Source organism: Paroedura picta, chromosome 3, assembly GCF_049243985.1.
Source record: "Paroedura picta isolate Pp20150507F chromosome 3, Ppicta_v3.0, whole genome shotgun sequence".
NCBI lineage: Eukaryota > Metazoa > Chordata > Lepidosauria > Squamata > Gekkonidae > Paroedura > Paroedura picta.
The window spans coordinates 95,485,485-95,594,656 of NC_135371.1; the positions used below are offsets into that span (position 1 = coordinate 95,485,485).

The 109,172-nt window shown below is 43.4% G+C and overlaps 2 protein-coding genes across 5 annotated transcripts; one reads left to right on the forward strand and one right to left on the reverse strand.

Annotated features, from left to right (window-relative positions):
- Positions 1 to 5,393: 5,393 nt before the first annotated feature.
- CCNI2 (cyclin I family member 2) lies at positions 5,394 to 22,235 on the forward strand. 2 transcript variants are annotated; one of them, XM_077326916.1, is made up of 7 exons: positions 5,395 to 5,734; positions 11,237 to 11,393; positions 13,762 to 13,896; positions 14,604 to 14,678; positions 15,960 to 16,100; positions 17,430 to 17,660; positions 19,193 to 22,235. In XM_077326916.1, the coding sequence occupies exons 2-7, from the start codon at positions 11,280 to 11,282 to the stop codon at positions 19,583 to 19,585; spliced, it is 1,089 nt and encodes a 362-aa protein (XP_077183031.1). In that variant the 5' UTR covers positions 5,395 to 5,734; positions 11,237 to 11,279; the 3' UTR covers positions 19,586 to 22,235. The 2 variants fall into 2 exon arrangements, with proteins under 2 accessions (XP_077183032.1, XP_077183031.1); XM_077326917.1 differs by lacking the exon at positions 14,604 to 14,678 and having other exon boundaries at positions 5,394 to 5,734.
- Positions 22,236 to 23,276: 1,041 nt separating this feature from the next.
- On the reverse strand, positions 23,277 to 108,845 carry SEPTIN8 (septin 8). 3 transcript variants are annotated; one of them, XM_077326913.1, is made up of 10 exons: positions 108,499 to 108,845; positions 62,760 to 62,874; positions 58,155 to 58,350; positions 55,709 to 55,895; positions 42,797 to 42,958; positions 40,256 to 40,352; positions 39,089 to 39,257; positions 38,666 to 38,798; positions 36,869 to 37,059; positions 23,277 to 26,152 (listed from the first exon to the last, which is right to left on the reverse strand). In XM_077326913.1, the coding sequence occupies exons 1-10, from the start codon at positions 108,526 to 108,528 to the stop codon at positions 26,098 to 26,100; spliced, it is 1,335 nt and encodes a 444-aa protein (XP_077183028.1). In that variant the 5' UTR covers positions 108,529 to 108,845; the 3' UTR covers positions 23,277 to 26,097. The 3 variants fall into 3 exon arrangements, with proteins under 3 accessions (XP_077183028.1, XP_077183029.1, XP_077183030.1); XM_077326914.1 differs by lacking the exon at positions 23,277 to 26,152 and adding an exon at positions 28,248 to 31,867 and having other exon boundaries at positions 108,499 to 108,839; XM_077326915.1 differs by lacking the exon at positions 23,277 to 26,152 and having other exon boundaries at positions 36,865 to 37,059; positions 55,709 to 55,889; positions 108,499 to 108,844.
- Positions 108,846 to 109,172: the final 327 nt, after the last annotated feature.

Here is a 109,172-nt window from a genome sequence, read left to right on the forward strand (position 1 = left end):
GAGCGCTTCAGTTAGGCTGAGATTGTGTGACAGGCTTAAGGCTACCCTGCAAGCTTCCATAGCAGACTGGAGATTCATACCTGGATCTCCAAGATCCTAGTTTGACTAACAGTACATCACACTGGCTCTCATGGAACCTGTAGATAATTTGAGCCCTCTTCCCCAATTTGGCACCCACCATATGTTTCAGGGAAGAAGGCAAGTCTATTGCCTTGTGAGCTTGTGGTTGTTAAGAGGTTCTCACACAGAAACTGCTGCCACCAAAAGGACTGGAGGATTGGTAAGTTGCAGGCTTTGAGCCAGGGATGGAAATAAAAGCCCATTGTTCTACCTCACCCTAAGAGTGATCTATGGGAGCTGATGGAATGCTGGTGAGCTGAAAGAGTATGGCTGACTAAGTTAAACTGGGGTGAAGTGCTGCTTAGAGCTGGCTGAAAACAATTTGTAACAAAGGATTCCAACTGCACAAATAGAACCACAGTTCAAAGGTTAAATGGAAGCAAAAGATTGTAACTTTTACCTTTCTTCAGTGTTATGTTCAAACAAGTTAACTTCTTGTTTTGTTTAACTTTGTAGGCCTTCTGTCACAAAGAGACATACACACATTTGTTAATATCTTGGTCTGTATATGCCTTAGGATATGACCAAATGGTGATAGCATGTGAATGAAACAATGTTTGAACATCCAGCCCCAATGATGCTGTTATTAAAGAGGGCTGGGCTACCCTCACTGCTGATAACTTAGTGAGAGATAATCCAAGAGGGGAAAGAGACAACAAGTGTGACCATTGTGATGTCCTGGCCTATGTGTAACCTGAGAGGCAGAGGTTGGAACGTGAGAGGCAGAGGTTGACAGGGTGGTAGGCATCTTGTGGGAGTGCAAAGTGAATCACACTCATTGTCCCCAACAAGCTCTAGCCCCTTCTCTTCAGCCTCCTTTCTTCATGGCCAACTGGTTGTCCTCCAGGTGCCTTGGCAAACTCAGTTGCTGTGTCTTATGCTGAAGAGAGGGTGAAGAGGGCTTCACACTGCTGCCAGGTGGCTCAGAGCAGGCTTTGGCAGTGGGAAGCCTGGGCATCCTTTCTGCCCTTTGGGGTCTTCTGTATATCTTCCTGGCATGAAGCAAAATAGCCCTGACTATCTCATTGTTACTTGAGCTGTGAGCCACGTGCCAAGTAGAAACCAGGATGACTCCAAGGGAAGTCTAGGGTGCTGAAAGTGAAGGACTTGGCACTGTCTCTTAGTCTCAGGCTTTAGTGGGGGGCTACATAGAGTCAAAGAGATGGATAGGCCAGGACCCTGACCATTCTTCTTTTCTACTGCTCTGATGTGTAGATTGCTACTCTTAAGGAAACTTCCTTCCTTCTGGTGTGATACTTTCTCTTCACACTGTCGCTCTTCTCAATCTTGGGACCATGAGGGCAAGACATGCCTCCTGAAACTCTATCCATCCTAACTAGTTAGAATCCTACATCTGTCATGTCTAGATTAGAATCCTATCTAGAATGGAGTTTCTTACAATAAGGAACTCTTATTAGTTTGCAAAGTGGCAGCCCACACATAGCAAATAGATTCTGCTGCATTACATGCCTTGAGCATTCTGCTAATCTAATAATAATATAACAAAGGCCTCCCACTGTTTGGAGCAGGGATTCCCAATGATGGGTCCGGGGGACCCTGGGGTTATGCAAGAGCTCCCAGGGGTTATATGGCCTTTCCCTGAAGTTTGGTTGGGCACAGACATCACTAGACTGTTACTCTATAAGCCTAATCTCTTTCTCCACAATGGAATCAGTAAATGATTGATGGATTGGCTGGCTCCCGCATCTTACTTCTACACCCACTTCTCTGAAGGGGCATGTCACTACCAGCATTTTCCAGACTTTTGAGCATGGAAGAACCCCTGAAATATTTTTCAGGCTTTGAGGAATCCCAAATGTCACTACTTCCTGGGTTCCTTTTTAATTTCAAAATGTGAGGGACTTTCAGTAAAAAGTTGTGATTTTGCTTGTTTTAATAATTATTTAAATATAGTCACTGCAACAGCTGCAACAATTATGTAACAGCTGTACTGTGATTAACACAATGACTATAACTACAATACATCAAGCAAGGCCATATCATTAATTTTGGGGGTGGAGGACATGCTAGTAATGGGAGAGAGCTCTCCCTGTCTCCTACTTAAGGAATTACTCCTAATACAGTTTGTTCAGTTATACCCCAAGGTTACTTGGGACTGGGTGCCTTAAGGCAGTGGTCCCCGACCCCCGGTCCAGGGACTGGTACCAGTCCATGGATCAGTCGGTACCGGGCTGCGGCTCCTCCTCGTCCTCCTCCCTGGCTGCTGCCTTGGGGGCTATCCTGCCACTCTGCCGCCGGCTCACCTTTGGTGTTCTCTGGTGGCTGCCATGGCTGGGGCTCCCCCTTGGCGTGGCAGTGCGCAGTCAGGGGCGGGAAAGCAAGCGGAGCAGGGGCTCAGGCAGCGGTAGCGACGCCCCCCCCCCCCGGGCCTCAGTAAAATTGTCAAGCGTTGACTGGTTCCCAGTGATAAAAAGGTTGGGGACCACTGCCTTAAGGAGTTTGTCCACTTAAAGAGGAATTAGACATTGCTCTACCATTCCATAATAGAGATCCTGTAGCCCTGTATATGAGAATGGGGTGGTGTTACTTTGGAAAAGACTGCAGAACTTGATTTTCCTGTTACATGCTTTCCATCCAATTACATGCAAAATTGCCATTTTGTAAGTTCTGCTGCATTCTCAAGTAATTGTGAAGACAGTATCCTTTATTCACTTCATTTGTACCCCATCTATATTCCATCAAAGCAGTGTACAGGAGGGTCACAAAAGGTCTATTATTCATGCAAAAGGACCAATAACCTAGTATCTGTCTTATAAAATGTCCTCAAATGCTTTCCTAAGGCATAGTGGTATAAGTAGTTTGGCTGATGCAGGACAGAGGGGAGAGAACAAGGAAGATCTAGCCCCTCTTCTGGTATGCGGTATTACCATCTTCCCAAGCATACAGTTTTTTGGGGGAGGGTTAGGTGGGGGGGGGTTATCTGGTGGGCCGGTGGGGGAATAGGGGAAATCTATGGAGAAGGGTTAGATTGTTATTGTTTTAGATGACTGTTGTGATCCCCTATGAGCCAGCTGTGCCAGAATAGAAAGGTAATAGGTAGATAGATTAGATAGATAAAATAGTTTCCTGGAAGTATATCAAGGTTCACTTCAGGCCCCAAAGAAAATGTCAGTGCTGCCATCAAAAGAGTGCCCTGACCCATAATGATTTTTTTTACAGGGTAGTGGGGAATTCTTGGGGCCATTCCACACTCATCCAAAATAGCACAATGGTTACAAATTGAAATCGCTACAGTTTTGCCGTTATGCACAACGTTGTTGACAATCTGCAACACACCTGAAACCGATCCGCAAAAAGCGCTTCGTTGTAGCGCTTTCAGGAAAATCCCAAAAAGTGGATTCACCCTCCGGAAAGCGCTACACTCTTGCAACCAATCAGCAACACTAGCGGGAAAGTTCTGTGCGTTACCATTGTTGCGGTTTCTGCAAAGTCTCTCCTAGCTCTCTCCTCTGATCTTCCGGCGAAGCGATCGCCATTTTTTTCTCTCTGAGCGAGCGGAGATCAACGCACTGGCGAGCCTTCGTTTATCCAGCGAGGCTTCCCTGACTGCAGAGCTGTTTTAAGTCACCAAGCACGAAACAACACACAGCCCCGTTTGCTGGTTTATTTTCCCTTTATTTTGTACTGTATTTTCGGCTGAAAATTGCGCCCGTGCTGGGGGGGGGAGTTTTTTTTTTCACTCGGGGGGAGCGTGGCAATGATGAAACGGCAGCTCAAACACCACCTGCTACCTAGATGGGTCTCTTCGTTGCAACGAATCAACGCAGATACGTTGCAATGTGTTTTTTTTTTAACTTCCTTAAAGGGAAAGGGGCTTTTTGGGATCATGATAACGGCCGCCCATTGGCTGCTTGACAGCCAGGGGCGGGACGAGCTCGGCAATATCGCTTCCTGGCTAGCGATTTTTGCCGAGACCGGAAACCTGTGGGAAACGATAGAAACGCAACTGGATTCCATTACAAAGGCAGGTATGCATAACGACGAATTCCACTATTTAAAATGGCGTTTTTTCGTCCCGCAACCAATTTGCCACATAGATCCTGGTGCGGAATGGCCCTTGGTAAGGCTTCACAATGGAGAGGAAGTCTAGATGGAAACAATCCACAAATTCAGAGTCCATTTCACTTTGCTACAAACATCAGCAACAGCCCTGGATCACTGATGTTTGCTTTCTAAGAACAGCCCAAAGGACCTGTTGTTTTGTTTCCCTGGAAGGAGACAGGCAGCACTCAGAATACTAATGATGCCCTACATAGGCAGACAATCCCCTAGGAGCCTGGGATAGCCCCCAAACAGAGAACGAATTGAGAATTCAGCACTACTTGATGATGATGTCATCCGTTCAGTCGTGTTCAACCCTTGGCAATTCTATAGGAAAGTCTTCACCATACGCCTGTCTCTGACTGCTTCTTTTAGTTGGTTCACCGTCATCCCTGTATCAGCTTTGATTGTTTCCTTTTGCCGCTGACCATGCCGAGCATTAATGATTTTTCTAGCGAGTTTGATTGCATGATGTGTCTAAAATAAGCGAACTTCAGCCGTAGTATCTTCCCTTCTAATGACATATTTGGTTTGCTCCTCTCTAAAACTACCTTGTTGGTAATTTTGGCTGTCCATGGTATTTGCGGCATTCGCCTCCAACAGCATAATTCAAAAGCAATTATTCTCCTGTCTTCCTTCTTCAGGGTCCAGCTTTCGCATCTATAGGTTGTTATGGGGAAGACAACAGCGTTGACTAGCCAGCACTTTGTATTAAGATTTGTCCCTTTTATCACACTAATAAAGGACTGTTGTTGTATTAAGGTTGAAAGCTTTACTCTTCCATATTCGATTCATGCCTAGCATTGCGTTCCGGCCCAGTGTTATTCACTGTTTGATTTATTTATTTATTTATTTATTTATTTATTTATTTATTTATTTAAATTTCACGGCTGCATCCACCGCTTTGATCATAGAGCCAAGAAAAAAATTACAAAAAGCCAATCTTGCATATGATTGGATGGAAACTAGGTTGGTAATAATCCATGAAGCTCAAAACTCATTCGGAAGAATGAGTTTTATGGCTGGTCTAGGACCATAACAATAAAATGGTTATTGTTTTAACCCCACCCCCACGGAGCAGAGCCCCCCTCCCCCCCAACGCATTTTAGCAAGTTCATGCAAAGTGTCACGTCGCAGACATCTGGGCCCTGCTCAGGCTCGGGCATCCCCCGAGATCCAGCGGCGTAAGCAACCCCCAAGCACAAAGGCGGGGCCTGGTGCCGTCTGAAACCCGCCCTATGAGAGACCGTCCCCGCCGTTGCTCCTTTCCCGCAGGAGCTTGTCAACAGCCCGAGCGGCGGTCTGGAGGTTGGAGACGTGCCCCGGGGCTTGGGGGGAAGCCGGGGTCGCGCTCCCGCCCGTGCTGCTTTTCCGCGCGGGCCATCCACTTGCCCAGAGACCATGGTCGGCCGAGACGTTCCCTCCGCGCCGGTGGGACCCCGGACTGCGCCAGCGGAGGCGAGCAGCAGGAAAGAGACAACCGAGGCGAGCAAGGCAAAGCCCCTGTCGAGCAGCCGCGCGGTCTAATGCCCGGCCCGGCCCCACCGGGGAGGTAAGAGCCGGACCGAGAAGAAGGCAGGGAAGGGAAGGGTTAACTGGGGGAGAGGCGCCGGGGCACGGCGCTAGCCGCCGGGGAGGGCACTTTGGGAGACCTGTCCGTTCGCTGCCCCTTACTCTCGAGGCATTCCGCGCAGGACTTTTCCCTCTAAAGGGGGTGCCTTTTTATTATGCCTTTTTGTAAAGCGCCAGCCAATCACATGATCAACGTCACGCGTCTCCTGTTGTTTTTCTGTCATGAGAACGGAAGGAGGTCTGTGGTTTGGCCGCCTCTTCTTGGGCCGCCGGCTTTCCGGGCTTCCTTATCCCCTCGGTGCAAAGTGGCTTTTGAGGATTCCCGGAGCGCTTCGCCCATTATTCTCCCCACCTACCTCCCCCCCCCCCCCCCCCGAAAGAGGTTGATCCAAGTTTCAGGCCAACACATTTAATAATGTATCAGGATGATTTAAGAACAATAAAAGCCCCGAGTGGCACCTTAAAAATCATCAGCAGATGGGCAGCCTGTCATTCCTTCCAAAGCTGGAACAGTTGTGAGGTGTCTTGTTACTTTTAGTAAAAAGTTTGAGGCCAGTAACCTTGGCAGAAGTGAATACCAGAATGCCTCTGGTTCAGTTACTAGGCTTGTGACTCTGTAGTGGAGGTTGTGAACTAGGGGTGCCAGGCTCCAGGTGGGACCTGGGGATTTCCTGGAATTACAGCTCTTTTCTAGGCAACAGAGATCAGTTCCCCTGGAGAAAATGGCCACTTACAAGGTGAACTGTATAGCAGTATACCTCATTGAAGTCCCTCCCCTCCCAAACTCCACCCTCATCTGGCTCCACCCCCAAAGTCCCCAGGTTTTTCCCAATCTGGAGCTGGCAACCCGACTGAAAATCTAGAGGGGCTGACCTATGCATAGGGATGTCAACCTCCTGGCGGGATATGGGGATCCCCTGGAATTACGGCTCATCTGCAGGCAACAGAGATCAGTTCCCCTGGAGAAAATGGCCACTTAGAAGGACATTATACCCCATTGAGATCCACCCCATTCATAAACCCTGCCCCCTGCAGCCTCCACCCCCAAAGTCTCCAGATTTTCCCCAATCTGGGAAACCTATTATGATCCCATTCATACATCTCTGTAGGCTTCAGCATTACACCAGGGTTTGCTGCGCCAACTGTAATGTGAGAAGATTCATGCCTTTGGATTGTTATCCTACCTGCTGTCAAAGCTTTCTGCGGTGCATTCAGTACTTCCCTAATTTTGGTGCTTTACACTTAATATTATAAACTGAAGGATGTTCAGCAACACATGGGCCCTGCCAAAACAGAGTTGGGTTGGGCATTTGCAAACCTTTCAGAAAATTTCTGCAGCATAGATCCGTAGTTATCAATGGGTGGACTTTAGAGAACTCAATTTGAGAAGAATTACAAAGGATCCAGTCATGCATACTTTCGACAAGATTATAAAAACATTGTATGCATAGGCAGAAATGTAAGCAGAGTTCATGGGCTTTTAGTTAAGTGGCTAAAAAACCGGGAAGGTACCAAGGAACTGCTATTCTGTGTTGCATAACTCTTTTAATAACCTGATGTTAAAAAAATCTAAACTTATATACATTTTGATATCTTCTACATTAGCATCCAGATTAGAAGTGTACATTTATAGCTAGAGGGAGCTCTAATACCCTTTTACTCTGGACACTGAAAAAATAGTTCACCCAAGCATTGGTTGCTGGTGGCAGATTAAGGGCATAAATAATGATTAACTTTGGATGGGAAATATACGACACATGGCAATGCGCATAACAACACAGGTGGCTGCATGTGTATTTTCATCAGAAGAGTTGCAGAGCTGTTGTTCTGAAGGCAACCGTGTCTTGTGTGATGCAACTCAATTGATCATAATCATGCTTTGTGATGAATATCATATTAGAAATCTTGAACGTGTGGAACATAGTGTCATGTCGCAGCAGCAACACTATAGGATGGGACAAGAAAAACCCAACAGCTGCAAAGTGTCCAGATAGCTGAATATCCTGTCAAAGTTTTTCAGTTCTCAGACATTCAGGACAGTGGCTAAATCAGGTGCTTCCACACTGCATTGCTTTCCCATCATGATTTGAAGTGACAAAGCAGCACTGCCACCATCAAGAACTTACACATGGGACATTCTTTATACTTTCCCCATTTATCCCTTCACACATGGGAGGGCTTCGTGCAGGCCTTTTAACAAAAACGGCTAGTTACTGCAGTGCTATAACTACAGAAAAAATTGTTTTTAAAGGTGGCAGAAAAACCTTTAGTGGCATGAGATGGTGGAATTGCAGAGGAGATTACTGCAATATAATAGTGCTGACATGGGCGGGAGGTTTGAATGCACTTCTTTTCCACATGACTGCTGCAAAATTGTGATCTTTCAGGAAAAATAGCGGCAAAGCAGACTTTGTGAAAGAACAGAACAAAGCAGGGGAAAAGCTGGGAAGCAGTTGAAATAAGGATGCTTTTTAAAAAACAACTACTCCAGATTGGAGCACAAGTGCCTTCCTCATGAAAGCACCCTCAGCATGTGAGGATCATTCATAATGCGATATACATCCTGGCCTCTTTTATTCATGATTTCAAGTTTTATTACTTGCACTAGTAAAAAAGCCCATTTATAAAAATGGGCATGTGTAGGCTGGGGGAGAAGGCTGCACGGGCGGGTGCTGGGTCAGCAGTGGTGCCAGAGCAGGGGCGGGCCGTCAACGTGCCGGGGCTGCCGGGTCGTGGCTAGGCCCCTCTGTGGGTAAGTGGCGGGGGGCAGGCCATTGCAGGGTCGGGGCGAACGATGGGCGGAGGGACAGGCGGTGGCACGGGGCGAAGGGTTGTGTTGCCGACAGGCACAAAGGTGCCCGCGGCCTAGTGGGGCCAGGCAGCCATGTTAGCGGCCGCTAAAGAGCAGGGCCGCTACGTGGACGTGGCAGGCGTGCTGGTTTGCGGCCAGCCCCTCCCCGGGGAAGTCTTGTAGCTGGGCGTTGGGAAAGCTTCTTTCCCAGGGTGCAGGCCTATGGCGCCACCCCCCTCCCCGGGCGGCCCCCGCATTTCACAGGCAAGGTCCCTAGGTGGCCGGCGGGAAAGGAGTAGCGCCGCCACGTTTTTGACGCAGCAGCCCTGCTCCTTTCCCGGCAGCCAAGACTTATGTTGATTGGAGCACACAGGCGAGGACGGCTGACTCTGGAGATGGCCAACTCGCCAGAGCGCTCAGCCGAGGACGGGCCAAGTCGCCAACGGGGAGCCATGAGGCCACTTGGCCCTTGAGTGCCATTTGGAGGGGTGAATCAGGAGCCGCTTCGTGGCTCCTGATTCGCCCCTCTGAGTTTTTATCACAGATAGGGTCCGCCCTATTTCCTCCCCTTTACCCCTTAGCATTTTATTTTTACTGCTCCGCAGGAGTGGTTTAAAGATGTGCATCCATAATCCTTTGTTTCACTCACATATGCACGTTCCTAAATTCATCTGGTTAGTATAACTTAAAACAACAAATTGTTAAATTTGACAAGGCACTTGAGTCTTCCCCTTTTCTTTTTTCAGATTATATGACAATTCTAGCATTGGATCATGATAAAGCTATTGGCTATAGCTTTAAACCAAAGTTTGCTGAGAGTTATTTGAAAGGCTGTGTATAGAAGTGGTACAAAACATGTTAATCCGGAGTGGGGCGGGGGGAAGAATACCACAACAGTCCCTCAGGCATCTCTGTCTTCTGTACTCGTTGTGGTCCTTCATTCTGAACAGATGGAATCCATTGTGTTGTTAACAGAATGGGTTGTATGTTGGGGCTTTATTAAAAAAAAAATCTGTGATAGTGCAAATGGAGCCAATGAGGTTCACAGCTGGAGAATGTTGTGGCATAGTCCAGATTCCACTTTGAACTGTTACAGTAGAATTAGGGTAACCCCCCCCCCCATTCTAGTAGCAACCCTCAGTGAAATCCAGATGTGAGTATTCCTTCATATAAAAACTGAAAACTAACATGGTAGAGAGAAACAAAGATTATTCAAGGTGTGAGCATTCGTGTGCAGGCATACTTCCTCAGACAATGGAACAGGGATCATAAGAGTACAGATATAAGGAGAAAGTAAATTAGTAGCAAATTAGTAAATAGCATCATAAATCCAAATATGCAGTACTAGTAATTAAGCCCGCTGTAACTGCAATACAGCGGGCGCTAGCTGGTTGTCGCCCCCCCCCCGCGCCGCGGCCTACCCGGGTGTTCTTGTTCCGTGGTGGGGGCCGCGCTGGTGGTGGCTGTGGTGGGCCATCCTACGTCTTCAGCGGGATATGTGTCTTCGGCCTCCGCTGACGGCCTCCTCCATGGCTGACGCGGCTGTCTTTGGCTGCGGCGGCTATCTTGGGCGGCGGCTGTCTGAGGTGGCGGCCTGACGCGGTGAGAGGCGCTTCGCGCCTCTCGCCATGTCAGGCTGCTGGGCAGGGAGCCCCCGGCAGCTGTGCTCCGCGCGACTGCCAGGGGCTCCCTCGGGCTGCGGCCTGATGCGGCGAGAGGCGCTTTGCGCCTCTCGCCTAGTCAGGCCGGGAGCAACTGCGAGCCGCACTGTGCGCGGCTCGCAGTTGCTGGGGCTGGGAATCAGAGGGACCAATCGGCAGGCGCTTTGCGCCTGCCGATTGGTCCCTCCGATTGTCTGTCATGAGGAAGGGTCCAATCCTGCCCCAGAACGCCTTACTCTTTTATTTAGTCCGTGGCTCCCGCGGCGCCACAGGCGATGTACAGATGATAATTCTATATTAGAAAAGCAGTCCTTTGGGTTAAGTGGTCATTCACACAAACAGTGGAGTAATAAAAATATAAAGTTAGTGATTAATGGCAGATACTTTCCCAGTTGTGAAAAGAAGTAATTAAATTGACTTGTTTCTAACCCCATCCATCTCCACCCAAGCATGAAGGAAAATACACACATGACAAGTGTTTGTTTGAGTTTGTTATTCTATCTTGAGAACAGAGAGTTAAATGCCATTTTTTCAGTATTGTAATGGAACCAGGACTCAAACAGTTGTGTAGGGCCTGCAAATGGAGAAGACCAACAACGAGGTCCCCCATAATCAACTGCCATGAAAATTTAATATCAACACTCAAGATGTTCCTATTCATCTGTTATATGCTGTTCATTGTTATAGGCCATTCATCAGTTATCTTTGACTGTTATATTTCTTTGTTTCAAATAGTTGTAAATGTTAATGCATTTTCTTATTTTCTTGGTTCTATATACACCACCCCGAGACATCACAGTGAGGTATATAAGCTGAATGAATAAATAAATAAGATTTGTCATCAATACCAATAGCTTGGTGTTCTCAGTTTTCCGGTAAGGTGCATGCTAAATGACATCTGTTTCTTAAACTCATATATTTACAGTGTACCTCTCTAAGCTTATGCTTACCTGTCCATCAACCACTGTCTTGAAACAAAGCCTTGATGAGCTAGACTGGTTGGGGAAAAATAATTCCTTTTTGGTTGCAGGTAGTGGTTCCTGCCAAGGAAACAGGCCTATTCAGTAACTACCATGAAGTGCACAGGGCCTTCAGAGAGTGAGAAATTTGCCTTTGTATTGGAGCATGCTCTAGCCAGGGAGGCGAAGATTTGGAAGGTGCCCATCTTCCAAGATTTCACACTAAAGGTATTTTCTTTCAAGTCTCATATAAAAGGAGTGTGACATTTGAGTCTTGCTAGTGTATGAGAATTATCCCTGCCAGTCCTGTGTTTTTTAATTTGTTTTTTAAAATCAGTCCCATGCCAAATTGGCCATATCTGGTGAGACTTAAATCCAGTGCTTGGAGTTGTAAACTGATAAGGTAGATCTTTCTAGAAACCTGAAGAATGCCACAGGTTTGCAGAAAAACCTGAAATGAAACAATACATTGGGGGGGGGGGGAGATTAAAAAAACCCAAATGATCAAAATAGTGCCTGTACCTTATAAAAATGTATGCCATCAGTGGCCATTGCTAGGCATCCACAGCATTCTAGGCCTAGTTTCTGCCAGTAAAAAGCAGAGAAAGAGGGCAAAGGCCTTTCAAGGGCATTTTTGGCCTAGGAGGGAGGACTCATCAGGGCCAGGCCTGGCAGCAACCAGTGGGTGACTTAATAACATTCAACTGCATGACTCACCTCATCTTGGCTGCTTGTTACTGTTCAACAGCAGCCAACTTATGACAGCCAATGTGGTGTAGTGGTTAGGTTTAATCAATCAATCAATCAAATTATATTACAGCAATTGCCAGTCATAACAGAAAACTATAAAACAGTAAACTTAGGATAAAAATTAATAGTTAATAAAACAGACCAACCAATAGATAAAAGCTATACAGCAGCTGTACTTAGTTGTCTGATCTTAATTAAAATTGCACAGAACTTTGCAACCTGGAAGGTGGTCTCCCATAATCCAATCCTCTTCATCCTTAGCATTCAGAGTGGTTAGGGTCTGGGAGACCCAAATTTAGATTTAGTCTGCCATGGAAACTCACTACATGATGCTGTCCCACTCACGCACTTTCAGCCTAATCTATCTCACAATGTCATTGCAAGGATAAAAAGTAGGAAAGGAGAATGATATAAGCTACTTTGATCCCCACCATGGAGAAAGGCAGGTATAAATGAAATGAAATGAATAAAGCTGAAAATGGGAGGTAGATAAAAGGTTGGTGAATGGCTAAGAAGAAGAGAATGAGGTAGAGAAAGGGGAGAAGATATGGGGGTTGCTAGGAGGAAAGGGGAAATAAGATAGGGAGATAGATACAGGGGAAAGTTTTATGTTACCCACAAGTCCTAAAGGGGTCCCTATCATGCAAGCAGGCCTGCTAGAATGGTTGGCACCGCACAATTGTGCCATAGTTTTCCTAGGTTGCAGTTGCCAGCTTAAGGCAAAAAGGCAAATAAAAAACTGTTAGGTGGGAAAGAGAGAAGGAAGCAGGAAAATGGAAGAGGCTATGGGGACTTTCACAGAAATAAAAAATAAATATTTTATTTGTATACTGTCCCATCCTGTTAACTTGGGTCATTTGAGAACAGTCTAAAACCCATATGTATTAAAGTAACAATAAGACAACAGTCCTTCATTAAAAACTGCCTTGGAACATTGATTCTCTATGGGGCTTTTAAGAGTTTGGAATGGTCTCTGTTGGTGGATGTTTCAAGTAGGGTGCCAGTATTTCTTGATGTTGTTACCTGGCCTTGACCACAGACCTGGTGGAACAGCTCAGTTTTACAGGCCCTCCAGAATTGTGTGAGATCCCAGAGGGCCCTGAGCTCCTCAGGCAGAGCTTTCCACCATGCTGGGGCCAAGGCCCAAAAGGCCCTGGCTGAAGCCAGTTCTATCTCCCTGGGGCTGGGGAGCTTCCCTAAGCAGGCTTAAGCTGCCTGATCTTAATGTTCTTTGGAGGGTATAAGGGAGGAATTGGGTCTGAAGAAACTGGAAATAATGGGGGAAGGGGAAATGAGATGTCCACCACAAGTCCTTCTGTGTGTGAGTGTATTGTATATATAATTCTATAGCAGTGGAATCCCCCCATTGTGCAAAATACTGAACATAGGTAACAATTTAACAACTCTATTATTGCTTCATTTGATTGTATGCATCAGCCCCTTCTTACTCTCATGGGGTGGGGAAGAGGTACTGAGTGCCATAGCTGGCCCTAAGTCCTGCTTCTGCTTGGGATGCAGAACACATTCCTCTGGTGCCAGGAGCTTTTATTCATGCAGGATCAGCATCTTTCAATGAACCAGCCAGCACCTGCTGCCCGAGGAAAGCACTGTGCAGCAAAGGAACACATCTGAAACATAAGAAGAAGGGGTGCATACAGAAGTCAGACTTGGGATCCAAGCCCATGTCTGATATACACTGGACAATTGTTAACCCTAAATCCCATCCTGGGAGGGAGGACTCAAAAATCATTTTGTGTGTGCCTAGAATACTACATGCTGGCACTACAGGATTTCTTATAATTATTTTCATATTCAGCCTTATTTCAACTTGATTATCTCACTTTAGGGCACAGACATTCCTCCGTCTTACTATGAGAAAGCGGTTTTGTGGATTGGAGAACTAAGCTCACTTTTTCAGTTTTGCTCAGGAACATTTGCCTTGGCTACGAGCATTCTTAACCGGTTATTGGCATCAGTGAAGGTAAACAGCTTTGGCCTCTCCACTGTTGGTTTAACTTGCAGTTGAAAGTCTCCTCAATATCTCATGGGAGTACAAAACAGACATTCTGTTGAGTCAGGTCCAAATCTAAAATAAGATCATCAGGAAGGCGCTGTGGCTCAGTGGGAGACCCATCAGCTTTGTGTCCAGAAGGTCCTAGGTCCCATCGGAGCAACAATCCTATAGGACAAGATTTGAAAGCCCTCTTCCTGAGACCCTGGAAAGGTCTGACTCTTTTATAAAGCAACTTCATGTATTGTCTGCTGACACTAACTGGACACTCCCTTTGAAACCAACGGCACACCACCCCCATTGACTTGTGGAAGGAGATTAGCTGAGCTCTGGGCTTTGAGATGGAAATTATAGGAAAATATTGCTTGTTAACAGCCAGGAGGATAGCATTGATCCCATCTGCTTGGAGAATCTCATGATACATAAAGGAGTGATTGTTAAACATTTCCCCCATGCCCTTTCGTCTTAGCTGTATAACTTGAGTTACACCCACCCCTGCCATCGATCCCCTTCAAAGAGCATTACTACTGAGATGGCTTAGATTATTTGCACTACATGCTACAATATAACCAGGCACTTTAGAGACTTAAGCTATGGATTGTAATGATCCCTCCCCCCCTATTTCGGCACTCTCCTCTATTCTCTTGCCTCCCCCCCCCATTCCTCCCCCCTTCCAGGCACAGTTAAAATACCTCCAGTGCATTGCGATTGCTTGCCTGGTTATTGCAGCCAAAATCAATGAAGAAGATGAGGTATGTATGTTTGTCTTTTAATACAGTGATCCAGAAGGGTGGAGTGGGCTGGGCTGGGCTGGGCTGGGGAATCAGGATAAAATCAGGACTCTTGACACCAGCTTTGTAGATGTGCATGGCTACAACTTATCTAGTCACCATGTTGGCGAATGTAGGTGCAGGGCATTCTGTGCAAAGTTAGCAGGGCTCTTTGGGTAGTCAGATTAATGCAATCCCATTATATTGCTTGGTACAATGTTTTAGGCCGGTGGCATTACACTAACAAAGTTGGTCTTTCATACAAAAGGACTCTTACAATGGAGTCTAGGCTAATCTGTCTGTGCCATCTGGTCAAACTGTCCTTTTCTTAGCCGTGTGTCTGATTCAGTGCCACGTTTATAATGATGGTGGCTGTGATATAGTAGCATCATATCCTGGCAAAGCAGACTGTGCAAGCATAATTTATTAGAGATTAGAATAGCTGCTGCCGATTGTGATGCAGTGTTGGCTGGAGGATATTGTGCCAGCATTATGGGATATGCTTTTTGTTCTTTTAGGGTATTCTGTATTTTTACTGTAACATTTTGTTGTGAACCACCTCGAACCGTCTGGTCCGAGAGGGGCGGCATACAAATCTAATAAATAAATAATAAATAATAAATAAATAATGCCACTATCTGTGACACTGCATTATGGGCACAGAGCTGCATTTAATCTGGACTGTGACTTGTTTCCTGAGCAGCGGAGCACCAAATAATCTTTAATCAGTGACCTCATGTTCTTTTTCTATTAGTAATTGTGAGAAAAAATGTTTGCCTTTCTTAAAGTGTTCTCTAAATCAAGGGGGGATTGCAGTTAGTGGTCTGATTGTATACCATCTCAATGAAAAACCAAGGATACAGCTGAGGTATCGATCAGGTCTGCCATGCAAAGGTTTGAAAAAGACTTCATCAGGTTTCTCTGTTCAGTGTATGTTTAGATTTGTGCCTACAACCTGCAAGGTTTTTTTTTTCTTCAGAGTTTCAAAACACAAAATAAGACTGTTCTTACTTAGCCTCTGTACGAACAAACATAAGGGGATTCTTTAAAGAGAGGGGAGGAAATCTGTTGAATTCTTCCAAAATTTTGCCTTCTAATAAATAGGGGGATGGGGGTGAGGGGGAGCTTAGATATTTAATATCAGGCAGAATTTATTTAAAGGAATGTGGTTATTACACTGACCCAGTAATATTTCACACACAACACAGAGAATTTTGTAGGAATTTATTAATGTTTATTATTTTCCTTTTGTTTTTTAAACAGATAATACCATCAGTAAAGAAGCTTGTGGTGCAGAGTGGTTGCAAATGTTCTCCAGCTGAGATTTTGAGGATGGAAAGAATTGTCCTTGATAAACTTCACTGGGATCTTTACACAGCAACATCAATGGATTTTTTAAACATTGTAAGACATAACATTTCCCCCCCAAAAAGATTAAATTAGATTTTGTTCTGTACCAAATAAGACTAGAAAACAGCAGTGGTGCTTGGTGTATATTTCCCTCTGGTTAGCCTGACAGGCAGAGTTGTCACCTTCCAAGGTGGGAGCGTGGAGATCTCCTGGAGAAAATGGCTGCTTTGGAGGGTGGTCTGCCTGGCCTTATACCCCCCCCCCTCTAAACCCACTCGCCCAGACTCTATCCTCAAATCTCCAGGCATTTCTGAACCCAGAATTGGCAATTCTACTCACAGGCATAACATTTTTGGATATCTGCAAGTGAGGAATGATATTACCGTGAAGATAATGAACTTCCTTTTGAACACCCCACTATTCCAAATCCTGAAGCCTGGTTTACAGATGATATTGACTCGCATTTTGAAAGGACACTAAAGACTGACTTTGAAAAAGATTCTCATACAATATCACTATAGACCTCTTTTTTCTCTTTAAATACACACTGAAAAAATATTTCTAACTATCTGTACTCTGTAATACTGTACATAAAAAGCTTTCAAAGCTTTTGCTACATTTCACAAATAGATTATCTTGGATCTTTCTTGTCCTCTCCCTGCACTAAAAACACTTGACCCTCATTTTAAGGTAAATTAGATCATTCTGATCTGGCACTTAAATCACATCTTATTTGCTGAACGTTCATAGAAAGAATAATAGCTTCCCTTCAAGAAGTTACTGTGTGCTATAGTAAGGCAAAAAGTCATGTGCTCTGACAGTGTCTCAGATTTTCTCTTTATGGCAAATGGTGGATAATTGTTCCATCCCAGCATGAGGACTGTTTTGAGGAAATATCCCATCACAACCAGGATGAAGTGATTGTTAAATCAGCTTCAAGCATCATTAGTGACTCCCCCCCCCTTCTCTGCTACCTCTATTGGTCTGGATTGAACATTGCTATTTTTTAATTGTACAAATGGGACATCAAACTCTCTGAATTTACAATTGCAACAATGCAATAAATTCAGAATTGGTTACATTCAGTATAAGCTTAAACATTTCAATATTTGGCAACTACGACACAAAACGGTAACTGTAGAACAAATTAAGAAGCTTCTGAGAGGTTTCCTGCCATGAATATTAGTTTGCACTTCTGATCAATGACATATGAAAACGTACAAAGTTCACTGTTGACTTCTGCTCTTTTTTAAAATGTCCGTGGACATGTGGTATATATATATATATATATTTATATATATATATATATATCTTTTTATATATATATATCTTGGTGCGATATCTTTGTATCTTTATTATTATTAATGTTTCTCTTCTCTCCAGTTCCATGCCATGGTGATGTCCAAGTGGACCCATCTGCTACACGGGCTGCCTCAAAGGAATCCTTCCCGCCATGCCGCATTCTTGACCAAACAGCTGCAGCACTGCATGGCATGCCACCAACTGCTGCAGTTTAAGGGCTCCACATTGGCTTTGGTGATCATCACCTTAGAGTTGGAGAGGCTGACTCCTGACTGGTTTCCTGTGATAACAGATCTGCTAAAAAAAGCACAGGTAGGAGTCAACGTGGCCTCCACAGCATAAATCAGAGGCCAATGCAAATATTTTTCAGATTAAAAAAAAAGGAATCTAATGAATATTGATAAACCCACATTGCACGTTTTTTAAAATGTACTTCTCAGGAGTGCTTGTATGTATGTTAGAATGCATGGTGGTTGTTTTTCTTTTAACAGGATGCAAAATTCTGTTAGTTTTAATGGAGGTTAGTGCCATTCAGAGACCACTATTAGGTGATGTGATGCATAACACCATGCCTGATTTAGGGCACGCTTTCAAGGTAGTCTAGCATGTACTGTTTTTCCTAAATTGGTATTCACCATGGTTTGAGCTGTTGAGAATTTGTTAAAGTACAGCCTTTAGAACATCAACATCATTTTACTTTTTTAAATCTCACCTGGCATCTCTCATTGTGTGGCTACCTCCAGTCCACCAAGTCTCAAGTACTAAACGAACACCTAGGGAAGTCAAGGATCATTAGATGCAGTACTCTTTTCAATGCAGTTTCCTTGGAAATGAATACACAAAGTGGGGTGGTCAGCTGTGCAACTATTCCGGAGGTCAGCACAGAAGCACCGTGTAAGCACGGGTGACAAATGGTAGGATAACACCACTGTAATAATGCCTTTTCTTAGTTTACCTCTGCTATGATATCAATTTTTAGGAGTCAAACCCAGTGCCCTCTGGTTCCTGTGCTATGCTGACTTTTCCCTCTCATGTTACAGTAGCACTTAGAGGATCCTTCTGCATAAGAGAAGAACTTAACAACTTGTCAAGCGTTATTATGCACCTCCTCTGGCAGCTTACATCAGCAGTCCCCAACCTTTTTGTGGTCAAGGACCGCCTCCGGGGGTGGGGGAGAGCCGGCAGCCCGGGTGCCACGCACGTGTGGCAGCTATGCACAAATGCACATACGTAGTTGCCGCACGTGCATGTTTTCGCCAGCAGGGGGCATTAACGGTCATGCACAGAGTTGCCGCACATGCATGTTTTCACCAGCTGGGGCACAAACGCGCATGTGCGGCAGCTCCGCGCATACGCGTTTGCATCGCCAGTGTCCGGCGGCCGTGCCTGCCTCTTCCCCCCCCCTTTCACAGTGAGAAACTAGCTGGGCCGCGAGCGAAGTGGCTGCTTTGGTGGCCGCTTTGCTTGCAGCCTGGCGAGCTTCTTGCTGCGGGGGGGGGGGCAGGTGCTGCCAGCAGCAGCCCGATACCATGGCCTTCGCAGCCCGGTACTGGGCTGGGGACCGGGGGTTGATGATCCCCAGCTTACATAACACTGGGTGCTTCTATTAAAGTACCATCATTTGTAGGCATCACAGACTGTGCAAAGATTCTTCCTGCAATAAGTATGCAATGTGTATAGACTACATAATGCATATTGCCAGAACAAACCCTGACATATAGCTGTACACACATAACAACTAAAAGGCTGTGCCTTTCCATGTCTGTATATCGGTTAAAGAAAAGTGATGGTAGCAAATACTTCCACAAGCCAGAGGGAAATGGCTGTTATATGTTGCATTGCAGATTGACAGCACTCAGTTCATCCACTGTAAAGAGCTTGTCGACCAGCATCTCCAGTCTTTCCAGCCATCCAACGCTGTCTATATTTTCAACCCTGCAAGCCAAAACATTCAGACCCGCCTGGGCGAAAGGCTCCCCTGCTGTTATCCCATGGTGAAGAAAGATGTGCAAAGTAACCTACAAGCCAGAGAGATCCGGGCAGCCCCAGCAGTTCTGACCCCTCTCCAAGCCAGAGCTGAAGTTCCTATGGAGACAGATGAATTCTATGATGGATTCAAGTACTTGTATAATGAAGATAGGACCCCAGAAGCTGGACAAAGCAGCAGTGAGTGTTTGAGACAAAAAGAAAGTTGCCATTTCTGCCCCCCGTTAGAGCCTGCTCCCAAGATTGAGTAATGTGGAGGGGATTGCTCAGTTGCAGCCAGGGACCAGCCAGTACCCAAAGTTATTTCTAGTATGTCAAAGGATAATAAGCTGTAAATAGAAAGCACTGCCCATTTGGGAGTTCCAATGCACCACCTTTCTAATTGCTTCTAACAAAGCTGGACACAGTAGGGTGGGTTGCTTTGATGCAATCAGAACTTCATACTCACAAACTAATCTATGCCATGAGCACCTAAAAGTGGAAATCTCAGGGATCGACAATCAGCAGCTTGGACTCTATATGCTGCGTTCAGAAATACACCTGGAGCCCAACTCCAGGGGATAAAGGAGAGCTTTCTAAAAGTTTGCCTTTGTTTGGATACTAGCTCTGCTCTCCTGCAGAAGCTAAATTTTGTGTTACTGTTCCTCAGGCAAGTAGGAATACCGATGCAGGACAAGGCTCCTGAAGGGATGTGTCACTGGAACCCTAGGCTTGACCTCTGAGGTCCAGTTTGCATGTTGATCAGAAAGCAATCCAATGGATGATTGCTTGGGTGAAGCCAATGAAGCAAGCATCAACGTTGGTAAAAACTGTGCCATAAAAAGAGCTGAGTTGCAGTGCCTCATGTTACGTTTTTGCTGGCCGGTCACTCCAAAAGTTAAGGACTTTGGGAATGTTCAGTCACTTCAGGGTAGGATCTGCAGCCTTTTGGAGCCAGCCCTAATGCTTTAGCACTTTTTCTTCACATGGCATCTCTGGGTTGTTCTCCATCATGAGGTACATAAAACTGGAACAGTCAGATCAACACTTTCTGGTGCTCTTTTGAAAGGAGGACTGAAGGGTACCAGTAGAAAAGTTATCCAAATGTTACTTTCAAAAGCAATAACACTTGCTGCATTTTAAAATTGATTATATATATTATATATTAATTGCAAATTGCAATTAGGGGCCTTCAAGTGCACAAAATTTGAAGAAAAGCTCCCCACCCCCCAGTATTATTCACAAGAAACAATTTAGATAAACCTTAAGTGTGCAACAGGCTCTTTTGTTTTCTGGCTCAAGCTGACAATTAAGGCCAAAATGAGCTTGTGATGTTATTCCTGCTGTATCAGCACAAACACCACCTCAAGGTTATTTGCAAAAACAGGCAGGCCATTGCTTGCCACTTCATGGTCTGGCCAGCCTTCTTTAGCATATTCAGTTAACAGAGCAGAGCATGTGTAAAACCATAGATTTTGTTAAATGTGCAAAATGGTGCTAAATATAGCACAAGGTGCACATATCCAAAGACTGTATGATAACCTGAGTGAATCATATTACCGGTTTAACCATTAATGTAAATGCCGAAGGGCAGTATTTGCTGTGGGGTTCAAAAACTATTTGAACACAAATGGGAGTATGGTGCCTGTGCAAGCTGTGGCGCCTGCCAGCACCTTTTCTGGAGCTGAGCAAATGCATTCAGGAAGTGAGTGGGACCAAGCTGAGCTTTTACCCAGCAAGACTTCTGACTGGCAGTGTGGATTTATAAAAACATTGCCTTGGCAGCAGCTGCCACCAAAGCACCAGAACTTCACTATGTGGTTAAGCTGTGCCTGTCATCTTGTGGCTGGCTCTGTCTTGTGTGTGGCAGTCATTTCTTTTTTGCTGTGCTCATCATCCTCAGTCAGAATTCCAAATGTGCTCGCAGGCGTAAAAGGGTTGGGGACCTCATGGGGGTGTATTTGCCTGCTCAGCTGATCGCCTGCAAGTACTAGGGATGCCAGCCTCCAGGTGGGACCTGGGCATCCCTGGGAATTACAGCTCATCCCCAGACTCCGGAGATCAGTGCCCCAGTGCCCTTGGAGAACTGGATTCTATGGTTCTGCACCCCATTAAGGTCCCTGTCCTCTCCAAGCAACATCCCCAAATCCCCAACCTGGAACTACTCCCCATCCCCCACCAGCACCCAGGAAGGACCTGGCAACCCTAGCTAGCCCCCCCCCACACACACACACACACATTGTTCTCAAGCACTTTTTCTCAGCCTGGGTTATGTGAACAGACTCAGACACATCCATGGCCACGCTGGGACGTTTTAGGGAATAGAAGCAGCAGTATGAAAATATCAACTTAAAAAAACTGTGAAGGCCGTGCTTATTGCTAAAGGTAGAAAAGACTGAAAAGAGGTGTCAGCACAGTCGCTGATATAAATAAGCTAGGATTCTAGCATTTTGAAACCACAGTGTATTAGACTGCAGCAGTGGTTCTCAACCACTAACGCCGCGACCCCAACTACGGTGGCGGTTGTGGTGCAGGCGGGCGGCATGCGTGTGGGGGCCACCGCCTGCTATTGCCACCGCCTGCTATTGCCACCGCCACCACGGCCACCAACCTGGCAACCCCATGGAAGAGGCCAGGCAACCCCAATTGGGGTCGGGACCCCAAGGTTGAGAACCATTGGACTACAGGCTCTCAATGCTTTCCACATATCTAAAGGCCTCATTTTTAAGGAAACACTTATTGGTTGTTGATGCAGCAAAAGGATGCTTTTTGTTTAAAGGATCAAAATAATCCACGGTTTCTTTGTCAACCATTCCTGTTACTTGACTGTACTTTTTATTAGGTAAGTTTTTTTTTCCTAAACAAGGGGGAGGGATTTTTTAAAAAATATATATTGTTAAATAAAAATTGAACTGAATTGAACTGATTTTGACGTTCTTTAAATGCCTTAAGGCTGACATCAATCATACTTCTTGATACAGAGAAAAACACTTCACTCAGGATCAGACCGATTTATCAGCTTGGAGTCGGGATTAAGAGTGGAGGCTTCTAATCCGTAGTGCCAGCTTGATTCCCTGCTCCTCCATATGCTGCCAGCTGGGTGACCTTGGGTTGGTCACAGTCCTGTTAGGACTGTTCTCAAAGCAGTTTCTCTCAGAGCTCTCTCAGCCACACCTACCTCAAAGAGTGTCTGTTGGGGGAGAAGAACAGAAGGTGATTGTAAGCTGCTTTGAGACTCCTTCAGGTATTGAAAAGTGGGGTATAAAAAACAACACTTCTACTTCTCAAATTCCCTGCTAAAAGATTTAGTGATGGCCACTGCACTAAAAAGTGAATTATGCAAACTCATAGAATACAGGTTTATCACTGGTTATTAGCCATGTTTACTGAAAGCAGTCAAAATTTTCAGAGGAAAAATGCTATGAAATATTAGCAACTGGAAAGGGATGGAATTGTGAAGCCCTCCAAGAGGATCTTTTGAAATGGAATAAGTGGGTTCCAAGTAAATGTAAAGTGATGCATACTGGAGCAAAAACTCTTGAACTACACCACCCGCGTGGTGTCAAAATAGGATCTGGGTGATCCAGGTTCTAGCCAACTCTGTCACAGAAGCTCTCTGCCTAGCAACCTATCTCATAGCGTTGTGAGGATAAAATGGAGAAGAAAATGATGTAAGCTATACTGGGTCCCCATTGAAGAGAAAGGCAGGCTACAAAAGAAGTAAATACACTTTATGTCCTGACTAGAATTAAAGCTGATACAACCGGCACTGGCATGGGGGGGGGAGGGGAAAACAGCAACGAGAGAGTGATTAAGAAAGAGAGAGATAAAGAAAGAGGATAGAGCAAAAAAAGAGTAAGCAAGAAATATAGATAGAAGGAAAGAAAGTAAGAAAGAGATAGAAGAACAGAGACAAATATAGAAAGAGAGGGAAAGAGAATTACAGAGAAAGAAAAAGACAGCGATGGAAAGAAAAAGAAAAAGTGATAGAGATAAAGAAATAAATTGAATATGAGCTAACTATGTGATATGGCATCTAAGAAGGCTAATGAGACATTAGGCTGCATTGCTATGAACATAGAACCTACAGTAAGGGAAGTTGATACCAGTCTATTCCACATTGGTTAGACCTCATTTGGAATATTTTGTAGGTGGAATGTGTTCAGAGAAGGGCAACTAGGATGGTTGAGGGGATGGAATCCATGCCTTATGAGGAAAGGTTGAGAGGGGAGGGTATGTGTAGCTTGGAGAAGGCCAAGGGGTGATAGGATAACTGTGTTTTACTACATAAGAGGTAGACATATTGAAGAGGGAGCCAATTCGTTTACTGAAGCTTTAGAAACAAGGACTAGGAGCAATGGATTCAAATTACAGGAAACAAGGTTCCACTTAAATATTAGAAAGCATTTTATTTCTAATATTCTAATATTATCAGAATATGCTGCCTCAGAAGATGGTGAAATCTCCTTCGTTGGACGTTTTAGGAGATTGGATGAACACTTGTCATGTGTGTGATTTTAAGTACCTCAGAAGGTGGGGGTGGAACTGGACTGGATGACCCTTTGTGGTCTGTGTGATTCTGAAAGGTTAGTAAAGAAACTCAAAATGGAAGGTCCAATGTTGTAATGTCCTTTTGATGCAGTCCCATTTGGAGTACCATACACAGTTCTAGTCAACATGTCTCAAAAATATATTTCAGAGCTGGAACAAATGCAAAAGTGGTCATGGAGCACCTTTCCTAGAAGGGATTGCTAAAGATGCTAGGATTTTTCAGTTTAGAGAAAACTATTAAAGGGGGACATGGTATGGCACGGAGTTGAAAAGGTGGTGACAAAACCTTGCCCTTATACAGGAACTCAAGGTACACAATGAAACTGATGGCCAATAGATACAGTTGTGAAATTCACTGTCCACAAGCATAATAATGGCATGTAGCAAAGATAGCTTTAAAATGGGATTTAGCAGATTCATGGTGGACAGGTCCTTCCATCGCTATCAGCCATGGTGACGAAAAGGACCCTCCACATTCAGAGGCAGCAAACATCTGAATGCCAGTGCTGGGAGACATCCACTATGCCATGTTTGTTGGTACTATAGAGAGACTGGTTGGCTGGGGGAGCCCTTATGCTGAACCTCTTGTGTTTTCATGGGGGCAACAGCAGGGGAGGTATATCTCCTTCACTTCCTGCTTGTGGCTTCACAGAAGAATTTGGTTGGTCTCTTTAAAAGACAAGGTTATGGAACAGGTAGACTTCTGGTTAGGTTCCTCTTTCTGATTTGGCCTGTATCCCTGGCACTTCACAAAGCAAAGTCTAAAGTATTCCTCCAGCTTCAGGCAACCTTCTTCATTTGGAGGGGGGGAAGGAGACCAAGTTGGAAGAAGTATCCTTAGAACAGAGAAAACAGCCACATCGTAAGGATGGACACAACCTACTTTATAGTTTAGAACATTTGAGATCCTAATCTCCTTCCATATTTTGTCCTAATAATTGTTTTTACTTACAGTTCACTACTTTGCAAAAAGAACCAAAATTACAAAACAGTGCTCAACCCGCTATTAACCATCCCTGCACATAGAAACTCTCCTCCCACCACAAGTTTTATTCCTACTTCAACACTTTCCCACTCCAGATTTCAATGAGCTGAGAAACTAACGAATGTTGACAATTACTTTGCTGTTTCAAAGTGTCTCTTTCTGGTTTTCATTCTCAGATGTTATTTCTGAATTTTAAAAAGGGCAATATATGTTTTTGTAGGGAGAAAGTGATATAATTCTCCTTGTAGTTTTGCTAGATTGGGGTGGGGGGGATGTAAGACCTTCCTTCTACAAATGCCTCCTCCGCCTTCTCTCCCCCACCACCTCTTTCATTTAGTCCTTGTAGTTTTGCTAGATTGGGGTGGGGGGATGTAAGACCTTCCTTCTACAAATGCCTCCTCCGCCTTCTCTCCCCCACCACCTCTTTCATTTAGTCGTCCTTCAAAAATAGTTTCATTTTTAGGTCCAGTTTTTTGTTTTCAGAGGGGACAGCATTGAGGAGGCAACATGGCCATCACAACAGGAAACAAATGGAGACGCAGAAATGATGAAAATGGATCAGAAAAAGAACCTGGTTCAAATTAGGCATCATTTTATTATGGGGAAACATGAGTGACTTTCCTTCTGCATACACTCCCACTATAAAATTCATGCTGGAAAAACCTCTACAAAAATGTGTAGTGCTAAAGGATGTAAGAATTCTGCATAGATGGTGAGGATCTTTAAAGCTCCTTGAAACCCCTGATCCCAAACCCGTTATAAGGTTATTAGTCCCACAAAAGCAAATTAATTAACAAAATAAGAGTGGGACTCAGCACATTTAGGTTATAGTGTGTTAATAGACCTAAAGTCAAATTTTACAGGAAAAAAGCATATCAAGTCTCCATTGAAAACGGCAGAGTAAAGCAGTGAATTTGTTCAATATTGGCTTTGTATTGAACACATACAAGTGTGAACACAAGTGCATTCAGTCTGCCATTGGGAAACTTTTATTAGGGTTCTTTCCCCATAAAGTGAGGTTAGTACTTTGGTTTTAGTGCATGCCATGCATTTAGCTTGAATTAAAATACTGGCTAGTTGAACAACCAGCATCCTAATTAATCAAGAAACCTGGTCAGGCAAAGGTGTCCAAAATCAGATGCTGTTTTATCATCTCTTCTGTGCAACACAACGCAAAACATTTTTTCTAAAAGTGGAAGCACCAATTAAATTTCTTCTGCATGAGCTGTTTTGGCCTTAATAAATCTTCTAATTTACATATCTTCCTGATGTTATGGAGCACGAACTGGGAAGACTAAAGAAGCTACAGAAAGAACAAGAGAGAAGCAACATTTAGCTTGCAATTTAACCCAAATGACAACCAAGCGTAAATGCATGAAAGCACATTCTATAAAACTGGAGGCAGCACTAAGTTTCCATTTATTTCAACACATGGAATCCTGAAAATCCAGAACTTCAAGCATCTGGTGGTGTTGGTGATGTTATTTTTTTTAAGAAGGGTATTTAAAACATGGGGTTGAAAATTTTTGGGGGGTGGGGGTGTTACAGAAGGCCAAGGGACTATGGAGTAAAAGGGCCTAGAAAGAAACCAAAGGAGCTGCCTACTTCATCATGCTCAGCCTTTAGTAAGGACTACTAGAGCCTAGTTTCATGCAAAAACAAGCCTGCATATAAAGACTTTGCAAGCAGTTCGCTTTAAATGTTTAGACTGAAAAAAAACTGGTACATTGTCCTGATTGCTCTGGAGCAGTCTCTTTTGAGACTATCAATAACACTGTTTTCAGATGGACTCTTTAATCCTTTTTTAAAAATTATGTGATTAACAGTTGTTTTTTCTGGCATTTCAGACAGGCAGGCTTTTTAAATCACTGGCGATTTTGATGGCAGTTAATTTTTTTTAATTCAGACATTTTAAACAGGAAGTGCTGTTGTTCCCCCACCTCCTTTTGGGGGGAAGTTTTGATTCATTTTTGTGGCTTTAATCTTTTTACCCATGTTTATATTGTTCTTTAAAGAAATGAACCAGTTTTTCAATGTAATGCAGCAGCATACTTGGAGAGAAACCTTAAAAAGGCAGGTGCAGCAAGAATGTGCAGCATCTCCTGAAATCCAAAATCTGATACAAATGCTCTGTGGATACAGTTTAAGGGGCCCATCTGAAAACAGTCTCATTCGGAATAGAATAATGTCTTCGGATGGAAGTGGCCCAGGGCTCTCAGAATTTCCCACTTCATCATTCCAATTACATACCTCTTTGGGGGATTTAAGTAATGTAAAAGTCATTCCAGTATCCAAAGCAGTGGAGTATCCAACATTTTAGAAGCAATGAACCTGAACTCAAACACTGAATGGTTTAACTCCCCAAATTCAAGTGATTATATATCACAGCAACCAATAGCATACAGCAGACTTTCTCAACCAAGATTTTGTCAAATCCTGGGGTTTCTTGGAGCCCCTGAAAGAGTCTCCTGAATGGATGGGAGTTATTTTTTAATATATTTTTTAAACTTATTAAAACATTTATCGGGTGATATGACCATAAATCCCCACTCACAAGATATCCAATGATGGGCCTGGAGGGGGTAGAAGAGGAGGGGCCCTGGGTGGGCATGTATACGGCTATGCTTCCCAACCCTATTCTGCACCATCCTGCCACTTCTGGGGTTTCTCGAAGCCTAAAGAATGTTTCAGGGTTCCTCAACAGTAAAAAAGTTGAGAAAGGCTGGCATACGGCCTGTCAACATTAATACGAAATCAATTGTAATATGTATATAGCACTATGGGAGTATTCTCAATTGCCCTGCCCAAACATCTGGAAATGTTTACTATTTTCTTTACCTGTTCAAATTTTTAATGTCATCAGTTTCTACTATATTAACAAGACAAGATGGATCAGAGTCACTCTTGAGAAGCCAAGGAATTGTGACTTCAAGCACAAAGGCATTACTTTCCTCTAACATTCCCTGCCCCTTCACTGTTAACAATACAATCAAATATTCCATCAAGTCTTGTTACTCAAATCTTATTTTCCTGCCCAGAAATTAAGCCCTCACCCTCTTTAAGTGGAAGACTGGATGTTCAAAAATGTGCCATAATACTGTGGAGCACTCTATGAATGGCAGCATGTATTTGGAGCACTGCAACTAAGCCTTGGAAACCCTAATGCTTTATGTATGTGACAAACCAAGTCAACTAGTTTTAAGCCTGGACAATTCCTAGTTCCAGGTATTTTTGTAAGTAAAATAGCTTTTTACATCAGTGAGACAATGTGTGATACATGTGTGGCTCACAACTGCATATGGAAATCTTGGAACAAAAAGTATTTTTCCATATAATGGAGAATGGATATTCAGCACTGAAGGAAACATGTCAAAAGTAAAACGCTACAGAACGCAAAGTAAAATGTAACATTTAATAATAGTACAAAGAAAACTGAAAGAAAACTGAAAGCTTTTAAAAAAAACTTGTAAAACAAAAATGAGAATGGCATGTTAACATTTCTTGAAAGCAGTTTCATAATTATTCCCAACAGTCTCTCAGTAACATGTTGTCGGTCCTGCAGGTGGAATCCTCTACTTCGCTCGTGTTAACAAATAAACTGCTCAAATATACAAACTTTGAAAAACAGGAAAACATGTTATAGCGAAGCTTCCATGAAAAGCTGCATCTTTCCATTAGTCCAATTATTTTGGGGGTGGGGGGGTGGGATGGGGGTGGAATGAGTTAAATAGTTTCAAGTTTCCTGCTTTCCTCACCTAACATAAGAGTTGAATTTAATTTAAGATTAATCTCACATTTTATCTCCCAGGAACTCATTAAATAAGAAACAAATGTGTAGAATTAATATGTATATCAACAGCTGAGTTTGGTCTCGTACAAAAATATGACATTAAGTACTACTAAAGAGGATCCCAGGCAAGAAAGTAAGTGTGTGATTTCTGTTGGGGATGATTTTTACTACAAAAGGACAATCAGACTGAGGCAAAATTGAGGTCAGTAATTTTTAAAAGGGGCAAAATGGTCAGCACAATGTATGTATGTGTATATATACATACATATTTTCACATACAATTAATATATTGTTACATACATTCTGAATGTCTTCATCAGAAATATATGGAAATCTTTTCATGATTACTACTACTAGATTTTCACACACTTCCAAAAAATGCAGGGAGAAATAAACTGAGCTCTTACAAGCCAATCAGAAAGAAAATATTTCATAGATAATCTTACTGGTTACAGCACTTGCTAGAACAGATACATTAGTTTGCATTATCCGATCAAACTTTTGACCTGCTCTGAAGTCTTGTGTATTTAGTCTTCAGGCTTTTACAAAACCTTTCATCTGACAAAGAAAAGCATGATTGACTTTGCAAACTTTAGCCAATTTCATTTAGCCAGATTGTCATCTTGTACACGTTGTGTCACATTTGTCTATTTAGACAATAATTCTTCCTAATATGTTTATCAATCAGGAAATTATATATATATATATATATTTAGCTTAACAGAGGCACAGCCTTTTAAAAAATCAGATTATAACAAACTCCTAAAAAGTGTAAATATCTACACCACCATTTCTTAGATGGTTTGCCATTTAAAGTACCTGTATAATTTTATCACGAGGTTTTTTCCCCCTTACAAATATCAAGTAATACTGTAACATGATTTTTAATCTATGACAGACAATTGCCTTTTATGTGGGGGAGAGAAAACCCCAAGAACATATTTCAACTTTTGAGCACTTCTAACAGGCTACTGCAAGAGAATGCGCAACATGAGGAGTCTCTGCCCAGTTAAATGCTACTTTTGGGCAGGGAATGAAAGTGCCTCTCACCAAATATAAAATACAGGCTATAATACAGCATTAAAAAGGATCTTATGTGGGACGCTAAACCATCTCCAGAGAAAAGGAGAGCTGAGAACAGTCAATGGCATTACATAAAAGCAAGGTGGGAAGAACATAGAGGAACAACCTCTACCACCTCTGGAGATGACTGATCTGGTTGAGGATACAATACACACCTCATTTTACATGGAAAGAATGAATGAGAGATGCTTATACTTCTTTCGGGGTTTTATTCCCACTTCTATGCAATGAAGGATCTAACAGATGTGAATATGGCTTGGATCCCACCCAGAATTGCTTCACATGCAAGGAGGGACAATTTTCACTGATTTCTCCTTCCCAAGTTAGTCCCAAATGCCCCCAACCCCCTAATGTTGCACCTGAGAGATCCCCAGGATTATCTCCCATGAGTTCTGCCAGGGGAGGAAGAAATCAGAGAGAATCACCCTACCCATCGTGCCTATGGAAAATGGAGGCAGGACATATTTGCATTTCTTGTGAAACAAATGTAGACTGTAGTATTAAAAGCATTTAAGTGCAAGCTAAGGTATAATGTGTGTTACTGCCCTGAAGTCTCCTTCATGTAATTAATTAAATCCCACAGCTAATTTTATCATCACCTGGAGATATTCTGCCATTAACCTCATTTGTGCTGATTTTCCATTTCAAATTCTAGCTCATGAATGTGTCCAATGTGCAAAAGGATTCCCAGCTTTAACAAACAACAGGCACAGCTCCAAAGACTGCCAGTTACTCAACAGCAGGGAAAATCCTTCCACAAACTCTTATTTCAAAATATACCTTTTCCCATGATGCCTGGCAAACAAATTCTTATTTGAATGCCTCAGATTTTGTCAATCATTCCTTTTTCTTTAGTCTAAGATCTGGAAATTTCTTAATTAGGTCAGATGGTTCCCCCCCCCTCAAGCAAGCCCTTGTTTGTTTAAAGCAGGGGTAGTCAAACTGTGGCCCTCCAAATGTCCATGGACTACAATTCCCAGGAGCCCCTGCCAGCGTTTGCTGGCACAGGCTCTTGGGAATTGTAGTCTATGGGCATCTGGAGGGCCGCAGTTTGACTACCTCTGGTTAAAAGCATGTCAGTTACCACACAGAGATGTAAATTTAAGAAATGTTCACATCTAAGTGCTTCTACATTTGTCATGCCTACTCTAAATTAAAGGGAATTCAAGGGAAATCTTGCTCTGAAAGTCATATCCATTCCTTGTCTCAGTTCCATCCTACACAAGAGAGGATAGTAACTGTTGCTGATATACAACAGTCCCATGTACTTTTTTATTCTCACCCACTGCAGAAAAGCAAATGCATAGGTTTTTAAAATGTGTATTTTTAGCTTCAGTAGAAAGAAAACTTTCTTAAAAGAGTGGGCAGGGCTGCGGAAAGGGATTGAAAGGAAATAATAAACTGCAGTTATCTACATCTTACTTTGGATTAAGGAATTTCAGGCTGAATCATTACTCATAAGGATACATTTATACAATAAATGGAATCGTATCTCATTCATAGTTCCATAATTACAATGAGTGTAAGTCCTCTTAAAATGTCTATCTAATAATGCTGCATGGCAGATGCACAGAAAACTACACATTGTTATTACTACTACAAACAAAGATACTTAGGGATTTTGTTTAAATAACACAACTAGAGTGGAAGTTGTTAAGCTGGAGCACTTTTCTTCAAACAAGAAATTTGAAGTGTTCAGTGATGATTTATTCAAAACGTTTTGGTCATTTTTTTACACCAGAATTACTTAAAAAAATAAAACAAATGAGGTACCCAGGGGTAATTTAACGTAAATTCCTTAGTTACATTGCAATGGTTAATTTATTAGGTATAGGTAGTGTCAGTATATAAATAGATGTTCTTGGCTTGAAATAAATTAAATTCCTGCTCATTCCAGAGCTAGGCATTGCAATGCATATAAGGGAATTTGCAAATACAAGGCTAATAATTCCTTTTTAAAAAGTTACATCCTGCAAAGACCCAGTCCTTTCACTGAGATACACAGAAGATGGTCATTTTGTCTTTCATGCTGGCTCACTTGCATAATGGTAAGGGCAGAACGGATCACAGGGTGGAAGCACAAGCAACTAAATACATGAATGCACAAAGTCCGCTCCTGGCATTTAAGTCTGCATGTGAGATTAACTGAAACAAAAAAGAACATAAAAAGTATAAATTAAACTACAGAAATCAAATATAATCAAAACATAAGAGTAATGAAATATGTATAATATAAATACTTATATACACAAACACACACAAAATGATACAAAGAGGACATAGTCCTTCAGAACACACAACATGAGTAAAGCTACACCTGTTCAAAAAAAACCATGGGCTAGACAACATTTTCATTAACAACTGTACCATAGCTAAACTTTTTTTAAAAAAGGTCTTCACTTTAATCCTTGCTATCTCACCATATTAGGACTAGGCCGGGCTAGATCCAAACACTGATTTCTGTTAAAGAGATACAATTCCATCAGCAGAGTGGAATGCTCCTGCCACCCACCCCCAAAGCAGATCACCGAGTTCCACAAAAGGCTGCTCCTGAGGAAAACCTCAAAACAAAATGAAAAATATAATGACGGTTTGCAGTAGCTAGATGGTTCCCTCTAGTTGCCCTGCAATGTGAGCCTACCAGCCTTCCCAGCCAGGTTGGCAATGCAGCTCAGCATCCCCACAACCTCTTAAGGAGGCCCCCATGTTGGAGAGTCCGGTTTTCAGATCCACCAGCTGTGACAAAAATAATAAGCCTTAACAGTACTGGGGGGAAAAAAACAACATTTGAAAGAATAAACCAAACAAATAAAAGGGTTGATGGGTGGTAGCTTCTCACTAATGCCCCAAGCAAGTGGTAAAGAGCAGGTAGCCTCCTTTGAAGGCTTAGCCACGCCACCAAACAGCATGCAGCTGGCTGAATACAAGCAGGCACTCCTCACCCGCCCGATACGCCACACATCAATGCCCACATCCTCCTTGGTGACCAGCACTCCGCCACGGAAAACAGGGCGGCCTTTGGGGAGCACTCGGCCACTTTCGTTAAAGGGCTTGAGTTTGCAATTTAAACCCTTCTGTAAAGCCCAATTGCATCATCTGTGAATGAAGAAGTCACAAATCCCTCTGTCCAGGTCCCACCCAACCTGCATGTTACCATCTACCATTGTCACGGGAGAGCTAGACTAGACTTGATTGAAAATGGCAGCAGATTCCAGACTTTAGACAGCTAACATTGAATTTTCAACCAGAAGCTGTTTTACTGCTATTTTCGTCATTACTGTTATTTTAAATGCTATTTTAACTGTTTTAATCACAGTTAATTTATACTCTGTATTTATATGATATATTGTACACCGCTCAGAGTCGGGTTACTAGGATGGGTGGTATAAATATCAAATAAATAAGTGATACAATATCCAGCCAACAGTCTGGTGAAGCTTGTATTCACCTTAGCTTTCCATTCCTGGCAGCTTACTCTGTGAAATGTGAGTGCAAAGATCAAGCAGTATAACAATTGCAATGAGTAAAGCCGATCATGCAAGCTGATCCTTAAGAATTTGAGAATCCAGATTCTAGTACCAAATGCCAAGGGTATTAGCTAATTAGAAATCTCAGCCCTGCTAATAACAGAATTATCCTCTTAACAAAGGGAGCTTTCCTAAAATCTAAGACCCAGCACTCTCATTCACATGAATTAGCTCAAAAATCTTCTCTGTATTGTCCAGAAGATGTCACTGCCTAGCTTTAATGAGATCATTTGGGTTTCTAGTGAATTGGTACAGTTAACAGCTACCCAGATTATTGAAGCATATTAGCTGAATTAAATTTTACTCAGCCAAATGCAGAGTTTTAAACCTGAATCCATGTTTTATTTAAAAATTGGCTTATTACTATAGCTGCCTTTAATCTTTTTTAAAAAAATAGTGATGCCAGCAGTGATTACATCTTCCATTGGGCTGTCAAATAACGGCATCTGTTTGTGGCTCTATAATTTAGCAATGTACACAGATTAAAGAAAAGACAGCGCATGCTTGTCCCATTTACATGTGCTGAGTCAAAAATTGTCCATGTCTAAAGAACTATAAGAGCCTCTTGTGGCGCAGAGTGGTAAGGCAGCCGTCTGAAAGCTTTGCCCATAAGGCTGGGAGTTCAATCCCAGCAGCCGGCTCAAGGTTGACTCAGCCTTCCATCCTTCCGAGGTCGGTAAAATGAGTACCCAGCTTGCTGGGGGGTAAATGGTCATGACTGGGGAAGGCACTGGCAAACCACCCCGTATTGAGTCTGCCATGAAAACGCTAGAGGGCGTCACCCCAAGGGTCAGACATGACTCGGTGCTTGCACAGGGGATACCTTTACCTTTACCTTTAAAGAACTATCTGAGGCTCTTGTGGCGCAGAGTGGTAAGGCAGCAGACATGCAGTCTGAAAGCTCTGCCCATGAGGCTGGGAGTTCAATCCCAGCAGCCAGCTCAAGGTTGACTCAGCCTTCCATCTTTCCGAGGTCAGTAAAATGAGTACCCAGCTTGCTCTTGTTGGGGGGGTAAAATGGTAATGACTGGGGAAGGCAGTGACAAACCACCCCGTATTGAGTGTGCCATGAAAACGCTCGAGGGCATAACCCCAAGGGTCAGACATGACCCGGTGCTTGCACAGGTGATACCTTTACCTTTAAAGAACTATCTAAGCATTTACTGTGGAAGCTCACATCACCCCTCAATGTTTTGTTCTGTTTTTAACTCTGCCTTGTAGCAACCTTGCCTCTTCCAATTTAATATGATTCTAAACTCTGTCTGAGATTATATAAAGGTTAATGCTAGCTATATATTGTTAAAGCTATTCTAAGCTTTAGCTGCAGACATATAGCCATTTAGGCCACACAGCCCCATCAATCAAGAACTATAGTAGGTAATCTAGAACAGGTATTTCTCCCCAGAGCCCAACCTCCATGACTGACATCTGGATAGGGATTGACATAGATCTACAAGTCGGCCATAATCATTTCAGAGGTGGACCTCGTTTCATGAAGTCTTCAAATAAAGTCCTTACAGGCTGCACCATGTATTTACCCATTGCAGGGTGGAATCACTACTTACCCTGTCAAGTTGGTGTGAGAAAAAAGCCTATCATCTACCCAGCCTAAATTTTTGTTTACACATGTTCCTATTAAAGCATTAGCCTGAACCTTACAGGACTACTTTAACAGAAACCTATGAGCCTATTTCAAATGATGTTTTCTATTTCTGGTCTGGAGGTAAGCACAAACCACTTGCTAATTCAGACATAATGAGAAACTATGGTTTGCCCCAACTAGGAAGCAAATTAGAGTACATGAGGGGAGAAGGGATCATACAAGCACAGGCCCAGCAATCAAACCATGGCCATTATATCTGAACCAGGTCATTATATCTGAACATTTCAGAACTAAGCAGCCAACCATGAAGCTGTATGTTTCAGTATAGAAATGTGGCTGCTAAGCTTTGGCCTTGTTCATGATGGCCATTATCATGACTACTCACAATAAGGTCAGGAGTTTTTTCAGCATTCAAGATAGAAAATATTAAAGGTGGCAAAGGAATAATCTGCTTTTTAATCTGCTTAACATATTGGTGTTGACAGTTGCAGAGGACCAAAGGCAAGGAACAGTGGAGAAACGCTTCCTCTCCTAAATTAATTCTACATATTGTTTTAATTTATATAGCATAAAATAAATCTTGAACTCTTTAGGAGTTCTCTGATCCATGCTATAGTGATGGCTACTGGTTTAAGATGTTTTTAAAAAGTGGATCAGACACATTCAGGGGGATAAATGGCTTGTAATAACTGACACCGAATTTTCGTCTTCAGAGGCAGTTTCTCTAAGATACAGAGGTAGACATCAGAAGATGACCTCTGTGCTTCCTTGGCAGCTTTTCAGGGAAATTTGAGCGATTATCTGTCTAGGAAGATCTTTGGTCTAGTCTAGTAAGGTGCAGTTAAACTTAGGGAAGGAGCCATAACTCAGTGGTAAAGGAAGTGGTTTTCACTCAGAAGGTCTATAGTTAAAGCTCTACCACCTCCAGTAGTTCTCCAGTTCACTGGTGGAGAGCAGGGGAAGACCTCTACTGGAGACCCCTGGACAATCATTGACAGTCTGAGTCTCCATAAGGCACTTCCATATAACCATGGGACATATTATTTAGCTGAAACACAAAAAATTCCAAATAAAAAGGTAAATCAACATGGAACAACATATAATCTGTTCCACATAATATATTTCTGGTAAGGCCTTGGAGGAGGAGCATGTCTCATGGCTTAAGTGCCACTCGGTGCTTAACATCCACTCAGAGTGGCTGTCCCGCCCGAGTGCCGCCTCCTCCAATTGGCTTGCCTGTCTGTCCAGCAGCCAGCCAATCATCTTCCATCCCCCACCCCTGACCACCTCCTCCTCCTTCCACTTCCTTCGGAGGCTGCAAATTCCTGCTGCGTGACAGCTGCCCCAGCCTGTGAGTTCTCTTCCCAGGGGTCTCCAGCCTTTCCAGGTCCTGTGAGGAGGGGGAGGCCATCCACAGAGTTCTTCCACCCCACCCCACCCCACCACCCGTTGTATTCCTGAATGCAACAGTCTTGTCCCCTAGTAATGACAATAAAAAACAAGAAACTATGTTGATCATCCCCCCAATTTACCCTTCTGTTTTACTGTTTTTAAAGACCTTTTTTGTATATTTAGTACAAAAATGTCAATGTTAACCATCTAGATGCCAAAGCCCAGAATGTTAAGGGTGATGACTTCCTTCCTTGAAAAGCAGCAGGCTTTGTACTCCTTTGAAACTAAAGATGCCAGGGACTGTCCTGATGCAAGGCCATCCTGAGAAGATGCCCCTGCCTCAGCATCACTAAAAGCATCATTTGCAGAGGGCATATTCTTATTTCTACCTCTCTAATATTTGGAATCGTGATTAAGCCTTGCTAAAATGTTCACCATACCTGTGATGTATTCTACTCACATTAAAGGAGCTCTGAATAGATGGTTTAAAAAACATACAAATTCAAGCACTTAGCTAAATGGTTTTTTCAAGGCTTTTTAAAAGGAGCCAAGCTAATGCAATATTTACTAATGCCCGGGTGTGAATGCAGTGTGGGGTAAAGAAGCTTGTGTCAGGCTGCTTACTTTTTCTTGTCCTTGTCCTTCTTCAGTGGCTGCTGCGATGTGGCCTGCAAAGACTGGCACTGCAGTGTTTCAACCGCTACCTTCCGCCTGTTGAAGGCATTCATCTCTTCCTCCAGCTCTCTTCTCTTCTCCTCCACCTTCCTCTTTTCTTCCTGATGTATCCTTTTTAGATGTTCAAACTTCTCATGCAGCTGACAGGAAAATCAAAACACATCCAGTGAACTTGGCTTTTACATTTCTATTTAGAAAGAGACCTTTGGCCCTGACCTACTCTGAGGCGCTTTGCCACATACGAGTTCTATAGGAACTGGGCTAGTTCAAAATGTTAATGTGCACCACTGCTGCACATTTGTTCTGAAGGGAACTGGTAGCATCTGTAACAGGCAGCTATGTGGGTCAGGCAACTTTTGTATGCTTTTTCTTCTTCCCTTCCAGGCACAGGAAGGAGACGCAACATGTTCCTGATTCATATGGCTCCTTTTTACAGTTATTACTGGAAACATGAGGACAGCAGCTCTTCCATTTCAAAATGAACAATTAACCTGGCCTTCAGTTCCAGTTTTGAGTAAGTAAATTTTTCCCTCATTGCACAAAGCAATACAGCTTCAATGTGGGTTGGAGCGGAGATTTAATATCTAAAAGCTAAGAGAAAAGTCTCATGGTTAGAGCAAACCCCCCCAGGAAGAAGAACTGGTTTTCGTACCCTGCTTTTCACTACCCAAAGGAGTCTCAAAGCAGCTTACAATCATCTTCCCTTACTCTCCCACAACAGACACCCTGTGGGTGGGTGAGGCTGAGAGAGCCCTGATATTACTGCTTGGTCAGAACAGCTTTATCAGTGCTGTGGCGAGCCCAAGGTCACCCAGCTGGCTGCATGTGGGGGAGCACAGAATCAAACCTGGTTCACCCTACTAGAAGCCGCCACTCTTAACCACAGGCAGTCTGGACAAAATTAAAATGTGAATTTTTCTCCTAGGTTTTGGAGCCCAAAATAATTTCCCCCTAACTTTTCCGAGAAGATTTTAAGAATTCAAAGATGATCTTTCAATTTTTGAAGAAAGTTTTAGATCTTCATGGACGGGCTACCAAGCTAGGCACCTGCACAAAGTTATTCGTCATTTTCAGTATACCAGATTGCTAATACATTGACAATTGAATTCAGCAGAAGAATCTCGCTCTCGACTTAAATTAAAGGATTTTTAAGACTTCAAAGAAACGAACAAAAAAAATCAAAATTTGATTTGTTGTTTCAAGAGTTACCATGTTTCAACACTCTCTCTGACTAATCGCCAACAGATTTGGAACAAGAATATGCTTCAGCACTATGACTGTCACACGAGGCACTGCAGTCTGGTTTCAAATAACAGATTTATATCAACAAAGTTATGCATACCAGTAAGAAACATTACTTTCAGTTTTTGTATATTTTATGAAATTATATTTGTGTGTGAAAAAACGGGGTTTTTCCTTCCTTCCCTCTTTCAATTCCAGATCACCCAACTTCTTCAGAGATTAGATAGCTTTAAAAATAGATTAGGCTAATTAATGGAGGTTCTCACAATAGTTATTAACCATCTCAAATGTTGTGGATAAGGAGGGGATAGAACATCTCCCATGCATCCTGTTTAAAGGCAAGAAGGACAAAATGGACAGAAAGGGCAGAACTTTTGTCTAATCAGACTAGCAAGGCAGTTCCCTAATGGTGGAATTCACTCTTAAGAATCATATCCATCAACAGGATTTTTGGACTCAGTACACACAATTCTGTAGCCCATTTTCAGCCTCTGCCATACGTACTTCCCTTTCCTTTTCTTTCAGTTCAGACTCTGTTTCCTTGACCTTGTTCACAAACATCTGCCTCATTTCTTCTTCTTTCCTCTGTAATTCACAAAGGAATTCTTTTCTTTTCGTCTCATATGTTTCTTGAAGGCTAGTAAATAAATACAAAATAATACAGCCCCTGATCATTAGACAGTTAAAAAATTTACAAAACATTTACAAATTAGCAGCAACCATAAAATGTTTATTTACAGCTTGCACTGTGTATGAGAGAAAGAAAGGTTAGAGAATAAATGCCTATACTTTCAATGAGAAAGAAGCTCAATGCAAAACCTGTGATACTTATTCCTGACTCTAAAATTCACCATAGATTGAGACTATTTTCACCTTTCACACATTTCAGCAGGTACATTGGTGGAAAAGAAAGCTCTTCTCTTTCACCTGAAAGGTTGGTTGTCAGGATCAGTATCTTTGAATCCCATTTCTTCCAGCTTACACCGCCTGTACAGCTCATAGTGGCGGGTATGAGTTTGCTCTCGAAGATCTTCCATGTTGACACGGATCAGCATTTCTCGCAGTTTCACGAAGTCACAGTGGCTTTCGTTCTCAACTTGTTAAACAAAAAGTAGGAATGCAGACAGCATGAAAACAATGTTTTACACACACACACACACTGTAACTGGACTAAAAACTCTGCATCTCTTTTGTCAGAGTATACATCTAAATGAAATTAAAGGAAAATTTCCTTTAGTAACAGGATCACAACTTTTTTATCTGGTAGGATTAAGAAGCCATTACATGATTTAAATATGATATACTAGGGTACTGCAGAACTTTGCCAGGCCATCATACGCATTACGGACATAATGAGCATTCAGGAAGATCCATTACCCTACAAAACTGATCTCCTGCCTCTCACTTACAGATACATCTTTTAATTCTCTTCAGGCCTTTAAATGATTCTATTTTGCTGTACTACAGTAACTCTGGAGGGCAGAATGCATGTGCAATCTTCTTTCCAAATGGCACTTGGCCATTTGTCCCAGCCACTACCACTACTATATAGAATCACAGAATCATAGAGTTGGAAGGGGCCATACAGGCCATCTAGTCCACCACCCGAAATTTCTTCTTCAACCACTTTACTTCACCCCTTCTGTATTAGTGAAACTTGTCTGCCAATATATCATTGCCTTTCTTGCCCACATCTCTTCTCCTTGTCTTTCCCTTATTTCCCCAACTTGTCTTCTGCTCCATTTTAACTTCGATATGCAGGGCATGGCCTTGATCTGATTTCTTTTGGTGGTCATTGTTCAGTGCTTAATATTAGTTAGTGTCCATGTTTTAGTCCCAAGTATCAATGAAAATCCCATAATCACACAGATATGGTGCAAATGCAATCAACAAGGAAAAATGTGTGTTTTTGGATTATTATAGCTACATAAGCATGAAATTCATGCTAATGCAATACATCCTGACCAAATGTAAACCTTTAATATTTTGTGACCTTTTCTTCCCTTTATTTTTAATAACCTGGGAATGTTCCCTAACAGCCACTAGGGCCAAGCACATACGGCAGGTGTAAAACAGGCACAGCACTTGCCTTACCTTGCACCACTCCCCACGGATACTGCCGAGCTCTTGCCATTTTGTTTCCAACTTTTACCTCTTCTGTACTCCCCACAACAGCAAATGGCAGGTGAGCCTAAAAATGTGAGTCACAACTTTAATGCACTTAGCCATTTGCCCCAGCCACTGCCACTACTATATAGAATCATAGAATCATCAAGTTGGAAGGGGCCATCTAGGCCACCCCCTGTTCAATTCAGAGTCAGCCTAAAGCAGCCAGGATAAGTATCTGTCCAGCCTCTGCTTGAAGACTGCTAGTGAGGGGGAGCTCACCACCTCCTTAGGCAGTCGATCCCACTGCTGAACTGCTGTGATTGTGAAACTTTTTGCCTGATATCTAGCCTATATCATTCTCCATGTACTTTAAACCCAATACTGCAGGCCCTACCCTCTGCTGCCATTAGGAACCTTTTCCTGCCCTCCTCCAAATGACAACCTTTCAAATACTTAAAGACAGCAAACATGTCCCCTCTCAGCCTCCGCTTTTCCAGGCTGAACATTCCCAAGTCCCTCAGCCTTTCCTCATAGGGCTTGGTCCCATGGTCCCGGATCATTCTCACTGCTCTCCTCTGAACCTTCTTAATTTTGTCCACGTCCTTTTTGAAGTACATGCATGTACGTACAGATTCACCTACACATTCAAAAAAGCAAACACACTTGTGCAATACAGCAAATTCTAGCATGATAGAAATATAGGATTACTAAAATATAGTCTACATTCAACCAGCACAGATACATTCCTGGCTGCCACTTTTGGTAGATAGTGCCATGGCTATGAGCATGGCAACTGGATCAGGAAGTCTGATACAAATCTTATATTTGTGCCTCAAACTCATCTTTCTACTGAAATATAGCAATAACAGTAATCACCTTACATGTTGTCACTGGCAGTGACTGTACCCCACTGTGAGTAGCACATTCCTGGGAAATGGATCTTTGGACCTTCTCGCCAGAATCCTCTGTGCCCACTCCCCAAACCTGCTCCTGAAGTATGGAGGATCTTAGCAAGGTTTTATGTAAGAACTAGCAGAAATCTTGCCACCTTCTTATGCAAGCTCTTTTTCTGCACACAGAACAACTTGTGCAGCAATGGAGGGGCACAAAGCAGGCAGAGTGGGGTCCACACTGGGGATAAAGGTGGCAGAGGCAGGGAGGGTGAAAACTATCAGATCCAGTGTAGTGTCATCCTGGAAGACCCACATTAAAATCTCTAATCCTCTGTAGCAAGCGTTCAGACTATGGCATTTTACACATCCCCTCTGATGACGCATATATAAAATGTCTAGGGGACTCAGAGTGAGTGAAAGTGATTCTCCAGCTGCACCATCTGGGAGACCTTGAGCCAGTCACACAGCCTCACTCAGACCTACCTCACTTGGTGGTTGGGAGGATAAAACGGAGGAGTGTAGAATGGTACGAGCCATCTGGGGTCCTCATTGTGGAGAAAGGTGAGGGATGATACTAGTTATAAATCTAATTTTGCCTACAGTTCACAAAGAAGATGGTCACTGCTGTGCCGATGCTTCATTAGGCATTGCTGGACCATCTTTGGCAGGAGGCAGAATTGCTTATTCAGTATCCAAATTCCCACTAAATATTCCAAGCACAGCAAGCAACAGGGTGGGCAAGAAGGAGGACTGGGTCAGACCCACAGTTAGTAATGACTTCGAAACATCCCTGGATGTTCAACTGTCCAATATATTCAAAATGCAAAGAGGCTCTAATCTCTTTGCAGACACAGTGACAATCCACTGAATGACCTGCTCAGGATTTCGCACACCTTCAAAAATAAAAAGAAGCACTCCAATGAGAAAGGGGACTGATAGCACCTTACAAATATCCCACTATGAATGAAATTTAAATTGGCCTGTATCCTACACATCCTGACTTGGATAGCCTAGGCAAGCCTGATACTGTCAGATCTCAGAAGTGAAGTAGGACCCGCCCCGATTAGTATATGGATGGGAGACCTCCAAGGATTTGGGTCACCCAAGGAACACTAGGGGAGGCAGGAAATTGCAAATCACATCAGATCTCCTGGCTACACTACACGTCATATGATAAATAAGTCGTCCTATGAATTATGAACCAAAGGCTCTTGTTGCCGTGTCTCTTCCCTGCTTCCACCTTCCCCAGTTGCCTCCTGTGATCCCTAGAAAGTTGACACTGTGATTTGAGGGAGCCTCTTGCACCAAGAGCCATGCAGAGCTGCCAAAGAGAAGGAGGATACAGTCCCTTCTCTTTCTTGCACAAATGGATAGCTTGCTAACATCTGCTGATGGAAGAGGGAGGCGAAGGCAACTTCACCTGACACTGCAGCCCTGACACAGACCCTTGCCCACAAGGCTCCCTTGCCCACCAGTCCCAGAGTTTCAGGGATGAGGCTCAGAGGAAGGCACTGGGTACAGCCACATGCATGAGTGCTGTTGTGCTCTTGGCTTGGAGGATCCAAGGCATTCTCTTCAGTTTGGAAATGCGGCTACTGCACAAAGCTATATGAATCTGAAGCCCATGACTCACGTTCATCACTGAGTTAATCTCAGCTACAGCCTCATCATCCGTGGGGAACTGATAGATCTGGACTCCGTTGCTGACCAGCTCACTCATTATCTTGATCTTGAATTTGTGCAACTCGCTCTTGGAAATAGTGTCAGCTTTGGCAATTATAGGGATAATGTTCACCTGCACAGAAAAGAGAAGCAACAAAAATAATTAAAAACCAGCTGCAAGGGCTGCAAGTAGGATCTGGACATTTTGTCCGCCCACTCCAGGGGCATGACAGGATGATTCAATACGACACACCTCCTTTTTTATTTCATAAGCTGCTATCAACATTTAGTACTTCCAGGAACATTTTCAGTCCTCATCTGGCTTGTTTTTGCTTTGTTTTTTACCTGTCTAAAACCTTTTTTTTCCCTTTGCATTTCTGAGTAGTGCAGCCAGCTTGGTATAGTGGTTAGGAGTGTGGACTTCTGATCTGGCAAGCTGGGTTTGATTCTGTGCTCCCCCACATGCAGCCAGCTGGGTGACCTTAGGCTTGCCACGGCACTGATAAAGCTGTTCTAACCGAGCAGTGATATCAGGGTCTCACCTGCCTCACAGGGTGTCTGTTATGGGGAGAGGAAAGGTAAGGCAAATGTAAGCCGCTTTGAGACTCCTTCGGGGAGAGAAAAAGCATCATATAAGAACCAATTCTTCTTCTTCTACACAGAGACTAATGATTTTAATGATAACTTAATATGAATGTTCAGGTCTTATGTCTGTGTTGAATTTGTGTATTTGTTTTGTAATGTCTCACAATGGCCTAAGGCTATAAACCAGTGGTCCTCAACCTTTTTATCACCAAGGACCGGTCAACGCTTGACCATTTTACTGAGGCCCAGGGGGGGGTAAGCTTTTGCCAAGGGACGTTGCTGCCGCCACCTGAGCCCCTGTTCTACTTGCTTTCCTGCTGGCGCCCCTGACTTCCCACCACCCGCTGGGGGGGCACTGCCAGCAGCAACTGCACAGTGCCACGCCGAGGGGGAGCTGTGAAGCCTCAACACTAATGCACAGAGTATGAGAAAAAAACAGGAAAAACTAGAAGTCTTAATAGGGGAAGGGAACTATGACCTAATAGGCATTACAGAAACTTGGAGGGATAACACTCATAAATGGAGCATTAGGAATAAGGGGTACAACTTATTTCAAAGGGACAGACAAAGAAGGGGGAGGTGTAGCAGTATATGTTAAGAATGTGCATATTTGTGAGGAAATACATGTGCCTGAGCAAGGAAATTTGGTTGAGAGTCTTTGGTAAAAATAAAAGGAGTAGGAAATAACAGTGGTATTGTGGCATAGACCACCAGGCCAGGCAGAGGACTTGTATGAGATGCTCCTAGACCAGATTTCAAAATTCTCGAAGAGGTGGGATACATGGGTCATGGGTGATTTCAATTACCCAGATATCTGTTGGAAGACCAACTCTGCTAAACGTTGCTGACAACTTCATTTCACAGAAGGTGGAGTGAGCAACTAGGGGGTCCACAATTTTAGACTTGATTCTCATCAATAGGGAGGAACTGGTTAATGAGGTGAAAGTATTGGATGCACTTAGTACAAGTGAGCATGTGATTTTGGAATTTACAATCTTGGGGAATAGAAAAACTGTCAGACACATAGGCTGGACTTCAGGAAAGTAAATTTTAACAAATTTAAAGTTATGCTGGGTAGAATCCAGTGGTCAGGAAAACCACTGGAGGTGTGAGCAAGACGGGTCAGAGTTTCTTGAAAGTGAAATACTGAAGGCACAACCACAAACAATTCCCTTGAGAAGGAAAAACAGGACGAGCCTAAAGAAGCCACGGTGGCTCCGTAAACAGCTTTCAAAAGAATTCAGTAATAAAAAGACTCATTTAGGAAATAGAGGGAAAGCCTTATAACCAAGGAGGAATATAAACAAATAACTAATGTTTCAATCAATCTTTGTTGGTATTAAAGGTGCTATTGGGCTCTATTTTTGTTGTGCCACTTCAGACCAACACCGGCTACCCACTTGAATTAATGCTTGTAGGGAGAGTGTTAGAAAATTAAAGCTCTGTAGGAGATTAGGCTAGTGAGAAATGCTAAACACTAAAAGAACTTCTGAGCCCCTGTTCATTTTTTTTGACAATTCGTGGAGAACAGGTGAAGTGCCATGGAAATGCCGATCGCCATTTTGGGATCAGAACGCTAATTTCTTCCAAACCAGCTTGGACAGGGATTCTGGTTTTCTTTGGGGTGGGAATCATCTGGGCATTGAATTGGGGTCACTGTGGGTGGGCAGGTAGTTGTGAATTTCCTGCATTCGACAGAGGGTTGGACTAGATGATTCTGAAGGTCCCATCCAAGTCTATGATTCTATGCTGTGATATAGAATCATAGAGTTGGAAGGGACATCCAGTGTCATCAAGTCCAATCCCCTGAACAATGCAGGAACTCACAACTACATGCCCACTCACAGTGACCCCAATTTTATGGCCAAGTGATCCCCCCACCAAAAATCTCCTAATCCAGCCTGGCCTGGAGGAAATTCACCTACGATCTCACAGTGATGGGCACCTAGCCAGAGTGATCCATCCGACAGTCACCTCTAGACTGGACTTCTGCAACTCGCTCTACGCAGGCCTACCTTTATCCTTGATCCAGAAACTACAACTGGTACGGAATGCTGCAGCCAGGATTCTCACTAAAACATCATGGAAGTCCCACATCTGGCTGGCACTCCGACAACTTGGCTGGCTCCCAGTTGAATTCCAGATTAATCTTAAGATTTTGGTAATCACCCTTAAGGCCATACGCGGTTTGGGCCCAGTGTATTTGAGAGACCACCTCCCTGGCTATATCCCCAAAAGAGTCTTACGCTCTGCCACCTCTAGCTGGCTGAGGATTCCTGACCCCAGGAAGCAATGTTGGACCTCAACAAGGGCCAGAGCCTTCTCAGTCTTGGCCCCCACCTGGTGAAATGAGCTCCCTGAGGAAATCAAAGCCCTGCCTGAACGTCCACAGTTCTGCAGTGCCTGCAAAAGGGAGCTCCTGCACCAGGCATTCACTTGAGGCCAACCAACTCGGAACATCTGCTGGTGTCCCCCCCCCAGACACCCTTCCATGACTGAACAAAGTAAATTTATGCAGTTTTCCATGTAAACTGCCCAGAGCTGTAATGAATGGGCAGCATAAAAATAATAGATAAAAACTAAAATGACAGACAGAGACAGATACAGTTCTCTGGGTATGCAAGGAAAGGCCATAAGAGACAAACACTGACATATCCCTTCCTGCCCATCAACTTACAATGCGCCTAAATTAATAAAATCAGCATTTCTGTCAGATGACTATCACCTCTTAGTCATCTTCTCTCCAGGCTAAACATACCAAACTCCTTCAACCTTTCCTCATACGACTTGGTCTCGAAACACCTCACCATCTTTGTAGCCCTCCTCTAGACATGCTCTAATTTCTCTACCTCTTTCTTCAGTTGTGGTTCCCCAGAACTGAGCACAGTACCCCAAGTGAGGTCTAACCAGAGCAAAGTGGTAACATCACCTCATGTGATCTGGACACTATACTCCTTTTAATACAGCCCCAAATCCCATCTGCCTTTTTAGCCACTGAGTCAGACTACTGACTCATGTTCAGTGTATGGTCCACTGAGATCCCTAGAACCTTTTTACACATACTACTGCCAAGAAAAGTCTCACCCATCCTATGCTGATGAATTTGATTTTTCCTACCTAAATGAAGACCTTTACATTTATCACTATTGAAATTCATTTTATTCATTTTAGCCCAGTTTTCTAGTCTTTCAAATTCATCCTGTATACTGATTCTGTCTTCTGGTGTGTTTGCTCCCTCCCAGTTTAGTGTCATCTGCAAATGTAATAAGTACCCCCTCTATTCCTTCATCTAAATCATTTACAAATATATTGAACAACTAAGGTCCATGGACAAATCCCTGAGGCACTCCACTCATCACTCCTTTCCAAGATGATGACGAACCATTTACAAGCACCCTTTGGGTGCAATCTGTCAACCAGTTCTCAATCCACCTAACTGCAATAGGATTCATGACACTTTTTACCAACTTGCCTATAAGAATATCATGTGGAACTTTATCAGAAGCCTTACTGAAATCAAGGTAAACTATGTCCACAGTATTTACCTGATCTAGAAAGATAGTAATTTTATCAAAAAAAGAGATAAGTTTAGTCTGACATGATTTGTTCTTGAGAAAACCATGCTCACTCTTAGTAATTACAGCCATCCACTCTAGCTGCTCAAGGACCCACTGTTTGATGATTAGTTCTAAAATTTTTGCCAGCTATAGACTTCAAGCTGATGTTATCCAGATGCTCCTTTTCCCCCTTCTTGAAGATGGAGCCATTTGCCTGCCTCCATTCTGGCACTTCACCTGTTCCCTAAGAATTGTTAAAAATAATGGACAGAGGCATAGAAATTACATCTGGAAGTTCTTTTAGTACCCCTGGATGCAATTTATCTGGCCCAGAGAATTTGATTTCATTTAAAGAAACTAGATGTTTATGGTCTAACCCTATAGTGATCCCAGGCCACAACTCCCATCCCTCATCCTGTGAAATGATTTTGCCACATTGAGCATGATTCGCCTTGCAAGAGAAGACTGTGAAGTAGGAATTGAGCAGTTCATAGTCCCCTTCCTTTATTAGGATTTTAGTTCTTCCTACTTGTTTCCCAAACTTTGCACATTAGTATAGAGGCATTGTAATCCTTCATATGAGTACCCCAGGGTTTTAGTTTTTGAATTTACCTGTAAGTTAACAGTCCCCTGCATATGTACCAATCCCTTTAACACCAACATTCAGAACTCCAGAAATGATGTTGCCAGCACTGTAGCCTAGGCCACCCTCTCTCGCCACATAAATCCCCCCATTAGTCAAATGATAGGCAGTGGGAGGCGGGGCATGGTGGCAGGCGAACCTCACCTCCACCAGGGCCTGGCAACCCCAGGTCAGATTGATCTCTGCTCCGTCATTGAGCAAATTCCTGGCAGCATTTAATGTTTCTTTTTCTCTACAGCATATTTAAGACTTCATCCAGCCATTTTAAAATGGTTTTTCTTCTTTTCAATAATTAACAGTTATTTTTTCCTTGGATATGTGAAGAGCCCACCAGGTTAAATAATGACCTCTTCCTTGTTTGTGGGTGGCCCACTTTTATAACTGGTACAATTTTGTAACCTGTACAGGGACCAGCCAGTTTTTTTACTTGATGCGGTGCTTGAGATTGAAGATCAGTCGATAGTATATGGGCTATAACTTGATTAAAACGATTTGGAATTGCAGCCAGAATTGACTTACCTAAAAAATGGAAAGACACTGGTGGTCTACTCTAGACCATTTGGAATATATGAGTAAAATTACCCATTTGGTAGGGTTCCATGAAGAAAAGGAAATATCAAATACACTAAATTACTATGATTACTGGAACAGCTTTGTAAGTTACCAGAATATGGCTTCCATAAGAATTTCCCAGTGGAAATATTTTTGGCCAGAATGATTTAAGATGTTAACTAGTATTATATTGAATCACTAGAAGTATTTTCTGAGCTACTTTCAGGCACCTTGTTATGGCATTAAAGCTTCTGCGGAATGGATTCCAATACTTGTGATGCCAGAGGATTCTAATCCATGAAACCTTGACAGCAAAGCTCATACTATAATCAGGGGAGGAAACTGGCCATAGATTTGCCTGCCCCCACAAAGGAGGAGGGAAGAAGGGAGGGCCAGCCAGTGTCACACTTAGAGTTGCCAGTTCCAGGATAAGAAATACCTGGAGATTTGGGGGTGGAACCTGCGGAGAGTGGAGTTTGGTGACAGGAGGGACTTCAGTGGGGTAGAATGCCATACAGTCCACTTTCCAAAGCAGCCATTTTCTTCAGGGGAACTGATCTTCATCACCAGGAGATAAACTGTAATAGTGAAAGATCTCCAGGTGCCACCTTGAGATTGGCAATCCTAGCCACACCTTGCTCAGCTCGGCAGCTCTACGAAGCTGGGGCCCATTTGTGGTTGTTTTGGTTGGGCTTACCTGGGGCCATCTTCTCCAGATCAGGTGCTACCCTTTTGTACTGTGAACTGGACTAGGTCCAGTAGGAGGGGAACAGGCCATTGACCCACTGGGGAATTCTCTGGTTGCTATAATGGCCAGTCCATTGCTGGCTATATCTTTTAAGGGGAGCACTGCACAGGGCATCAAGGGGGAAATATTCTTAGCATTTTGACCAGTTTGGTATCTACATTTGTGTTATCAGCCTTAGGAGCAATATACTTCCCTCTAGCATGATGATAAATTATATTCTTAACTGCATTATTAATGTAGCACACTTAGAGCTATCAGTATAAAGCTAGGAAAAAATCAGAACTATTAGGAATGCATTCATCCCACGGTGCATGGGAAGACAGCTTAATTATAACAGCACAATTCATTAAGTTAACTGTGTCTGTCCATTGAAAATCCAGCACTCATCAGTATTCACTGTTTCTGTCCCTTGATTAAAATATTTTGTTCTGAAAAGCTAATAAATAATATGTAGAAAGTAAAAATTCTGGCTGAGATTCAATCATCCCCCTCTGAGTCCCACAAGCAGTAAACATGCCTATGCATACGCATGGGAAACTGGTAGCTATTTCCCATAGGTCTTGTGGGGAACCATTGCTTATGAGACTACAGAACCTGCATCCACGGTGGTTAGAGTAGAATCTGAGAGACCAGGTTTTGAAACCTCACTCTGCCCTGGAAGCTTGCTGGGAGACTTTGGGTGCTGTGTGGATGAAACAGTGTAGAGGTGAATGATGCAGGCCGCTTCAGTCCCACTGGGAGACAAAAGCTGAGTATCTATGAAGTAAATAAATACTGGGAGATTGCTTCACCTCAAGAGGGGAAACTAAAAAGGATGCTGCTTTGGATTCAGCTTTCTCCTATAATGCCCTACAGGGCTAGCTTTGTGAACTGGTACAATTTATAGCAACTGGCAACCAGTAAAATATTATTACTTCTTCAAGCTAACTTCTGGATTGTTAATTAATTTGACACTAGCAATTAGCTCTAAAAGAGGAATATGGGGGTTTTTTTAAGTGTGATTTAAGTGTGCGAGGGAAATGCTCCAGCAAGCTACCAAGAAGAAGCACCATAAAAACACACAGCTTCACTGATATTAAGCTTGAAGTGCTGTTGAGCACCTCCCTCCCCCACCCCCACGTACAGATTCCTCAATGATGACAGTTTTTACTTGGCTGCCCACAGATGCATAAGCATGAAAGGCATTCTTGTACTAATGAACATGTGCATGGTTTATTGTATGAAATTCAATGCAACCATGCATTTTTCTCTCTTGTTCTCTGTGTGCCGCAGAATGGAGATAAAGTAGTTAAAATTGGATCCTGACCAAAGAACAATAACATTCGTTCTGGGATCCCAAGGAGACTTGTTTTTCCAAAACAACCACCTCCCCGTCTCCCGTGCTGCATGGAAAACCGATTTTGAAACTGGGCACAGCGGAGATTTCAAAGGCAACTTGTAATACAGCACAGGAGGCAGCTATAGAACCCCAAGGATTCTACTTCCCTTTATCACACATATGTGTAACCCAAGCAACTGGTCTTTGGGAACAATGAGAGTGCTTCAACCATATGTTGTCACTTGATTTTTGCGGTGTTCATATCTAAAACATTCTGACAAATGGCCAATGTCCTCTGAAAGTTATACCTACTCAGCGCTTCCTGAGACTCAGCTGCCAACAGGAGTTTTATGGCTGCAAGAACAAAGAGCCCTGCTGGATCAGAACAGTGGTCTATCTAGTCCAGCATCATGCCTCATACATGGACCAACCAATTACCCGGAGAGCCAACAACACAGCATAGAAGCCAAGGCTTACTTCTGATGTTGCCTGGCTGTTCTGCTATTCTGAGGTCTACTGCCTCTGAACACAGAAGCTTCCTTTCATCACCATGGCTAGTAGCCACTGACAGACCTGTCCTCTGTGAATCTTTCTAGTCCCCTTGTATGGCTGTCAATGTCCACATTCATCACTTTATTCTCTGGCAGCAAATTCCACATTTTAATAGGCAAAGAGCCCCAAAGCACTTCTATGTTGCAAATCAAGACTTCCTCATCCTGTTCTGGCTTACTTCCTCTTCAAACTAGCTGCTGATGTATCACCATCTTGAACTGACCCTCTCCTGTCAAATGCAGGTTTGGATCCACAGGGGCATTCTGTGGATGGATTTCCACCCATGGAATGTTACTTTATTCATCTCTCCCTTCCTTCTGCAACCCAAATGCTCCAAGAGATCCAGTCATTGATTATACAATCAAGCATATGCAGATCACGAATGCTTTTTCAAATGCAGGACTTTTTTTTCTAAAATCAGAACCAAGCATCTTAATAATGTAGCTAATCAGACAGATTTGTTCCCAATTTCTTTTTTTTAAGTCCCACTTTAAAAAACAAGACATGGATCAGTTCCAGTCTGTCTCTCTTGGTTTAACTGCCATCTCTGCCAGCTATTATTTGACTTAAGAATTCATCTTTGAAGAGGACTTTTGGCTGTCTGTAAGTAATGAGATACAGTAGGCAACAGCTGGTTATGAACTCAGTTGAAAATACATCCACGATGGAAGAGCACATTATGGAAACATTCTCCATCCTGGTGAAGACAATCTGATGGACAAGATTCCACATCACTACAGGAAACACAGACAATCTAGCTTGCATCTGACATCATTCTGCTGACATCGCTAAGCTGTTGAACAGCTGCCCTCCTTCCAATGTGCAACTAATCAAAATGCCTACCACCAAAATACATCTTAGTGAAGTGGATGTTTGATCTCAAGCCAAGTGTCATATCAAAACCACATTTGACAAAAAGACAAAATTATATGGCACTGAGAGCATGATTTCCTACCTAGCCCACAAACCTCCAAGTTGGCCCTGACTGTGTCCTACAGAAGTTCATTTCCAAACCAACCTCTGCTATCATTAAACCCTTTTATTCTTTAGATCCCAGCGCACAACTTGTGTAGAATAAGCCTAATAGTCTCTGACCTTCTGTTTATCACACCACTACGTATTCATCTACCACTGATTCAAAAGCCTTCCTAAGCTACATAGCAAAATATGAACACAGTTCCACACTGAAATAATTTTCAACTGGTGCTTTTTTGTACCCATATTGCTGGCTTGGAACGTCACACTTAGGTGCTGCATTTGCCAAGTGTAGCCAAGTTGCCATGAACTACCCTACCCTTAATGTTTTCTTACCTTATGTGGCTCTACACTGATTAAAACACACACAAATGCCTTGCCAAATATGAAAGTGAATTGATTTAATATATATCCCTGCTTTGCTATGTAGTATAGGCCTTCAAGAAGGCTTAAAAACAAAATTAAAGCCAATCCATAGCAAAAAACCTAAAGGTGCATGCATGTTGAAATACATTTGTATCAGTAGGTGCTGGTTTCCAAAACATTCTCACCTCCTAGCACTGAAAAGCTCAAAAATTCCATTCAATTCGATCTGCAGGCCGAAGCAATAATGAATACAGGAGGACTCATTTTATTTCCAACAGACTTTCTCAGCTTTTTTACCATTGAGAAACCCCCTGAACCTTTTTTCAGGCTTTGAGAAACCCTAAGATATGGTTGGGAAACACAGCCACCCAAACCCCTCCCTTTCCCACCTCCTCTAGGCCCATCTTTGGCCATTTTGGGAGGGTCAACATAACCATATATGGTTATATCACCCATTACACATTTAACAAATTAAAAAATATATTAAAATTAATTAAACCCCCACCCATTCAGGAAACCCTTCCAGAGCCATCAAGAAACCCCAGGGTTTCATGAAACCCTGGACTAGATGTTACAAAAAGTTTCATATTAGTAAACAACCTTGGCTGGCTCAAATAATCTTCAAGATTAAAAAGCCACACATAAGAATTTAACATAATTGACACCAACGCAGTTTGCAGCCTGCCCCTCAAGCTGCATTCACAGCCTGGGTTTCAGAAGACTTGCTTCTCTTCCTTGAGCACCATTTAAGAACCCACTGGTAATTAAGTAGCAAGAATGGTGCACCAAAGGTCCCCCATAAAGAAATTATTTCAGCATTCCCAAAACAACATATTTGGCTGTGTGCTGACATAAATAACTGCTTCCTTAGACACACTCTAAATCAACAGTGTACGCTAATGCCTACTACACTCAAACAGCAGTGGCTTAAACAGAATAACTGCAGTCTGGTTGGGAAGTGATTTCTTGTGTTAACCATCATTTTATCATTTAATCTTTTGACTGTTGTTCCTATCAACATAACTGTCAGGATGAGACTACTCACTAATCTCTATGCGCAATAAGTATTTCCCTTCCCTAACCCAGTTGCTCTTTGTGCATGCCCCCACCACAAATCACTTTGGACTGCCAGAAGAATGGTATATTGGAAAATTTAATGATTATACTCATCTAAAAAACTAAGGGTTTCCATATTATAACAACTCTGATAAGGTAGAACTTAGCCAGAATGACCCCACTGATGGATGTAGAAAATAAACCAAGGGCGATATAATAGTTTTTATCCTTTTTAGGGGGTGGGGAAGCAATTGTTGTAGTACAAGGATTCTTGGCATCTTAAGTGTTTCCAGATAGCTGAAGGAAAGAGGATATCTGCAGCTACTGTTTTATACATAAACTAGGGGCAAAGCCCGTTGTCTCCAAGAATACAACGGGCGCTAGAGCTTGGCAGTGGGAAGAGGAAGGGGAGGAGTTGTCCAGTCTGTAAGGGCATGGGGTTGTCATGTGTGTTGTGTGGGAGGTTGTGGTGGCATGGTGGCAAATGAGGCCATGGGTGTGGAGTTATAGGTGTCAAGAACCTGTGGTGTGGAATGTTCGTTGATTGTGGGAGAGGACTGACCTTTGGGAATTGTGGCATAGTAGTTACAGATGAGCTTTCCAGAGCCATGTCCTCAGATATGTGAAGGGAAAATCAGACTGGAGACTCTTCTTAGGGGAAGATTACATGGCAACCAATTCCCCCTAGTTCTGCGTCATTTCCCTTCTTGGGTGAATTAGGCCACATTCACCGAAATGCCCCTCTGCCCTAATACACATGGGGTAGTCACAGTACACAGGTGTCTACCCTTCTGTGTCCCACTGTTGGTAAAATGTTATTTTCACTGTTGGTAAAATGTTATGCGCCCACATGCTTCTTTCATGGTTGCTCCTTAGAAGAACAGATTTTTGTACCCTATTGCTTACTACCCAAAGGAGTCTCAAAGTGGTTTACAAACACCTTTTCCATTTGTCTCTCCACAATAGTCAACCTGTGAGGTATGTGGGGCTGTGAGAGATCTGAGAGAACTGGGAATGGGCCGCAGTGACCCAGCAGGCCTCAGGTGTCTCAAAGCATTTTCCAATTGTCTTCCCCTTCTCTCCCCATAGCAGACTCCCCATGAGGGAGGTGGGGTAGCGAGCCTCACAGGGAAGCTGGCAACCCTAAGAGGAAGACTGTCTGTGCACAGCAGTCTTGACCTGAGTAAGGTTTTTAATACTGTTTTTTTATTTGCCAGGCCAAGGTTATTTGCCAGTTACTATTTCAGTTACGATGTGTCTCCAGACATTTACTTGTTCTCTATTTAGTTTCAGGCTGTAAATATTTATTTAGATCTTCCTGCACTTTCCAGACTCACAGGACTGATGCTGGTCTGCCTGTCTGCGCCCCAGAATACAAACAGTTGCTGATAAGGGCTGGCCATAGCCCATAGCTCAGGAGGGACACACCTGCACCACTCCCTACCAACTGCAGGCAAAAACGGCTCATTTGAAGGCTGGACTCTGAGGCATTGTACGATTTTGAAGTCCCACCTCCAAACCTCCAGGAATATTTCCAACCCAGGGGTAGCTAACCCCCAGGTGGAGCCTGGAGAGCTCCTGGAATTACAGCTCACCTGCAGAGTATAAAGATCAGCTCCCCAGGCAGAAAGGGCTACTTTGGACAGGGTTGTGATAGAGAAGAAATATTTAAGGCTTCCCAAACAGGTTGTTGTTGAATTGAAAGACTTGAGGCCTACTGCACAGGGTTGTTGTGCAGATGAAACAGGAGACAAAAGAGCCAGCTTCCTCTGCAGAATAACACTGTGCAGTGGCCTCAAATCTGCAGAGAGTTGCAAAGAAGAAAGACACATGGCTTGGCTGTGTCTAACCCCCGGCCAGAGCAGTATTTTAAGTGAGAAGGGGCTTTTCTGTCAGGCAACTGTTTGGCAGAAGGGGTAAGTCCCCCCCCCCTCAAAAGGAAGGCCCTCAGTCTCCCCTGCGTTGCTCTTGGAAAGGCCTCCCTCCCCTCAGTCAGGGCCTGTCAGAGGCTCCTTCGCAGCAGGCCTGAAGGGGGGAGGGGGAGCACTCTGCAGCCTCCTGCCAGCTCTGTCAGGGTTCTGAGGCAATTTGCAGTTGGACATAACAGTTAGGGCAGCCTTGGGGGGAAAAAGGCTGGTGCAGCCTGTCCAAGCCTCTGTTCTCATCCCCCTTGGCAGCCCTACTGACCTCCTCTCCCTTTGGTGGTCAGGAGCAGACTGGCAGCAAGACTGGGCTGGGTGAATGGAATTTTGGTCTGTCCTGGTGAGGGGCCAATAGGAAGGCACTTTGCGCGCCTCCCCATTGGCTACTTGGCCCTGGATGGACACTCGGAGGGCCCAATCAGGAGCCGCTTCGCGGCTCCTGATTGGGCCCTCTGAGTTTTTATCCTGGACAGGGCCCGCCCTAACTCCTCCCCAGGTGGCCTTACTCTTTTATTTAATAGGACCCTGTCCTATTTAAAGATAAGAAGCGGAAAGTCAATGAGTAGCAAAAAGTCAATGTTAATGGAATATACACACTTAAGTACATACCTTACTATCCAGTTTTTTCATGGTTACCAAATCCAGGGACTTAAGTGAGTGGCCAGTTGGAGTGATAAAGTAAAGGCAGACATGGATTCTCGTATCATGATAATTGAATAGAGAACGCCGTATTTTTAACTCTTCTTGTAAGTAGTTTTCAAACTGCGTGTCAATGTAATCAACTATTGGCCTGTAACTAAAAACAAATTCAATTAGGAACCTGAACAGTGTGATTTACACTTTCTGATTTCAAGTACACTGTCTGAAAACAAAAACATCCGTACCAAGAGCAACACGGTTTTTCCCAGCCATCAAGTTTTGCTCAAAGCTCAGGGGACTAAACACCTTTAAAAAGACTTCCATGCTGCTAAGAATACACCCCACCAGAAAGCAAGCTAAAATTATGCACAAGATGTTGCATGCAAGGAGCAATGTAATGAAAATCAATGTGAAAAGGGGTTTCAGGTCTCTGATAGGCAACCATGTACTGATCTTGGAGACACTGAACACATTGAACTAGAGTTGCTTACTTCACTATGAAGGAAGAGTTGGGGTTTTGTACCCCACTTTTTACTACCCCAAAGAATCTCAAAGTGGTTTACAATCACCTACCCCTCCTCTCCAGGCACCCTGTACGGTAGGTGGGACTGAGAGCACTCTGAGAGAACTTACTGGCCCAAAGTCACAGAGCTGAGTGCGTGTGAAGGAAGGGAGGAATCAAACCCAACTCCCCAGATTAGTGTCCACCGCTCTTAATCACTACACGAAGCTGGCTCTCAGCTATGAGGAGTTCAACCAATTCTGACTCATTTACAAGCTTCACTGTGTAGCCTTTGGCAGCAAGTTAAATCTTTGGCAAAACTTAATTTACAAGATGGCTGCTGGACCAAAAAGCTTCATAGATGGAAATGAATTATATTTTTGAAATCCTGTGTGACCTTGAGCAAATGCTGGCTTGGTTCCAAAGGAACTGTCCTTTTGGCTCTGCAGCAGTTCCTTCAATTGAATGAATTGAGTTCTGCACCTCCTGCTGCACATTCCCTGCACTGTTCTTGGCAATCTGCTGACCTACAGAAGCACAACCACGAGAGGTACAGAAGGCTGCAAGACAATGAAGAGGTAGCAAAGTTCCTTTCCTTTAACACAAATTTGCTCATGCTGCTTCAGGGCCAAACCTTTGCCTAGCAGTCCTAACCAATGATGCTGCATCACAAGAAATTATAATCCCTCTAATTAAAACATCTATTGCATGTGGGAATAGAACCCCAAAGCTATCAAAATAATCACCATCCCCAGGAAGCATTATAGGCTAATTACACTGGATTAGTCATTTTGTATTCCAAAAACCTGGGGAAGGCACTGGCAAACCACCCCGTATTGAGTCTGCCATGAAAACGCTGGAGGGCGTCACCCCAAGGGTCAGACATGACCCACTGCTTGCACAGGGGATACCTTTACCTTATTCCAAAACCCATGAGATTCCATATGTCGTGAAATGTTTTTATCATATCTTTTTTTCCTCTTCTTCCCTTATATATTCTCTGTACACATGTTTGGCTCTACGACAGATTACGATCTGACTATGTTGAGTTTTAGTTTTGTTATTCCAATACTGAGATAGCTGTATTTTAGGTAGATATTTTGCAAGTTTCAAACAGGCATTGAATGAATCTATGTGAGTGAACTAATGATAATCTATTCTCTGAAGAAGCACCTGGGATTCATCATGGGCCACCGGATAATACAGTAAACTGTATAGCAGACACAGTTTTCCTTAACATTTGTCTCTACAGAATGTTCCCAAGGAAAGTGAGAGCCAATGCAAATTACTGAGCAGGTATAGCCTTCTTCTTCCAAAAATGGCTAGAGACATCTTAGAGTATGTATTTATGTTGGCTTCCATTGAATTACAAGCACTCCTTAATGGACTCTTAATCTACCGGCTGCTTCTAGCACTGCATTGCCAAAAAAGACCCCTGATCGTGTCTCCTATTCCACAGCTCCCTCCACCAAAGTTTCTACTCTCACAACTAGAAGTGGCCACAACAAATGAAATGGGGTTCAAAACTAGTATTTAGAAGCCTACTGTTGGTGGAAATGGAAGAGAGAGAATATGAATTGGCAGAATCTGCTTGAAAAGCATCTTTAATCTTCTACATTCAAGTTTTTTCCTTTCTAGCCTATGTACAACACAGCCTTTGGAACATAATGCAACTGAGAAATCCAAAATTAAAATTATCCTTCATGTCTCAGGTCTGGAGTTTCAGAGTCAATATGAATGCTTTACTTTTTTAATGAAGTTCAATGCACATGGAAACATTTATTAAATCTGGATAGCATAAGCTGGCGATTGTGCTATACTTAGCTCCTGAAGTGAACTCCATTGTATTCCAAAGCAGTATGTTACATGCCAAAACTCTGTGGTCTTTCTGCATCAAATCAGAAAGTAACTTGCCTTTCATCTTTATTTATCTGATCCCCAAACCCCACCGCATCCACGATTGTGAGCTTCAGCTGGACATTGCTTTCCTGCAGGTCATATGTCCGTGGCCGCAGGCGGACTGTACTCTCATAGTGACTGGCTTCCTCAGTCTCAAACGTCGTATTAAAAAGAGTATTCATCAGCGTGGATTTCCCAATGCCAGTTTCGCCTAAATTTAAAAACAACCACATCAATTTTTCAGCACAAATTTCTCCTGGCTTCAAGACAAATTAGCTAGAAAATGACATTGTATCCCTCAAAGAATGTTCTTAATATTGATTCCCCCCCCCCAATGAACTGAACCATACTTTCTTTAAGTATAATCCCTCCATCTCTCTAAAAATGCATATGAAAAATTGTTTTCCATCCTTTCCCATTAAAAAAAATTAAGGCAGATTCCATTTTCAGATATAACTGGCGCAGCAATATTTAAAACAGTTTCTACTCTTAAGAAACCACAGGTTTGTAGTTCTCTTCTAGAGCTCAAACTGTAAGAAAAAAAGACAAACATCCATACAATTCCAAAAGATACAATCACTCCACCTCCTCCATCCACACACACACAAACAATTATCAACAGCAAGGAAATCTGAAGTAATGTAATTTTGAAAGATTATCATAAACTCCCACCAAGAGTCAGGAATTGCTTGTCAATAACAATAATCATTTCCATATAATCCCAATCCACACAGACCTGTTTGACAGAGGGCAGAATACCAGAAACTGCTGCTTTAATGGTTTGTGATACAAGAATGTGTTGCAAACTGAGCTGGTAGAATTGGAAGAGCAAGTGGGAACTGAACTGGGGAATATTTGCTCTGGGCTATGGCTGGCAGAAACCCAGACTTTTGAAATAGCAGAGCCACTCTGTCAGAGAGGCAATGAGGTGTGGGGATATTTTGAAACATCAGTTAACAAACCCTTTCAAAGCTGGCCCAGGCCCATTAATAACAAGAGAATCTTTCAAGACATTCCAAGCCGTAGAGAATTTAATGCTTTCTTTGTGATTTAGAACCTTCTGTCCTTAATCCTTTCTCTCCACCCACAATGATGCATAAGCAACCTTTATGCCTAGACTCCCTGTCCAAATTTACATAAGAACTGATCATATTTCTTTGTGATAGTAATCTGTGTTGAAGAAAGAACAGGAGGTTCAAGTTTCTTTTGGACCCCCAAATTCAACATCAAAGCCTTTCCCTTTTGTATGTAACACTGGAGCGACTCAACTTAGAGGTGAAGGAGAACAAGCACTGGAAGTGAATCAGAAGTGAATTCTGAAAGCTGCCTAGCACTCTCCTTGCACTGATTAGTCCAATCCTATTATTCTCCCTCTCTTACCAGGTTCTGCCACAGCTAGCAACATTTGCTCACCATTTGCTTTAGTGCAGGGTGGGAAACATCCCGAGGAACTATGCCTATTTTGTTAAAAGCAGAATAATTCTTTCTGAGAGCAATTTCTTCTAGCATCCTCAAGAGTGAATGTGTCTGACATGACTTTCATTGATAATACTCTCAGTCCTTGGTAGTGTCTCCATTTAGGGTGGAGTTAGTGTATAAGGAGTCAACATCCATTGTAACTAGGTGAATATTCTCATTCATGTGTGATTTTTCTCTCAATTCTCAGTGTTTTTAATATAAAGTGGTGTCTAAGGGACAAAAAGTCTTTAAAAAATCCCTATATATCTGAAGAGTATTTCCAGGATTGGATCACATCCAGAGACAATCGGTCTCCTAGGGGAAGGAAGAACCTCCTCATGAATATAAAGATTCTATTGCAAGAATATCGATTTTGAAAAGCCTTGAAAATTATTAACAGAAGGCATCATAGAACCTCAACAAAACCCAGAAAATCCAGCACTATTGTTAGATTCTGAGAAACAAACATATGCAGACAATTTAGAATTCTTGGCTTGTACACAGCCTCAAACTGGAGCTATTGACAGCCTGATCTGTGCTGAATTTTCAAGGAGTATTTGAACTCTTGATTGGAACAAAGGAAAAAAGCATATTCATTATATACTCAATGTACAATCCCCCCCTCCGTCAAGAAGAAGAGAAGAAGAAGAGTTGGTTCTTATATGCCGCTTTTCCCTACCCGAAGGAGGCTCAAAGCGGCTTACAGTCGCCTTCCCATTCCTCTCCCCACAACAGACACCCTGTGGGGTGGGTGAGGCTGAGAGAGCCCTGATATCACTGCTCGGTCAGAACAGTTTTATCAGTGCCGTGGCGAGCCCAAGGTCACCCAGCTGGCTGCATGTGGGGGAGTGCAGAATCGAACCCGGCATGCCAGATTAGAAGTCCGCACTCCTAACCACTACACCAAACTGGCTACACCAAACAATTTAGTACAGCTGGATTATGATGCTGCATTTGATCATCCAATGTCAACATGTGGGACTCTATAGCCTACACACGCTGAGCTGACCCAGGCTGAGCTGACCCAAAGATTTCACAGAAATATGGTGGAGTACATGTCATCTTCAAGCTGCCTGCTGTTTGTTCTGAAACTCGTCTCTAAGGATCAGCACAGCCTTGACTTGACAGTTACCTCTGCACACTTCCCCACTCAAAGATAAAATTTCCCTCCAAAATAAAAATATTCTTTCCTCACAGACTGAGCTAGCCTTGTTGTGTGGTTTCTTAGTTATAAAATGAAGTTCACTGTCCCACCCTGTTACTGAAAGAACTTTTTGATTTCACTCGGCTCTAGAACTTTTGGGAAGGTATAGTCCCTTTTTCTTATAACCCTTTATCAGAAAGGCACTGAGGCATTTTTAAGAAATAAATGATTTTATTTTACAAAGAAGGAATGGGGAAGTTGGTTACACGGTTTTGAGATGTTCTTAGACCTATTTTTAGTGGTTGGGATTTCTTTTAAACTGAGGGGTTTATATGTTTATCTTTTTTGATCATTTTATTTATTGAGTTCCCCTGGCTTCTAAAAAATGGGCACTCTTTCCTAGTACCACCGCTTTCCCCCTTCCGAGAAGTACCAGTATCTCACCTTCTACTAAGGAGTCTGAAGTATCTACACATGAATTTGAGGAAATACACTTAGATGATTTCCCCTTTTAAGTTGGGCAGGGATCCTCTTTCTGAGAAAACCTCTCCTTCCAATTTGACCCAAATTGGGAGTTAACATACGACTGCCCAAATTCCCACTGCTACATAGCTGCCCTAGTTGCCCTAACATTGTGTGGTTCAGTTGTCAGTAGAAAACTCAGTTTTTTTAATGAGAGTTTCCCCTCAGAGTGGATGGTCAGCTAAGCATAGACTCACAGGTTCTGTCAGAATCAGAATGGACTGACTCTCTCTCTCTGGACACAAATAATCAGCTCCCTCTCAGTTGTTGCTGGCCAATCAGAGCACTCAGAACAGGTTGTCTCTCCCTAGTGAACATTCTTAATCTTTCACTTGCTGCTGCTGCTACTTCAGCACCTAGAAGCTGTCTTTCAAAGTGCAGTCCATCAGACTAGGCCAGTAAAGTGAGCCATGAAAAGGGAGAGGTGGGGCAAGATTGCTGGAAGGACAAGAGGCATTCAGTAAATCGCCTCTTTTTTACTCTTCTGCCAACCCAAGCAGAAAAAAAGGAGATTTCACTTGATTCCCAGTGGGCACTGCACACTCTCTTTCCATCCTGCCCCTCAGTTCACTTGTGAGGATCTCCCTATCCACAAAAAAAGGTTTCAGGACAAACAAACAGCTGCTCAAAATGGGAAATATCTCCGTCCATCAAGTTCTTGTGCAAACTCTTCCAGTGGATACAATGCAAGCAAGCACCCAGTAGCAAATGAGACAATGTTTTATGCAATAAACATATCACTTGGACATGTGCTTCAAAATATTTTCCCCAAGAAAAGGTTAAATGGAGCTTGATAGGTACCAGGAGATGAAAATATTTTATGACAGAAATCAGTTTTCAGTGTACAAAGCTTATTATACAGACTAGTAATCAAGCCTGCTGTAAAATAAATACAGCGGGCGCTAGGCAAGGGAGCCCCCGGCAGTCGCACAGAGCGCAGAGCGCAGCTGCCGAGGGCTCCCTTGGCCAGCGGCTTGACGCGGCGAGAGGCGCTTTGCGCCTCCCGACGCGTCAGGTCGCTGGCAAGGAAGCAACTGCGATTGCTTCCTTTTCAGCAGGGTGGGAATCGGCTGGGCCAATCAGCAGGCGCTTTGTGCCTGCCGATTGGCCCGGCCGATGGTCCGTCTGGAGGAAGGGGCCAATCGGCACCCTTCCTCATCCCGGCAGAGCCCGCCCTAACTCCTCCCCCTAAGTTCTTACGGCTTTATTCAGTCCGCGGCACCCGTGGCGCCGTGGGCTGTGTAAAGATGTTCATTTTCAACTGGCAAGGGTCAAAAGTATGTAATTTATGGACCTGTCAAAAGCCTTTTTACGCAGATACTTTTTTGACAGGGCAAAGCTTAAAAGTATTTTTAAGCTCCGCCTCAGAGAGAAAGAACAGTTGCACTTTAAGTTCTTTCCCAGCATACCAGCCATGGTTTGACAGCTGCAGCAAAGAAGCCCTCGTGCTAATTTATTCTCAAGCATTTCTCTTTTGCAATAAACACTCTACTCACCCACACAGAGGATGTTGAAGCTGAAGCCTTGTGTCACAGATTTGCTGACAAGCTGGTCAGGAAGACTGTCAAATCCAACATGGCCCCCCAGAGAAAGATTCCGTTTCTCCTCATTCTGTTAAAGACCATTGACACCAGTTAGCAGGGGTGAGGTTTAAAATGAAAGGAAGTCACAGTCAAAGACTAGGTCAAAAATACAGGACTCCTAAGAAACATTACCATTTTTCTTAGAGCAGAGCAGGCTGTTTTTATATGCCACATTCCAGACATACTAGTAATTATAGTCAAATATCAGAAGGAAAAGAAACCTTCCCTGATCTTCACAGGTAACTTTCATTCATTCCTTCATTCATATACTGCCCTCCCTGTGGCTCAGGGCAGTTTACATAGAATGTGAGAAAACATGGAACAAGTACAGCATAACATAATAACAACATTGAATAAACAACCATGGTAATAGCAGCATCAGTAACAGTGATTCCAATGGTTCAGTAACTGGTTAAACAACATTAACTTGTTATCTATCCCACAGTTGATCAGTCCATAATTCATGAAGAGGGATTCTGGGGAGCCAAGTAGATGTTGTTAGTTTTGGTCAACCTCAGTCAAATGTCTGGCAGAAGAGCTCCATTGTGCGGGCCCTGCAGAACTGTGTTAGCTCCAGCAGGGGCCTAATCTCTTCTGGGAGCTCATTCCACCAGGTGGGGGCCAGGACAGAGAAGTCTTTGGCCCTGGTTGAGGTCAGATATGCTTCTTTGGGGCCAAGGATCACCAACCAGTTGAATGTGGCAGATCAAAGAGCTCTTTGGGGGGTGGGGTATAGACAGCATGGCCCAGTGTCAGGTACACTGGGCCCAGACTGCATATGGCATTAAAGGTGAATACCAAAACCTTAAGTTTGATCCGGAATTCAATTGGGAGCTACTGCAGATCAGATATGGAACATCCACCGTGTTCTTGTGAGGACCCTGGGTGTGGCATTCTGGACCACTTGCAACTTCCAGATCAAGGTTAAAGATAGAACAAGTTACATAAATCCAGTCTAGAGGTGACTGTTGCATAGATCACTGTGGTTGGGGGATCTGGGTGCCAAATAAGGTGGTAGTAGTTTGGCTTGGCGTAGACGGCAGAAGGCCAGCCATGCTACTCTTGTGACCTGCACCTACAGAAAGGGAGATGTTCAGCATCACGCCCAGGTTCCTGGCGAACTGAGCCACTGATAGCCATACTCTGTCCAGGTTAGACAAACATGCTTCCTCATTTGGATCCTTCCTGCCCAGCCATAGGACCTCCATCTTTGAAGGGTAGAGCTTCAGATGACTCTTCTTGAGCCACCTTGTCACCGCTTCCAGACATCTGGCTAAGCCTTCAGGGGAAGAATCAGGGCAGCCATCCATAGGAGGAAGAGCTGGGTGTCATCTGCATAATGATGGCATCCCAGTCCAAACCTCCGTACCAGCTGAGCAAGAGGGAGCCTAAAGATGTTAAATAAGATTGGAGAGGGGACCACTTCCTGCCGGACTCCACATTTAAGCTGGCAGCGGCTTGATAGTCTCTTCTCCTATTTCTACCTTCTGCACGTGACCCTGGAGAAAGGAGATCAACCATTTGAGGCCTGTCCCCCATATCCCAACATCAACAAGGTGGTGAGCTAATTGATTGTGTCAAACGCTGCTGAGGTCTGATAGCGCAAGCAGCACTGACCCACCTTTGTCCGGCTGCCAATGGAGGCCATCCGTCAGGGCAACTAGCGCTGTTTCTACCCCATGGCCAAGTTGGAAGTCTGACTGGGATCAGTTAAAGACTGAAGCTTCTTCCAGGAATGCTGATATTTCTACCATTTCCCCTAAAAACACTAGGTGTGAGACTGGTTGGTAGTTGAGCTCTTGAGGGTCCAGAGATGTTTTTTTCAGCAACGGCTGTACCACTGCCTCCTTAAGCCCTTCCAGAAATTCTAAAATGTAAAGATCCTTTGAAAGGACAGTCAAACACAATAGAATTCAAGGACAAATTTGAGTCCAATGGCACACCTTTAAGATCAATGAAGTTGTATTCAAGTTATAAGCTTTCATGTACAGAGCACACTTAATCAGACAATGAAATGGAAATTACCAGATCACATACCATATACACTCGCATATAAGCCGGCCCGCATATATGTCGAGGCACCTAATTTGACCACAAAATCTGGGCAAACTTATTTACTCATATATAATTCCGAGGGTGGGAAATGCAGCAGCTACTGGTAAATTTACATTAATTGAGGCATCAGTAGTTTGAAATAAATATTCAAAAACATTTAAAGAAAAACAGTAAACCAGCTCTGTAAGTGCAAAAGAAGGTCAACATCCATCCTCTCCTCCTCCAACAAATACAGAAAAGTCAAGAGGATGAACAGCTGCTGGTTTTTGTACCCCACTTTTCACTAACCACTGGAGTCTCAAAATGGCTTATAATCACCTTCCCTTCCTCTCTTGATGCCAGATACCCTGAGAGCTCTAACAGAACTGCTCTGGGAGAACAACTCTGACAGGAGAACCAAACAGTGCCCCCAGGCCAGCAAACTAGAGCAGAACAACAGTACCCGAAGTTGTCAACCTACTACAACAAGTACAACAGCTATCAAACTGGCAGAACGGACAACTACAGTGCCCCCCCCAGAACAAAACACTGAAATAAAAAACTGTAGAACTAAACACTGAAAAAATCAACTTTTAAAAGAAATACAACCCCAAGAAGAAAAGGCAAACAATGCTGCCCCTCAGATAAAAGATGAAAGAAAACACTAGGAGAAAGAAACAGTAAACCCAAAAGCACCCCCAAAGAAATATTGTAAAGGAAATAAAAACATCAAGATTAAAAATTAATGGATGGATGCATTCCCAATTATGGATCCTGGAAGTAATTAAAAGAGAATCTGCCACTATGCGCAATCTGTTTCAAACCAAGCATGGAGAGTTCTGTCTGCAGACCTGAAAATTAAATTTCAGCCTCCCATTCTAAATTACATTACATTCTACTATACTTTACGATACACATGACAATCACTATTCTATTATTATCCCAAATAATAAGAAATAAAATAAAATGATGTATGACCCTTCTGGGGGATTGTTAGCATATGTAGTGGGATAAGAAACCAATATCAGTATTGAGTCCTGGGGATTCCCTTGTTTTGAGTGCTGTAATAACTTGCAATAGGATTTATTATGTGGTGGGAGAAATAACAATTCCCATGTTTTATTTATCACTCCTAATCCTTTCATTTTCTAACAGCTCCTACTTTTCAATCATGTTAGCAAAGTCAACTGCATGTGTATTTTTTCCAGAACCCTTTATCTGTTTCCTTTGACTCTGACATAAGCGGCTTTGTTCAGTCCCACTGTGAAAACAATCACAGGTGGGGAGGCACATAAGACAAGGGAACCATCTCATCTCACCATCTGTAACTACACCAGTTTCCTTTTTAATGAAAGTATCTTGTTCCCCCCCCACACAAGTTTTCCCAGCTCCAGACACTTCCATCTGTTCCTTTTGCCTCAGCAAAGATATGACGACTTGACAACCTTTTCAAGAAGGTCTGCTGACTAAATGAGTCAAACAGTTCAGAATGAATGCCACATGCCATTCACAAAATGGAAAGAATGCAGGTCACCTAGTGCAAGAGGCAGGGCGATCCATGCAGTTCACTGGGACAGGATCAGCAAATAGTATTTAGCACAAAGGTTCAACAAATACAGCAGATAATAACAAGCATTGCTGAGGAAGGGGAGCTGCTGGTTAACCAAATACACCAGTTAAAGCTTTACAACTACAGCAGCAAGTAGGTAGCAGGTTTGACTCAAGTACATTCCAGTGCATCGCTGTGATTGTCTGTTGCAGCACAATGTCTAAAAGGAGCCTTGTCTTTAAGCCAAACCGGTTTATTTTAGTAGAAGCTACTTATTGCTAGAGCTGCAATAAGATACATTTTATCCAGTCAAGAACTTCAGTCTGCTGGTTTTTAAGGCACTACAAGATTCCTTTATTTTGGTTCAAGCATGAATCAGGTGACTACCAAGCCACACTATACAAGAGAAGAATAACCACTTCCCCTCACACATAAACAATCACTAGGCAGACTGACTAATCAATCCCAAGTGTAGTAATTGAAGCGGTTGCATCCTTCTCACCTCCTCCAACCCAAAAGGCTTCCAAGGATAATCAAACACCTCTGGCATGCCATGCATGTAGGACCACCCCAGCTCTGCACAGTCTTTAAAGTTCTGGGTTAAAGACGTCTTGCTTCAAGTCTCCATTGAACCCACTGGGTGACCTTGAGACAATCCTCTTCTCTGAGCCACACACACCTCTCTCACAGAATTGTGAGAGAAAAAGAGGAGGAAAATATGGATGATGTTTGGAGGAAGGGAGTGATTAAAGCATGGGACAGATAATTAGCAAAAATCTGTTACCACTATTGGCAGCTTCTATTTCTTCAGTCTGAAATTTGCAGCACATTCAAAATACAACTGCAAAGAACTTAAGACTGAAAAGTTCTTTAGTGAACTGTCAGATAGGAAAACTAACACCAGTGAAGCAGCACATTGTGCTATATTTGTTTCAATGCAGCCATGTTTTAATGTCTATGTTTCAAGGCAGAAAGTCAAAAGGCATTACATAAAAGGAAGCAGAGCTGCTGCCATATCACAAGCATACAGATTCTTCAGATTCGCACATTGGGAAGGGGATACCAACTAACAAATCAGTCCGATGTATTGTGCTAGCTGTTGTTCAGCTTTAATCCATTTTTCCCAAGTTTCACATGTAAACTTGTTCCAAAATAAACTGGATCCAATGTGTCTATTTTCAAGGTCTGGGGAGAGAGCATCTTTGAATGTACACTACATGAGTCTTTATGCATTTTGGCCCTTCTCTGCTATGTTATAAAGCTCATCCCCAGGGCTAAGTATCTTAAAAGGATGGTTATTGACCCATCAGATGAAATTTCCTTTAATATCTCCTCTTAAAAGCAGTTTATAACACTCAACAAGACTGCTTGGGGAGGGTTTTACTGAGCTACACAATTTTACATTCCCTTTAACATTTGCCCCGGACTGTGATGCAAAAGGCTTCACATACACGAAATCTGTGCAGCTGCTAAAGCCTCAGTCTCTGCCGAGAAACAAAAAGGGTAGGGGTGCCTGCTCCAGTCACAATTAGTTTTAATTCGTTCAGCAAATCCTGGCGGATGAGCAGAAAATTAGTCTCTACGCTTGAGGATCAAGCTTCTCAGTTCTCTGTGCTCATAAAGGCTGCACCGACGGTCTTGTACGAAAGGATGGTCCACAGGAATTAAAATGCTTACGAAATTTTCAACGAGCTGCCAGCTTTTAAAAAACAATTATTTCCACGAGGAACATGAGATTTTTCTCTACTCTCCTCAACATAATTAAAGGAAACATTAACTTGTTCAGTGGAATTTAAATATATCCCCCCCCTTAAAAGTTCAAACAAGAAATCCTTATTTTACGAGGTGAGAAAAGAACCCCGTCACAAAAACAGCTTCCTTGGCTATGACAGGCCTTGCAGCCCAATTCTTTTTTTTAATGGATACTCCATCATGCTTGCCCTGCATATTGATAGATGTTTATTCTTTCTTCCTCTTTGGAAACAACAGTAGCACAACATGCTCCCATGGAGGCTGCCAAAGCAGGAAAGACAATCTGACCAGTACAGTTTGTTGTCATCCATTCTGCTTCAACCCATCAATATCAATTGTTTTCACCAACAGAGGAAAAAGCTATTACCCCAAGTACCCCGCTGGGGCTGGCTAGTTTTCCATTCCAACAGTAATGAAGTCATCTTAAGTACTGTATTGATCACCAATTATTAAAACAAAAGCCTGGGTCCTGAATATGTATTGTCTATAGAATGCGAGTGGGATCATACTGACTACAGGATGGAATATTAACGGCGGTTTTTCCTCTATGGCTATAGAACCATTAAAAGCACTGCTGTTGGACTATTATACTGGACCACTGTCAATACAGAAGGCAGTCTCTAAAAAGAGTTGACAGCAAGAAAGACAACGAGAACCAGGGAGGGGGAATCAACACAGGAATCAGCAGGAGAGTAAGTTGCAACGCTAAACCATAACTGTCCTCACTAGCAAACCTCTTCACCAGACAGATGGCGATGTCATGTTCACCACAGGGGCAGGGATCACAACCTGTGGTTGCCCCAGTTCCACATCTCTCTTGGATCAGGAAACTTGCAAATGGCTCATGTTAGGAGGAAGCGGCTGACAGGATAATGCAATGTGCAGGCATTCAAAAGAAGAATTGTGCATATCCAGCACCATCCTTGTCTTCTCTTGTGTGTTCCCTTTTCTGCTGCTGTTCCTAAATGCTTCCTGTTCACTTTTCTCACATCCCTACCCTACTGGCCCTATTCTACTGTCTAGATCTATCAGCTGCCACTTTAGCAAGGAAAAAAATTAATTTTTAGATTTGGGTATATTGAACCGCCAAAAAACCAGTATTTCCTGATATTCCCAAATCCAAATACTGGTATTTGGATTTGGTTATATTCAGGAATCCTGAACTTTTTCAAGTCCATTAAAGTCAATGGCAAATCTATTTTTAGAATATTCAGTTGCTGGGGGGGGGGAGCAGAGTCACAAAACTTTCAGCATAATGGCTGGAGCATCTCAACCACAAACCCCACCCCCCAAGTTTCAAAAAGATTGAATCAAAGGGCCCATTTCTATGGGCACCCAGAGAAGCCCCCTCCCCATTCTCCATTGTCCCAAATGGGATGGAATAGCAAGGCAATACAAGCACAGCAGAACATCCCAGAGAAAGGGAAGTGTATGTGTGTGTGTGTGGGGGGGGGATATTTGCAAGGGCGGCAGCAGAACCGGCAGTGCCAAAACCCAGCAGGTCTGAAACTCTCTGAACAACAAAGGTGGGGGGGCGGGGACAAGGACAGCAGCACCAGTGAAACAGTACCCAGCAGCACAACCCACAGCCAACCTATTAGAGCCAAACAGAAACCAGTAACCTTTGGGCCACATGCCAGGACTGATGTCAAGCAAAGAATAAAACCAGAGGGAACCACCTCCCACCCCATAACCTACCACCTGCCAAGCCCAAGGGACACTAAATTAAGAAAACGTTAAAAAAAACTTTTTAAAAAAATGGTGTGGTGGTTCCATCACACCAGCTGCTATCTTCACTCTTCTCCAGGCAGGCAGGATCTGATCTAAAGTCCACAGCAGAGTCTCCCAGGCAGCAGGAGTCAGGCCAGAGCAGTTAAAGCCAAAGCCACTCTCCAAATGGAGTCCAGCTTAGCCAGACACTTGCCTATGCACAGAAGAATTTCAAATAAAGAAGAAACTTTGTGATTGGCTGAAGAGCAGTGTTCCTCCTAACATGAAATCCTATTTGACAGACTGCCACTAATCCTTCCTTCCTTCCTTCCTTCCTTCCTTCCTTCCTTCCTTCCTTCCTTCCTTCCTTCCTTCCTTCCTTCCTTCCTTCCTTCCTTCCTTCCTTCCTTCATCCCTCCAGTTCCCTGGGAAATGGGTGGGTAGTGAATTGGACAATTTTGCAAGTTGCAAACCTGCAATGCACTGCTATTTGCAAAACTGTTGCAATGACTGGCTCTAAGGCTCTACAGCTCTTCCTAAGGTACTTTTGCCGTTAGGTTGCATAAATGCCTCTTCCCTCTCCCTCCTGTTGTCCATGAAACCAGAGCAAAAGGTGGGAAGGAGGGAAGAACTGAAAGTTAACTTAACTTTGTAGCCCTTTAAACTTCTCCACCTCCAGCTATTCAGTATATCTGAATATACCCCCAAAAAAAGTCAGAAAAATATAGGCTTTATTTGGGATTGGCTAAACTGGTAGCTGGCTAGATTCTCTGATCTGTATTCAGCTTTAAAAAAAAATCTTCAGCTCAGATACAGCTGAATGCACCCCTACTAGCCAAAGTGACTGAGGGAAACCTCCACATTCAGAGGCACTAAAACGCTGAATTCCAGACTCAGAAAGCAGCATCTTGGCCACCATGGCCTGTTGCTGGCTCTCAAGAGGGACCGGTTGGCTACTGTATGAGACCAGATATTGGATTAGATAGACTGCTGGATTAGACCAGTGGTCTATCTAATCCAATATCTGGTCTCATACAGTAGCCAGCCAGTCCCTCTTGAGAGCCAGCAACAGGCCATGGTGGCCAAGATGCTGCTTTCTGATCTTATGTTCTGGTCACTGGGAAAGGATTCTTACCTGATCACATGAAACTAGAAGGATGGTGATGTTGCTTTAAAAAAGCCTGATTTTGCTATCAAAATAAATGCTATCAAATCAGTTTGATTTACATAATATATTCTATAGGAAGGATTGGCTTTTGCAAGATGTTTTAGACCCACACCCTGATTTGGTTATAAACAAAACATGAATACAAGTCAAAAAACCTTTATCATCTGCTCTGTAAGGAAAGGAAGTAAACAAGGCCTTCTAGAGAGCTATGATTAGAATATGAATGACCCAGAAGACAAGAGACATGTTCCTAGGCAACCGTCAACATCAGTGTTATGAATTTAAAAGCAAGCTCTGCCATTGCCAAGAAAAACTAAGACAATCTTGGAAGATGCGGATGAGAATACATTAAATGTATTCTCATGTACATGTATTCCTGTATACATGTATTCTCATATACATTAAATGTATTCTCATCTACACGCAAATTGCTTTTAAGTATGAGCTAATATGCTGCGTGCACAATCCATTTCTTAAACATGAATACTAAAAAGCTAATGAGTTGCTGGCTTATGAGTGACCAATGTCCTATTACCATTAAAGTAAGGTTGTCAAATTGCTGTTTTCCAGTGAAACACTTATGATGGTCAATAGGAAAACAATTGGATCATCAGTCTGTTACTCACAGTCCTCCATCCTACAAACAAAATTGGGGAAAGATTTACACAGGAAGATCTTTATTTGGGGTTCACCATCCACATGTGGTGAAGGATGCTCAAGACAGCAAATATACCATCTTCCACTGTGATTGTGCATCAATGGACCAGGTTCTTACTGGTTCCAAACCACTGCTGCAGTAACATGCATGCCAGAAGCGGTTCTTTAGTGTGTTTTGGAATATGGACCACACTCAAAACATGCAATAAAAGTCAATTCAAATGAACACTTGTAAATTTATGTTGCCATCTGGGGTATATACATCTTCCTTAAATTGGTTCATATTTTTGTAAAGAGACAAGCATAATAACTGGATTCAAAAACAAAGCCATCAAAAATTTAAAAACACTGCCAGTTTAACATTGACCTTGAAAAGCAAAGCAAAATAAAGTTTCCAAAATGCTCTGCCTTTGGCAAATATTCAGACCAATAAGTTCCATGATCAGACAAGTACTAACAACAGATTTCAAGAAATCTTTACTGTCCAGATATGGTTCACAGATGACAGCTTATCTTATGAAGAGGAAGAGATGAATGAATGAATGAATGAATGAATGAATGAATGAATGAATGAATGAATGAATGAATGAATGAATGAATGAATGAATGAATACCTGCTAACTATGCTAATCAGTTGGTCTGGAGTTGCAGAAATTCCTACAGATCCTGAAGTATCTAATATATAAAATTAAAAGATACAAACCTAAGCACAGAAGTTACATATGTCAGCTTTTGTTGGACTTTGTCATGCTGCTTTAGGTGGAAGAAATCACATTTGTAAGCTTTCTCGTATTTAAAAAAACATTTAAGTATATATACTTCAGGGAGACAGCTAACCCTACTCAGTTACAATAGTATTGCATGTGAATTTACATTTTAAAGACAGAAAGGCTCATTTGCACGCTGAAATGTTATAGTCCAACAAATAGCACACCACAGATGATTCAGATTGTGTTATTTGGACCATAATTCTGAAGGATTTAACAGGACGTTAATTTACTGGGCTGCATCTGTCATTATTATAAGAGCCTCTTGTGGCGCAGAGTGGTAAGGCAGCCGTCTGAAAGCTCTGCCCATGAGGCTGGGAGTTCTATCCCAGCAGCCGGCTCAAGGTTGACTCAGCCTTCCATCCTTCCGAGGTCGGTAAAATGAGTACCCAGCTTGCTGGGGGGTAAACGGTAATGACTGGGGAAGGCACTGGCAAACCACCCCGTATTGAGTCTGCCATGAAAACGCTAGAGGGCGTCACCCCAAGGGTCAGACATGACTCGGTGCTTGCACAGGGGATACCTTTACCTTTACCTTTTTATCTGTCATTATACTCAGATAAGGCCTTTCAGCACAAGGGATTCCCCTCTTCCTACAAGATATGCCACCCTTAGTTACATCCAATAGCAAAGGATCATCAAACAGTTTATGGTACAGAACAGAGAAGCAGAGCAATTTTTAGAAGGCTGGCAGCCTTTGCAGATGCCTAAGTGCTCAACAAATTGTGTTGACACAATACACAGAGAATAGTCCTCACAATAGTCACTGGTGAAGATCGCTAATCTGTCGGAAGCATCTGGAGAAATAGCCCAAGTGGGTATGAGTGTGTCTTCAATATTTCTGTTTTGGGAACCTCTCACACCTGCTGCAGACATATGGATGACACTGGCCCATGCTGCTACTTATTAGCAGGAAATTCTTATTTCTATACCAAAAAACACCCACACCCATGACAAAACCTAGGACAGCAGGCTCCTTGCTTATTATAACACTCTTTGCACACTGGTATTTCTCTAGCTCTTCCATATATTAAAAAAGCTTCAAGAATGAACCAGTCAAATAAAAAATATATATTAAAAAAAAAAGAATGAACCAGTCAAAACAATTTCCCAGTTTATGAAAATGGATACAACACAGGTGTTCCCTCTGACATCATTTAAGAGATTAATGCATTCTGAAATGACAGCAGCCCCATAAACATTTTCCTGACAAGTTAATAGCCTTATGGGTGTTAAAAGGCAAAATGAGATACTGTCAGATCAAGCACCATCTAGAAATAAAAATAATCACTGGAAGATGAATAATGGTCCAGGGAATGTGAGTATTTTACAGATGAAACAGAATATTGTCTGCCCTTAGAATGTTATAGACTTAGCTGCAAACTTCTACCAAATCTTACATTCATGCTAAATTAGTTCAATTAAGTCCTATGTGAGAAGTGGTTAGTGGTCAAATTAGTCATAGGCAGTGTTATTAATGCCAAGTTACCACCAGTCTGTCTAACATAAACAGCTGCTCCGTACTGCACCCATATGAGGGGCAATTGCAGCCAAAGAAAGACTTGAGCCCAACTGATTTTAGTATGAGGAAGTCATCTTTTCCTGTGATTTCAGTGGGCCTTTGGAGCACTTAACTTTAGCTGGGTCCTAGAGTCAATACGGTTAGCAGTTTAGCTATCATTTTGTATACCCAAGGGTGGTTTTTAAATTAAACTTATACCTCAGTGGTTAAAAATAAAAGCAGGGGAAAAGACTGACAGAAGAATCATAGAATCATAGAGTTGGAAGGGGCCATACAGGCCATCTAGTCCAACCCCCTGCTCAACGCAGGATCAGCCCTAAGAACCCCAGCAGAATGATTTCTACCATTCTGTTAAGGAATATATCTTTATATGCATTTCAAAACACTGCAGATCTTGAACGAATACAAGCAAAATATATCCTCTTACTATGAACAAAAGGAACAAAACCAGAATTTTTATTTGACCCTCTACTTGGGCTATAAATCAACAGATCAGCTGACCTACCTCTTTACACTAATCTACTTTAGACAATTTGCTTTGGAAGGACCACAGTAAATTAGTTTACCGACTGTGCTGTACAGCACCTGTTGTTATTAAACTCTTCGTTCTGCAGCCCTTTTATTCATCGCCAGTATTGTACTGATGCAGGAAGGGCATCACTCCCATTTAATTCTCTCAGGAGTTGATGCCAGGGTCTTCAGTGACACTAGTGGTGTGCCAGAGAATGAGAAAACAAGTGATCTAAAAGCTTTATTACTAACCAAAGATATAAACGGAGAGTCCATGCTTTGGGCTCATTGCCAACATTAAGTTAACTTGCAACAGAACTGAAAAATTAGATGTCACATTCCCCTGTATATTTGAAAAGGCAATTTGTGATTCACCTAACAGCAAATCAATGTAGTACAACAGTGAGAGTGTTAAGCTAACTCTGGGAACAGCTGGGTTCAAGTCCATATTCAGGCTATAAAGCTGACCATGTGATCTTCAGCTAGGCACAGCCGCACTAACTTACCATACAGGTCCACTGCAAGGAAAACCAGGGTGCTGCACTTGCCTCCAACTGCAGGGCCTAAGCACTGTCTCCTCAGGCACCTGCCCGCGCTGCCACCAGCAACAGTGGCCAGACGTTCCCTTCCTTTCCCCTTCTTCCAAGACTTTCTGATGACTGAACACCAAAGAGGCAACCTCTGGGCCTGGGCAGCTCCGTCTCCCCCAGCCCTTCTCCGGAGAGGATCGCTCGAAGCTGCCTGCACTCCCCAGACACCGGCCAAACGGCTTGCCACTGGCTGACTTCCATTGGAAAGCAGGGCATGGCCTCCTACAATGGTGGGAAGGAGGACCCACCAGGCCTTCAAGGGGCGAACGGAACCCAGCCAGGGCTCCTGTTCGCCCCAAGAATGCATGGCGCAGCCCCAGTAAAGCTTCCAAAGGTGAAGGGGAGGGCTGGCTTGGACTCGCCGCCACCCCCACCCCAGGCAGGCTCGGCGAGGCTGAGAAAGGCTGCACCAGGCCTTCTGGGGGTGAACGGGAACCCTGGCTGGGACTTGCCTCCTCGAGTCCCAGCCAGGGCTCCCATTCACCCTGACAAGGGCTGGCACAGCCTTTCTTGGCCTCGGCGAGGCTTCCTTAGGCGAAGCACTTATGGGGGTTGGGGGAAGGGAGAAGATTAAAACCTCCTTTCCTGGTAGTGTCCAGGCACATAATGGCGGCGAGTGCCTCCTTGGTCTCATTGCCAGGTTTGTTGGGGGTGGGGCCGAGTGGGGCTGGGATTGGCCCATGTCACAGGGGGCTGGAAGCAAAGGCCAGACCGGCTCTGCCCAGGAGGCCTCTGCACAAATATTAATACAGCTAAGTGTTAAAGATAATAAACCTCACCTTGGAGAAGCAAAATGTCTGGTGATTCAAAGGATTCCAAATTATTATGCACACTTATGCGGAAGTGAAACAGGACCCCCAGGGCAGAAATAGTTAGACTGGCCTCAACCCAGCCTGGTAGAATGCTCACCCCAGGTAATTCAAGGCCCCCTGGGATCTTCCACGGTTCCAGAGCCTGCAAGACAGAAGTACTCTGCCAGGCCTATTGCTGAGGCCAGGAATTAACATCAAGTAAACACTGGCCAAGAACCCTCCATTCTAACTTGCCCGATGTAACCAATCACCTTTAGTCAGGTCTTTAAAGAGGTAGCTTTAAAAATAATTTATATTGATTTTAATTTATATTGATTTTAATTATGGGATTTATTATTTATATATGCTTACTATCAGGGAAGGGCAGGTAATAATGATAATGATAATTAGTCTATGGCAAATCTAGACAGCATCCTAAAAAGCAGAGGCATTAACAAAAGTGCGTCTAGTCAAGGCTATGGTCTTCCCAGTTGCAATGTATGGCTGCGAAAGTTGGACCATAAGGAAGGCTGAGCGTCAAAGAATTGAGGCTTTTGAACTCTGGTGCTGGAGAAGACTCTTGCGAGTCCCTTGGACTGCAAAGTGAACAAACTGGCCAGTCCTAGATTAGATCAGCCCTGACTGCTCCTTAAAAGGCCAGATCCTGAAAATGAAACTCAAATACTTTGGCCTCCCTGGAGAAGAGCCTAATGCTGGGAGTGATTGAGGGCAAAAGAAGAAGGGGACGACAGAGAATGAGGTGGCTGGATGGAGTCACTGAAACAGTTGGTGCAAACTTAAATGGACTTCGAGAAATGGTAGAGGACAGGAAGTATTAGTAGTAGTAGTAGTAGTAGTAGTAAACAAAGCTTGGCTCACTTCTGAGGACTACCTTATTGGATAGTCAATAAGGTTATACTACCTCATTGGGGGAAATCTGGCATTTTGCCAAGAGGAGAACATGGCAAGATGAGAAGAATAAAATTAACATTTAAGACCTTTACATTTGAAAACAATACTACTAGGCCAATACTGCATCCAGTGCCACAGCGCTAAAGCGCTAAAGGCCATCTCAAACCTTTGGTATCTCTCAGAACTCAAATTTACGGAGAAAAGTTACAGAAGATAAGAGAAGCTTTTCATTTGAGGGCAGGTGTTTCTCATAGCTTGATAGTTCCGTCTTATTTATTGAGCTTTATAGATTGCCCCTCCCTGCAAGCAGGCTCAGGGCAGTTCACATCACACAACATTTATACATGTGTACTGTTAAACTTAAAATTAAAACATAAATATCTTGTAGTGCTCTGATTTCCCCTTTCAGTTCGTGGTAGGAATACCTCAGATTAATGGAGGGAGGCCTGTATTTTACTGGCTACATTAGCTTGCTCCAGTCCCAACCCTAAGCTTATAGGCCCCACAGAGCTTAGATAGTTTCATCTCAATTGGCAGCTCATTCCACCAGGCCGAGGCCATAGCCCTGGTTGAGGACAGGTGAGCTTATTTGGGGCCAAGAACTACCAACATGTTGGTATTTGAAGATCTTAAGGTTCTTCTGGTGGCTGTTTATGGCCTTGAAAGTTAAAACCAAAACTTTAAATTTAATCCAGAATTCAACCAGCAATCAGTGCAGCTACTGAAGGGTAGGTTGTATATGGGCCTTCCATGGTGTCTTGGTAAAGACTCAAGCTCCTGCATTCTGTACCAGCTGCGGTTTCCACATCAGGGCTCAGGGTAGGCCCTCATAGAGTTACAGTACTCTATCCTGGTGGTGACTGTGGCTAGATTTTCTGGGGTCTTGGAGGGTGCTAGTAGCTTCAACTGGTAAAAAGGGGGAAATGCCTGATATGCTACATTTGTGATCTGAGCCTCCATTGTTTGTGCTCTAAAAAGAAATTTCAAATTTTGAAAGACCATGATTGGGAATTATAACCTCGCTACATAAAAAGGAGAATAGTTTAGATCTTGATGTTTTGGATCTTTATAATTTTCCATTGGTAAATGAAGCATGTGTGTCATGTTGCATTGTGCGAGAGAGACATGGATGGGATGGTATCTCTGTCCAATAACCTTTTTTTTTAAATGGACAAAATCTTGAAGAAAGAAGAACTGCAATTCTTGGGCTAAAAATTAACTGGGTTGGAATAGTCATAACTCACTCATTCAAAATATGAACTTTAGTTAAGGTAGCTAGTCTAATAGGGGCAAGACCTGCTGCAAGTTTATCAGTTTCCTTACACAACTGGGGAACTCCACCCTGAATCAGAGCTTCAGACAGTTTCCCATAGTATGCCGAGTGCCACACAACCTACCCATCCAAAATGTGCTGAGAGATGCCAATCCATGACAGCATCCCATGTGCCAAAAGGGTTTGGTTAGGTGAGGCCCAAGTTGATTCTTGTCCCAGATCCCTCAGTCAGGGAGACCTGAAAAAAAATAGCTTCACCATGCAAATGGTGTCAATCCAATGTTCCCTTTACATAATTCAACATCTACTGATGCTGCCAAGTGTGGTGAAAGCTCTTAACAAATTGCCATGAATCCAAATCCCAATGGAATTCTCTTTGATGCTGTAGCATAGAACAGGTGAGGGAAAACCATTATCCCCACAGTGAAGGTTAAATTTAAGGGAGGAGGCAGGTGCTATATCCCATGCCTGAATGCCAGCTGAGGAGGGGCCTGCCATGGGACCACCTTATAGCTATGAACACCTCTGGCAAAACAAGAATTGGAGTCAATCACAAATGAACTAGAAATGTGTGGGAAATGGCATATCTATTCAAACTTCTGATCCTTATGTGTACTTTCCTCCTTTACTGGTTGGATTCAGGCCATCTTCTGGTCACACAAGGCACTTCTTTCAGTGAAATACAATTTTTTGCCTCTCTTCCTCCCACCAGAGCCCACTAGTCTCCAGGAAATCCTGTTCATGTGTGACAAGTGACTCTCAAGGATAGCATAAAAGGCAAGTCTGGGGTGGGGACTGCAGTGGGAAGAGGAAACTGGTAGAAATTAGCCTACCCGAGATTTAATCTGGATCCAACCAAATGTTTTTGTTCTTTGAACTGGTGTTGGTTTTTTCCATCAGGTTTGACAAGGTAAGCATTTTCTTTATGGCTCTGTAGTAATTCACACACTTTGCCTACAGAATGTGCCCACGGTTTGATTCCCATCAACTCAAACGGCGAATAACAATGAGCCGGAATGCAATGTTAGGCATGAACCGAATATGGAAGAGTAAGGATATCAGCCTTAATACAAAGTGCTGGCTAGTCAACGCCGTTGTCTTCCCCACCTATGGATGCGAAAGCTGGACCCTGAAGAAGGAAGACAGGAGGAGAACAGATGCTTTCGAATTATGGTTTTGGAGACGAAGGCTGCGAATACCATGGACAGCCAAAGTTACCAATCGTTTTAGAGAGGAGCAAACCAACTATGTCATTAGAAGGGAAGATATTACGTCTGAAGCTCACTTACTTTGGACACATCATGCTGTTGAGATTTCAGACTTGTAAACAAGACTCCACTGTGTTTCAAGATGGACGTTTATTCAAGCAGCTCTCTTTGGACTTTCAAAGGCAGTTCTGGTGAACCCAGAACTGCACAGTACAATTATTCCCTCAGTTTCCCACCCAAATGCAATTGTTTGATACATAGTACAAGCAAGAACACAACAAATTGTGGCAAGTTCTTAAAGAGATGGGAATACCAGAGCATCTTATTTGTCTCTTGAGAAATTTATATGCAGGTCAAGAAGCAACAGTGAGAACTGAACATGGAATCACTGACTGGTTCAAAATTGAGAAAGGAGTTCGGCAAGGCTGTATACTGTCGCCTTGCCTATTTAACTTGTATGCAGAGCACATCATGAGAAATGTGGGATTAGAGGAGTCACAAATTGGGATCAAGATTGCAGGGAGAAATAGCAACAACCTCAGATATGCAGATGATACCACTCTAATGGCAGAAAGTGAAGAGGAACTAAAGAGCCTGTTGATGCGGGTGAAGGAGGAGAGTGCAAAAGTTGGCTTGAAACTCAACCTCAAGAAAACAAAGATCATGGCATCCGGCCCTCTCAATTCCTGGCAAATAGAAGGGGAAGAAATGGAGATAGTGACAGATTTTATTTTCCTGGGCTCCAAGATCACTGCAGATGGGGACTGCAGCAAAGAAATTAAAAGACGCTTGCTCCTGGGGAGGAAAGCTATGGCAAATCTAGACAGCATCCTAAAAAGCAGAGACATCACCCTGCCAACAAAAGTGCGTTTAGTCAAGGCTATGGTCTTCCCAGTTGCAATGTATGGCTGCGAAAGTTGGACCATAAGGAAGGCCGAGCGTCAAAGAATTGAGGCTTTTGAACTCTGGTGCTGGAGAAGACTCTTGCGAGTCCCTTGGACTGCAAGGCGAACAAACCGGTCAGTCCTAGAGGAGATCAGCCCTGACTGCTCTTTAGAAGGCCAGATCCTGAAGATGAAACTCAAATACTTTGGCCACCTCATGAGAAGGAAGGACTCCCTGGAGAAGAGCCTAATGCTGGGAGCGATCAAGGGCAAAAGAAGAAGGGGACGACAGAGAATGAGGTGGCTGGATGGAGTCACTGAAGCAGTTGGTGCAAACTTAAATGGACTCCAGGGAATGGTAGAGGACAGGAAGGCCTGGAGGATCATTGTCCATGGGGTCGCGATGGGTCGGACACGACTTCGCACATAACAACAACAACAACAAGCAAGACATAATACTACAAGCCCCAGGTGCAAGGTCTGGGAACCCAGCCAAGATAGATAACTGGGCAGCAGCACTGACCTTGGAGCAGGCATCTAATCTACCAGCCAGACAGAATGAGCACAGGCAGTAAATCCAAACTGGTCACAGAGAACAAGAAACTAAAATGGCTACAGAAAGGCCAATGCCTGGATAGAACAACCATGGCAGAAACCAGGGGATTCTGACCAGGGCTGGATTTACATGAAAAGAGGCCCTAGGCTATTCCACTTATGTGGCCCTTTCACCTCCCATTTTTAAGTTTGTAAATTACATGAGAGATAATAAAATACATCATTACTGTGATATATATCAATATGTTAGATGAAACATGTTGTGCCTGGTACTAACCTTTATAAAAAAAATGTGGAATATAGGCCCCTCTTGATCTTGAGGCCCTAGGCTGAAGCCTAGTCAGCCTATAGGAAAATCCGGCCCTGATTCTGATACATGCAATCAAACTCACTAGAAAAATCATTAATGCTCGGCATGGTCAGCGGCAAAAGGAAACGTGGTCGCCAAAGGATCCGCTGGCTCGACACGATCAAAGCCAATACAGGGATGACCATGAACCAACTAAAAGAAGCAGTCAGAGACAGGGGCACATGGCAAAGACTTTCCTATAAAATCGCCGAGGGTCGGACACAACTGAACGGATGACATCATCAAGTCCAGGTTAAATTTTTCAGGTAGCAGGTCTGGGAAAGGTCCAACCTTATGCAACAGGTTATAATGGGAAAGATTATAGCTTCATAACATTCAGATTTATTTGCCAGTTCAAACAAGGGGTAGATCTTTCCTAAACAGCTGCTGGAATTCAAAGTAGTCAGAGATCTGATCCTGCATTAAAGCAGCTTCATGTCTTCATAGTTACATGACCATATTTTCTTGTCAGTTTCTTCAAAGAAACGCTACACACATATTTAAATTTAGGAAACCCCATTAGAACAGCATGAGTTCAATCATACTTCAGGTTCTTCTTAGGTCCCCCCCCCCAATTTTGTGATATTCACATAACAATCAAAAGAAAATACTGCAATTCTATAGCCACCTGTGCCTTTTCCCAGGCAAAGTTCTAATCACTGGGGGTAATGACACCATCAAGCCACAGTAATAATGTCTAAGGCATACATTTATGTGCTCTGTACAGGATGCTTTAGCCCTAATTTCAATTTCCTGCTGTTAACTCCGTCCCACATGCTATCATGCATGCATGGAATGCACATGGAGTTTTCCAACATTCTTCTCCATTCCTGCATCACTTCCCAACACAGAAAAATATCATTCCTGGAGTTGCAGGAACTCCATGGAAACATTCCATGCAAGTGGTAAAGGAAGGAGTGCTTTCAGACACAGTGATGGAGGAAATGTAGGAAAACCTCCCCTTCCTTTTTCATCCATCTGCTCTACTAAAAGACACAGTACTTCTAGACCCAGGGCTAAGGCAGTGAGAATTTCTATTTACACGGGAAACTAAGGAATTCAGTATGGTAAACAACATATGGTTTGATGCAAACATTTGCTACAAGATTAACCTCGCTAGTTAGTTAGATGTTTTCCAGTACAATCCCACATAGAGCGGTACTAGTCTAACTCTTTTTGGGAACAAATTGAAATAACCGTGTGGAACTACACTATGGTGTAGGAATACCCCAGCCATCTGTACCACTTATAAACTGCCATCTCCAGCCCTACAGTGGCTGTAAATCTTTGGGACGGGCACAACACACCTAAAAGCAGTTTGGTTCAGGGCAGCACCCAAACCAAACACTAAAGCAATCCAGAAGGAACCCACCCAAATTGAGTCAGTCTGACAAGTTCCGTTCCCCCTCTCTCCTGGCTGCAGCAGGAGTAAAGGGGTGGAGACTGTCCTGAAAAGAACATCCTGCCACCTGTGGCTCACTGAGGGATACCCAGGAAGGGTTAAACAGCTGCCAGCCATTTGATCTGTTTTCGAAGGGTTTAATGCAGGTTTTCTCAACCAGGGTTCATGAAACCCTTGAAGGGTTTCCCAAATGGGTGAGAGATACACAGCTATGCTGCCTAACCATATTCTGCATGATTGTGCCACTTCTAGGATTTCTCAAAGCCCGAACAATGTTTCAGGAGTTTCTCAATGGTAAAACAGTTTGAGAAAGGTTCATTTAATGTTTTGCAACTATTTAATTGGTCAGCTTGTCTCCCCCCTATTTCAAAGCCCAGAAAATATGAGGGATTTAATAGCTTGCAGACATTTAAGCCTAATATCTTTGCAGGTACCACTGATTAGCTGTTAGGTTTAAATAGCTGACTGTTAGACATTTAAACGCAACAGAAAAACAAGGAACCTTTCCATGGCAATATACGTGTGATAGTGTATATATTGAATTCCAATACAATTCCTTTTACAATTTGTTTGATATACAAGAAGAAACAACCATAACGGCTTCTAGATAATTTGTTTTCAGTGACTTCTTCAGTGGCTTAGTCCTCTAATCCTCCAATGTCAGTTTGTTGTGGAAAAAAGTGGAAAAATCCTACCACCTCTCCTTATATAACTATTTTAAGTATCAATAGGCCATTGGCTCAAAGGTACCGGGGACATTTAAACCCAACAGTTGACCGGCACACCTCCTGCTGCTCAGCTGCCAGATTTAAATGGCTGGTACCAAACAGCCAAGTGAATTGACTACAAGTCTGGTAAATGTTCGAGGAAGGCAACTTCTCTGAACATCAGTTCACAAGGTGTGAACTGGCTCAAGTTCAGGCTGATTTTCAGTTTGTGAACCAGTTTGTGAATTTCTGTAGTAACTCTGTGTCTAAGATGTACAACTTTAGAATCTGCAGGTTCCAATAATTCAAAATTCCTCCATACAAAAAAAAGGCCATATAGAAACTTAAGTCAGGAAGCTGGGTTTCTGCCTAGCCATCTCTCTGAGATATATATTTGTGAAGTACTGGAAAATTTCTGTGCCTTTAATCTAAAGAAGCATCATGTGGAATCCAGATTTTTTACAGCCCAAATATAGCTTTACTATTTTAGCAAGAAGGAAACTTAAGTTTAATGAGTTAATGCAGAAAATTTCCATTTGTAAGTCAGCAGGTATCAAATGATTTTTTTAAATAAGATTTTTATTTTTGTTTTCCAAGATTAAAGATAATGAAATACAGGCAATCTACATTGTTAATACAGAAAAAGAAAAAGAAATCATTTGATACATTTAGTCCCCCATTTCAATCCCCTTTTGTAATATTTAAAGATAATACAATGCAAATAATCTACATTATTGATACAGAAAGAAAAAGATTATGCTCTTTGTTTGATATACTTGATACCCCGTTTCAATCCCCTTTTAACTTATTTTCTTAGGTAAATCAGATAAGGGCCCCATTGTTCTTGAAAAGCCTCTTTTCTTCATTTAAGATTATAAGACTCCACATGGCTACAATATTATGGACTTTTACCCAAAGCTTATAAACTTTTTCACGTTTCCACCACATTTAAAAAGAGAAGTCTACTTTGTTACCATTGTTTCAACATTTGTTTGCATAGTTTTTAACAATTTTAACAATCATAAACAATTTATACTTAACATGGTCTTAGAGCCATCCTCATTTCCACTAGGGAAAATAAAAAATAAAAAATAAAAGCCTACTTAGTTGTACGGAAAAAGAAATATGTATATGTATGTGTGTGTGTGTGTGTGTGTGTGTGTGTGTCTACGAAAAAAAGCAGGAGGAGGAAAAGAATTTCAACCACTGTGTTTCATTTCCATTCCCCAAGCTTCTTAAGGGGGTCTCATATCGAGGCCTGCCGCATCCTGTTGTTCCCGCTGACCCATGTTCTGTCCAGTTGGCCTTTGGCTTAGAGAGTGCAGTTGTAGTCTTTCCCTCGGAGTATACATCGGTGAGTCTTGAAACAGTTGTACCTCCTGGGCTCCAATATCAGTACAGTTTTTTTCCCAAGAAACTCATTTCAATTGATTACTTTCACAGCAGATCCATATATCTTTTGATTGGTTCTTGTATACTGTTGCTTTGGAGTGGCTGTATGTCTTCTTAGGTAGGGAGTCCTTATCTAGGCTGCAAAGCTCCGACATCCCCTTTTCCATCTCCATAGTTTCAAATTTCTCTTCTGCTGGTAATTTTCCACCTTGTTTAGAGCTATCATCAGACACTGTTATTGATTCATCATTCCTGTTAGAGACTTCTTCCTTGCTGCCCTTGAACTCCTTGAGCATATCTTTAAGCAAGCCATCTGTATATGCTTTCAAGTCTTGGGTCTGCTTCTCTAATAAATAAGCAAATTTCTTTAGCATGGACATGTTGTAGGCAATTTTGCGAATAACCAGTAGAGGTCCTACGGAGTCCTAACGAAGAGCAACAGTCTGTTTTGATATTAAAGCAATGTCTCGTACTGGAACAGAATTCTTGCGAGATCTTCTCACCCACGGCTCTTATCTCTTATCTCCGAAAACCAAAACAAATGCCGTAAGAGCTATTACTAATTAGTTTGAGTTATTTTAAGTCCTTCTTCTACTTAGAAAAGAAAATTGGCCTGCCTCGTATCGAGGTGGCTTCAAGCAGAGCCAGAGATGGGGGGGGGGGAAGAATTAACGGGAAAGTACTTGCGTCTTTATGCGTTGATTGATGTCTTAATGTCTTGGAGTTTAGCAGATGTCCTCCCCTCAGTTCACAGTTGCAATAAATCGTAGTAGAGGATCAAAGTAGATTCGCTTATCTTCCTGTCACTCTAGCTTGCTTAAATTAAAGAAAGCAGCTTTCCACACCGAGAGTTTGTTCCAGAGGAGAAGGTGCCGGGGGAAACCCCACTCACTGTTTATAGGCTCGATCTGATGTCTACCAGATGTTTTCACTCCAAAGTTGTGATGAATCAAAAATCTTGCAGGGAAGTATCCAATTAGCTTTGAGATAAGAGTTTTGTAGATTGCAGAGTTGAAAGAAGAGAAAAAGATTTTAAAATGGCGGACGGCACTTACTGGACCCTGTGCACACTGAGCTTACGTTCCAGTGGGATATTAATTTCCCTGCGGAACAGAGAGGCCCCAGAGATTCACAAGGAATTCCTGAGAAGATTGTGGGTGGGTTAGCGTACCCAAAACCCGATTCTGTCAATCACAGCAGCGATTGACCCTCAGTGGAACAGGAGCTCAAAGTATTCGAGCTATCCAAGTGCCATGTCTCCACCCCCAATCCCTGGTATCAAATGATTTTTAAAAGAAAAGCAAGAAGCTACCAACAAGTATGTTCAGTTATCGGGGATCGAAGAATAAATCGAATAGATCGAAGAATAAATCGGGGCCCATTATGAAAGTGAGGTGAAATAAAAACCCAACAATAAATGTTGTCAGAGATTCAAAATCCAGATGATCTAGAGCAGTGGTCCCCAACCTTTTTATCACCGGGGACCACTCAACGCTGGGGACCACTCACCGGGGACCACTCAACGCCTTTTACTGAGGCCCGGTGGGGGGGGGGTAGTTTACTCCTCTACTCCCAACCACTGCCCTAACGCTCTCTGATCGTTATGGCAATGTTTAAACATCCCTTCAAAATAAGATACAGACACGCCACAACAATGAAGTGTGTTGTAAAGGGCTGGGGGGGGGTGAAGTAAAGGGCCGGGGGGGGAGAGAAGGCGTCCTTCGGGGCCCACCTCCAATTAGTCAAAGGACCACATGTGGTCCGCGGCCCACAGGTTGGGGATCGCTAATCTAGAGTACATTTGTATAGACCAACAAAGCAGCCAATTTGAGCAGGTTGTATGAGACTGGAAATAACACTGCACTATTTTGTTCACATTCCCATAATGCAGATCAGGAAAGGAAGAAGCAGCTTTGAATGACATTTGTGATGTTGCTTTTGTAGAACTGGACTGCACAAGCATTTCTATGGTGCTGACAATTCAAAACTGGCTTTGCTTCCAGGCTAAAATGCCCCCATGCCCAGCATATGCATGTTAGGAAATTCACTGCAGTATGGGTTTGACTAAAAAAGCAGGGACAAAAATTAGAGCAACGAAGAGGTCAGTGCAATGAGGTCAGCACATAAAACCATGTCTCATGATCTAAGGATTGCAGGGAGGGAAAGGAGGAAGGTGAGGGAGGAAAAGGAATTCAAAAGCATAAACAGATTCAAGCCAGGTTTTGGAGCATGGTCTTCAAGGCTATTTATAAAATGTATTCCATCCCACACCTTTCAATTCCTTTCCTTTCACTCTGCCAGGCTCTTACCTTATCCACTTTCATCCTGAATCACCACCTTTAAAGATATATGGTCTAGCTGTCTGGCTTGCATTTCAAATGGATGTTGCACAGGCAAAATAGCAAGAATGTAGTTCAGACGTACTGAAGCAAACTTGCTGTGAAAAAACATGGATAGGGCCAGCAAGCAGGCAGTTCTAGCATGTGCATGTATCTCTCCCTCCTGCATACAGCACTACTAGATGACATGGAAGACAGCACACTGACATTTATTGTATTGTGCCTTCCCACAGGATCTGAATGAAGCCATGGAAAGACACTTCCTTGTATTGGTAAAATGAATCTTCTGGCCATTCTTATTTGCAATGAACATTATAAAGCTAACATTGGAAGCAACATTTTATACTGTTCAGTGGTCAAAATAATACCTTTTGGGCTCCATAATTTTTTGGGCTCTGCTGGTCAGACCTACTGGCTAGGATTCATTTCCCCAGCAGCCAGCCTTTTCTCTCATCTCAAACTCCACTTCTCTTTAACTACATCAACAACTACACCAGTGCTGAAAATCTCCATTCTTCAGGCAATCTTACTGTCAAAAAGAGGTTTTCAAAATGTTTTGGTACTTAACTCTAACATATCCATCAGTTCACTTTCTATAAACATGTCTCTTAATCATCTCCTTACCACAAAGTTAACTCTTTAAAAATAATTACATGTTCCTAATCATTTAATTGTTCACATTAGCTTGTGGCTGTTGCACCAGTGTAATTGTGGGAAGTGTATGTTTCCACCACCACTCCCTGACACCCCACTCTTAGCAACTGATATGTGATTGACTGCACTTTTTTAAAGCTTAAAAGTGACGTACAGACAGTTAAAGTACTGTGAAGTGTTAATTCATCACAGAAACAGAGAGCTTTGAGTGACAGGCTGCTCCAAGCAATCTGATTGTTTAGCATCAGCAAAGCAGACAGATTTTAGAGATGATCAGCCCTGACTAAGAGCAGCTTAACATTGACAGGAGAACTTGGGAAAGTTGGAAAGGATGAGTGGATAGTTAGATAGAAGCTCCCATTCAAACTAAGGAAGGGGAATAGATCTTCTAGAGCAGGGGTAGTCAAACTGCGGCCCTCCAGATGTCCATGGACTCCAATTCCCATGAGCCCCCTGCCAGCAAATGCTGGCAGGGGGCTCTTGGGAATTGGAGTCCATGGACATCTGGAGGGCCGCAGTTTGACTACCCCTGTTCTAGAGAGAGAAGAAAATTCCCTACCCAGTCATACAGTATGCATTGAGGGAAACCTCACAAATACTCTGCAATACCCACATCTTTTTCTTGGTTTCTGCATGTGGCAGATTTCCCCACACAAACCCCACCATCATATTTTTGTTTCTGCATGGCACTCACCCCTCATGGCAGCAAGCATGCATTTTCTGCATCATTTCCTCATAGTATAGAAAACTTGCTTTGCTACAACTTTTTCCTTTACATCAGTTCCAGGGAGCTACAACTTTTTCCTTTACATCAGTTCCAGCATGCATAAACATGACCATATTTTTTCTTTCCTCCACTATGCTAGCAAGCACCAATGGCTGAACAGAAATCCCAGGAACTACAATTCCTATGATGTTCTGCGAGCAGCATGTGTCAGTTACAACATTGCTGCACATCATAGCCTACCAATGAGCTCATAGTACAATAGAGGAAGTAACCCTCCCTCAAGAATAACTCTCTCAAATGCATAATCATTTACTTTGGTCTAATATGGTATGCAAAAAAAACACGGTATCATCGTGCATGCATAAACAAATGTTTTAAAGGGGGTTTGATTTAACAGGATCAGTGAACAGACTTCTGTGAAAAATGGTGTAAATACAACCTGGTGTGGTTAGAAACTGCCTTTGGAGTCCTTAAGAATCAGTTTAAAACTCAAGAGAAGTACTGGTATTCAAGAGAGAGTCTAGGTACTGAAAAGTGTGTACCAGCCTTGTGAAAACCCAGAGTCCGAATACTGAAAGTGTGCTGGAGTGCCTGGAAAACAGTGGAACAAAAACCTCTAATATAAAGATTTTAAATAAGTCTGAAGAGCTTATAAAACTCCCATTAGCCTGAAACTTAAGAACTAAAGTTGGTGCATATACTGGTTTTACCTCAGAAATGTTCATCTCTGATTCCACCTGACCTTTCCCCTCTATGTTGAATAAAATATTTTATTAATTTGGAATAGAAAAAATTTCTTGAGTGCCATTAAAGTTAAAGGAAGTACCCAATCTTTTCCTCAGGTTCCTGGTTGAAGCCAGCTTTAGGTTAGGAAATACCTGGAAACTTTGAGGATGGAGCCAGGAATGAGTGGGATTTGGAGTGGGGAAGGATCTCAATCGAATATAATGCTATGGAGTCCACCCCCCAAGGCAGCCATTTTCTCCAGTGCAACTGATCTCTTTATTCTGGAGATTAGCTGTAAAACTGGGAGATCCCTGGGTCCCACCTTGGGACTGGCATCCCTAGGCATGAACATGAAGTAATTAAACACAAACCCATAAACAAAAGGCAAGAACTTGAACAGGATGCTCCAAAAGTCAAGGCATTTTGCTGGTCACAGAATCACACCCATACATTAAGGGCAGATGAGTTGCTGTTTAGTGGCAAGTAATTAAAAGCACAACTCCCCCATTTAAAAAAGAGCTTGATGTTTATGCTTAATGGTAACCCTTGTGTGAGTCAGTGTGGTCCCTGGACCATCAAGGCCTACATTCAAATTTCCTCTAAGCTATGAAGCTCAGTGGGTGATCCTTCCCTAGTCATAGTTTCCCAGGCAGAATCTCTCATGGTTACTGTGATAATTAAAATAATCATCATGTAGGAAAAATGGCTGCTTTATGTCAGAACATGCTCTTTCATCAGTTGCCCATCCCATTCATAAAAGGAAGTTAATGTTTAATGCCTATAATAAATGTGACTACAACAACATAACCACTGAACATAGAGGACACTACCATACATGCATCCATATTACATATTTAGTTATTTATAAAATTGGCCATGCCTGTCTTGCATTACACCTGAAGTATTAAGAAAATCATGTGGAATTCTAAATTTAATTCACATTTAACTAAACAAGACAGAATACATACAAGAATCTGAGTGGAAGGGAATTTGAGTTGAGGTTCAAATGGTTGTGCACAGTATTCTACTCATGCAATTGGGCTTTTCTGGCCCACCTCTCACTATAACACCTCAGAAAACTGTTCCTAAATGTCAGAGCACCCTCCAAAGTGTCCCACGAAGCAGCCTGGAAAGGGAGTTGCGGGGGGAGGGGGGATCTGCAATTCCCATGCAGAAGAGTTTTCCCCTTAATATAAGACTAAGCCATGAAAAAACAGGTTTTTCAAAGTGCAGCACCACAGAAATATACAAATCTTTACCATAAGTAGTTTTAAAAAAAAAGAATACCAATTAAGAGAACATCTCCCTTTACAATATTTACAACTGTCCAACAGGAAACATATGGATAGCAAGTCTTCTACAAGCATTCATGTGAAAGATTCCCAGATATCTATAGATCAAAACTGTGATAGCTAGAAGATAAATGAGTCAACTCAGGCAGGTTAGATCTCTTGGTCAACCTTAGTGCACAGAAGCAAAGCCTCCCAAGGGCTTATACAGATGGGTAACGTTTTAACAATGATGCCTTCTTACCCTTCTTAAATGGAAAGTATACCAAATTTGGCTTGTTTTTCTGATTTGTCCTTGCACTTGCCTTAGAGTAAACAAACCCATAGTAAAAGACTCACAAGGGAGTGAAAAAGAGATTTATCATAAAACTACTGCCTGGGCTACATCACTTCAGACTTCAGGTTGGGAAGTAGTGCCATGGGATTGATTTAAACTTTGTTTAAAGCACATACATGTCACTTTTTAACCTATCAGATCCATAAAGAAAAAATGGGCAAATGAGAACAAGATGCAATTTAATAAAGATAAGTGTAAAGTTCTGCATCTGGGTCAGAAAAATGAAAAGCATACCTACTGGATGGGGAATATGCTTCTAGGTAACACTGTGTATGAACGAGACCTTGGGGTACTTGTGGATTGTAAGCTAAACATGAGCAGGCAGTGTGATGCAGCAGTAAAAAAGGCGAATGCCATTTTGGGCTGTATCAACAGGGGCATCACATCAAAATCACAAGATGTCATAGTCCCATTGTATACGGCACTGGTCAACCACATCTGGAGTAGTGTGCAGTTCTGGAGGCCTCACTTCAAGAAGGATGTAGATAAAATTGAAAGGATACAGAGGAGAGAGACGAAGATGATCTGGGGCCAAGGGACCAAGCCCTATGAAGATAGGTTGAGAGATTTGGGAATGTTCAGCCTGGAGAAAAGGAGGTTGAGAGGGGACATGATAGCCCTCTTTAAGTATTTGAAAGGTTGACATTTGGAGGAGGGCAGGATGCTGTTCCGATTGGCTGCAGAGGAGAGGACATGCAGTAATGGGTTTAAACTACAAGTACAACGATATAGGCTAGATATCAGGAAAAAGCTTTTCACAGTCAGAGTAGTTCAGCAGTGGAATAGGCTGCCTAAGGAGGTGGTGAGCTCCCCCTCACTGGCAGTCTTCAAGCAAAGGTTGGATACACACTTTTCTTGGATGCTTTAGGATGCTTTGGGCTGATCCTGCGTTGAGCAGGGGGTTGGACTAGATGGCCTGTATGGCCCTTTCCAACTCTATGATTCGAAGTAGCTTACCCAAAACCAAAACCCAAAGTATATTAAGAGGAATAAGGAAGATAAAAACCAGCAGCAATTATGGTGGGTTATGCATACCAAGGTCTTCATCGAAGCCAACACACTGAACCTATTAAATCGTCATTTTTAAAACAATTGTGTTTTTCCTGCAAGGATTATGCACTGAAAGACAGACTTCTAATGGCAAATAGCAGGGGGGGGGGCAATTCATTCACTGTGCTAGATGCTCATTGGCAGGCCATGGTCAGTTGTAATATCACATGACCATGTCTCTGGCACATGCTACTGGCAGGGCCTTATGGGAATCGTAGTTCATGGACACAGATCTCAACAAGTAATTTCCATCAGAGCACAGTTTTTTGAAAACACTACAACCTTTCCCTATCAGATGTATGTTATTCCTCATAGAGAAAGGACTAAAATGCTTGCAAATGCCTCTGATGAAATGAATAAATTCATTTTCTGTTTGTGTAATGTCATAGGAGAGGTGGGAGAGTCTGCGCCGAAAAAGGGGCGTCTCCCATTGGTGGATGAGAGACTAGAGGCTCATTGGTGTCCCTCATTGGTGTACAGTGGCACAGGGGAGGAGATCAAAAACATGCTACCATTTATGCATGCAAAAAACAGGCATTTTCATGACCTCTGTAAAAAAAGGGTTGTTTTAAAGTTAGTTATAAATACTGCATTGAAAAGATATAGTGGCTGCTCTGAGGGGGGAATGCTGTACATAAACAAAAATACAATAGGTTGTTCAAGTAAAGATATAAGGGGAAGGTAAATTAGTAGCAAATTTGTAAACAGCATCATAAGTCCAAATATGCAGTATGATAATTCTTTGCTAGAAAAGCCAATCAGTCCTGTGGGTTCAATTGTCCTTCATGTGATATAAGTGTGTAATTCTGTTGAGAATCTAATTCGGTTAGACAGAACAGGATAACATACTCAGCATGGCTTGTCACTTGTGGGGATGCCCCCATGCCTGGGTGGAGATGGATGGGGCTAACAAGAAGTCGCTTTTAATTACTTATTTTAAAAACTGGGAAAGTGTCTGCCATTAATCACTAATTTTACATTTTTATTTCTCCAATGTTTTTGTAAACAACTGAATCCACAGGACTGCTTGGCTATTCTAGCAAAAATTTATCATACTGCATATTTGGACTTATAGTCCTGCTTACTACTTTGCTACTAATTTACTTTCTCCTTATATCTGTACTTTTATCTTATGATCCCTGTTCTATTGTCTGAGGAAGTGTGCATGCACATGACAGTTCACGCCTTGAATAAATCTTTGATGTTCTTAAAGGTGCCATTAAATTCATTTTTTTAATGTAAGGCCTAGTCTACATATTCAGTACAATAAGCTTGTAGATTTCTGATGTAGAAGAATGGGTCATACCACTCCATTTTATATGCCTCTTTTCTCTCCCCGAAGGAGTTTCAAAACAGCTTACAGTCACCTTCTCTTTCCTCTCTCCACAACAGACACCCTGTGAGGTGGGTGAGACTGAGAGAGCCCTGATATTCCTGCTCGGTCAGAAAAAGCTTTATCAGTGCTGTGGTGAGCCCAAGGTCACCCAGCTGGCTGCATGTGGGGGAGTGCAGAATCGAACCCGGCATGCCAGATTAGAAGTCCGCACTCCTAACCACTACACCATACTGTATGTATAATCTGTATACAGTGTACTCTTGAGTGCTGGTTAATTCTCATTTTACATTCAACGCATGTTAACAGCTAAATGCATAATTTAAACCCAGGAATAATTTAACCACGTCCCTAGTTTGATTTGCAGAGTGACAGTGTGTTGATTGTTCCTTAGAAGTGGATGTTCACATGTAAATACAGGATGTACGTGTGTTCCTTATATCATGTAAAACAGTGCATTTAATGTTCCCCTGTACAAAAGCCCCTGAACATATCAAGAGGAACTTCAAAAACTGAAATCCCTCACCTGCTGCCTGAAGTGGTACAGTCCATTCTGCTGCATGTTTGGACCAAGTCTAAACACTTCTACACAGACAAGCTGTGCTTTGGAGGAGTTGGTTAAAACAGAAGGAAGTCATGAAGCAGAAAAATGAAAGACATTTCCTCTAGAATGACCTTAAGGGATGAGAAAGTTCACAATTTTAGAAGCACAAGAATTCCATTCCTCGCATGAGTACAGCTCTGAGAAAGAAAAACACTGCCTGGTATAAAAAGAAAGGCTAAATCAGTAAATTTAGTAAATGCTTTCAAATATTTTCCTCCTCTGATGACCATCTAAACCTTTTCAGAAGAGTTATGATCACAAATCAGCACCAATGTCAGATCTCTTTAACACTATAAAGACTTAAACATTAGACTAAGTTGCTACTTCTACCTTGGTAATCTAGACCAGTGGTCCCCAACCTTTTTATCACCAGGGACCACTCAATGCCAGGGACCACTCACCGGGGACCACTCAACGCCTTTTACTGAGGCCCGGTGGGAGGGGGTAGTTTACTCTCAACCACTGCCCTAACGCTCTCTGATTGCTATGGTAATGTTTAAACATCCCTTCAAAATAAGATACAGACACGCCACAACAATGAAGTGTGTTGTAAAGGGCTGGGGGGGATGAAGTAAAGGGCCGGGGGGGGGGGGGAGAAGGCATCCTTCCGGGCCCACCTCCAATTAGTCGAAGGACCACATGTGGTCCACGGCCCACAGGTTGGGAATCGCTAATCTAGACACCGCCCCACCCCAAGGGCAACATGTGTGGATTATTATGTACCTACATACCTGCACCCTGCCCATTCTGCATTATGATTATCCTCATTATCAGGGTCAGAGATAGTGACTAGCTAACCCATGCAGAGCTGCCAACCTCCAGATGGGTCCTGGAGATATCCTGGAACTACAGCTGATCTCCAGGCTACAGAGATCAGTTCCCCTGGAGAAAATGGCTGCTTTGAGGTGGACTCTATGGCATAATACCCTGCTGGCAGTACAATACCTCCCCTCCCCAAACTCCACTCCCAAAACTCCAGGAATTTCCCAAGCCAGAGTTGCATCAACCCTCACCTATGGTCCCCCCAGTGAGCTTTAGAGATTGGCACTACATTGCACTGGGGCATACAGGGCTGCTGTCATCACATTCTAAATCACTCATCTGTCCATTCAATTTCTGCTTACATGTGGATCTGCTCTACATATCCTCCGCACTAGTAAAAGCACTCATTCTGAACCAAGGTAAGACAACTCTGCCCAGAATGAAGTTGATCTGACATATTTCTCTCAAGCAAGAGAGAGTATGACCCCTGACAATCCTGTTCATCTACATCACAATCATTGTTTAAACATTTTCAAGCTCTTATCTTTGCAACTATAAAAGCCTAGAGGAGGAGTAGAGCTGGTTTAGCAGAGAGAACTGGCATCCTCGGCATGCCTGAATCTGAGCTTGTAGGCCTGGGAAATCTGGATCATGCCCAGCTGTAACTAAAGTAAATGTAGTCTCCAATCAGGGGGGCAAAGTGGAAGGCAAAAACAGTTCTACCCCTCAATGGAGGGGGGAAGGATGGAGCAGGCTCACCACGGCTTCTACCAGCCCGCTTGGTGGACCGGGAATGCCAGCATCTCCAGTCACAAACTGTCAACTCAACACAATGGTGGCTCATGCACATTTTGAGTGGAGCCACCACTGTCTCCCATACAGAGACTTCAAATGCTATTTTACTTGGAAAACCAGTGTTGCCATTAAGAAAAGAAGGGAGCAAAGAGCCACACAATCACCAAGGCATGTTTCCCACTAGGGATGCCAATCCTCAGGTGGGACCTGGGGATTACCCAATTTTACAGCTCATCTCCAGATGACAGAGATTTGTTCCCCTTCAGAGAGTGGACTCCATAGCATTATCCACCACTGAGGTCCCTCCCTGCCCCCAATCCTGTCTCTCCCGGCTCCACCCCTAAAGTCGGCAGTTATGTCCCAACACAGAACTGGCAGCTGTATTTCCCACCTACCCTACATATTCAAGCCACCTCCAATATTGGAAAGGAGTTTCCTCTGCAGTGTCACTGAGGCATAATGTGATGGCAAGGGATAGCTCTTGCTCCTCTTCAGGTACCTCTGAAACCTTACTATGACATCAAAGCAAGCCTTCGTTTTCTTGTGTATTAGGCAAGCAACAACATACCAGAAACCACCCAGTTTGGCTGGCTGCAGATGCCTGACAAGTTCCTCTAGCAGAGCCTTCTCCTCCAGAGTTTTGGGTGATAGATAAGGTTATTATTGACAACAACCTGAGGTTTGCTGTAACATTTTTTAAAATGTAGCTGCACATTTTTCTAATGTAAGTTTGAATATGGCAAAAGAGCTGTCCTTTTTAACCTTGGCATTTCTGATGCAGCCCTGAAGCCTTTTTTTTTTTTGGGGGGGGGGGGGTGGATGTCTTCTATGTTTTCACAACCTCATGCCATCAGTGAAATATAACCAGCAGAATCCTTTGCAGGGGAGAGCAATGCATTTCCCCCTTGTTACTAAGGCTTCCAGCAGTACTCACCACATACTTCAGGACATTTAATAATATCTAGAGGGGATTGTGCCCATTTGTTAGAGTAAAGCACAGAGGTGCCTTGTGGCACCTTACATTCTCACAGAAATGCTACAAAGCTTGGGGGGGGTAGAGACAGAATAAGCCATCATGGGAAAATTCCACCCATGCAGCTCATTCAACACATCCCATATGGGTCCTTCTTTCTGAAAGAGACTCTGCCCTATCTCTTAGGCATGAAATACCACAAACCAGTTCCAGAGGGAAATCACAGGAGAAGCTTTCCCACAGCAATGCTCTACGGAACACTTAACAGTCGTGGTCTGTTATGAAATGCAAGCAGGGCAGCACATGACCTGTTCTCACACGGCTGCCTCAGTTATTGGTAGCATTTTTCAAATGTTTTCCCGAGCTCCTTCATCTGCCAGGAACACCCTATCATCTAAAAGCGGAGACTAGCCCTGGCCAGTCAGGGACTAAGCATAAATCCATTAGCACTTGGGGGGGAGGGCATTTCTATCAAAACAAGCCCAGATCTCCAGCTTGACCCAAATCACTTGTCAGATTTTTCTAAATAATTCTCTCAGCCATATTTTACATTTAACAATCTGCATGAATTGAGAAGGGACAGACATAGTATCACTTGTTTTAAACTTTGTTGCAGAAGTGGTGGTAGCTCTTCCCGCCCCCCCCCCGCCCCCAAAAAAGGTAAAAATACAAACCTAGGCATAAAGCTACACTTTAAAATTGACATTGGTTAAGAAGGGAAACAGAGTCAAACAAGGGCTTCCAAACATCTTCTGTGCATAGTAAGGATAATGTATACACAAGATAAGTACAAAATAACTGTAAATGTAAAACCATCTAATATGGGAATAGATTCAGGTGTGTGGCTATGTTGGTCTGAAGTAGAACAAAGTTTGAGGCGAGTGACACCCTTAAGGTTTATTTAAGGTAGTAGAGGCAAAGCCCTTTGTACCCAGGAATTCGATGGGTGCTAGGATGCACACCTGCACTGCAGCCCTCCTGGGGGCTGGCTACATGGCAGAAGATCCCTCCTCCCCTTGGACTCTAGAGGCCCCACCTCCAAACCTCAAGGAACATTCCTGACCCAGAGGCACCAACCTCCAGCTGCAGGCAGGAAATTTCCTGGAATTGGATTACAGAGATCAGTTCCCCAGGGGGAAATGGCTGTTTTGGAGGAGGGGACTCCACAACAACTACTCATCTCGAGGCTCCTGGAGATTAAAGAACTTGCTTGGGAGCAGGGACTCTACGGCAGAAAGATTGCAGGATGGGAGACATTGGGACCTGGGGATTGCTGGAATTGCAGGCCATTTCCAGGCTACAGAGATCAGTCCCCCTGGAGAAAAGCCCTGGCTTTGGACCCCACAGAGGTGCAGGGATGCCAGGCTCCAGGTGGGAAACAAAGAGAGATGCTGGGTGACAGTAATTTCTAGTAACAAACATCAAATAATCATACACTTGTCACAGTTTCTTCATTCACTGAAAATATTTCATTGATAGCAAAATTTGCTTAATAAACTGAAAACCTTTCAGTCTGTACATTCTTCGGGTCAGTTCAATATCATTTGTTGTTAGGTGCGAAGTCATGTCCGACCCATCGCGACCCCATGAACAATGATCCTCCAGGCCTTTCTGTCCTCTACCATTCCCCGGAGTCCATTTAAGTTTGCACCTACTGCTTCAGTGACTCCATCCAGCCACCTCATTCTCTATCGTCCCCTTCTTCTTTTGCCCTTGATCGCTCCCAGCATTAGGCTCTTCTCCAGGGAGTCCTTCCTTCTCATGAGGTGGCCAAAGTATTTGAGTTTCATCTTCAGGATCTGGCCTTCTAAGGAGCAGTCAGGGCTGATCTCCTCTAGGACTGACCGGTTTGTTCGCCTTGCAGTCCAAGGGACTCGCAAGAGTCTTCTCCAATATCTTCAATATCATAATAAATCAAAAACAGTTGCATGTTACTAACAAACATGAAAACATTGGCTGGCAAAGAACTTACAGTGGGTTTCTCAATTATTGCCTCTATGTCAGGTTTTCTCAGATTTTTAACCCCTGAAAAATTCTTCAGGCTTCAAGAAACCCCAGAAGTGGGAACTCCAGGTCCCAGCTGGAGGCATCCCTGCCACTGTTCAGAGATGCCAGCCTCCAGGTGGAACCTGGAGAAATCCCAGAATGAAAGCTCTTCTCCAGATTGCAGAGATCAGTTCCCCTGAAGGAGAAGCACTGCTTGGGATGGGGGCTGAGGGGGGAGGCTGTTCATCTGTTCACAATTAAGTCCCAGTCAATCCAAACTCTGGTGAAAGTTGACTTCAGTTAAGCTTTAACTATATTAAGAACTAGTAATAAAGCCCATTAGTAAAAATGGGCATGTGGAGGCTGGGGGCACTGCACCCAGAGAAGCAATGGGTGCAAGGATGGGGCTCGAGGAGGGGCCGGCACGGCCCCCCCGGGCCCTAGCGAGGTGCGTGGGTTGGGGAGGTGGTGGGAAGCGGGATGCGCGATTTCGGCTGCGCAGTGCGCATGTGCGCATGCGCAGCCACGCATGCACGCTGCGCGGGCGTGGCCGTCGCCCTGCCGGTCCCCAGCCAAAAAAAGGTTGGGGACCACTGTTCTAACAGACCTAGTATTCTAAGAGGGGTACGCCCTGTCTTCCTACTGTAGCAGTGAATTCAGGCAGAATTACAGCTAGCCATAGTAACCCATAGGAAAGTCAAGGAACAAGGTCCACATCAAAACCTGATTCCCCCCCAAACGGCACACAACACTGTACAAGTTTCTGTGCTCTCTTCACCAGGCTGGGGAAGCGGAAAAAAAGGCTTCCCAGGGCATGATAACAGAAACATTGTCTCACTGTCAGTGGCTAAAGAGACAGACCTTAGGACTCCCCCCAGGCCTTTTCAGAAGATACAATTTAACCTTCTAACACATGTAACTACAAAACTGAGTCCATGTAGCCTAGAGGGAAAGGAAGGGTGTTTTTTTAAACATAAAATATAAAAATTGTATATGCATCTTGTTCAACTATCTGTGATTTATACTTGCTGCATGCTAATAAAGGAGGAGGAGGTGGTGGTGGTAGTAATAATATATATAGAGAGAGACCAGAAACTGATAAGACTGGACGTAACATGAAGTATTTTGAAACATGTGACCAACATTTCAATCTTGAACAGAACACTAAACTATGCATAGTATTATTTATAGGGTCACCAACTTCAGTTTTGGGGAAACTGGAGATCTGAGGGTGGATTAGGGTTGCCAGCTCTAGGTTAGGAAATACCTGGGGACTTTGGGGGTGGAGCTGGGAGCAAGTGGAATTTGGGGCAGGGAGGGACCTCAGAGGGGCATTACGCTATGGAGTCCACCCTCCTAAGCAGCCATTTTATCCAGGGGAACTGATCTGTTGCCTGGAGATGAGCTATAATGCCAGGCAATCCCCAGGTCCCACCTGGGGACTAGGATCCCTTGGGTGAATAAAATGCAGGAGAGCGGAGTTCAGGGAGGGGAGGGACCTCTGCAGGTTAACAGAGGGTCCTTCCAAACTAGTCATTTTCTCCAGGGAAAGTGAAATAAATGTTTTAAATAAAATAAATAAATGTAGTCTAGAGATCAATTATAATTCTAGAAGATCTCCCCAACTGGAGGTTGGCAGCCCTCGTCACTTAAGTACTATTTCACGAAAACACTCTGAACTATCTTTAAACCGCTCCTGTGGAGTTGTATAAATAAAAGGCTAAGGGGTAAAGGGGAGGAGAAGGGGTGGGCTGAGTCCATGATAAAAACTCGGAGGGGCCAATCAGGAGCCGCAAAGCGGCTCCTGATTGACCCCTCCAAGTGTTATTCCAGGGCCAAGCAGCCAATGGGGAGCTGCGTTTTGCGCAGCTCCCCATTGGCTGCTTGGTCCGTCCTCAGCTGGCCCGGCCGGGGAGTCGCCACACCAAAGGAAGAGGCTTCCCCGCAGGTAAGTCCACCGGCTGGGGTCCCTTCGCGCTGGGGAAAGGAGCAGGGCCACCACGTTTTCGATGCAGCAGGCCTGCTCCTTTTCCACCGGCCACGCAGCCAGCTTGGCCGGAGAGGGGTGCCGTGGGAAAGAAGCAGGGATGCTGCATCAAAGACACGGCGGCCCTGCTCCCTTCCTGCCCACAAGCCACGGCCTTCCCGCCCACAAGCCATGGGGACGCCAGGCCTTCGCCGCGGCATGAAGACCAGGCCTGATGCACTCCCGACTCACCGGCCATGGTCTTCTCCCCGCACCGAGTGCTGCGGGGAGTGCGGCACATCCGGCCCCGGGACTGTCAGGCCCCGGGAAGGCTTCACCGGGGAGGGGGCCTAGGTCCATTTTATTTTTAAATAAAATGTGCTTTCCCCCTAGTTTGTAAATTAAGCACCAAATCTCATCATTCCATTATGTGACCCATGGTTGAGTCCAGATTTACCATGACCAAAATCAAAAGCCAACCTCCACAATTATTTATTTCATTTCTGCCCTCCCTTTCTTCCATTCTGAACCTCAAGGCAGTGCTCCTCATTCTCCCAGACAGCTGCCCATCCAGGCACTGATCAAACCCAGATGATTTAGCTCAGCAAAGTGCCTTAAGGTGATATCATATGCCTTATGATGATATCCCAAGTCCATCCGCTCCCAGGAGCTGGAAATGTACCCACTGAAACTCCATGGAACTGCACATTTACACACTCCAGGGATGGGGTGGGGAAGACATCTTCCTACAAACAGGAAATTAGCCTGATAAACTAGCTTTTAGCACAGGGAGGTTACCTTACTACCAGTCTACACCCATGGTAAAGAATTCAGACATGCATTATTGGTTTCACTATGCTTCTCATCTGCAAGAGATAAAAACAGGAGATAAGAACTGGTATGTTATGGAAAAGTGGATGTACTCGATTCCAGTTCCCATGGGTAATGGCCATGTTTATTTACCAGCTAGTATAATGAGAATGAAGGCATTAACACTGTGAATGTGCAACCATTTTCTCCTCTAAGTCAGAGTAAAGGTGCTGTTGAGTAAAGCAGTGGTCCCCAACCCCCAGTCCGGGGACCGGTACCGGTTCGTAGATCAGTTGGTACCGGGCCGTGGCTCCTCCTCGTCCTCCTCCCCCGCTGCTGCCTCAGGGGCTGCCCTGCCACTGCCGCCGGCTCACCTTTGGTGCTTTCCAGCGGGCGCCATGGCTGGGGTTCCCCCTCGGCGTGGCACTGTGCCCTGCAGGGTGTCTTTCTATCAGTCAGTCAGTCATGAATTTTATTGTTTATAGCAGTGGTCTCCAACCCCCGGTCCAGGGACTGGTACCGGTTCGTGGATTAGTGTGTACCGGGCCGTGGCTCCTCCTCGTCCTCCTCCCCCGCTGCTGCCTTGGGGGCTGCCCTACCACTCTGCCGCCGGCTCACCTTTGGTGCTTTCCAGCGGCCGCCATGGCTGGGGTTCCCCCTCGGCGTGGCACTGTGCAGCTGCTGCTGGCAGCGCCCCCCAGCGGGTGGTGGGAAGTCAGGGGTGCCAGTAGGAAAGCAAGTAGAACAGGGGCTCAGGTGGCGGCAGCAATGTCCCTCAGCAAAAGCTGACCCCCCTCCCAGGCCTCAGTAAAATGGTCAAGCGTTGACCGGTCCTCGGTGATAAAAAGGTTGGGGACCACTGGTGTAAAGGCTGCTTGCACTAGCACTATCTATGGTAAATCTCTTTTATTCACAGGAACTACTGTCCTGCAGGCCTACAAAGTCACCCTCTTTTCAAAAAGAACAAATCCACTCAGAGTAAAATCACTTTGCATTCCTCTTGGCACGTGGACAGAGAAGACCAAAGTCCTGATCAAAGTCTACCAACATAATCTGCATCTCAAATCAATGTTTACTTGCTAACAACTCCCACGAAAAAATGACTTTACTCACAAGGATGCACAGGATTGCAGCTATAGCTTCCATTTTATGGACACAAACCGAGTAAGTAACTGCTGCTTCTTAGTTAGCATCCTGGAGCCTGGAGATCTCAAAATCAAGACATCCAGTCTAATTTTAGCACTCAGTTTTATTGTTCTTTCATAGTCAACCTGCAAAATAGATCGAATTAGAGCGTATGACCTGTCCATGGCCTTCCAGCAGGCTTCATGGCTGTGCAGAGATGTTCCCAGTTTAGCCACATCATTAATTCTCACTGACCCATTATACCTGAGGTCACATATGAGTAGGCAAAGGTACTCTAGAAATTCTTACTTAATACCTATTTTGGGGGACGACATGCACATCTCCTTTCAAATTACTCCTTTCAAATTACTGTCAACCTCCCCCCCTCATAACACATATGCACAAATTCTGTATACAATAAAGTTCAAGTTTAAATTCAAAATAAGTATTAGATCTAATTCTCAACATGGTCCCTACTGTAGACACTTAAGTCTATGGACTGGGGCTATGCAGAAAGGAGATATTTCTACAAACTTCAGGGGGAACCCAGGTTTGAAGAAATCCCAAACCTTTAAAAAACACTGGGGAATTACAAAAACTCAAATGGTTAACATTTGTCTGAAGAAGTGAAGAACACTACAGCATGGACAGAGGGAAAAGGAGCAGAAGTCATGCTTCCCACTTCACCCCACTAAGGCCATGATGCTGCAGGTGGATGGGAGATGGGAATGAAGAGGTTGACTGGGGGAAGAGGCAGTTCAACCAGGAAGTAAAAAAATATGTAATTAACTCATAAAACCTGCTGCTATAACTTCTTTGGCTTACAAAAGTTACATTTATTTCCAGTGCAAATGAGTGACAAGTATTTCCTTGCCATCCCTTCAGAAAAAGCTTCACAATAGAACCTAAGCCTTTGAACAGTGCCATGGATTTAAGCTTACACCAATTCTATCTAGCTCAAATTCCGATAGCAATCACACAGCATACAGCATGCTGTCTGTTCTCCTCATGTAAATGAGGTCTTGGTTCCCTCCGCCAGTGATGCCACACAAGCTAAACTGTAGCCCCTGCATAGTTCTTGTTTTTCACACCGAGTGCATCAAACATGAATACTGGAACAATTTCCCCTTTGAGCTAACTGTTCCTGATAGGAATACAGTAACCACTGCGCTCAAGCTGTTGGCAGTGTTACAAAACACCCAACATGCGACTGGAATACAAATGATTTGCACTTCCTATACTCTCCAAACACAGTTTATTTTTGTCCTGTATATAAATAAAAATAATTGCTGTTGCCTGGTTTTATCACCTACAATGCAGAATGTTAAAATTGCAGAATGTTAAAAAAAGATTGCAGAATGTTAAAAAGAAGCTGCTCCTGGGTGGTGTGAACTGTGACCTTTTCCATACCTATGGCATGAACTGTAAAAGGTCACTATGAAGTGGAGAGAGTGCCCGTGTACTGCAGATACCGTGCAGGTGCAATACAGCTTTAGGTACAGACACCCATAGCAAACTGATTCCTGGGGTGTTCCTGGTACTGCAGTTCAAGCCAGCCCAAGCCCTGACGGCTACAAGGTCTGTCAAGAGTCTATGACCATCATCCACATGAGAGAACAACTACTGTATTAACGTATGTCAAGCAGAGGTGGCCAAACTGTGGCAGGGGCTCATGGTAACTGTAGTCCGGGGACATCTGGAAAGCCACAGTTTGGCCACCCCAATGTAAAGGAACACCACTGCAATAGAGACTATACCTGCCTCCTGACCTGAGTAACCCACGTTTATGCAACAGAGGAGCAAACTCTCTTCCCATCTTCAGCTATCTCAAATTTCAGCCATTTACTCCCCACACACACACTAAAAGCCATGCAGCCTTCTTCCTTGCCTAGTTCCCCCCACAATCATTCCTCTGATCACACTGGACTGTGACAGAGAGAACATCTATCAGCCCTACCAAAGAAAAAAATCCACAAAGTGTACTAACAAAATTACAAGCTTGACTGCCCACACATACCTGTATAATTGTTGCCTGAAAAGAAAAAGAAAGACCCCCCACTTTCATCACACTTCCTTGCATGCATTAATTCTAAGGCACCTCAAGCAAGGGCATAGGCACTATCACAAGCTTAGAAGAACTGGTTTCTATGTGGTATTCCAGCATTTTCCCTGGGCCTTCTTCAATTTCCACCTTGTTATGTTTTCCATTATGGATCGGTTCAGGCATTACCTCCATGGAAAACATTACTAAGAAGGCAAAACTGAGGAAACTATACATAGCTCATCACAAGCATTGATAACATCGGCATCATGTTCACTGGGGGCATTTGTCTTGGATACAATGGAAATGGTGTTCATGCACAAGCAGTAAATTTTACTCCAGGCACTCATCGCAATGCTCTCCTTGTGATCCCCTACCCTTGTGTCATTAACAGCTTGTATACAATGGATACTTTGTACAACAAACTCTTTTGCCTCTGAAAAAGTCTACTAGAACCAGACTCGTGAGCAACAATTCTCCAGCCTTCTTGGTGGCTTCAAGAGCCTTCTGCAAATTATCACTTTTCCTCAAGTTCATTCAAATTCCAAGGATGCCAGAAATATGACATATTATTCATGTGAGGAATCCCAGCAACAAATCTTTGCAGGGCAAGGAAACAGTTCTCCAGTTGCGCAGAAGCAATTTCCCTGGGAACTGAACAAGCTCAAAGTAACAATCACAGCTGTGTTAATTTGCATCTTTATTGCTGAAGCCTTGGCAATGCAACCAGTTATCTAGAAGCCTCAACATCTGTGAAATCTACCAGCCCTGTAAAGCCAGAAAATGAATTCACAAACCTTTTATCCCACCTTTACCCCCATTAAGCTTCCCAAATAGGCCAGCTTCGCCCATGCTCCCCAGAGTCCGGGAGTTGAGCAGTTAGTATTTGTACAGGATACCCTCAAGGAAGTCACGGGCTGCTATGCAGAGGAAGTCAATCAATGGCAAACTGTCTCTACTCATCTCTTGCCAGGAATGACCCATGGATGGGGGGTCACCGTAAGTCAACTGTGACTTGATTCTTATTCTCCTTACCCCTATCCCTTGATGAATAGCATACAGCCCAATTGCAAACAGCCTTCAAAATCAAAATCAATGGACGGGCAACAGCTATAAACAAAATACGTGTTCACGCCTTTCACAACCTGCACGCCATGTGAATTTTCCCACAGGATGGCTGAAATTTTAAAATGGAAGAGAACATGTTTGTGCCTGGTTGAAGACAGCATCAGGGCCTGGCTGAGAAATGAACAAGAGAGAAACAGCTTTTCTTTCACCACATCTAATGAGATCATGCAATGTACAGAGCTATACACAATGTAGATGCACACAGCCATTTACAAGATTTTGTCTTTTCTAAACAGGATGATAATCAGCTCTCCTAGTCTCAACTTATCAAGATGCAGAGCACTCTCCAAATTTTCCATCTGACATTTGAAGCACACAGCAAAGCACAGTTTAGTGTGTGCTTTCCAAATGCACAAGTCAACTATCAATTGGATTTACCATTCAGAGACACCCACAGTGTTGGCTCAGGGAGCCATCCCTTGCTTCTGTCTTGTTTAGATGCCAACATTTACACAATTAAGGATTTGCATTGGCCAAGGACATCTGGCCATTCAAACAAAACGTTGGCTGTGTTCAAGATAGGAAAACAATGCACAGAACTTTGACAAGCAGCTGTTTAAAAAATTATTCTGAAAGAAAAAAAATAACTGCTTGTTTTAGTAGATACCACACAGGGATAAATTGGGAGTGACAGAAAGAGATGTTATAGATCAGTTATTTAAATACACAGCAGACATGAAATTTTATGCACCTATCTTTAAGACTTCCTTAGTTTACACAGAACGCCATAGACATTAGCAGAATCATAAGACCTGAAGGTTTCACCTGCCCTGTGTATATATAAACTCAGGCTTAATTCAATATGATGCATAGATTGATGCAGCTATCTCAGTGCAAATCAAAACAGTGCTACGAGTACCCTCAATTGAATCTTTACGTCTACTTAATTTACACCCTGACTTTCTCCCCAGTAGGGACTCAGAATGGCTTACAGTGTTTCCCTCTCCTCCATTTTTGTCTCACAACAACTCTTTGAGGTAGGTCAAGCTATCAGAGTCTAAGGTCACTAGCCAATTTTTATGGCAAAGTGGGATTTGAATCTGAGTCTCCCAGATTCTGGTCTGCCGCTCTAGAGAAGGGGTGGCCCGACTGTGGCTGTCCAGATGTCCAAGGGCCCTGTGATGATATGCCACACTAGATGAAGAAATAAGTTGTTCCTGTGTTCTGCTTAAGTTATACCAAAAGGGAAACAAATTAACCTCAGCATAATTACAAAATCAAAGTCATAATCCCAACCAGTCATTATTATTAAAGTATAAATGCCATCATCATCATATAGAAAAGCTCACTTCAGGACCAGGTGCTTTGTCTCCCGCAATGTAAACTGGCCAGGTTTACATGAACATTTTGCATATATTAGCGATCCCCAACCTGTGGACCGTGGACCACATGTGGTCCTTCAACTAATTGGAGGTGGGCCCCGAAGGACGCCTTTCCCCCCCCCGCCCCTTTGCAACACACTTCGGGTGTCATTGTCTCCCATCACTCCCAGATGGGACTATCTCGTTGCAGAGAAACAAGCTCAGGGTTCCCATTGATTTGTCATTGTCATGAGTTAAAATTTCCATGAAAATAAAATGTTCCTCATGTTCATTATTGTGGCGTGTCTGTATCTTATTTTGAAGGGATGTTTAAGCATTACCATAGTGATCAGAGAGTGTTAGGGCAGTGGTTGAGAGTAGAGGAGTAAACTACCCCCCCCCCACCGGGCCTCAGTAAAAGGCGTTGAGTGGGCCCTGGTGATAAAAAGGTTGGGAACCACTGGAATATATGACACTCACAGCAACATCTCTGAAATCAACAGAGATAACCCCCAAGAAGGAGCAATGCTACAGCAAAATAAAACTAGAATCCAGTGGCACCTTAAACATTCACAAAATGAGTTGCTGTTCAGAAACCGGTTTCTTTTCTCCTATAAACAAATTCAAAAGAATTCAAAGGGAAAACATACGTGAAAATGCTGAAATACTATGTTCTCCCCCAGGCTTCAACCTCTGTTGTGTTTCATTGCCCACCATAGGTGTCAACAGCTCAACAGGACCCACCCACAGATGTTAATCATCAGGTCTGTTTATCATTCTTGTCCTGAACCTCCCTGAGTTAGATTTTATGTTTATCCTCCTCTGCCTGTCTTCTTCAGTTAGAAGTGATCTTCATCCACTGGTATGGATGGATTTGTCTTAGAGTGGTCATTGTGTCAAACAGGCCTCACTCTGTAGCTTTCCCCCCTTTCTGTGTAATGAAACTTGAAAGTACAAATAAATCACACGTGGATGAACACTTTATGGGCCCAATGAAGCGAGCTCTAATTCACAGACGCTTATGAGGGAATACATTTTGTTAAGTCTTTAAGGTGCCACTGCATTTCTGTTTTCAGTTTAGTTCGGTGCCTTTATATGGTTTCCCTCTCCCAAAGAACATCCCTTCAAATTCAGACTACCCTGCTACAAATTATGTCTCTTTAAATATGAAACCTTACTTCCACAACATAAACTACTTCCCCTGATGAGCCATTGTTTTCAATTAGACGTTTCCGACAGGAGACTAAGGAGTCTTTGGCATAAGCTCTATTGAACTCAGTGAGACTTATTTAAGGAATATGGAATGGGTACCATAGTTACCACTGTAGAAGCTCAGCAGCTGATTATGCCTGCTGCAGAGTCCAAAGCAACGTGAAAGAGGGAGGGGAATCAAAAGGAACATGTAGACATCCTACATCTGGACAAGAAGAGATTGGTAGGTGTCTCCTCCCCCCACCCTCTCCCCCATGCTGTCGTGAGGCTACCTGCACATGCCATATGTAGAATTTTGGACACATTAACAAAATTTCATCCTTCAACTCTGGCATAACTCATTCAAAACTAGCACGATTTCACACGCAAACAGAAAATCACGGGAAAAGATGCGCTCTCCCCCCGAAACCACGCCTGGCTGGGAACACATAAGTGGCAATCGCATTCCTGAGTCTTTTTTTGGAGTATGCCGCCTAGATGCAGGCTCTTTTGCAAGAGAAGGCATGGAAGATCCCTGACGCTGAACCGCGTCCCTCCCAAGAGAAAGGAATGCAATCCAAAACTCGGACACACATATTGAGACCTGTCGCGAAACTTTCCACAGGAAAACCATTTCTTTCTTACCCCCCCCCCCAAACACACACACACACACACCCCTCCACAGCGTCTAAGGCTCAGTCTTCCCTGCTCGCTTCGGAGGAGCGTGCGTGCTTGTCTTCACCCTGCCCCCCGCCCGAGGCAAGCCCAACTCCTGCTACTCACCGAAAAGCGCTCTAGGTCCGTTGCAGCCATGGCTGGAAAGATCCAGGGAGCAAAGGCCGAGGGGATCCTCCGGTAGGTCTACGGCCCTCGATCCGCCTTCGGAGAACCTGCTCTCCTCGCTGGATTGATGCAACTGAATGAATCCAATATGGCCACTTCCTGGAAACTCCCCCTCGCAGGCGGCGGAGAACGCGGGGCGCCGCCCTCGCCCGAAGCTTTGCGGCGTTCGGAGCACTTGGGAAACACGGATCCCTCTGCAAGGAGAGCCTCGGCGGATCTCGCCTGGTTTGAGAATCCCCCATACGGAGCCGGGAGGAAAAGATGGAATTGCCTGACTGCAGCTGCCCGGTATTCCAAAGAGAGGGATGCTGGGAACTGTAGTCCCACACTCAATTGGGCCACGGTGTGGGTAAAGGGAATGTTGGCGATTACAGAGGAACAACAAAATAAATGCCTACTGTTGGGCGGTTTGTGTATCCAAAGCGGATCACATAATTTTTGCAGGTATCCTCACAACAGCCCTGTAAGGGAGGGTGGTAGTATTTCCTTACTTCCGTGAGTCTCCACCCCCATGCTGAGGATGGGACGCCACAGCTGAGACATAGTGATTGGCTAAAAAATCAAAGTACCTTCTTTGTTTTAGTTCTGAAATTATTCAGGTGGGCAGGCGTGTT

Coding starts and splice junctions, on each gene's coding strand:
- CCNI2 (XM_077326916.1), top strand. CDS start 11,280: ATGAAGTGCACAGGGCCTTCAGAGAGTGAGAAATTTGCCTTTGTATTG. Junction 13,897..14,603: donor GGTTATTGGCATCAGTGAAG/GTAAACAGCTTT, acceptor CCCCCCTTCCAG/GCACAGTTAAAATACCTCCA. Junction 14,679..15,959: donor AAATCAATGAAGAAGATGAG/GTATGTATGTTT, acceptor TTTTTTAAACAG/ATAATACCATCAGTAAAGAA.
- SEPTIN8 (XM_077326913.1), bottom strand. CDS start 108,528: ATGGCTGCAACGGACCTAGAGCGCTTTTCG. Junction 55,896..58,154: donor CAGATAAATAAAGATGAAAG/GCAAGTTACTTT, acceptor ATTTGTTTTTAG/TTACAGGCCAATAGTTGATT. Junction 37,060..38,665: donor TGAAAGAAAAGGAAAGGGAA/GTACGTATGGCA, acceptor TTTTCCTGTCAG/CTGCATGAGAAGTTTGAACA.